Genomic DNA, 137,701 nt, shown 5'->3' on the forward strand with positions numbered 1-137,701 from the left:
GAAATACATAAAGTCATTGTTTTTGATAGCTGAGTAGTATTCCTTTGCGTAGATTTACCACCTATCATAAGGCAATATTTTATATGCTAGAAAGTATACTTTTGGGAAAACATTATTTTGTATATTTAATTCATCCGTTTTCATTAATTTTGTCTGAAAGAATATTATTTGCTAATATGTTTAAATTATAGGTAACTTTGTGTGTGTGTGTGTGTGTGTGTGTGTGTGTGTGTTTGATAATTCAACTATAATATGACCAGGAAAATGCTTTAGTGATAATGATAATTTATGGGCACTGAGAATTTTTGTATATACTTTACATATATATATATATATATATACTTTATATATATATGAAAATATATTACGTATATTTTTTCAAAGCACTGTTTAGATATGTATACTAAACTAAGCCTTCTATTTGCAGTTTTAGCTTTTTCCAACACTAATTTTATCTTCTTAGGTGTCTAGAAAGAAATACATGGAATCATGAATCATCTCAACTTCAAATGTAGGTATACTCAATGTTATATCTTCCTTTTAAACATGATTGTTCATCGTTGGACCATAAAATATATATGTATATATTTAATATGCTCTATTTATATTAGAAAAGTGTGCTACATTGTATATATGTATTCGTTGATAACTTCCTTCTGTAACCAAATTTTAAGAATAAATTACTTATGTACATTATTATAAAATATAAGATCATTGAGTTTTTTACCAAAATCAAATACCATAATGCATAAATATAAGAAGCATTTCCTGACTGTGGCTATTAACAAAAAATATTTGATATACAAACTCCATAAACTTATTTTGATATTAACCATTAAAGTTTCTTCATGTAGTTGTTCAACTTTTAATAAAGGGAAGTCACCAATTCTGTCAATAATTTTTTCATTCTATATTCCTTTATATTGTAAAATACATTTTTATTTAAATAAGTCATTACCTAAAGGGAAATATTATATAGACAGCAAAAGAGACCAAAGGAAATTAGTACCAAACTCTAATATTTTTGTCAATATCAGAAATGGCAAATGATAATTACTTTATTATTAATTTAATGAGACAAGATAACTTTTTTATTTAATAATTTTTCCTGAATATTCTATGTATTTACATTTCAAATGTTATAACCTTTCCTTTTTCTTCCATAACATCCCTGACTGTCTTCTGTGAGGATGTTCCAATTCCCACCAATCTACTTCAACCTCAATGCTGTGGCATTACCCTACATCGGGGATACAAGCCTTCACAAGATTAAGGGCTTTTCCTTCCAATGATGTTAGAGCAATCCTCTGCCACGTATGTGGCTGGAGTCATGGGTCCCTCAATCTGTACTCACTAGTGGGTGGGTTAATCCCTCGAATTTCTGGTGGGTCTGGTTGGTTGATATTGTTGTTCTTCCTGGGGTTTTGCAAACCCCTTCAGCTCATTAAGTACACTCTCTAATAACTTCATTGAATCCCACTTGTTCAATCCAATGTTTAGCTACAATCATCCTCACCAGTGTCAGTAGAGTTCTGTCAGAGTCCCTCAGGAGACATCCATATCTGACTCCTGTCAACAAGGACTTGGTGGCATCAGCAATAGTGACTGGTTTGTGTGACTGCATATGGGACAAATCCCCACATGGGGCAGTCTCTGGTTGACACTTTCTTCAGTCCCTGCTTGACTCTTTATCCTTGAATTTCCTCCCATGAATATTTTTTATCCCTCCTAAGAAGGATTGTAACATCTGCATTTTGGTCTTCTTCCTGCTGGCTTCACATGGCCTGTGAATTCTTTCTTATGTTTTCCATACTTTTGGGCTGATACAAACTTCCAATAAATATATACAATTTGTGGTCTTTTGTGACTGGGTTACCTTACACAAAATGATAATTTCTACTCTATCCTAAGAATTTAATGAAAACATTGTTTTTGATAGGTTAGAAGAACACAGGTGTGTAAATGTACTATATTTCATTTATCCATTACTATGTTGAGGGACATCTGGTTTATTTTCAGCTTCTGGCTATTATAAAAAAGAAAGGTTGCTCTCAACCTGTAGCATCATGTGTCATTCTTATATGTTGGAGCATCTTTTGCGTATATATCAAAGAAATGGGATTGTGGTATCCTCAGGTAGTACTATATACAACTTTGTGAGAAAATTCCAGACTGATTTCCAGATGGTTATACCAGCTTGCAATCTCACCAACAATGGAGGAGAGTTCCTCTTTCTCCACCTCCTTGCCAGAATCTGCTGTGAATTTCTTATCTTAGCCATTCTGAGTGGTCTGCTGTGTAACCACAGAATTTGTTGATTTTCCTGTACCTGATGGCGAAGGATGTTGTTATTCCTCAGTAGAGAATTCTTTGTTTAGTGCTATTCACCATTTTTGAAAGGACTATTTGATATTCTGGAGTCTAACTCCTTGAGTCTTTGTATAGATTGATTTTAGCCCTCTATCAGATGGAAGATTGGTAAAGATCTTTTCTTAGCCTATTGATTTTACCTTTTTCCAAATTCCAGTGTCCTATGACTTACAAAAGCTTTATGAAGTCCCATTTTTCAATTCTCGATCTTGGAGCAAAGCCATTGGTGTTCTGTTCAGTAAATTTCCCCACTTTTTCTTCTATTAGTTTAAGATTATATGTTTCTTGTGGACATACTTGATCCACTTCAACTTGAGCTTTGTACAGGCGATAAGAATTGATTGATTTCCATTCTTCTACATGCTAACCTCCAGTTTAATGAGAACCGTTTGTGGAAAATGTCATTGTTCCATTGGATGGTTTTGGTTCATTGTCAAATATCAAGTGGCCATAGGTGTGTGCCTTCATTTCTGGTCCTTCAATTATATTCCATTGATCTTTCTGACTGTCTCTTTACCATTCCCATTCAATTTTTATTATTATTGTTCTGTGATACAGCTTGAAGTCATCGATAGTGATTGCCCCAGAAGTTCTTATATTGTTGATGAACGTTTTCTCTATCATGGGGTTCTTGTTATTCCAACTGAATTTTCAAATTGTTCTTTCTAACTCTGTGAAGAATTGAGTTGGAATTTTGATGGTGATTGCCTTGAATCTGTTGATTGCTTTTGGCAAGATGACAATTTTTACAATATTAACCCTGCACATGCATGAGCATGGGAAATTATTCTATCTTCGGATGTCTTCTACAATATTTTTCTTCAGAGACTTGAAGTTCCTGTCATACAGAACTTTCACTTGCTTGTTTAGAGTCAACCTGAAATATTTTTTTTTATTAATTGTGACTATTTTGAAGGCTGTCATTTCCTTAATTTCTCCTCAAACTGTTTATCATTGAATTAGAATGCTCTGATTTGTTTGATTTAAGTTTACATCCAGCCACTTTGCTGAAGTTGTTTATCAGCTGAAGGAGTACCCTGTCGGAATTTATGGGGTCACTAAAATATACAATCACATCATCTAAAATCATGATATTTTAAATTCTTGCTTTCTAAATTTTTCCATTTTCCCTCGAGTTTTTGTCTGATTTTTGTGGATAAGACTTCCAGTACTATATTGATGGGTAAGTAGAGATTAGTCAAACTTTTCTAGTTCTTGATTTTTGTGGTATTGCTTCAAGTTTCTCACCAGTAAGTTTGATGTTGGCAACTTTTTTTTTTGTAATATTGCTTTTACTGTATTTAAGTATGGGATTTGAATTCCTAATATTTTCCAAGACTTCTAACATGAAGAAATACTTACTTTTTAAATTTTTTATCTGCATCTAAAAAGATGATCATTTACCCACCCTCCCGGGAGTTTATTTACATAATTGATTTTTCTGTGTGCTGACATCCAGTTGAACCATAATTTTTAGCACCTTTGTCAAAGACAAAGTGACCATGGGTGTGTGCATTCATTTCTTGATCTGCAGGTTAGGATATCTGGTAAAATTTTCAATTACCATGGATTGAGGAAACAAGGCATTCCATTACAAAGCCAAATGTACTAAATATCTTTCCACAAATCCTACCCTATAAATGACAGTAGATGGAAACTTCCAACAGAAGGAGGGAAACTACACCTTAGCAACAAAGTAGGGAATTATTCTTTCAACAAACCCAAAAGATGATAGCCACACAATTGTAATTACATTTCTTCTTTTTTTTTAGCTTTTTTTTTTAACTTGGGTATTTCTTATATACATTTTGAGTGTTATTCCCTTTCCCGGTTTCCGGGCAAACATCACCCACCCCCTCCCCTTCTTTATGGGTGTTCCCCTCCCCATCCTCCCCACCTTGTCGCCCTCCCCCCAACAACCTATTTCACTGGGGGTTTCAGTCTTAGCAGGACCCAGGGCTTCCCTTCCACTGGTGCTCTTACTAGGATATTCATTGCTACCTATGAGGTCAGTGTCCGGGGTCAGTCCATGTATAGTCTTTATGTAGTGGTTTAGTACCTGGAAGCTCTGGTTGCTTGTCATTGTTGTACATATGGGGTCTCGAGCCCCTTCAAGCTCTTCCACTTCTTTCTCCGATTCCTTCAACGGGGGTCCAATTCTCAATTCAGTGGTTTGCTGCTGGCATATGCCTCTGTGTTTGCTATATTCTGGCTGTGTCTCTCAGGAGAGATCTACATCCGGATCCTTTAGGCCTGCACTTCTTTGCTTCATCCATCTTGTCTAATTGGATGGGTGTATATGCATGGGCCACATGGGGGGCAGGCTCTGAATGTGTATTCCTTCTGTGTCTGTTTTAATCTTTGCCTCTCTAATCCCTGCCAAGGGTATTCTTGTTCCCCTTTTAAAGAAGGAGTGAAGCATTCACATTTTGATCATCATCTTGAGTTTCATTTGTTTTAGGCATCTAGGGTAATTCAAGCATTTGGGCTAATAGCCACTTATCAATGAGTGCATACCATGTGTGTTTTTCTGTGATTTGGTTACCTCACTCAGGATGATATTTTCAAGTTCCGTCCATTTTCCTACAAATTTCATAAAGTCATTGTTTTTGATAGCTGAGTAATATTCCATTGTGTAGATGTACCACATTTTCTATATCCATTCCTCTGTTGTAGGGCATTTGGGTTCTTTCCAGCTTCTGGCTATTATAAAAAAGGCTGCCATGAACATAGTGGAGCACGTGTCTTTTTTTGTATTTTGGGGCATCTTTTGGGTATATACCCAAGCGAGGTTCAGCTGGATCCTCAGGCAGTTCAATGTCAAATTTTCTGAGGAACCTCCAGACAGATTTCCAGAATGGTTGTACCAATCTACAATCCCACCAACAAAGGAGGAGTGTTCCTCTTTCTCCGCAACCTCACCATCATTTGCAGTCCCCTGAGTTTTTGATCTTAGCCATTCTCACTGTTGTGAGGTGAAATCTCAGGGTTATTTTGATTTACATTTACCTTATGACTAAAGATGCTGAACATTTCTTTAGATGTTTCTCAGCCATTCAGCATTCCTCAGCTTTGAATTCTTTGTTTAGCTCTGAACCCCAATTTTTAATAGCGTTATTTGTCTCACTGCAGTCTAACATCTTGAGTTCTTTGTATATTTTGGATATAAGGCCTCTATCTGTTGTAGGACTGGTAAAGATCTTTTCCCAATCTGTTGGTTGCCGGTTTGTCCTAACCACAGTGTCCTTTGCCTTACAGAAGCTTTGCAGTTTTATGAGATCCCATTTGTTGACTCTTGATCTTAGAACATAAGCCATTGGTGTTTTGTTCAGGAAATTTTTTCCAGTGCCCATGTGTTCCAGATGCTTCCCTAGTTTTTCTTCTATTGGTTTGAGTGTATCTGGTTTGATGTGGAGGTCCTTGATCCACTCGGGCTTAAGCTTTGTACAGGGTGATAAGTATGGATCGATCTTCATTCTTCTACATGTTGACCTCCAGTTGAACCAGCACCATTTGCTGAAATTGCTCTCTTTTTTCCATGTGATGGTTTTGGCTCCTTTGTCAAAAATCAAGTGCCCATAGGTGTGTAGGTTCATTTCTGGGTCTTCAATTCTGTTCCATTGGTCTATCTGTCTGTCTCTGTACCAATACCATGCAGTTTTTATCACTATTGCTCTGTAATACTGCTTGAGTTCAGGGATAGTGATTCCCCCTGAAGTCCTTTTGTTGTTGAGGATAGTTTTAGCTATCCTGGGTTTTTTGTTACTCTTGATGAATTTGCAAATTGTTCTGTCTAACTCTTTTAAGAATTGTATTGGTATGTTGATCGGGATTGAATTGAATCTGTAGATCGCTTTTGGTAAAATGGCCATTTTTACTATATTATTCCTGCCAATCCATGAGCATGGGAGATCTTTCCATCTTCTGAGGTCTTCTTCAATTTCTTTCTTCAGAGTCTTGAAGTTCTTATTGTACAAATCTTTTACTTGCTTGGTTATTGTCACACCGAGGTACTTTATATTATTTGGGTCTATTATGAAGGGAGTTGTTTCCCTATTCTCTTTCCCAGCATGTGTCTCTTTTGTGTAGAGGAAGGCTACATATTTATTTGAGTTAATTTTATACCCAGCCACTTTGCTGAAGTTGTTTATCAGCTTTAGTAGTTCTCTGGTGGAACTTTTGGGATCATTTAAATATACAATAATATCATCTGCAAATAGTGATATTTTGACTTCTTCTTTTCCAATCTGTATCCCCTTGTCCTCCTTCTGTTGTCTGATTGCTCTGGCTAGAACTTCAAAAACTATATTGAATAAGTAGGGAGAGAGTGGGCAGCCTTGTCTAGTCCCTCATTTTAGTGGGATTGCTTCAAGTTTCTCTCCATTTAGTTTAATGTTAGCAACTAGTTTGCTGTATATGGCTTTTACTATGTTCAGGTATGGGCCTTGAATTCCTATTTTTCCAGGACATTTATCATGAAGGGGTGTTGAATTTTGTCAAATGCTTTCTCAGCGTCTAATGAAATGATCATGTGGTTCTGTTCTTTCAGTTTGTTTATATAATGGATCACGTTGATGGTTGTCCATATATTAAACCATCCCTGCATGCCTGAGATGAAGCCTACTTGATCATGGTGGATGATTGTTTTATTGTGCTCTTGGATGCGGTTTCCAGAAGTTTATTGAGTATTTTTGCGTTGATATTCATAAGGGAAATTGGTCTGAAGTTCTCTTTCTTTGTTGGTTCTTTGTGTGGTTTAGGTATAAGAGTAATTGTGGATTCATAGAAGGAATTCGGTAGTGCTCCATCTGTTTCAATTTTGTGGAAGAGTTTGGATAATATTGGTACGAGGTCTTCTATGAAGGTCTGATAGAATTCTGCACTAAACACATCTGGGCCTGGACTCTTTTTGGTTGGGAGACCTTTAATGACTGCTTCTATATCCTTAGGAGTTATGGGGTTGTTTAACTGGTTTATCTGTTCATGATTTAACTTCGGTACCTGGTATCTGTCTATGAAATGGTCCATTTCCTGCAGATATTCAAGTTTTGCTGAATATAGGCTTTTATAGTAAGATCGGATGATTTTTTCAATTTCCTCTGAATCTGTAGTTATGTCTCCCTTTTCATTTCTATTTTGTTAATTTGGATACACTCTCTGTGTCCTCTCATTAGTCTGGCTAAGGGTTTATCAATCCTGTTAATTTTCTCAAAGAACCAACTTTTGGTTCTGTTGATTCTTTCTATGGTCCTTTTTGTTTCTACTTGGTTGATTTCACCTCTGAGATTGATTATTTCCTGCCTTCTATTCCTCCTGCACGTATTTGCTTCTTTTTGTTCTAGAGATTTTAGGTGTGCTGTCAAGCTGCTGACATATGCTCTTTCCTGTTTCTTTCTGCAGGCACTCTGCGCTATGAGTTTTCCTCTTAGCACAGCTTTCATTGTGTCCGATAAGTTTGGGTATGTTGTACCTTCATTTTCATTGAATTCTAAAGAGTCTTTAATTTTTTCTTTATTTCTTCCTTGACCAGGTTATCATTGAGTAGAGCATTGTTCAATTTCCACGTATATGTGGGCATTCTTCCCTTATTGTTATTGAAGAGCAATTTTAGGCCGTGGTGGTCGGATAGAACGCATGGGATTATTTCTATCTTTTTGTACCTGTTGAGGCCCGTTTTTTTGACCAATTATGTGGTCAATTTTTTAGAAAGTACCATGAGGACCTGAGAAGAAGTTATATCCTTCTGCTTTAGGGTAGAATGTTCTATAAATATCAGTTAAGTCCATTTGGCTAATGACTTCTCTTAGTCTGTCTATGCCTCTGTTTAATTTCTATTTCCATGATCTGTCCATTGATGAGAGTGAGGTGTTGAAGTCTCCTACTATTATTGTGTGAGGTTAAATGTGTGTTTTGAGCTTTAGTAAGGTTTCTTTTACGTATGTAGGTGCCCTTGTATTTGAGGCATAGATATGTAGGAATGAGAGTTCATCTTGGTGGATTTTTCCTTTGATGAATATGAAGTGTCCATGCTTATATTTTTGATGAATTTTAGTTGAAAATTTATTTTATTTGATATTAGAATGGCTGCTCCTGCTTGCTACTTCTGACCATTTGCTTGGAAAGTTGTTTTCCAGCTTTTCACTCTGAGGTAGTGTCTGTCTTTGTCTCTGAGGTGTGTTTCCTGTAGGCAGCAGAATGCAGGGTCCTCGTTGCGTATCCAGTTTGTTAATCAATGTCTTTTTATTGGGGAGTTGAGGCCATTGATGTTGAGAGAATTTAAGGAATAATGATTATTGCTTCCTATCATATTCATATTTGGATGTGAGGTTATGTTTGTGTGCTTTTCTTCTCTTTGTTTTGTTGCCAAGACGATTAGTTTCTTGTTGCTTCTAGGGTATAGCTTGCCTCCTTATTTTCAGCTTTACCATTTATTACCTTTGTAGTGCTGGATTTGTTGAAAGATATTGTGTAAATTTGGTTTTGTCATGGATTATCTTGGTTTCTCCATCTATGTTAATTGAGAGATTTGCAGGAAACAGTAACCTGGGGTGGCATTTGTATTTTCTCAGGGTCTGTATGACATCAGTCCAGGATCTTCTGGCCTTCATAGTTTCTGGCGAAAAGTCTGGTGTTATTCTGATAGGTCTGCCTTTATACATTACTTGACCTTTTTCCCTTACTGCTTTTAATATTCTTTCTTTATTTTGTGCATTTGGTGTTTTGACTATTATGTGACGGGAGGTGTTTCTTTTCTGGTCCAATCTATTTGGAGTTCTGTAGGCTTCTTGTATACCTATGGGAATCTCTTTTTTTAGGTTAGGGAAGTTTTCTTCTATGATTTTGTTGAAGATATTTACTGGTCTTTGAGCTGGGAGTCTTCACTCTCTTCTATACCTATTATCCTTAAGTTTGATCATCTCATTGAGTCCTGGATTTCCTGTATGTTTTGGACCAGTAGCTTTTTCTATTTTACATTATCATTGACAGTTGAGTCAATGATTTTTATGGAAACTTCTGCTCCTGAGATGCTCTCTTCAATTTCTTGTTTACTGTTGGTGAAGCTCGTATCTATAGCTCCTTGTCTCTTCTTTTGGTTTTCTATATCCAGTGTTGTTTCCATGTGTTCTTTCTTGACTGCTTCTATTTCCATTTTTAATTCCTTCAACTGTTTGATTGTGTTTTCCTGGAATTCTTTTAGGGATTTTTGTGACTCCTCTCTATGGGCTTCTATTTATTTATTTATGATTTCCTGTAATTCTTTCAGGAATTTTTGTGACTCCTCTCTATGGGCTTCTACTTGTTTATTTATGATTTCCTGTAATTCTTTCAGGGATTTTTGTGACTCCTCTCTATGGGCTTCTACTTGTTTATTTATGATTTCCTGTAATTCTTTCAGGGATTTTTGTGACTCCTCTCTATGGCTTTCTACTTGTTTATTTATGATTTCCTGGAATTCTTTCAGAGATTTTTGTGATTCCTCTCTGTAGGCTTCTACTTGTTCTCTAAGGAATTTCTTCACGTCTTTCTTGAAGTCCTCTAGCATCCTGATCAAATATGATTTTGAAACTAGATCTTGCTTTTCTGGTGTGTTTGGATATACCGTGTTTGCTTTGGTGGGAGAATTGGGCTCCGATGATGCCATGTAGTCTTGGTTTCTGTTGCTTGGGTTCCTGCGCTTGCCTCTCGCCGTCAGATTATCTCTAGTGTTACTTTGTTATGCTATTCCTGACAGTGGCTAGACTGTCCTATAAGCCTGTGTGTCAGGAGTGCTGTAGACCTGTTTTCCTGTTTTCTTTCAGCCAGTTATGGGGACAGAGTGTTCTGCTTTCGGGCGTTTAGTTTTTTCTATCTACAGGCCTTCAGCTGTTCCTGTGGACTGTGTCTGGTGTTCACCAGGCAGGTCACTTGCAGCAGAAAATTTGGTCTTACCTGTGGTCCCGAGGCTCCAGTTTCCTCGTGGGGTGCTGCCTACGAGCTCTCAGCGGCGGCAGCAACCAGGAAGATCTGCGCTGCCATTTCCAGGAGCCTCCATTCACCAGGGTTCCAGATGGCGTTTGGTGCTTTCCTCTGGCGTCAGAGATGTGTGCAAAGTGCAGTTTCTTTTTGTTTCCCAGGCGTGTCTGCCTCTCTGTAGGTTTAGCTCTCCCTCCCACGGGATTTGGGTGCCGAAAACTGTTTATCTGGTCTGTGCCTTCAGGTTCCGGTCATGTCTCAGGCGCAGGGGTCCTGCTGCTCCTGGGCCCTTCCCCACGGGAACCCAGAGGACGTATACAGTTTCCTCTTTGGCCAGGGATGTGGGAAATGGTGGGCAGAGTTGGTGGTCTCTTCCGCTCGGCAGCCACAGGAGTGCCCACCTTACCAGGTAGTGAGGTCTCTCTCCCAAGGGGTTTGGGAGCAGCGAACTGTTGCGGGCCAGGATCCGCGGGTTTGGGATTCCCGGTAAACACTGTAAGTGCCTGGTCATAGAGTAACTTGGCCTCTGTGTGTCCTGAGTTCCCCAGGCAGGTCTATTGCAGCAGAAAAGTTGGTTTTACCTGTGGTCCCGAGGCTCAAGTTTGCTGGTGGGGTGCTGCCTATGAGCTCTCAGCAGTGGGAGCAACCAGGAAGATCTGCGCCGCTTTTTCTGGTAGCCTCCGTGCACCAGGGTTCCAGATGGCGTTTCTGTAATTACATTTCTAACAACAAAAATAACAGGAATCAACAGTCCATTTCATTTAATATCTCTTATCATCAATGGACACAATTCCCCAAATAAAAAGACATAAACTAAGAGACTGAAAACATAAAGAGGATCCAAGATTTTGCTGCATACTGTAAATACACCTTAGAGACAAAGACAGAGTATCTCAGGGTAAAAGGATGGAGAAAAATTCCAAACAATTGTTCCCAAGAAACAAGGAGTAGCCCCTTTCTATAATTGAACAACATTGACTTCAACAAAAAGTTATCAAAAATGATAGGGAATGGAATCATAAATGTCAAAGAAAAATAATACTAAGATGAACGTTCAATTCTGAACAACTATGTTTAAATGCAAGGACACCTAAATTCACAAAAGAAACATAACTATAGCTCAAAGAAAATATTGCACCACACACAATAAATTGTTGGAGACTTCAATTCTGCACTCTCATCAACGGACAATTTATGGAAACTGAAACTAAACAAATATGGTTAAAATAACAGAAGTTATCTTAATAACTTAAAAAATCCAAATGGATTTAAAAGATATTTAGGTAACATTTCATCCTAAATCAGAAGAATATACCTATTCCTATGCACCTCATTGTAACTTCTCCCAATTTGACCATATACTAATTCACATAACAGGCCTCAATTGATACCAGAACATTGAAATAATCCTATGCATCCTATCAGATCACCATAGACTAGGGCTGAACTTCTATATTTTATTATTTTTTGGATTTGTTTAAATTATCGATGATTTATTTATGTGGTATTTTTAAAACATCATCTTTCTTGACATTTTGTCACTATTCAGTAAAGACTGTGTTAAACCTACTGGTAGTTCGTCCATTTTTGCCTCTATAGTAGAGAGAGTGATTTCTCCATTCCAATCGTGGTTTATAAACTACATTTTGAGTTATCTCTTTGTGCATACACTGCATTTAATATTTTCCTAGCATGGTGGGTTTATGTAAGAGAAATACTTAGAAATGAAAATGTCTTGTAAAATTAAAAAGAGTTTTTTTTTTTCATTATTTTCTCGTTCAATCAAAACAGACATCCATGAATAATTCTCCTCTAAGGCTTTCATAAAACAGGTTAAACAAAAATTTATATAATCATTTAAATGTTTGAAAATGAAACAAAAGAAAAATAACTTTCATATGTTTCAGAGCACGATCACAGGGAAATGAGATGAATGTTGTCAAGTTGAAACCTAGAGTGACAAGCAGGATCCAGAATTAAGAACTGCATGAGAAAGGCAGTGGAGTAATGACAGGAACATGGTCAGTCCTGACAGATAAGGCTGGGCCCTTTACAGGGGCACAGAATGAGGTAAGGACATATTTCAAATAAAGCAGCACCTTTCCTTTCTTTCACCTCAAGTATCCCATCCCCCCAAAAAACCCATTTTGATAATAATCCAGAAGTATTATGGTATGTCACTCACTCCCCATTTGCTTTTAACCCTCTCTCCCAATTCACCAAATATGAACATTTCGAATTTCCAAGAAGAAAAATTCATCTCCAGGTATATGGATGTCCTGAGGACCATGTGACAAATTGAAATATGTGAGGGCTGAGAAGGTGGAGACTGTCTCATTCCACAGAGCAGAAATTGTGACTACCCAAGTTAAGAAAAGATAAGGCAACCCTAACAGGTAAACTAGTTCTCATAACATTAAACTTATTTACATTATTCTTAACTATACTTAGTTCAAATCACTTTCCAGCTCAATCTTCATTTTGAAAGATGCTGATCTTTCCTGCAGTGTGTCTGTACCATCTTCTCTTCCTAGTATTGACTTTCATTATGGGGATAATAGATGATTGTGGCTGCATTGGTGATGTTTTTATTTCTATATATCACTCTCTTTACATACTATATGTGTAGTAACATTTAAGGAGTTTCATTTGGAGAAGGTATGAATGATTGATCTAATATATATGGTTTAAAACTCTAGTGAGATTATTTAGAAAATATCAGGTATCCATTCTCTGTAAATAATTGCTTTTCTCATATAATAAAGAAACAATAAAATTTTATTCTAGTCAAAATAATTCTCTATAATTTTTATAACCATAGATGCAGAAGAACATTAAGATAATGTGGAATATTAAATCAGTTGAACTGCATGTTCATTAATTTAAGACTAACCAGAATCATTGAGATGTTTCTGGAACATATATAGGAACAAAAAACAAAGCATTGAATAAATAGTGGCAGAAGAACAGCGTCATTTTGTTAAATGTAGCTTACCTTCAGATCCACTTTTTTCCTTTATTTAGTAAAAATTCAATATAAATACTCTTCGTCAGTGTTTTTCATCCTGTCATTGACTCTATTTTCAAAGCTCTATGCCATAACTAGCATGATTATTAATTTTAAAACCAAGAATTTTGTGTGTGTCAATCACTTTCTCCATTTCCTTATTTGTGGTTTATTCTGCTCCCAATGGCCATGTGGTGTTGAAATCAGGAAGATTTTCTGGCTCATTTGATGAAAATTTTCTGAAAGCATATAACATTCGTAGATGTAAAATGCTGTGCATATGTCTAATAGTACTGGATATTATAGTTAAAATCATCTGGGTAAGGAATTTTTGCATGAATATCATAACACGCTAAAATACTAAAGAGAAAACGTAGAAGAGCTAGATATTTATTAAATATTTTTACTCTTCTAGAGTTTGTAACTTTACAAAATATGAGCAAATCACTTCTTTCTGTGAAACTCACATTCATGAGCTATTATATTCTAATCAAACTGCTGTGTCAGCTCCCATAAAGTTGGGTTAAATGCTAATTGCAATCCAAAATGTTTGGAGTGGGTAAATCGGCAAATTATTTGTCCGTATGTACTAAACAAGCATATAATGTAAGCATAGGTTTGCTCTTAATGAAATAAGACTACCAAATATAATATGAAAAAATACATCTATTAAAGTAATTTTTTTATATAACAGCTATTAATTCATGGTCTGAGTAATGGCCTATATCACCAAACGTTGAACAGTAAATAGGAATTTCAAGTGAGTTAGAGGTTCTCTCAAGCAACTTCAAGTAAATCGATCTAAAATAGATTCCTTTAAAATTCTCCTAAATATACTTATCATGAAATATTCCACATCACAGTAAATAACTCCAACATATTTTCATTTGCTCAAAACAAGATATTGTCTTTCTTTCTTCTGGCCCTCCCCATAATCAGACTACTACCAAAGACATAAATTTCCAACATTGCTGTCTGATATGAATCTTTTTCTGTATCACTGACACTACTTCCAGATTGATTTCAAAAACATCCTGTAAATCATTCTGTGTATCATTTCATAACACATAAGTAACCAGAATCCCTTAGTATGTACATAGAGAGTTAAACAAACATATTTAAAACTATTCAATGATTTCTTAGACATTTTCCATAAATTAAAATTTACATCTCTCATAGTGTTTCTGTAAGCCCATATGTGATATGGAAGCTTCAGCTTTATTTGTTCCTCTCTTCTATCACTTAATCTATACAAACTACTTTCACATATACTTTTACATTAGGTCAAGCTCTTTTCCTTTTATTGACCTTATATTTATAGTAATATTGCCCGAAATATAGTTCAATTATTTTTCATCTAATTTAACTTAGCTGTCACTTCCTTAGCACAATCTCCATGACCTTATTGCTAGGATAGTTTCTTCAATTATTTGCATACAATCAATTCCAACACACTGATTTATGCATTCATTTTTCTTTTTTCTTATATCGTAATGCAATTTTTATAAGTGAAAGCTCATAATACTTTTTATTCATTCCTAATCTATACCACTATTATGGAGCCTGATACATTAATGGAGACTTATTATTTATTACATGATTCAGTAAGTTGTAAAAATAAACTTTATACTCTTCGTCGTTTTAATGAATACGCATTCCATGCATTGGTTAAACCATCATGAAGTATTTTTGTGAGTTCTTCAATATATTACAATTTAATGATCTAGATGACATTGCCTAAATATTTTCATTTGTCAACGGTAGTCTATTTCATATTTAACAGCAATGCTTTGTTGACTGAGCAATTATCTCAGCTAGGAATATATTTGACATGAAAGAAAAAGAGACCTAATTTTAACTGATAGCACCCATGTAAAAATGCCAGGTGCCAATCATTTTTGGTCCCATCTCTGAAAATAGAAAGAGATGATCATTCCTAGGGGCTCACTGGCCACAGAGTCAAATTTCATTTGTGAGCTCTTTCAGTGAAAGATTAAAAACCAAGAGGACCCAAAGCTGTGTTTACAAAGCTGAACCTGTACCTCATCTTTCTCTCACCATATCCCACCAGGAAATGGCTGGACTTCCAGGAGTGCCGACACACTCAAGATCACAGGAGAGACTACCACTTTTCAGAGGGAACTGCCTAGAGCCCTCAGAAACCAGGAACAGAGGGGCAGTCTGTTACAGGATACTTCTGGTTTCTATCTATAATTTGTCACTGAAACTGACCCACAGCTCTTGGTACACAAGATCCTTCAGGAGAGAGCTAGTGTCCCAGGAGTCCAGACACATAGGTTACAGGAGGATCAATCCATTATCAGAGAGAGTAAAAACACCCTAGAGATACAAGATAGTGAGAGGGAAGTATAATATCCAAAGCAATAAAAACCAAGGTTACATGGCATCATCAGAACCCAATTCTCAAACCAACACAAGGCTAGGATACCCTCAACACAACAGAAAAGAAAAAGAAATGTTTGTACTTCAAATCACTTAACATGATTATGTTAAAGGATTTTAAAAAGGACATATATAATTTCATCGAAGAAATACAGGACAACAGATGTAAAGAGATAGAAGCCCCTATATAGGAAACACAAAAATCCCTTAAAGAATTACAGGAGACCATAAGGAGACCATAGGCAAATGGATGAAACTAGAAAATATCATCCTGAGTGAAGTAACACAAACACAAATAAACACACATAGAATGCAGTCACTTGTAAGTGGAAATTAGCCCAAGAGCTCAGAATATCCACAATAAAATCATATACACTCTGAAGCTTAACAAGAAAGGACAAAGAGGGACAGCTTCAATCCCAATTAGGAGGGGGAAGAAAATTATCATGGGAGGCAGATGGAGGAAGGACCCTGTGTGGGAGAGGGGAGTTAATAAGAAAAACAGGAGAACAGGATAAGATGTGGGAAGAGACAGGAGAGAAGCACAGAGGACCAGGAGAATGAGTATAGAAAGAAGGTACATTGGAGGATGGGGGTAACCTCTAGAATGTCCCAGATACCAAGGATCCAACAGGTTCTCTGGACCCAACAGTGATGACAATATCTAACATCAACACCAACAGTGAAATTGAACCTGAAGTCACCACCTGCAGTAGATAGACATGACCTCTATGTAAGGATGGGACCACTCAACAATCTCTTATTAAATCAGAGTTATCCGTGTCTAGTTCAAATGCAGGGGTGAAAATGGAGCAGAGGCTGAAGGAAAGGACATACAGAGATCTGCAGACATCAAAATGGACACTGTTGCTGATGCTGAGATGTGCTTGCAAACAGGAGTCTGGTATGGCTGTCCTCTGAGAGGCTCTCCCAGCACCTGACTGATACAGATTCAGATAATCACAGCCAACCATTGAAATGAGGCTACAGATCCAAATGGAAAATGTAGGGGAAGGGATTATCAAGCGGAAGGAGACTGTAATTAACAAAAATATCCATTAACCAGACCCTTCAGGGTTCCCATGGACCTAACCACCAACCTTAGATTATACATGGTCTGGTACCCTACATATGTAGAAGAGGACGGCCTCATCTCACATCAGTGGAAGGGGAAGGACTTGGTCCTTTGGATGCTTGATGTCCCAGAGAAGAGTGATTCTAGAGGGTGAGGAAAGAATGAATGGGGCTTGCTGAGGCACTCACCTAGAGACAAAAAGGAGGAATATGTGTAGGTGGGGTTTATAGAAAGGTGGTAATATTTGAAATATAAACAAATACAATGGTTATTAATACTACTAATAAAGGAGTGGTATCTTCCATACACTACTTTACTGTACAGGTTAGCCTGGAACATTTATTGTTGCCTAGATTCATATTTCGTCCTACAGTACCTGATATCTTGTTTCTATGAGGAGTGTACTCGTAGATCTTCCTCTTCATTCAAAGAAGGCATAACACTTAACTCCTTTCTCCAAGCAAAGGTGATTGTAGATATGTCTGTAAACGGCTGGAAGTATTTGTACAATCTAATTGGGAGTCACAAAAAGAATTATTTACAAGCAAAGCTTGTAACGTAAACAGTTTGTGTTCCGTCAACTTACCAGTATTGAAAGCATCCCAGGACTTCTGGGCAGGCAACTGCATACGATGTCAAGAGACATTTAGAATTTCAATATATGTGACTAGAGAAAATACTTTCCATTGTTTATCATACTCAATATTTCAAAAATATCATCACGGAATGAATATTAAAAGCTTTAGGACAAGAAGAATTAGTGAGTGAGACATCAAGGCAGAAGCGTCACAGTAACATCTGGAACTCACATGGAATTCTAATATCAATCCCATGCATTCTATGCTCTATTCAAATCCTATCACATGTTTATTCCCTAACACAGTCCACCAGTGATTTTCTAGTCCCTGCAGTTTCTGAGGAGCAAGGGTGTGGATCAGCCTTTCCCATTCGGTTTGAGGTTCCAAGACACATCACTGCACCAATGCAGGTGTAAGAGACACTTGACCGCACAATCTCCGAAGCACCCTTTGCCCTTTCCATTAATTTTGCTACTTCAGGAGTCACTTGTCATGACCCCTGACAGTGTGCACAAAACAGGTAGCACTGCAGACTCAAAGGAAGAGAGTCGACATGGTTCCTCCTCTTTCAGAAAGCTTGGATGATCGCCCCGCTACTACAAGCACAACTGACAAGTGAGGCAGCTCCTGGCTGGGCCGTGCAGACCTCACGACTGCCCCGTGCAGACAACGAGAATGCCCCATTCAGACCTCGCAACTGCCCCGTGCAGACCTCGCGAATGCCCCGTGCAGACCTTGAGACTGCCCCATTCAGACCTCGCTACTGCCTCGTGCAAACTCTAGGACAGCCCCTCTCGAGCTTTGGTGGTTTCCTGAGATAAATGGTCACTCGAGATTTCCCTGCTTTGCCTTCCGGACTTGTCCACAGTTCTCGGGAGAGAGAGAAATACTCAAAGGATACAGCTTGACTGATGCTCACCATGACTCACCACTGCCGAGCACTTTCACTGCCCCTTCACGTGGTAGTGTTTAGACAGGACAGAGAGCCTCATCCCGGACTTTACCCTCTGACAATGCACCAGCGATTTCCCAGCCTCCATGGCCTGGGAACCCCTTCAAAGTCCCCTAATATGATTATAACCCCGGAGTGCAGCAGGGGAATCAGTGGAAGGATTCCCAGCCTCCACAGCCTGGAAGCCCATTCAGTGTCCCCCAAGCGGATTATAACACCGGACTCCAATGGGGGAAGAACTTGAAGGGTTCCCAGCCTCTGCCACCTGAGAACGCCTTCAGTGTCCCCCAACTTGATTATAACATCCTACCCCAACGGGGGAAGCACTTGAACAGCAGAGACCCGAGCGACTTTCCACCTCCGGGACTACTTAGACGGACTCGGCACAAGTTCAGATGCCCAAAACCCTATGAAGACCAGAGATTCAAAAAACCTAATGCTCGTGTTACAGAAATGCTGCAGAAACTCAAAGGTCATATAAAGGCTTCAGTCAGTAAGAGGGCCCTAGACCCCTGAAATGAAATGACAGAAAAGAAGAAATGGACAGTTCTATTTCCTCTGAGGGTTCCTGAGGGCATGAGTAATCCACTGACCAAGGACAGCAGATCACTGAGTAACCCACTTGCATAATATATATGTCGTATATATGTAGTATGTGTATAGTATGTATGTGTGTAATATATGTGTATATATGTAGTATGTATGTATGTATGTATGTATGTATGTATGTACACCCATGTACAGTGACCCACGGAGGTCAGAAGAGGGCATCAGACTCCCTAGAGTTGGGCACCATCTGATATAGTTGCTGGGAACTGAACCCGGGTCCTCTGAGAGGAATGCAAACCATCTTAACTGAGATTATTTCAGTTTCCCATCATTTGTGAAACATCTTACCATCCATTGTGTCTTGTACTATGCAGTGTTCGTTCCTTAGTGCAATGGTGTCCCTTCACTCAGGCTGGGTTTTGACGGTCTGTTGAACATGTAAGTCCGTCATGGCAGAACGATAGCGTGGGGGGGGTGTGCTCTGATGCAAAGAGGGACATTGCACTAACTGCTCAGTCACTGTCTCTGCTGGCCTGCACTCTGCAGCATGTGCCTCCTGTGAAGACAACAGCTTTCTGTGTTGCCTGAGCTGACAGCTCTTGCAGCCTCCTCTAGGTCCTCCTCTGTACATCCCCAGGGGATCATCCTGAGGGATCCCTGAAGGGAATCCCTGATACAAATTCTCCAGTGCTTACTAGAACCTCAGGCTAAAGCCCAAACTCCTGGTTGGGAAATAATACCAGCTCCCAGTCCACTACAGCCTGACATCGGGTCCCATCCATCCTGCCTGCCATTCTGCCCACTAACGCTTCTATTCTGATAGGGTCGATGATCATATTGGATTAGGGGCCCAGCACACTCCAGGATGGCCTTCATTATAACCACTTACATCCGCAATGACTCTACTTCCAATGGATATCACAGCCTGAGCAGCCAGTAGTTAGGATGAAAAGAGAGGCTGGTGCATAAGCCAGACACTCACCCTGTCTGGGATACTGACTTACTTTATTAAATGATTAAAAAATGTATAAAAAATTAGAGAGGTTTGACCTGAAGAATGGATTAGCACTTTCATGTCTATGATTCCTTCACCTGCTCTCTATAAGCACCTACTACCTCCAGGGACTCAGATAAGGCAGAATTCATTCCCTGTTTCCACTCTAGATAAGGCACAGGTAATCCGTCGAAAAGTGCTAAGCTGAGACTTTAGGAAACCTGTTGGAGACATCAGTTCAGAAAGCCAGATGCTCTGGCCAAGACCTTGGAGATGGGTCTTCACAGAGATGGCAGATTTGGAAAGACGACAAGGTTGAAGATGTGATGCCTTTCTTCCTAAGGAATTGGAGACCTGCCCTTCGGAGAAGATGGCTTCAAAGAATGAAGCCTTCAAGCACCTCTCCTTGGAACAAGAGCTTGTTCCTATGGGGGTTGGGGGGGGGACGGCTGCATTTCAACCTCAGGCACTGGAGAGTGACGGGTCCAGAACTTCACGAGTCGGCTCAGTGTGTGATGACTTAGGTGGAGAACCACTAGCTTCCTCACTTCAACTAGCCCAAGGAAGGATGCTCTGCTCTGTCTCCCTGCCTTGGAAAGACACCTTCATCCCTGTTGTTCATGCCCAAGGCTACCTGTGGTCCTCACCTGTTTGCTTCTGAGTCAGCTGAGGTGTGTTGACATACCTCACTGTGTGCGAGCTTTCCTTAAGAGCTCTAACCACCCAACCCGTCCTGTACACTCCATCTCTATTGTTCTATTTAGCTTGATTTTTTTTCTTCAACAAAACATGAGCAGGAAGTGGATGTCTCAAATGGCTGATGCTTGCAGTCTTCTAAAGTTGATGCCCAGGTGAACAAAATGAATTGTGGGCAGTACATCACACAGACAGATCTTTATGCCTATTTTCTTGGCTTTCGATGATGTTTAAAATGTGGTGTTTGGGGGAAGGAAATTACAACATGGTAGCAACAACGATCCATCGATCCATCGTGTGTCTCTGTTAAGGTTTGTTTTATTCAAAGGGACAAACGCTCCTCCCATGACTCCATATTTAAGGAGGTAAGACTTGAGCTAGGTCCATAAAATGATGGCCAGGAAAGGGAATAACATTTGAAATTAAATACATAAAATTCCAATAAAAAAAGAGACAGGAAGTGTTTATTTTGACCCATTGTTTCAGCTGGAACCATCCATCAGGATGGGGAAAGCAGAGCAACTCGAGTGTGATGGTCACATTGCAGTCCTGGAGGGTGTTCGTGTTCAGCTTTCTTTCTTTCTTTTTTTCTTTGTCTCTTTGTTTCTTTCTTTCTATCTTTCTTTCTTTCTTTGTTTCATTGTTTTAAATTCCATACATGGGAGTTTCCCTTGCTTTTATGAATCTGTATAAAAGATACATATACAGAAGCCACAAGAAACTTAGGGAAGAAAAGCAGGTATAGCTGTCAATAAGACATGGGAGGCCACAGGGCTCAAGTCAGTTTCCCTCAAGACCACATGTGTATTCATCAAGACAGGATACAGGAGCAGGACACAGAACTGAACAAGAGTAATCAATGCTTGTGAGCCACCATGTTGGTGACAGGGTCTGAACTCAGGTCCTCTGCAAGAGCAGTAAGGGTTCTCAACTACCAAGACACCTCTCCAGTCACACACAATCATTGTTTATACAGCCCCCCAAACACAGCAGCACTTGATGTGTGTAAACACGCATACTAGACATGCGGTGTGATTTATTTGTGTGAATGTTCAGTCAGTGTGATACAAACGCTCTTCTGTTCATAAATTTTGGCATCGCCGTTTTCACTTGGAGGTTCTCTTCATTCTCAGCTTTGGGGTTTACATACATCATCAAGAGAGGAACCTCCCTGTCAGCCTCCCCCCGCCTCCCCCCCCATTTGCAGCTATGCCTGCCTTTCTTCACTAAGTTAAAAACCTCCTCAGACTCTACTCTTTCATTTTGTTCAGTGTAGTAGACTCTCCAAAACCATAAAATGGAATCCCAGATGCAGAGGGAAGACGTTTTTCTGTTTGTTACTTTGTTTGCTTTTAGTTGCTTTTTCCCACTTCCACTGGTTTGAACTTGTTTTGCATTCAGTGGCAGGTACTTAATTCAGACAGCGTTTTGAGAAGGGGTGTGGGTGGATGTGATAAAAGGAAAATTACTGGAGAGAACTCACTGGGATTTTGACGATAAATACAAAGTATTTATTGACTTGATTTTTCAGTTACACAGAACCCTGGACGGCACTGAATCGAACTAAAACTTCACATCTGACAATTTGTTCGAAGGAAAAAAAAAGCCTAAAGACAAAATTGATCCAACAAAATTATCCCTAAGTTGTAATGATTGACCCTCTGTAAAGAGAAACATTAAACTTTTTTAAAAAAAAACGATTTTGATGTTTTTGTATAACAATTTCATATACTTACATAATGAGTTTTAGTCATTTCCTTTCTGTATTTCCCTTCCCAATTCCCCTCCCTCATCCCCCTCCCTCATTCTCCCATCTCCTCCTTCAGTTCTCCCTTGCTTCCTCCCTCATCCTCCTCTGTCATCCCCTCGGTCAACCCCTTCTCTCACGCCATTCCCTCTCCAATTGGCACCGATATTCTGAATAAGTCCCCCCTCATATTTCATGTCTCCTTTTTGCATGTATTCCATAAGTTTAATTAATTACATGAGTACAGAGGAATTCAACAGAACAACCTATCTGTGGGAACAGGAATGAAGAAGGGAGTGAAGCAGAAATTTCTGGTTTCTTTGGAGATTCAACTGTGTCATGGATGATGTTCTGGAAACTGTCTTAGGGGAGGATGTTTTGCTGAGAACAAACACATGGTGTTTCTGGTAGCTGCCTGGGAAAAGGGCGTGTGATGTTTAGAAAGGGTATGAGTATAACCCTGGACAACAGTAGGCAACCCCACACCATTGGCTTGCCTTGACACTCTTCGCTGATGCTCAATGGACTTTGATGACTCTGGTCTTAATTGACCATGCTGTGGCATTGGTTCACCTTTCCTTCCTCACTGACCACTGTTTGTCATGACATTGTAGATAGAAAAGCCCCAGAGAACTTCTTGTGGTGACATTGCGGTGGCTTCTTGCTGCCTCCTCGAACCCAGGCCAATTGGAAGAGCTCAGCAATTTCTTCTGGGTTGAACTGTCCTTGGTGATTCGTGAATGGTGTTTGCAAGTCGATCGACCTACCTCTGCTGATTCATGTCAACTGAACTGATATCCTGATGATGAAGATTGAAATCGCCCCAGAGAACTATTTCTAAGCAGGTCCACACCGTCCTTTGTTTGCCCTATTATCGTTTCCTTTCCACTACCTCTGGTGGGTGGTGGGATAGAGGAAGGTTAAAGGGTTTAAAAACTCTTACTAAAGTAGGTCTTGAAAGATCTAAGCCTGCTGGATAGAACCCTCCTCCAATAAATGTTGATTGCCAAGGGAGGGGAGGGTCTTTATGGCCTCTCCCATCTGTAATGAAGTGTTGAGGGGCCCAGTCTTGTCCCCGTGACCATAGCCGCCATCAGTTTAAGAGTTCAATGAGTAGGTCCAATCTAAAAGATATCCTTTTGCTATCCACTTCCCCATCTTCTGGTTCATATATTCCTTCCACCCACTCTTTCATGATGTTCTCTGAGCTGTGGAGGAGAAGACTTAGCCATCCTATTTCCACCTGAACAGTCCAACACCACTGATTCCCAGCACTTTGTCCAGCTGTACGTCTCTGCCCATGGTAGTCAGAGGCTTCTTGTCTGATGAGAGCTGAGTGCAACGCTGATCTATAGATACAAATATGGATGTTTGGAAGGAAGTTCGACAATGTATTTAGCATTAGGTTATTTCATAGGGCCTATATCACTCTAACCATAGGTTCTTGTCCAGTTTACAGAACCTGGTGTGTATTCTCTCGTGGGGAATATGCCTTGTATCCAATTGGAAAGCCACAGGTTACTCCCATGACTGCGATGCCACCAAGACATTAGGGGCACATCTTACCTGACATTTTAGCTTGAATGGTTCACCCCCGAGTAAGGTTATAGGTGAATTTCTCCCCTGGAAGCCTACATAGCACTGTCTTGAACCATGAAGGCTAGCCATTATAGAGGATGCTTCCACCTCAACTTCAGATTGACCCTTCTGTGACCTGTGACCAAAAGGATTCAGTATCCTCAGCAATAGGGTCTTACCATCAAGTTCTGGAAGGCTACGAAGAACAATGTCAACAACCTGTAAAGTTGTGAGGGCTTTTGGGAACTCCCTGGTCAGCAACGTTCAGGAAGACATCCCACATCTGGCACTGTGATTTTTGCTTAATTTTGGTTTTCTTTTGCTCTGATAAATACACTCACCAGAGCCAACTTGGGAAGGGAAATTTTATTTCATCTTATCTGTTCCAGCCCATCATCAAGGAAAACCAAGAGAGGGTTGTGAAACAGGAACTACAGAGACTGCTCACTGGCTTGCTTCTAAGCTCACATTCAACTACCTTTACAGAGTACAGACCCACCCGCATAGGGCGGTTCTGCCTGCAGTAGACCAAGCCCTCCAACATCAGTCAAGGAAATGCCACCTGGACATAGTCAAGGCCAATCTGATGGAGGAAGCTCCTCGAGGGAGGTTCTTTCCTCCAAGACTAGCCATCACAAGAAATCAAAGAAAATAAAAAAGAAAAGCAATCAATAGCTTCAGGGGGAGCATGGCTTATCCATGGAGGCTGCCTCCATTTGAACTCAACAGTTGATCTTGTAGATATATTCTGTAACATGTTTTATAACCCCTCTCACCAAACCCTGTTCTAACCTAATCACCTAAGGGGAGATGGAGTGGAAAGTAAGTTTTAAAAAAATAATTGGAACAGAAGGAAATGCTTCTTGGAAATAAAGCAAAAAAGGAAGCATTTCTGCATCCTAGATGCTTTCCTCGCATCATCTGTGCAAAGATAATGAAAACCGTTATGTTCCAGGCACAATAATTTCCAATGTTACAAATCATATAAATAATACTGCTTATCATTCATAAAACACATTGGCACTAATCGTTTTGATGTGTTTTTCTAACTCACTCCTAATGTAGATCTGATGAACTGGAATTGTTTGCTTGCTCATTTATACATGAGGGAAGTGAGGTTTAAACTTCGAGCCAATTTCCCAATACTCTAAGCTAATAAATGGCAGAGTAAGACAGCCGCACTTTCTCTGGCTTCATGGCATGGCCTCATGAGAAATGCAAGTCAGGGTACCTTGGCAGGGAATTCCAAGGATCAGTACATGGCAGCTGAAAGTTGTCTTGGATGCAAGACTGGGAGTGAGGCTCAAGTCAGCCGAGCCCCAGCTCAGGATTCTTGAAACAGAACACCAGAATATGTTAGAGAACGAGGAGACTAAACTAAATATCTGGGAGTCCTCAGCAGAATGTACAGATCCAGGGCTGAGGGTTCATAAGTATGTTGGTCTTTGTGGGGGTGGAAAGGAACACTTATTTAGATCCCCACCTCCTATTATGTGCTACAACAGTAGAGGCAATGCCTTAAGTCCAAGGTTTTTGTTGTGTTCCTGTGTGTGTGTGTGTGTGTGTGTGTGTGTGTGTGTGTGTGTGTACATACGTGCATGTGCAGTGTATAATGTAGGGACTAATCCATTTCTCTTCTACCTTATTCTTTGAAGCAGCATTTCTCAGTCAAACCCAGAGTTCACCTATATGACTAGTCTTGACAGCTATCTTGCCCTGGGGATCTGCCCTATCTCTACCTCCCTGAACTGGGATTCTATGTGGGCCACAAAGCCTACCCATCATTTACCTGAGACCTCTGCGCCATCTCCTCAACTGCTAAGGTTCAAGTCCCGGTGTTGGACCCATCTTCTTTACTTTTGTTTTCTTATTCTTTTTTTTTTTCATCATAATATCAGAACCAGGTTAAGGTATGACTGGATCACTCAAACAATCACTCAAATCCTTACACACAAATGTGTTCTAATAAGGAGGAGGACCCTGCTGACTCTGTGTCCTGTAAAGTCTGACCTTAACAGATGAGTTAAAGGATGGGATTATCCTAGTGGGTGATTGTCGATGCTGTTGTTGATGTTGAGGGAGGCTGGCAAATGAGAGGCCACAGCTGAGTCACTCATAATAACAGATACAAAGCTGAGTGTGGTAGTGTATACCATATTCTCAATACTCACAAAGATCACAAGTTCAAATCCAGCCTGGGCTACATAGTAAGTCCAAAGACAGCCTGGGTTACATCATAAATCAAGGACAGCCTGGTCTACAGAGTAAGTCCATGGCCAGCCTGGGCTACATAGTAAGTCCAAGGCCAACCTGGGCTACATAGAAAGTCCAAGGTCAGCTTGGCCTACTTACATGACTCTTCTACAAACAACAACAGGTTTTTTTTTTCCTTTTTGGTTTCTGTCTCTCTATTTCCTCTACATTGATACCAGTGCTGTAGTTTGGGGTGGTAGAGGAAAACTTTTGTCATCTCTGATGGTCCAGGATCTCCCAAGCAGCACTGTAAACCAAAGAGGCAGCAAACAAGTCTGTTTCGATTTTGGCAGAAAAATATGACATATGGGAAGTGCTGTCTGCAGAAATGGCTCTAAGATGGGACAACGCCTCGGGAGACTGAGCTTGGATATTTGCTAGTTTCCTCGTGATAAAAACAATGATGTTCTCAACCAGAGTCTGTTTTGGGAATACAACACTGTGCTTCCATTTAAATAATGCATATCTACATATGGCATCCCTGGAAATCTTGTCTGATATTAAACAGATTATAGGAGAGACTAGTTGAGTATAAACACTGTCATTAAAAAGGGTTTAAACGAGGAATTTTTTTTTCTAAATTTTTGTCTGTGGAACCAGGTTCAGTGTTCTGCATAAACTCTAAAACACGGCAATTTCTTTCTTTCTTTTGTTTTTTAATCGCCAAACAGAATGGAACTTATATCCTTATATTTTTCTATCTAGGTCTAATCGAGATGACAAAATACCATTCTTTGCTTTAAAAAAGAAAACTAATTGTGTTTCTTTGGCTTTTTTTGGTAATTTCTTATTTTTAGTGTTTTGGGGTTCAGTTTAACAATTATGTTTTCATTGAATTAATTATATTCTTACTTTCTAGTGTAGATAAAAATTTAGGTTGCTGTTCTTTGTTTCTAATCTATGAATTAGTGTTGTAAATAATGTTTCCACTTAGCACCTTCATAGTTATGTCTCACACATTTTGATAGTATGTTTCCTATCTTCTTTTTTTCTTACTGTTACATAGTTTCATTATTTCTTGACATCTGTATTACTTGTGAATGTGTGATTTAATGTTTCTGGACTGGGAGACTCCTGTTGTCTCTCATTGAAGACATCTATTTTAGTTTTGTTGTATTAGCAGAACACATCCCGAGGGGCTGGAGATGCAGCTCAGTGGACAGAGTGCTCACTTGGCTCTCACACAGCTCTGGGCTCCACCTACAGTACCTCATCAGCCTGGTGTGGTGGTCCATGCCCATAGTCTCATTACCAGGAGGAGAACCAGGAGTTCAAAATCATCCTCAAGTCCATAGTGTGTTTGAGGCCAGCCTGGGCTACATGAAACCTGTATAAAAAAATATGTCCCTCAAGACATCCTTTTTTAGGCATTTGCCACACTTTGTTCTGTGGTTTCTGAGTGTCTGAAAAGTCCAGGGTACTTGAAGGAAAAGAACAACCTGGTGCTACTAGGGACTGTCAGTCAGAGACATTGGCTGGTGACGCCATCTCATCCCAGCTGGTTTTCCACCTGCTTCTGTTGCTGATGGGCTGATGCGTGTTCACAGCTTTACTCATGATCGCCCTGCTTCCTTTTAGCTGTACCCATTCAACTTCCTGCTGAGGCTGTGATGGAGTTAGTGACACAAAGAATTGGGGTCTCCTTCCAGTCAATGATTCTCTCAACAATAAGTTCTTTCTCTGTAGAAATAGTTTCTCTGTTGCCTACATTATCAAAAATAAATATAACACTCTTTTCTGTTTTATTTTGACACTGGGTTTCATTTTGTAGATAGGGCTGGCCTTAAACTCACTGTATAAACCAGGTCGGCATTGAACTCACAGAGATCAGCTTGCTTCTGAGTCCGGGATTAAAGGGGCATGCCTGGCTCCTTCTTTTTTTAATTTGTTTTAAATTTATCTCTATGGGATGTGTGTGTGTGTGTGTGTGTGTGTGTGTTTGTGTGTGTGTTTATGTGAATGGGTGTGTGTGTTTCTGTTTGTGTGTGTGTATGTATATGTGTGTGTATGTGTTTGTGTGTGTTTGTGTGTGTATGTGTGTGTGTGTATGTGAGTGGGTGTGTGTGTGTGTTTGTGTTTGTATGTGTGTATGTGTGTGTGTATGTGAGTGCATGTGTGTGTTTGTGTGTGTTTGTGTGTGTATGTGTGTGTGTATGTGAGTGGGTGTGTGTGTTTTTGTTTGTGTGTGTGTATGTGAGTGTGTGTGTGTGTGAGTTTTGATCAAAGAGGCCATCAGATCCTCTGAACCCCGATCCTCTGCAAGAGCATCCAGAGTTCCTAAGCAGTGAGCCGTCACCCCAGCCCCTTCTGCTGCTCTAATCTCCACTTCATTGTTCATCTTGCCCAGACTTGTCTTTAATTCCTACTCTTAGTGTTCTTTTTAATTCAGTGAGTTTTTATTCGATTTTCTCTTGTTTCTTCTATTACCTCACCAAGATTTTGTGTATCCTTTTGTTTTGGAAGTTTCTCATTGACGACGCTTGAATCCTGGCTTTAAAATCGTTTCTGACAATTCTGACAAGAGTTTTCTCTTGGTGCCACCACCAGGGAACTGGTTTTTCTCCTCTGCTTTTCATTTAGGGGGATGGTCACGGTGTGACATGATTTCCATTTTGACCTCATTTGTCTAAGATGTCAGCAGTCCTGACACTGTGGGTGCAGTGGCTGTTTATCCTTCATAACCTTTTGGAGGTGTTTTGGTTTTTCTGGATTTGCCTGATTGAATAAAAGAGATTATACCTCCAGTATATACTGACAGGCATATTTTAGAGGGGTCAGGAGGAGTGGTTCTCAACCTTCCTAACCTAACCTTTTAATACAGCTCCACCAAGTGTAAAATTATTTCATTGCTACTTCATAACTATAATTTTGTTATAGTTATGAATTGTAATGTAAATGTCTGATGTACAGGATATATGATATGTGACTCCTGTGCAAGGGCCATTTGAGCTCCCAAAGGGGTCTCAATCCAAGGGTTAAGGACCACTGATCTGGACTTAGTGGGAGGCCCTTACCGACGTAGATGGGTTGCCCAGTGTTGCCGGGGAGACGTCTCCATCTCTGGAAGGCAAAGGATCTTCCAAGATCAGGCTTTTTCCTGGGTTCCTCTGGAATAGTGGACACACTCTTGATGGTTACTGATGGATCAACTGACTCCAGGCAGTTTTCTTTTACATCCTTGAAAATGAGGATTATAAAAAGGGTTCTGCTAGCCAAAAGCAGTGGCTGAAGCTATCCCTAGTGATCTTTCCCCTTCCCTAATGGATCCTTGTCCCCACAAGGCCAACAGTAGATGTCCGAGTGCCTCCCAAGATGCACCTTTCCAACCTACACACTTCCTCTGTCCTGTTTCTTTCACGAAGAGCACACACGCTAACCCTGAACCCATCTTGTCTTCAGTCAGCACTAACAACCTATTACTCTCTGCCAGCTTCGCTTTCCCATATGACCCGGTTGCTCAAAATTCTGATGCATGTTCACGCTTGTATGGACAAACAGAATGTCACCGTTTGGCTCGTCTATAATGACGCAGATTCTGTATGATTCTGATTCAGAAGCCTGTAAATCCAAGATGAAGAGACCATCTGCAGAGGAAAGAGTTCTTGTGGGATGTTGTCACCACAGAAGGGATCCAATGGGCTAGGAAGACAGGAGAGGGAGCCAAACTCCCTTCAAAATATAATCTTTTTCCACAATAGCATCATTAATGGATCTTTATTTGTAGGTTGCATCCCTCTTCACCTAATCAATTCTTCACAACTACATTCCCACTAGGGATTAATCTTCAGAAAATTACTTTTGGGCGAACAAATTCAAACCAGAGATGACAGTGAATATTTGGATATCTATAGTGTGTGTGGGCATTATTCTTCCCACGTCGTGTACCCGTAAGATCTCTAACTACCTCCTTCCCCACGGTAGCCTCACTGAATGATGTGAATTCGGGGTGATTAATGAGGTACAGACACCAAAGCTCATTGCCATATCCTGTCACCAGTATCAAGCTCAAAACAGCAAGAGCCACCTGTGGGAAGTAAAATATGAATAACCTTTATGGTATCTCTAAACTATAAACCCCCAATTTAATCAAAACATTGTTTTAGACTCATTTCTCTTATATCGATGTTCTTTAAATGTAGAAGTCAGTGGGCTTGCTGGTGACTCCTTGTACAGGTTTATACTGTACATTAGCCATCTTCATCCCCACAACTCACCTCCATTTCCACGTAAACACACACACACACACACACACACACACACACACACACACACACACACACCCTGCTACTACCCTTCCTCTTCCTAAATGCCCCTTTCACATAATATCCGTTATTAAAACCTAAATTTCGCAGCCATCTTTTGAGTCTGGCTTGTTTCACTTAACATATTGTATTTTACACTCCATCTGTTTTTCTGATAACAAAACCCTTTGCTCTTACACATAGATGAAATTAACATCTATTTATATACATTTTTAAGCCATTCATCCAGTGATCAACAGCTAAGTTTATTCCAATGGCTTGTCGATTGCACACAGTGTGGCAATCCGAATGGATGTGCAGGGTCCTGGTTAGTTTTTATTATCAGTTTGACTCAACATGGAAGAAGGAGCCTCAGCTGAAGAATTGCCTCCATCAGATTGGCCTTTGGCCACATCTGTAAGGAATTTTTTTTTGATGGTTGATGTGGAAGGGTCTACCCCACTTTAGGTCGTGTCATCCCCTATGAAGGTGGCCCTGGGTTGTATGAGGAGAGAAAGCTGAGAAGGTCATGGATAGCAATCCTGTACCCAGGATTTCTAAGTTGTCTCTGCTTCCTTTCCTGCCTCTAGAGTCCAGCCTGAGTTCCTGCCCCAACGTCGCTCAGTAACACACAGGAACCTAGAAGATAGAGTGAGACAAACTCTTTCCTCCTCAAGTTGACGGCTATGACGAGATTGTTCTTCTTGTTGCCTACTTGTTCTTCCCTTTCTTGAAAGTTGTCTCTGTTTATTGTTCTTAGAAAGATGATATTATATGTTTCCTCATGGGCTCTCTGTCTCTCACCATGTCTCTCTCTCTGTCTCTGTCTATGTCTCTGTCTCACTCTGTATTTGTGTGTTTGAGTGTGTCTATGTGTATGTTTGTGTTTGTGTTTTTGTGTTCATGTATGTGTGTTTGTGTGTCTATGTATGTGTGTGTTTGTGTTTGTATGAGTGTTTCTGTGTGTGTGTGCGTGTGTGTATGTGTGTTTGTGTGTGTGTGTGTGTTTGTGTGTGTGTGTGTATGTATGTGTGTTAATCATGCATAAGCTAACCATCCTCACACACAGAGTGTCTGGATTGCTTTTCTTTTGGAAGGCTGGCAAATCTTTCTCTTGTCCTAAGAAAAGACCACCCTGGTTCTCAACTCTCTCTGTGAAGCCATGACAGGTTGAGTGATTTTCATGTATGAGGAGTCTGTCCTTGTGAAAATTGCTTTCATGGATACAATAAACCTTGAAAAACACATCTCAACATTTACTTTCCTTAGTCCGTGATCCCTTGAGGGGATTATTCCATTATTATTATTATTATTATTATTATTATTATTATTATTGTTATCATCATCATTATATATTATTATCATCATCATCATCATCAACATCATCATCTTTATTATATATTATTATTATTATTATTATTCCAGGATTATTCCCTTATATTATTGTCTGTGCTGTTACCAGTGTGCTAATGTTCACTGATGGCAGGAAGATTTTGCTTCATGTGGGTCCCATTGGACGGCCATGTTTTGGTTCTTGAAATGGAAAGTTTTATTTACATGTTCCCAAGAGCAAATACATGCAAGTACAGAAAGTTCCTTGGTCTTCTACATGAGAGGGACACCCTCACGTAATCCTCTTATCTATTTGAGAAACAGAATTTAGACGAGCAATGAAAAGGTTGGTGACCAAAGACCCAAGTTAGGGAGAAATAAGACAGTTTTCCACAATGTTTCAGGCTTTGGGGATAGGTAGACATTACATAACCATCTTTTCATTCATAGCAGGAATAGTCAAAATTATTAAATAATAGTAGGCAGAAAATTTATACAACATGTGTATGCTGGCTAATTTAAATTCCCATATTTCATCTCTAAAACATTATATATTCTCTTTCAGGTTCTTCTTGAAATTCTTTGAAGACGTGAAAACCGGTATGCATTTATCTGTTCACATTCATAAAGCATGGCCGTCGCTCTAGTGAAGGACAGAAGACGCGACTGTCAAGAGACAGACTGACTTTCTTGCCAAAGAAATAAAACTTCAACTTCATGGAGGCAGTTTCGGTCTTAGGTGCAGAAGTTTAAAATCCCCTGAGAAAGCTTCCTACAGCTACCGTTTCCTATATGTGGTAATATCCTAGGATGTGGGTTTGTTCTTTGCATTTTGTTTCAAGATCTACAAGAAAGTTTCTATTGTGTATACTATTTGGACATGTTGTCTTTTATCTTTTCTATCGATGGATTCTGGGTTGTAGACTCTCAGGCATTTTCTGATCCATCCCTCACAGCAGGGCTACAAATGAGATGAGTCTTCATCAGGAATAAAGGAAATAAGAAAGATAAGGTAATAGATGACTCCCTGATGTATTTATCCCTGTGAATCTGAGGTGACTGTTGTCATCAACCTGTATATATAAATTTAACTTTACAACAAAGTACACTCACATGAGTTTAAACCTTTGTACTTTTCATTGTGTAAATATTTGCAATAAAGAGAGCTTTCAAAGTAATAAAGTTGTGTGATGTGTGTAACTCATTTAATAGATTCTCTTGTATAACTTAAAAGAATATATAAATGGTTTTCCTTCATGTTGAATGTAATGAAGACAGTGTCTCTTCTAACAATATATGTAGTAATTCTGGCCTCTATAAAATTTAATATGTGCATATCTTGCCTAAACATCCACCACAATTACTTATGGGATACTTCCTATACTTACTCAGTGTTTTTTCCTAAATATTGACTTTAAAATGCATTTAGCAGAATAGATATTGAGGAGGATGAAGTGAGGGAGGAAACTGAGTGGGAGGGAAGGTAGGGAAGGGAGTGGGTTTGGAGGAATTAGGTAGAGTGAAAGCAGGGAAAAGGGAATGGAAATCACAAGTGTGGGGTGCACATCTCTAGGAAGTGCGAGAGACCTGGGAAAGGCGAATCCCCAGGGTGTCTATTGGGGTGACTCTAGCAGTCGGGATACAGATCCTTAATTGTCCACTTCTGTAGCCAGTCATGACTCCCAGTGATGTGACAAGGACAAAACCCACCCACAAAACCTTCAATCCAAAGTGAACACAGCCTACAAGACCTTCAGAGACAGAGATAGATAGAGCAGACATGGAAGGAACGTCCAACCAATGGTTAGCACAGATGGAGACCTACCCCTAGGGCAAGCACTGATCCCTGACACTATTAAAGATTCTCTATCGTGCTTGCAGACAGATTCCTAGCATAACTGTCCTCTGAGTGACTCCACCCAACAGCTGAGAGAAACAAGTGAAAAGATTCACCACCAAACATTAGCTGGAGCTTGGAGAGTCTTTAAAAAAACAAACAGGTGAAGAATCGAGGCCCAGATGATATGAGGGACTCCACAGGAAGACGAAGAGAGTCAACTCACGGGGACACTCAGGGTTTGCCAAAGACTGAAACACCAACCATAGAGTGAACGTGGACTGAACCTGAGCCCCCAGGACATAGGAAGGAAATGTGTAGCTTTGTCTTTTTATGGGTTCCCCCGACAACAGGTGTTGGCGTACCTTGAAGATGGAGACCGATTTTGGGATGTAAAGTGAGTAAATAAATAAATGAATTTTAAAGACACAGATGTCCCATCTATAGACAACATGTTTTGGGAAAGCCCAATTCTAGTTGTTCGGTACCCGCATGAAGACAAAGCCTGTGGAGTGCCTATGCCCTTAGAGGCCATAATCCCTTTCATTCTGTTCTTCCATCAGAGTCCCCAAGCTCCACCCGCGGTTTGGATGGTGGGTTTCTGCTTCTGTCTGAGTGAGCGGCTTAGTGGAGTCTCTCAGAGGGAAGCCATGATGGACTCCTGTCTGCAAGCATAACAGAGCGTCATTAACAGTGTCAGGGATCGGTGCTCATCCATGGGGTGGGTCTCAATCTGCACTAACCATTGGTTGATCATTCCTCACTCTCTGCTCTATGCATGGCCCCTGCATTTCCTGTGGTCAGAATAAATTTTGGGTCTAAAGTTGGTGTCTGTATCTCTCCATTTGGGTTGCTCTCTGGCTCCAGGAGATGACTTCTTCAGGTCCATATCACTGAGGCTGTGAGTCTCAGCTAAGGAAACACCCATGATTCATGGCATCTCTTACCCCAGCTCTCTGCCTCTTTCTGGATATGACCTCTACCTCCCCACCCCATCCATCCAGGCTGCTGTGTCTGGTCTCAGTAGCAGAGAATGTGATCACAGAGACTGGATATGCAAGGTGAGGAGATACCCGTGGGGTCCCCTCCTGCTCAGAGGAGAAAGGACTGGGGAAAGGATTGTGAGAGGGTGAACTGGAGGGCGGCAGTATGCAGCATGTAAAGTGCATAAATAAACAAATAACTATGAAAATAACTAAGTCTACTTGAAGGTAAGAAGCAGGTGTGTGTGTGTGTGTGTGTGTGTGTAACTAAGTGAATTTGAAGGTAAGAAGCAGGTGTGTGTGTGTGTGTAAGTAAACTTGAAGGTAAGAGCAGTTATGCATGTGTCTCTGTGTGTGTATGTCTCTCTCTCTCTCTCTCTCTATCTATCTATCTATCTATATATATATATATGAAGTTAAGAAGCTGGTGGGTGTGTGTTTAATATTAAATTATCACATTTGAGAAAACAGCGGTCTATGCAGAAGACAGGACAGCTTGGGCACTATATTTACAAAAAAATGGCGTTTGCTGTATATGAAGAAATGATTCGGTATTTAATAGCATTATCTGTTCTTCCAGAGAACCCAGGGCCGATCCCCAGCTCCCGAGTGACAGCTCACAAGTGGCTGTAATTTCGGCATCACGGAATCTCAAACCCTCTTCAACCTCCTGGACACTAGGCATGTATGTGTGGCACACGTGAACAAGGAGGTGAAACTCTTACATATGTACAACAAAAAGTATAAAAACAGAAGAGCAGTTCCTGATTGACATAATTTGATTTTCGTGAATATTCATAGTGATGATCAAAGTCAAATAAACACTTTATTGATCTATAATGCAATCAAAGCCACTAAACGTTAATGATCACATGAGTCACATAAAATATATTATTTAAAAAATGCAATAAAAATTTGCTGTAATGAAATTAAAATTTTATTAATATACAAATTAGTAAACATTAATATTCTCATATAGAGCTGAAAATAATACTTTCCACATATTTGTTTGGCTTTTATACATCTTGCAGTTTGTGGTTAGTTTGTTGTTGGTTTTTGTAGGAGTTCATTTCCAGGTATTAGCCCATAAACTCTATAAACTCATGCATAATACACTACAGGAACTTAGGCCCTCCTGTGTTGAATCCAGGAAGGTTGCTATCTGTTTTCCTTCTTGTCTGATCAATTTTCTCTATGTACATTTCAAGGATAATTTTGTTCTTGGATTATTGCAGTTTTCTCAAGCTGATAGCTGATAGCTGATAACTGGGGAATATTTAATTTTGAAGATCATTTTTGAAGCTATTTCCTGATGTCTGCACTATCAATGTTGTAGACTTTCAAATGCACGGCCAAATGAAAAGCTATTATCAATTATAGCTACTATTATGCCTTATAAATACTTTTGTTTTGTCTTTTTGAAAGAAGAAATCAGAAAGTGATGGTGTTTGGGGTAAGGGACTCTGTGGGGGAAAACAGGAAGGAGGACAGCATTTGAGACATAGATAAATTAGCAAAATAAATAAATACAAAAAATAAAGCAGAATTCAAACTATACAAGAAAATCAGATTTAATTGATAGGAAACAGTATGGTTTTATATCTTAAACTAATTACTGAATTTTAAATACTTTAATCAATCTAATGACTAATTCTCAAAAATCAGAAATTTGAAAAAAAGTTACAAAAATGTTACATAGTAGGTTGACCAAATCATAACAACAATGTTTCTAGAACTGTACACTTTCTATGCCCGTATCCAATCCAGAAATCCAGTTGACATTTAGTTATTGCATGTCTTACTTCATTCTATTCTGTGATAATTCATTACAATTTTTATCTTCTGTGATCACACCTTTGAAGATAAATAATTACTTTGGTAGAATGTCTCTGAATTTGGATTTGCACAGTGGTTTTTCTCTTTTAGGTTGAGATTATACATACTTGACACAGATACCAAAAAGTGTTTCTTGCTTTGCTTATCGCAGTTAGGCATTAGGAGGACGCCTGTCATCTTAACAACACCCAATTACAGAGCAATGAAGTTATTTTAAATTATTTTCCTTTCATAGTTAAAATATTTTAATGTATTTTTCTTTTGTATTTTCTTTTAAAGTAATAGAAGTTATAGGAGAATTACTTAAAACCTAAGGAAAGACTGTGTGTCTCTTCAAAACTTTAGTATTTGTTTTCAGCATCTCGGTCATTTTTTTACCAACATTTTGACCTGAATGGTCCTTACTGCATGTAAGTAGACTCAGAACCATGAGTCCGAGGAGAATATAATTATTGTCTTTCTGTTTAGATGACTCATGCCTAAAACATTACTGTAGCTTTAGTGTCATGGTAATTTTTCTTAATGTCTTCCATATTTTCAGCACACTTAAACAGAATTTTATTTTGTTTCATTATACTCATAAAGACTCAAGATTCTAATTTTATGTTATTTTATTTTCTTATTGAATAACAACCTGAATCTAATTATCCGACACTAGCTGACTTTTATATTTGTATTCTGTCACTGGTAAACCCACTTCAATTCCTGTATAATGTGTGCATTCATGCATGTGTATGTGTGTGTGTGTGTGTGTGTGTGTGTTTGCATGTGTGTGTGTGCTTGTGTGTGTGTGCTTGTGTGTGTGTTTGTGCATGTGTGTGTGTGTGTGTGTGTGTGTGTGTGTTTATCTGAAACTATGATATTGATGTTGAGAATCACCTGGCTGAAATTTGTATAAACAGCGCTATTAGAAATCAAAAAGTGGAGTAAAGACTACTCCTCTTCCAAAATCATAGGCCCTGGGTGCCCAGAACTGACCACATGGTAGAGAAAGCAGAGGCTAAAAATTCACTGTCCTGAGAACTACTTAGAGTTCCAGTCCAGCGCAATGAATTTACATGTACTGAGGGATATGGAATTGTAGCATAACGAGCTGAGATCATTTACAAACAATTTCTGGATTGGATAAGAATGGACACAGAGAATTTTCAGGGCCCCTTAGACATTAGCATGTGGTTTAAACTCTGCCCAGATGAAAACGTTTAAGTACTGGACTGATCTACTAAAGTAATTTAGTAGCAAGCAAACTTTACAATTGTTTGCAATTAAGCATGGTGGAGAATGAAGAGAACACTCTAAAACAAAGTTATGTTTCTTAAATTTTTTTCAAGACAACAAGAAGGAGCACAGTGGTTTTGTTTTCGTTCTTTCACAGACTTTGCACCTTTTTGAAAGAGCACTTTGGGATCCTTAATTACCTATTTATTATCAGAACTTTCTTCTGACCCAGAGTTGTTCTCAGTGCTGCCGTGACTTCTTGGTTCCTTAAACTATAGATGATGGGGTTCAGCATGATGTCACTGTGGTATGGAAGATGACCAAGAATTTATCAACTCCTTGTGGGTGGTTAGATTTGGGCCTCAAGTAGTTTTGTCCCAACCCTACAAGGCAACCTATTCCCCATGAAACAATTGCCAAATGGGCACATACCCCACGAATCATTTGGGTTGCAAAGTGAAGCAGGGCCATACGGTGGCCAAACGCCATGACTGCCAATAGGAAACACTCAGTTATACCAAAAAGTGTGATGAACAACATCTGTGGGGCACATCCCTCCTGAGAGACTCCTCAGATCTCACTCACACGCCTCTCCATATCTTGGGTATGACAGAGCCAGTGTGACCAATTTCCAAGATACATAAGTTCCCCAGAAAGAAGTGCATGGGGGTGTGTAGAGATGGACGGGTGCAGATAGCAAAGGCTATGAGAGCAGAGTGAGGGTGAACAGAGGAAGCATTCTCCAGGGACCTCACAGTTCTTCGCAATTGCAAAGCATTTGACAGACAAGCCCTTTTCCTGCCACAAAGAGCAATTGATACACTTGACACTCATCTCCAGAAACACAGAGCAGTAAGCCATTAGTAGGATTCTTGCAGATGAGAGATATTAATTTTTTTAGTATTTTAGAGGCTCTGTTACATCAGAGTCAAAGTATTTGTCTGCAGTCACAAAAATCAAAGCTTAGAAAAGATTTTTCTCACATAATTTCATAGCTAATACTTTCTCTCTTAACACCAGGGGATTTTTCAAAGTGTGCTAAGCATTGAGCCAAGTGTCCAAATACTTACAATAGAAGGTGGAAACTTGTAGTCCTGGCACTAATGAAGCTCAGGCAGAAGGTTTACCTTGGTTTTAAGTTCAGTTTCACATGCTGTATAAGCAATCATTCAAACGAAGGAAAAGAGAACCTTGACTGTATCTCAATTTTTTACCCATTCCTATCATTAACTAGTTATCAATGTTATACAGAAAAACTGGTCAACCCACTCATTTCTATGCTTTCTCGTTGCCACAGGTATAGTCTCTCCAACCACCCTGTGTGTGTGTTGGGCCCCGACTATCCTCTGATTGCTATTATGAATATTCAAACCCACACAATAAAGGTATCATTTCCTCAAGACTCATTATTTTTGAAGATAAAGTAAAATCAAATAATCATTTGATAAATAAATGATTACGGGTTTTAATACATAGAATTAAGGCAAGGCACATCTCGATGACTGCACAGTAACGAGGTCGTCAGAGAAGCTTTTTAAGATGTGTACAGTGAGCCATGAAAATGAAGAAGGATCAACCAAACAACACCAGACCCCTTCATGCCACAACCTTCAATATGACAGCTGGCATTTGTAACTTAATAATTACTGTCTCTTTACAGAACATGTTTTCTTAGCAGGAGTATTACTGTGTAGGCATTAAATGTCTGTTTTCTTAATATTGTTCATGATATTCTATCAATCGGACTATTGATTTAAATAAAGAAAACAAGAATAAAAGATGTATTGTCTGGATATGTAGTCCAGGCTAACCTGAAATTCCTAATTTCTCTCCCTCAGTCTCTCGAATGTGAGTATTCTAAAAGCAAGACATGGCGTCTGGCTTGATAGAAATTCCTTCCTATCCTCTCATCTCAACATCTTAGAATTCCACCAAACTACCTGTATTTCTGTACACATAGTATCTACACAGTTCATTCCTCTTTTCTCACTTTTGCATATGGCACCTGCTGTGTGCTTGCTTGGTTACTTACATGGAAAACTGTTCAGGTCCAGCACAGCCTTGTCTGTTTTCAGATATCATCCTTCTCTTCTGTCTATAGTTACACTCTGTTTTTCACACTGTGACTGCTAAAGTAGCTGTTAGCTCTGTGGTGCTGACTCCTTCTCATCTTGTTCACATTGTAGCCTTATATGGAGACTGAGTATGGACTGCAAAGTTCTTATCATTATGTTCACCATCCTCACCAATCTCTGGGCTCTCCTGTAATGAGAAGCTCCAGGGTTTAGCTTACTTTGGATCCTTGGGGATTCTGCCTGTCCCTTCCCATTATATGTTCTGAAGTTCAGTCTCATGTCCCTCAAATATTGGAACGTGGCAAACTCATTTTTCTCCCAGTCTGATAACTTTTCCCTTAAATGAGATGTCGTATCCTGTTTTGTGGAGTGTATATGTCTTTGCTGAAGTTTAGGTATTCGTGCCAAAAGATACACCACTTTTTCCTGACAAGAGTAGAGAAGGAGATATCACCAGCCTGTTAGACTCTCTCTCTATTCACCTGATATAATGAAATGTCAGACGTATGTGAGTAGATCAGCACATGGTTGATCCACAAATCAAATGTGGATTTCAGTGTTTCCAAATTATAAATAAATAAACATGTTCCCTATGTTCATAAATACCATATAAGAAACACACACACACACACACACATAACACACACGTTCACACACTCTCACATGTATGCCACATACACATGTGTACCTATATATTCATGCAGAAACACAGACACAGAGAAACACAATAGAGAAAGAGGACATGGAGATTGTACATAAATTAAAATGTTAGTATAAACAACAATGCAGGGTAACAGTATTTCTTTACATCCTTTTTCACCATTTGGTCACTTTTAAATGCAGCTAAGAAAAAAATGTATTCCGTATGAGTTTTCTTCTGTTTGAATTAAGTTAATTTCCCAAATCACTTAAGTTGATCTGCTGTTGAATGCTTGTCAGCTACATGGGACATGAGCATGTGTGCATGTCTACACACAAACATTTTAGATTTACCTTTTTGTAAACTCTATTTTGGGGAGTTTCTCATCACAACACATAATTTTTGTTTCTATTCACTAATTGATCACTAGATTAATTTTCTATTGGGGATAATGAAAAACACAGCTCCCCAAACAACAACAAAAAAGCAAAACAATACAAAGTTTTCTCATGGGGGCAGGCGACATAGTCAGGTATACTAGCTTATTCGATCTATTAGATTAGATCTGCACCCATTTATGCAAAAGTTATAAAAATCTAAGTGTAGAGATCACCATAAAGAAGAGGAGGGGGAGGGGATATTTGCCCGGAAACCGGGAAAGGGAATAACACTCGAAATGTAAATAAGAAATAATCAATTAAATAAAAAAAATAAAAAAAGACCTCCAAATAAAACCAGATACACTGAAACTAACTGATGAAAAAGCAGGGAAAAGCCTCGAACACACTGGTACTCAGGAAAATTTCCTGAATAGAACACCAAAGGCTTTTGTTCTAAGATCAAAAATTGAAAAATGAATCTTCACAAAATTTCAAAGTGTCTGTAAGGCAAAGGACACTGTCATTGCTTCCATACAGCAACTAAGAGATTGGGAAAAGATCTTTACCAATCCTATATCCGATGGAGCGCTAATATCCAATATATACAAAAAAGTCCATAAGCTCTCCACCAGAGATTCAAATAACACTATTTAATAGTGGGCTACAGTTCTACACAAACATTCTCAGCTGATGAATACTGAATGGCTGAGAAGCACCTAAAGAAATGTTTAACATCCTTAGTAGTTGGGGAAAAGCCAATCAAAACCATCCTGAGATCCTACCTCATACCTGTCAGAATGGCTAAGATAAAAAGTCATGTGACAACAGACTCTGGCAAGGGTGTGGAGAGAAAGGAACAGTCTGTTTTGTTGAAATTGCAAGCTCTTAAAACCACTCTGCAAACCAGGCTGGAGGATCCTCAGAGAACTGAACATAGTATTTACTTCCTGAGGGCCCGGCTGTACCATTCGATGGCATATACCCAAATCTTGCTGCAACCTACAACAAGGACACATGCTCCACTATGTTCATAGCAGCCTTATTTATAACAGACAGAAGCTGGAAAGAACCCAGATGTCCCTCAAAAGAGACACAGATTCATATAATGGGGTTCATTTACACAATGATGTGGGACTCAGCCATTAAATAGAATGACTTCATGAAATTCATAGGCAAATGGATCAAACTAGAAAATATCATCTTGAGTGAAATAACACAAACACAAATAAACGGACATACATTGCATGCACTCACTGGTAAGTGGAAATTAGCCCAAGAGCTCAGAATATACACAATAAACTCATATACACTCTGCAGCTCAACAAGAAAGGACAAAGAGGGACGGCTTCAATCCCAATTAGAAGGGGGAAGAAAATTATCACGGGAGGCAGATGGAGGAAGGACCCTGTGTGGGAGAGGGGAGTGAAATGGAAAAACAGGAGAGCAGGATAAGATGTGGGAAGAGACAGGAGAGAAGCACAGAGGACCAGGAGAATGAGTATAGAAAGAAGGAACAATGGAGGATGGTGTAACCTCTAGAATGTCCCAGATACTAGGGATGCGACAGATTCCCTGGACCCAACACTGATGACATTGGCCAACATACACAACAACAGTGAGATTGAACCTGAAGACACCCCCTACAGTAGATAGACATGACCACAGGGTAAGGATGCGACACTCACCCATCTCTCATTAAATCAGTGTTATCCCTGTCTATTGAAATGCAGGGTAAATATGGAGCAGAGGCTGAAGGAAAGGCCATCAGGAGATCTGCAAACCGGACACTGTTGCTGATGCTGAGATGTGCTTGCAAACAGGAGTCTGGTGTGGCTGTCCTCTGAGAGGCTCTGCCAGCACCTGACTAACACAGATGCAGATATTCACAGCCAACCATTGAATTGAGCCTAGAGATCCCAATGGATGATGTAGGGGAAGGGCTGAGGGAGCTGAAGGAGACTGTAATTAACAACAGTATCCATTAACCAGACCCCTCAGGGCTCCCATGGACCTAACCACCAACCATAGACTATACATGGTCTGGTACCCTACATATGTAGCAGAGGACGGCTTCATCTCACATCAGTGGAAGGGGAAGCACTTGGTCGTTTGGATGCTTGATGTCCCAGAGAAGAGCGATTCAGAGAAGAGTGATTCTAGAGGGTGAGGAAAGAATGAACGGGGCTTACGGAGTCACCATCTTAGAGACAAAGAGGAGGAATATGTGAAGGTGGGGTTTAAGGAAAGGGGGTAATATTTGAAATATAAACAAATACAATGCTTAATAATACTAATAATAAAGAAGTGGTATTTTTCATACATTTCTTTACTGCACAGGTTAGCTTGGAACATTTATTGTTGCCTAGATGCATATTTCTTCCTACAATTCATTATTTCTTGTTTCTCTGAGGAGTGTAGACTTAGATCTTCCTCTTCATTCAAAGAAGGCATAACACTTAACTCCTTTCTCCAAGCAAGGGTGATTGTAGATATGTGTGTAAATGGCAGTAGGCATTTGTACAATCTAATTGGGGGTCACCAAAAGAATTATTTACAAGCAAAGCTTATAACGCAAACAGTTTGTGTTCAATCAACTTACCAGTATTGAAAGCATCCCAAGACTTCTGGCCAGGCAACTGCATACGATGTCAAGAGACATTAAGAATTTCAATATATGTGACTAGAGAAAATACTTTCCATTGTTTATCATACTCAATATTTCAAAAATATCATCATGGAATGAATATTAAAAACTTTAGGACAAGAAAAAATAGTGAGTGAGGCATCAAGGCTGAAGCGTCACCGTAACACCTGAAACACACATGGAATTCTAATATCAATCCCATGCATTATATGCTCTATTAAAATCACATGTTTAATCCCAAACACAGTCCACCAGTGATTTTCTAGTCCCTGCAGTCTGTGAGTAGCAAGTTCTGGATCAGCTTTTCCAATTCGGTTATGAGGTTCCAAGACACATCACTGCACTAATGCTGGTGTAAGAGGCGCTTGACAGCACAGTCTCCGAAGCACCCTTTGCCCTTTCCATTCATGTTGCTACTTAAGGAGTCACTTGTCATGACCCCTGACAGTGTGCACAAAATAGGTAGCACTCCGGACTCAAAGGAAGAGAGTCGACATGGTTCCTCCTCTTTCAGAAAGCTTGGATGATCGCCCGCTACTACAAGCAGAACTGACAAGAGAGGCATCTACTGGCTGGGCCGTGCAGACCTCAGGACTGCCCCATTCAGACCTGGCGACTGCCCCGTGCAGACCTCGTGACTGCCCCGTGCAGACCTCGCTACTGCCTCTTGCAAACTCGAGGACAGCCCCTCTCGAGCTTTGGTTGTTTCCTGAGATCAATGGTCACTCGAGATTTCCCTGCTTTGCCTTCCGGACTTGTCCACAGTTCTCGGGAGACAGAGAAATACTCAAAGGATACAGCTCGACTGATGCTCACCATGACTCACCACTGCCGAGTCCTTTCACTGCCCCTTCACGGGGTAGTGTTTAGAGAGGACAGAGAGCCTCATCCCGGACTTTACCCTCTGACAATGCACCAGCGATTTCACAGCCTCCACGGCCTGGGAACCCCTTCAGAGTCCCCAGAGATGATTATATCCCCGGAGTGCAGCAGGGGAATCAGTGGAAGGATTCCCAGCCTCCACAGCCTGGAAGCCCATTCAGTTTCCCCCAAGCAGATTATAACACCGGACTCCAATGGGGGAAGCACTTGAAGGGTTCCCAGCCTCCGCCCCCTGAGACCGCCTTCAGTGTCCCCCAACCGGATTATAACATCCTACCCCAACGGGGGAAGCACTTGAACAGCAGAGACCCGAGCGACTTTCCACCTCCGGGACTCCTTAGACGGACTCGGCACAAGTTCAGATGCTCAAAACCCTATGAAGACCAGATATTCAAAAAACCTGATGCTCGTGTTACAGAAATGCTGCAGAAACTCAAAGATCATATAAAGGCTTCAGTCAGTTCCACTTCCTCTGAGGGTTCCTGAGGGCATGAGTAATCCACTGACCAAGGATAGCAGATCACTGAGTAACCCACTTGCATAATATATATGTAGTATGTATGTAGTATGTATATAGTATGTATGTGTGTAATATATGTGTATATATGTAGTACGTATGTATGTATGTATGTATGTATGTATGTACACCCATGTACAGTGACCCACGGAGGTCAGAAGAGGGCATCAGACTCCCTAGAGTTGGGCACCATCTGATATAGTTGCTGGGAACTGAACCCGGGTCCTCTGAGAGGAATGCAAACCATCTTAACTGAGATTATTTCAGTTTCCCATCATTTGTGAAACATCTTACCATCCATTGTGTCTTGTACTATGCAGTGGTCGTTCCTTAGTGCAATGGTTTCCCTTCAGTCAGACTGGGTTTTGACCGTCTGTTGAACATGTAAGTCCGTCATGGCAGAAGGATATCATGGGAGGATGCTCTGATGAAAAGAGGGACATTGCACTAACTGCTCAGTCACTGTCTCTGCTGGCCTGCACTCTGCAGCATGTGCCTCCTGCAAAGACAACAGCTTTCCGTGTTGCCTGAGCTGACAGCCCTTGCAGCCTCCTCTAGGTCCTCCTCTGTACATCCCCAGGGGATCATCCTGAGGGATCCCTGAAGGGAAATCCCTGATAAAAATTCTCCAGTGCTTACTAGAACCTCAGGCTAAAGCCCAAACTCCTGGTTGGGAAATAAAACCAGCTCCCAGTCCACCACAGCCTGACATCGGGTCCCATCCATCCTGCCTGCCATTCAGCCTACTAACGCTTCTATTCTGATAGGGTCGATGATCATATTGGGTTAGGGGCCCAGCATGCTCCAGGGTGGCCTTCATTATAACCACTTACATCTGCAATGACTCTACTTCCAATCGATATCACAGCCTGAGCAGCCAGGAGTTAGGATGAAAAGAGAGGCTGGTGCACAAGCCAGACACTCACACTGTCTGGGATACTGACTTACTTTATTAAATGATTAAAAAATGTATAAAAAATTAGAGAAGTTCGCACCCGAAGAATGGATTACCACTTTCATGTCTATAATTCCTTCACCTGCTCACTATAAGCACCTACTACCTCCAGGGACTCAGATAAGGCAGAATTCATTCCCTGTTTCCACTCTAGATAAGGCACAGGAAATCCGTCGAAAAGTGCTAAGCTGAGACTTTAGGAAACCTGTTGGAGACATCAGTGCAGGAAGCCAGATGCCCTGGCCAAGGCCTTCGAGATGGGGCTTCACAGAGATGGCAGATTTGGAAAGACGACAAGGTTGAAGACGTGATGCCTCTCTTGCTAAGGAATTGGAGACCTGCCCTTCAGAGAAGATGGCTTCAAAGAATGAAGTCTCCAAGCACCTCTCCTTGGAACAAGTGCTTGTTCCTATGGGGGTTGGGGGGGACGGCTGCATTTCAACCTCAGGCACTGGAGAGTGATGGGTCCAGAACTTCACGAGTCGGCTCAGCGTGCGATGACTTAGGTGGAGAATCACTAGCTTCCTCACTTCAACTAGCCCAAGGAAGGATGCTCTGCTCTGTCTCCCTGCCTTGGAAAGACACCTTCATCCCTGTTACTCATGCCCAAGGCTTCCTATGGTCCTCACCTGTTTGCTTCTGAGTCAGCTGAGGTGTGTTGACATATCTCACTTTGTACGAGCTTTCCATAAGAGCTCTAAACACACAACCCGTCCTGTACACTCCATCTCTATTGTTCTATTTAGCTTGATTTTTTTTAACAAAACATGAGCAGGAAGTGGATGTCTCAAATGGCTAATGCTAGCAGTCTTCTAAAGTTGAGGCCCAGGTGAACGAAATAAATTGTGGGCAGTACCTCACACAGACAGATCTTTATGCCCATTTTCTTGTTTTTTGATGATGTTAAAAATCTGGGGTTTGGGGGAAGGAAATTACAAAATGGTAGCAACAACGATCCATTGTGTGTCTCTGTTAAGGTTTGTTTTATTCAAAGTGACAAACTCTCCTCCCAAGACTCCATATTTAAGGAGGGAAAGAGGTGAGCTAAGTCCATAAAACGATGGCCTCAGGACCCAGGGCTGGTAGTTGTCTTCCTCAGTTCGTCCTTCAAATATATCTTGCCACCAATCAGTGATAGCTGCGGTTCACAACCTGTGTGTGGGTCATGATGCCTTTGACAAACTTCAATCTCCAAAATGATTACCTACTACTATTCATAACCATAGCGAAATTAAAACTATGAAGAAGCAACAAGAATAATTGTGTCATCAAGGCTCCTAACAACATAGGAACTGTCTTAAAGGGGGCAGCATTAGGAAGGTAGATCACTGACTTATAGTCCAAGAAAGAGTGTCTAGCTATGGGCCAAATAAACAAAATACAGGATCTCCAGCATGCCAGAAACATGGATAAAATGCAAGCTGGGGAGATAGTTTTGTGGGAAGCAGTGCCTGCTGTGAAATTACCAGCACCTGCATGACAGCCCATAACCCATGATTGGAGGGATGATGACAGGACACATGGAGGGTCCCACGGCTCCAGCCATATATCTAGCAGAGGATGGCATTGTCTGCATCAATAGGAGGAGAAGCCCTTGGTTCTCTGAAGGGTCAGTTCCCCAGTGTGGGGGATGCCAGGGTGTTGAGGTGGGAGTGGGTGGGAGGAAGAGCATCATCACTGTAGCAGGGAGAGAGAGAATGGGAGAGAGGGGATCCAGGAAAAGGGATAACATGTGTGGGATGCCTATGATAGCCAGGGACAGTGAGTTTTGGGTTCAATAAGAGATTTTGTCTGAAAAACTAAAGAAGAAGAAGATGAATGAGGAGATGTGCAGGGTCTCCTTCTGTTCTGCTCATGCACATACACAGAAATATGTGTAGACACACACACACACACACACACACACACAGTTGCATTAGGACAAACACTCAAAGAAGTTGAATTTAGGATTTAGGCTGTCTTTTGGGTGTCTGATCACACCTTTCCTTCCATAACTTTCACTTGGATAACTATATCGAAGGCATGCATGTCAGATACATTTCCCGTTAACATGAGACCACTTTTCTCCCAAACCTATAGGTTTTGATTCATGTTAGAAGTCATAGACCCAAGACACAGCTACACCTGGAAGGTAGAGCTAGATATTTGAGCTAAGAATTTGCATTCCACGGCCGAGGTCTATGATGTCACGGAATGCAGAAGGTGGTCCATAGAACTGAGAGGTTCTCGGTGCCTCGCAGTGTCCCTGACTCCCAACGAGGGCTGCTGAGAATAAGTACGCAAAAATAGACTCTAGGATAGCTGCATGTGATACTCTCCTTGATTGTATTTATCAATGACATGAAGTTTTGTTTCTCACAAAGAGAATAGATCATCAAGCGTCTATGCTGTCCATGGCCACACCAGGTCCGTGTGAGGGTCCACACCCTCTCCAGCCTCTGTGGATGGAGCCAAGAGAACCCTACAGGGCTCAGTGAAGCATTGACTCTAACTCACATAGCCCTGACATGAAGAGGGCGCATATTGTTTTTTCTTGTTATTGTTATGACAAAATACAAAGCAAAAACTTAACGAAGACAGGAGTGCTTGTTGACAGGAGTGTGATATGGACATCTCCTGAGAGGCTCCGCCAGAGCCTGACTGATACAGATGAGGATGCTTACAGCTAATCATTCCACTGAGCACCCGGACCCCAATGGAGGAGGAGTTAAAGAATGGACTGGAGGAGGTGAAGGGGGTTGCAACCCCATAGGAAGAGCAACAATATCAACCAACCAGACACCCCTAGAGCTCCCAGAGACTAAACCACCAACCGAAGGGTACACATAGAGGGTCCCACGGCTCCAGCCACATATATAGCAGAGGATGGCATTGTCTGTCATCAATAGGAGGAGAAGCCCTTGGTCCTCTGAAGGCTCATTTCCCCAAAGTGGGGGATGCCAGGGTGTTGAGATGGGAATAGGTGGGAAGAAAAGCATTATCACTGAAGCAGGGGGAGAGAGAATGGGAGAGAGGGGATCCAGGAAAGGGGATAACATTTGAAATTTAAATACATAAAATTTCAATAAAAAAAGAGACAGGAAGTGTTTATTTTGACACATTGTTTGAGCTGGTACCATCCATCATGATGGGGAAAGCATAACAACTGGAGTGTGATGGTCACATTGCAGACCTGGAGGGTTTTCAGCTTTCTTTCTTTGTTTCTTTGTTTCTTTGTTTCTTTGTTTCTTTGTCTCTCTTTGTTTCTTTCTTTCTCCCTTTCTTTCTTTGTTTCTTTCTTTCATTCTTTCTTTGCTTCCTTGTTTTAAATTCCATATATGGGTGTTTCCCTTGCTTTTATGTATCTGTATAATAGATACATATACAGAAGCCACAAGAAACTCAGGGAAGAAAAGCAGGTATAGCTGTCAGTGAGACATGGGAGGCCACAGGGCTCAAGTCGGTTTCCCTCAAGACCACATGTGTATTTATTAAGACAGGAGACAGGAGCAGGACACAGAACTGAACAAGAGTAATCAATGCTTGTGAGCCACCATGTAGGTGCCAGGGTCTGAACTCAGGTCCTCTGCAAGAGCAGTAATGGTTCTCAACTACCAAGACACCTCTCCACTCACACACAATCATTGTTTATACAGCCCCCCAAACACAGCACCTCTTGATGTGTGTAAACACGCATCCTAGAGGTGGAGTGTGATTTATTTGTGTGAATGTTAAGTCAGTGTGATACAAACGCTCTTGTGTTCATAAATTTTGGCATCGCCGTTTTCACTTTAAGGTTCTCTTCATTCTCAGCTTTGGTGTTTACATACATCATCAAGAGAGGAACCGCCCTGTCAGCCTACCCCGGCCACCCCCCCATTTGCAGCTATGCCTGCCTTTCTTCACTAAGTTAAACACCACCACAGACTCTACTCTTTCATTTTGTTCAGTGTAGTAGACTCTCCAAAACCATAAAATGGAATCCCAGATGCAGAGGGAAGAAGTTTTGCTGTTTGTTACTTTGTTTACTTTTAGTTGCTTTTTCCCACTTCCACTGGTTTGAACTTGTGTCGCATTCAGTGGCAGGTACTTAATTCAGCCAGCATTTTGAGAAGGGCTGTGGGTGGAGTGTGATAAAAGGAAAATTACTGGAGAGAACTCACTGGGATTTTGACGATAAATACAAAGTGTTTATTGACTTGATATTTCAGTTACACAGAACCCTGGATGCACTGAGTCGAACTAAAACTTCACATCTGACAATTTGCTCCAAGGAACTAAAAAACCTTAAAGACAAAATTGATCCAAGAAAATAAGCCCTAAGTTGTAACGATTGACCCTCTGTAAAGAGAAACATTAACCTTTTTTTAAAGAAAATGATGATTTTGTTGTTTTTGTTTAACAATTTCATATACTTATATAATGAGTTTTAGACCTTTCCTTTCTGTATTTCCCTTCCCAGTTCCCCTCCCTCATCCCCCTCCCTCATTCTCCCATCACATCCTTCAGTTCCCCCTTGCTTCCTCCCAAATCCTTCTCCGTCATCCCCTCGGGCAACCCCTTCTCTCACGCCACTCCCTTTCCAATTGGCACCGATATTCTGAATGAGTCCCCCCTCCTATTTCATGTCTCTTTTCTGTGTGTATTCCCTAAGTTTAATTAATTACATGAGGACAGAGGAATTCGACAGAACAGCTTATCTATGGGTATAGGAATGAAGAAGGGAGTGAAGCAGAAATTTTGGTTTCTTTGGAGACTCAACTGTGTCATGGATGTTGTTCTGGAAACTGTCTTAGGAGAGGATGTTTTGCTGAGAACAAACACATGGTGTTTCTGGTCGCTGCCTGTGAAAAGGGCATGTGATGTTTAGAAAGGGTACGAGTATAACCCTGGACAAGAGTGGACAACACCACAGCATTGGCTTGCCTTGACACTCTTCGCTGATGCTCAATGGACTTTGATGACACTGGTCTTCATGGATCATGCTGTGGCCTTGGTTCACCTTTCCTTCCTCACTGACCGTTGTTTGTCATGACTTTGTAGAGAGAAAAGCCCCAGAGAACTTCTTGTGGTGACATTGCGGTGGCTTCTTGCTGCCTCCTCGAACCCAGGCCAATTGGAAGAGCTCAGCAATTTCTTCTGGGTTGAACTGTCCTTGGTGATTCGTGAATGGTGTTTGCAAGTAGATTGACCTACCTCTGCTGATTCCTGTCAACTGAACTGATATCCTGATGATGAAGATTGAAATTGCCCAAGAGTACTATTTGTAAGAAGGTCCACATCGTCCTTTGATTGGCATATTATCCTTTCCTTTCCACTACCTCTGGTGGGTGGTGGGCTAGAGGAAGGCTAAAGGGTATAAGAACTGTTACTAAAGTAGGTCTTGAAAAATCTAAGCTTGCAGGATATAACCCCTCCTCCAATAAATGTTGATTGCCAAGGGAGGGGAGGGTCTTTATTGCCTCTCCCATCTGTAATGAAGTGTTGATAGGCCCAGTCTAGGGCCTATGACCATAGCCACCATCAATTTAAGAGTTCAATGACTAGATCCAATCTAAAAGATATCCTTTTGCTGTCCACTTCCCCATCTTCTGGTTCTTATATTCTTTCTACCCACTCTTTCATGATGCTCTCTGAGCTGTGGAGGAGAAGACTTAGCTGTCCTATTTCCACCTGAACAGTTCAACACCACTGATTCCCAGCACTTTGTCCAGCTGTACGTCTCTGCCCATGGTAGTCAGAGGCTTTTTTTCTGATGCGAGCTGAGTGCAACCCTGATCTATAGATACAAATATGGATGTTTGGAAGGAAGTTTGACAATGTATTTAGCATTAGGCTCTTCCATAGGGCCAAATCACTCTAAAAATAGGTTCTTGACCAGGTTACAGAACCTGGTGTGTATTCCCTCGTGTGGAATATGCCTTGTATCCAATTGGAAAGCCACTGGTTACTCCCATGACTGTGATGGCACTAACACATTAGGGGCACATCTTGCCTGACATTTTAGCTTGAATGGTTCACCCCCTAGTAAGGTTGTAGATGATTTTCTCACCTGGAAGCCTACATAACACTTTCTTGAACCATGAAGGCTAGGCATTTTAGAGGATGCTTCCACCTCAACTTCAGATTGACCATTCTGTGACCTATGACTAAAAGAATTCAGTGTCTTCAGCAATAGGGTGTTACCATCATGTTCTTCAGGGCTACAGAAAACAATGGCAACAACCTGTAAAGTTGTGAGGGCTTTTGTGATCTCGCTGGTCAGCAACGTTCAGGAAGACATCCCACATCTGGCACTGTGATTTTTGCTTAATTTTGGTTTTCTGTTGCTCTGATAAATACACTCACCAAAGCCAGCTTTTCAATGGAAAACTTTATTTCATCTTATCTGTTCCAGCCCATCATTAAGGAAAACCAAGACAGGATTGTGAAACAGGAACTACAGAGACTGCCCACAGACTTGCTTCTAAGCTCACATTCAACTACCTTTACAGAGTCCAGACCCACCCGCATAGGGCGGTGCTGCCCACAGTAGACCAGGCTCTCCAACATCAGTGAACAGTCAAGGAAATGCCACCTGGACATAGTCAAGGCCAATCTGATAGAGGAGGCTCCTCGAGGGAGGTTCTTTCCTCCAAGACTAGCCATCACAAGAAATCAATGAAAATAAAAAAAGAAAAGAAATCAATAGCTTCAGGGGGAGCATGGCTTATCCATGGAGGGTGCCTCCATTTGAACTCAACAGTTGATCTTGTAGATATATTCTGTAACATGTTTTATAACCCCTCTCACCAAACCCTGTTCTAACCTAATCACCTAAGGGGAGATGGAGTGGAAAGTAAGTTTTAAGAAATTAATTGGAGTAGAAGGAAATGCTTCTTGGAAATAAAGCAAAAAAGGAAGCATTTCTGCATCCTAGATGCTTTCCTCGCATCATCTGTGCAAAGATAATGAAAACCGTTACGTTCCAGGTACAATAATTTCCAATGTTATAAATCATATAAATAATACTGCTTATCATTCATAAAACACATTGGCACTAATCGTTTTGATGTGTTTTTCTAACTCACACCTAATGTAGATCTGATGAACTGGAATTGTTCGCCTGCTCATTTATACATGAGGGAAGTGAGGTTTAAAGGTCGAGCCAATTTCCCAATACTCTAAGCTAATAAAAGCAGAGTAAGACAGCCGCACTTTCTCTGGCTTCATGGCGTGGCCTCGTGAGAAATGCAAGTCAGGGTACCTTGGCAGGGAATTCCAAGGATCAGTACATGGCAGCTGAAAGTTGTCTTGGATGCAAGACTGGGAGTAAGACTCAAGTCAGCTGAGCCCCAGCTCAGGATTCCTGAAACAGAACACCAGAATATGTTAGAGAGCGAGGAGACTAAACTAAACATCTGGGAGTCCTCAGCAGATTGTACAGATCCAGGGCTGAGGGTTCATAAGTGTGTTGGTCTTTGTGGGGGTGGAAAGGAACACTTATTTAGATCCCCACCTCCTACTATGTGCTACTACAGTGGAGGCAATGCCTTAAGTCCAAGGTTTTTTGTTTTGTTCCGCTGTGTGTGTGTGTGTGTGTGTGTGTGTGTGTGTGTGTGTGTGTGTGTGTGTGTGTGTACATACGTGCATGTGCAGTGTATAATGTAGGGACTAATCCATTTTCTCTTCTACCTTATTCATTGAAGCAGCACTTCTCAGTCAAACCCAGAGTTCACCAATATGTCTAGTCTAGACAGCTATCTTGCCTTGCTGATCTGCCCCATCTCTACCTCCCTGGACTGGGATTCTATGTGGGCCACAAAGCCTACCCATCATTTACCTGAGATCTGTGAGCCATCTCCTCACCTGCTAATGTTCAAGTCCTGGTGTTGGACCCGTCTACTTTACTTTTGTTTTCTTCTTCTTTTTTTTCTTCGTCTTGGTCATAATATCAGAACAAGGTTAAGGTATGACTGGCTCACTCAAACAATCACTCAAATCCCTCCACACAAATGTGTTCTAATAAGGAGGAGGACCCTGCTGACTCTCTGTTCTGTAAAGTCTTACCTTAACAGATGAGTTAAAGGATGGGATTATCCTAGTGGGTGATTGTGGATTCTGTTGCTGATGTTGAGGGAGGCTGGCAAATGATGGGACACAGCTGAGTCACTTATAATAACAGAGACAAAGCTGAGTGTGGTAGTGCATACCTATATTCTCAATACTCGCGAAGATCACAAGTTCAAATCCAGCCTGGGCTACATAGTAAGTCCAAAGACAGCCTGGGCTACATCGTAAATCAAGGCCAGCCTGGGCTACAGAGTAAGTCCATGGCCAGACTGGGCTACATTGTAAGTCCAAGGCCAACCTGGGCTACATAGAAAGTCCAAGGTCCGCTTGGCCTACTTACATGACTCTTCTCCAAACAACAACAGGTTTTTTTTTTCCTTTTTGGTTTCTGTCTCTCCTATTTCCTCTACACTGATACCAGTGCTGTAGTTTGGGGGTGTGGGCGAGAAGTTTCATCATGTCTGATGGTCCAGGATCTCCCAAGCAGCACGGCAAACCAAACAGTGCAGCAAACAAGTCTCTTTCGATTTTTGAAGAAAAATATGACACATGGGAAGTGCTGTCAGAGGAAATGGATCTAAGATGGGACAACACCTCAGGAGACTGGGCTTGGATCTTGTGTTAGTTTCCTCGTGATAAAAACAATGATGTTCTCAACTAGAGTCTGTGTTGGGAATACAATGCTGTGCTTCCATTTCAACACTGCAAAATCTCCCTATGGCAACCCTGGAAATCTGGTCTGATATTAAACAGATTATAGGAGAGAAAAGTTGAGTATAAACACTGTCATTAAAAAGGGTTTAAACGATGAATAATTTCTTTTAATTTTTTGTCTGTGGTACCAGGTTCAGTGTTCTGCATAAACTCTAAAACACAGCAATTTCTTTTTTTTTTAAATCGCATAATGGATTGGATCTTATATTTTTCTATCTAGGTCTATTCGAGACATAAAAATAAAATTCTTTGCTTTAAAAAAACTAATTGTGTTTCTTTGGCTTTTTTTGTTAATTTCTTATTTTTAGTGTTTTGTGTTTTGGTGTTCATTTTATCAATTATTTTTTCATTGAATTAATTTTGTTCATATTTTCCTGTGTAGATAAAAATTTAGGTTGCTGGTCTTTGTTTCTAATCTAAGAATTAGTGTTGTAAATAAAGTTTCCTCTTAGCACCGTCATAGTTATATCTCACTCATTTTGATAGTATGTTTCCTATCTTCTTCTTTTTTTCTTACTGTTACATAGTTTCATTATTTCTTGACATCTGTATTACTTGTGAATGTGTGATTTAATATTTCTGGACTGGGAGACTCCTGTTGTCTCTCATTGAAGACGAGTATTTTAGTTTTGTTGTATTAGCAGAACACATCCCGTGGGGATGGAGATGCAGCTCAGTGGACAGAGTGCTCTCTTGGCTCTCACACAGCTCTGGGCTCCACCTACAGAACCTCATCAGCCTGGTGTGGTGGTCCATGCCCAGAGTCCCATTACCAGGAGGAGAACCAGGAGTTCAAAATCATCCTTGGGTGCATAGTGTGTTTGAGGCCAGCCTGGGCTACATGAAACCTGTATAAACAAATATGTCCCACAGAACATCCTTTCTTAGGCATTTGCCACACTTTGTTCTGTGGTTTCTGAGTGTCTGAAAAGTCCAGGGTACTTGAAGGAAAAGAACATCCTGGTGCTACTAGGGACTGTCAGTCAGAGACATTGTCTGGTGAAGATATCTCATCCTAGCTGGTTTTCTGCCTGCTTCTGTTGCTGATGGGCTGATCCGTGTCCACAGCTTTACTCATAATCGCCCTGCTTCCTTTTAGCTGTACCCATTCTTGCTTCCTGCTGAGGCTGTGATGGAGTAGTGACACAAAGAATTGGGGTCTCCTTGCAATCCACTGATTCTCTCAACAATAAGTTCTTTCTCTGTAGAAATAGTTTCTCTGTTGCCTACATTATCAGAAATGAATATAACACTCTTTTCTGTTTTATTTTGACACTGGGTTTCATTATGTAGGTAGGGCTTGCCTGAAACTCACTGTATAAACCAGGTAGGCATTGAACTCAGAGAGATCAGCTTGCTTCTGAGTGCTGGGATTAAAGGGGCATACCTGGCTCCTTCTTATTTTTAATTTTTTTAAAAATTTATCTCTATGGTGTGTGTGGTGTGTGTGTCTGTGTGTGTGTGTGAGTGTGTGTATGTGTGTGTGTGTGTGTTTTGACCAAGGAGTCCATCAGATCCTCTGAACCATGGTCCTCTGCAAGAGCAACCAGTATTCCTGAGCAGTGAGCCGTCTCCCCAGCCCCTTCTGCATGCTCTAAAATCCACTTCATTGTTCATCCTGCCCAGACTTGTCTTTAATTCCTACTCATAGTGTTTGCTTTAATTCAGTGAGTTCCTATTCGATTTTTTATTGTTTCTTCTATTACCTCACAAGATGATGTGTATACTTTTGATTTGGAAGTTTCTCATTGACGACACTTGAATCCTGCCTTTAAAATCCTTGCTGACAATTCTGACAATGGTTTTCTCTTGGTGCCACCACCAGGGAACTGGTTTTTCTCCTCTGCTTTTCATCTAGGGGGATGGTCATGGTGTGACGTGATTTCATTTTGACATCGTTTTTCTAAGATGTCAGCAGTCCTGACACTGTGGGTGCAGTGGCTGTTTATCCTTCATAACCTTATGGTGGTGTTTTGTTTTTTTGGATTTGCCTGATTGAATAAAAGGGATTATACCTCCAGTACATACCAACAGGCATGTTTTAGAGGAGTCAAGAAGAATGGTTCTCAACATTCCTAACCTAAACTTTTAATACAGTTCCACCAATTATAAAATTGTTTCATTGCTACTTCATAACTATAATTTTGCTATAGTTATGAATTTTAATGTAAATGTCTGATATATAGGATATATGGTATGTGACTCCTCTGCATGAGCCATTTGAGCTCCCAAAGGGGTCTCAATCCAAGTGTTAAGAAAAACTGATCAAGACTTAGTGGGAGGCCTTTCCCAACGTAGATGGGTTTCCCAGTGTTGCCGGGGACAAGTTTCCATCTCTGGAAGGCAAAGGATCTTCCACGATCAGGCTTTTTCCTGGGTCCCTCAGGAGTAGTGCACAGACTCTTGATGGTTACTGATAGATCAACTGACTCCAGGCAGTTTTCTTTACATCCTCGAAGATGAGGATTCTAAAAAGTGTTCTGCTAGACAAAAGCAGTGGCTGAAGGTATCCCTAGCAATCTTCCCCCTTACCTAATGGCTCCTTGTCCCCACAAGGGCAACAGTAGATGTCCAAGTGCCTCCCAAGCTTCACCTTTCCAATCTACACTCTTCCTCTGTGCTGTTTCTTTCACGAAGAGCACATATGCTAACCCTGAATACATCTTGCCTTCAGTCAGCACTAACAACCTATTACTCTCTGCCAGCTTCGCTTTCCCATATGTCCCGGCTGCTCACAATTCTGAGGCATGTTCACACTTGTATGGACAAACAGAATATCACCATTTGGCTCGTCTATAATGACGCAGATTCTGTATGATTCTGATTCAGAAGCCTGTAAATCCAAGATGAAGAGACCATCGGCAGAGGAAGGAGTTCTTGTGGGATGCTGTCACCACAGAAGGGATCCAATGGGCTAGGAAGACAGGAGAGGGAGCCAAACTCCCTTTCATAATTTAACATTTTTCCACAATAGCATCATTAATGGATCTTTATTTGTAGGTCGCTTCCCTCTTGACCTAATCAATTCTTCACAACTTCATTCCCACTGGCGATTAATCTTCAGAAAATTACTTTTGGGCGATTACATTAAAACAAGAGATGAGGGTGAATATTTGGATATCTACAGTGTGTGTGGGCATTATTCTTCCCACGTCGTGTACCCGTAAGATCTCTAACTACCTCCTTCACCACGGTAGACTCACTGAATGATGTGAATTACGGGTGATTGATGAGGTAGTGACACCAAAGCTCAATGCCATATCCTGTCACCAGTATCAAGCACAAAACAGCAAGAGTCACATGTGGGAAGGAAAATATGAATAAACTTTACGGTATCTCTAAACTATAAACCCCCAATTTAATCAAAACATTGTTTAAACTCAGTTCTCTTATATCGATGTGCTTTAAATGTACAAGTCAGTGGGCTTGCTGTGACTCCTTGTACAGGTTTATACTGTACATTAGCCATCTTCATCCTCACAACTCACCTCCATTTCCACCTGCACACACACACACACACACACACACACACACACACACACACTCACTCACACACACTCCCTGCTGCTCCCCTTCCTCTTCCTAAATGCCCCCTTTCACATAATATTCCTTATTAAAATCTAAATTTCGCAGTCGTCTGTTTGAGTCTGGCTTGTTTCACTTAACGTATTGTATTTTATACTCCATCCATTTTTCTGAGAACAAAACCCTTTGCTCTTACACATAGATGAGAATCACATCAATGTATATCACATTTTTAAGCCATTCATCCAGTGATAAACAGCTAAGGTTATTCCAATGGGTTGTCTATTGCACACAGTGTGGCAATCAGAAAGTATGTGAAGGTTCCTGTTTAGTTTTCATTATCAGTTTGACTCAACCTGGGAAGAAGGAGCCTCAGCTGAGGAATTGCCTCCATCTGATTGGCCTTTGGCCACATTTGTAAGGAATTTTTTTTTGATGGTTGATGTGGAAGGGTCTAGCCCACTTTGGTTAGTGTCATCCCCTATGAAGGTGGCCCTGGGTTGTAGGAGAAGGAGAGAAAGCTGAGTAGGTCATGGATCGCAATCCAGTACCCAGGATTTCTAAGTTGTCTCTGCTTCCTTTCCTGCCTCTAGAGTCCTGCCTGAGTTCCTGCCCATCGTCACTCAGTAACAGACGGGAGCCTAGAAGATAGAGTGAGACAAACTCTTTCCTCCTCAAGTTGACGGCTATGATGAGATTGTTCTTCTTGTCGCCTACTTGTTCTTCCCTTTTTTGAAAGTTGTCTCTGTTTATTGTTCTTAGAAAGATGATATTACATGTTTCCTCATGGGCTCTCTGTCTCTCACCATGTCTCTCTCTGTCTCTGTCTCACTCTGTATTTGTGTGTTTGAGTGTGTTTATGTGTATGTTTGTGTGTGTGTGTGTGCATGTATGTGTGTTTGTGTTTCTATGTATGTGTGTGTTTGTGTGTTTGTGTTTGTATGAGTGTTTCTGTGTGTGTGTGCGTGTGTGTGTGTGCGTGTGTGTGTGTGCGTGTGTGTGTGTGTGTGTGTGTGTGTGTGTGTGTGTGTGCTTTTCGGGCTTAAAAAAATCCCCAAGGCTGTAAATCTCAGCAGGTGCCTAGAGAAGGAATATGAAGGGAGAAAAGGGGGAAAAATCATGTCACTTGAGTTAACCGAACATTGAGGTCATCAACATAGTGGACCAAAGTCACATAATGGCAGAGGAGTCATGAGAGCAGACAGAGAGGAAAACTCAAAGTGTGAAGGAAAATGTGCTTAAAACTACGATAGAAGGGAGAAAAAGAAGACGGTGCACTAAGAAAAGTGGACAGATTTTAAAAAGCTGCCATAAGTTGTTAAGCTCTTAGTACATTATAATGTGAAAGTGGAAGGGAATTACTGGGAAGAGGGAAGGGAGGGTCAGAGTGTGGTGGGGACTGGGGAGGGTTCTGAAAAGCATCCTTTTGAAGATCTGAAGAACTATGTGACACAAACAATTAAAGTGCCCTGTAATTTACAGGTAAATTCCATCCTTACCTGCATCCAGTATTCTGTCTACCCATATTTCAAAAACAAAATTACCTCATCTATTTCATCCTGATTTGCCGCATTTGATCTAATAAATTCCTTGTAACCAGAAGTGCTGGTAAATTTTAAAGACATTTAAAATACGACTGGTCAATATCGGGTTTGTCATCAGTTTATCCCGAATTTGGAAGCAGGTCCAGGAGATAATTTTTCCTCGCTCTTTGCAAAGAATCCATAATTCATGATTGCCATTGACTTCAATACAAGGTATTTTATCCTGTGAAATTCCAGCTTTGTGTGAGTAAAAATGGCCCTCCTCTAATTGTGGGTTTTGATAAAGCTAATTTTGGGGTGCTATCCAGTGGGCAGCCTCGGAGAGAGAGGCTACCAATATTTCTGATACGGAGAATGACTTAAAGATAACCAAAGGAACGATAGGAGCTGGGAAAATAACCACCAAGGATGTTGGTGAATCAGAAACCAAAGACTTTTTCAGAAAAAAAAAATGCATGAAAAGAGCTACTTGGGCAGACTGTGACTCGAGTCATCAGAATATTTGAGTGGGGACTTTATTTTGGGTCTCCAGGAGGCTACATGAGAAGCTAAAACCTAGATGCTGGACGTTTCTAAGCGTTACTAGGGAAGGAACTGGGCTGAGAGGGCTTCTATGACGTAAGCAGAGCCTGGATGATGTCACAGAGCAATGGGCGGAGGTTGTGCTTCTCTTCCACTTGGGGGCGCTAGACTCCTTGAAGGTGGGTTCACTATCTTCCCAGCGGGCTGTGAAAGCCAGTTCAGCTCCTGAACCCCACAATTGTTCAACAGCCTTTTGGTGCCTGACCGGTTTCCGAAGACAGAATCTGGACGACTAGGACCTTTTCTCTCGGTAAATACGTTTATGAAGATAACTGGGACCCATTTAGCCCAGAAAGCTAAAAGTTTTCCCTCGTACAGCGAGTACCTGTATGTTCTAATGTCTTCCACGTTTGAGAGCTCGGCGGACGGTCTAGGCTAGTCAGTCTCCGGAGTTTATTATACTTTGCTAACAATATCTAATTCATAATCCTACTAAAATGCCAAAGCTCCTCTTTGTGCCTGTGCAGTTTAGGAAATATTTCTTTTTGATGTCGTTGTTGTTGTTGTTGTTGTTTTTTTCAGAGCTGAGGACCGAACCCAGGGCCTTGTGCTTGCTAGGCAACTGCTCTCCCACTGAGCTAAATCCCAACAAAGGAGATATTATTTCTAAGTGGCTGTTGTTGCATACACAAAAGACTCTTGTTGTGGTCGAAGATGCAACAGCTTCGCGGAATAAACCTGGGTCTGGGTCAGGATGCACAGTACAGAAAGCCAGTGGACTGGTGTGCTGTGTCTCTTTGCAGACAGTTGTGGATGGTGCCAAATAGTTCATAGATGGTAGACGAGGGGTGTGGCCACCCTTCTGGCTCCTTTGCTATCCTTTCTCTGTTCTGCTTGCTTAAAGTGGAGACAGGGATACTTAATCCCACACTGACCTAGCCAGTCAAGGAGAGGTTCCTCAGCAGAGGCAAAGTACCTCGGGCTGAAGAAACGTTTCTGAATATGTTATTCTGAGCTGAGAGGACCATTTGTTCATTTCCCTTTGAACTTTAGATTTTGATTTTTGAGACAGGGTTTTTCTGTGGGTACCTTTGGCTATCCTGGAACTAACTCTGTAGACCAGGCTGGCCTTGATATCACAGAGGTCTGCCTCCCTCTGCCTCTTGAGTGCTGGAATTAAAGGTGTGCTCCACCATTGCCCAGCCCTCCTATGAACTTCTGATTATGAAAGAATTAGATTCAGATGCTCAACCCTGTCTACCATCGCCTTCCTCAGCTGCTCCAAAGTTCTCTTAGACAAGAGCCTTGGTCCAGCGCCCTCCCCACCCCACCCCCATTGTTCTTGCAGGCAGTCACATGACAGCGGCAACAGCATTGTGTCTGGTTTAAGCAGGCGAGCTCTTCAAACCCAGGCCACGTGCAAGTATGAAGCCTGAACACAGAACGATAGCCACAAGACAGTGGACCAGGATGCCGTGGCCTACCACACTAGGTCTACAGCCAAGAAGAAGAGGATGTCTCTGAGGAGGATGAGCACACAATCCTTCCAGAAGTGGAGGAGGAGGAGGCCTTCTCCCCAGGCCCTGGGGAACATTGTGGGCTGCAGAATTTCTCACGGATGGAAGGAAGGTGATGAGCCCGTCACCCAATGGAAGGCCATCGTTCTAGATCAACTGCCAACAAATCCCTCTCTCTATCTGGTCATGTATGTTGGAATTGACTGTGTCTACGGACTGGAACTTCACAGTGATGAGAGGATTTTAAAGCTTAAGGTCTTGACACACAAAGTAGTGTTTCCTCAAGTGAAAGACGCCCATCTCGAAAGTGCCATGGTTGGCCGAGCTGTGGAGCATAAATTTAGGGCAAACATGGCTCTAAGGACAACTGGAGGGGGATGGTCCCATCCCGGGTGCCGATCATGTAGGACTGGTTTTACATCACCTACGAGAAAGATCCAGTCCTATACATCTACCAGCTCCTGGTTGATTACACAGAAGGTAACCTCCATATCATTCCAGAGACTCCTCCAGCAGAGGTGAAGTCAGACGTTGACAGCGACATCTTAAAAGGTCAAGGTGTGCAGTTCACCAGAAGTGACCGGTCCAAAAATTTCGGCAAAGTCATTTACCAAGTTCCAGCCAAGCCTTCCATGTACTTGATCAAGTTTGATGGCAACGTCCACATCTATGTCTATAATCTGATGGAAAAGATCCGTTAAGGTGAAATTCACAAAGTAAGGGGGACATAGATGGGGAATTTATAGGATTGGGGGAAAATGATTGTTTTTCTGTGTTTCAGATACCCACATGCCTTTAACAACCCCAGTATCTTTTCCAGTGGAATTTGTTTTTGCTCTAAAAATTAAAATGTGCGATGTGACGTGTTGTGTGTGAACACTTTGGTGGAGGAGACGAGCTGTGGTGGATGTAAGATTGAGAGATAGCCAGAAAAGTCAAGGGTGTGAACAGTAAGTCTGATGTCACATAGGCTAAAACAAACAGGACTGAGCTGGTCTGGTCTTTAGGGAGAGAAAAGAACTGGAGATGAGGCTTAGAGGAGCAGGGATGGCACGGGGAAAACAAAATGGTTGTTTAGGAAGCAGAGGAGAGGGGCCAGTCATAGATAGACACTCTGAGGTGAAGTTTGAGGGAGAAACAGACAGTTGGGGAAAGAGGGGCAGGGAACAGTAAAAGTAATTTAAAAGGGAAGATGAGGAGGCTGTGAGCTTCTGTCAGGTGTTACGTGGATCGTGTGTTTAGCTTCCCTGAGCACGTTAGACTCTGTTGCATCCTGTAATATTTTTGAGGTCTCTTCTCAATGCCCCTAGATAACCTCAAAGAGCTCCTGCACTGGCTTGCCTTGCCTGGCTCTCCTTCGACTGGATGGCTTCCTACACACCTGTGGGCCCTGTTACCATATCTAGCCCCCGGAAGTTCCCGTCGTTTACTCACGTGTAAGCTTATCCTCAGAAAACTCTTGACGGTGCCTCCAATGCAGAGGTGCTGAGCTCTTTCCTATGCCATTTGCTGTGACGTTAAAATGCTTTGTGGTTCCTGACCATGTAGCTCTCTCCTCCTGAGAAGCCCCTGTGCACTCCGTGGGGTCTCCCTGAGCCACATCTACACTCCAAGAGTGTCTTTGGAGACAACCTTATCTTGGACTCATTCATTGCTGTTTCTTCTCTCAAGAATAAGTTTCTCACTGCAGGACTTAAAAATACTTTCTATCGTTGATTAATTCTGCTATTTGGGGGTTTTTATACTGGCTGGTTGTCTGACGGTTTCATTGCTGCGAAAAGACACCATGACCAAGGCAACTTATAAGGGACAATATTTTTTTTGGGGGGGTCTTTTTTTTCAGAGCTGGGGACTGACCCAGGTCCTTGGGCTTCCTAGGAAAGCGCTCTACCACTGAGCTAAATCCCCAACCCCAAGGGACAACATTTAATTAGGGCAGGATTTCAGGTTCAGAAGTTCAGTCTATTTTCATCAAGGCAGGAATCAAGGAAGCGTCTAGGCAGACATGGTGTTGGAGAAGAAGCATATCACCCCCACAGTGATATGCTTCCTCCAACAAGGCCACACCTATTCCCACAAGGCCACACATCCTACTTGTGCCACACTTCCCATGGGAAAATCACATGCTAACCACCGCCCTGATTTTATGCCAACTGGACACAAGCTAGAGTGATCAGAGAAGAGGGCATCTCAGTTGAGAACATGCGTCCATAAGATCCAGCTGGAGGGCATTTTCTTAGTGATTGGTGGGGAGGGCCCGGGCCACTGTGAGGGGCACCGTTCCTAGGCTGGTGGTCCTGGGTTCTATAAGAAAGCAAGCTAACAAGACATGAGGAGCAAGACGGTAAGCAGGGCCCCTCCATAGCCTCTGCCTCAGTTCCTGCCTCCAGGATCCTGTCCTGATTGAGTTCCTGTCCCAACTTCCTTAGCTGATGAGCAGCAATGTAGAAGTGTAAGCTGAAGAAACCTTTTCCTCCCTAACTTACTCTTTGGTCACCGTGTTTCCTTACAACAATAGGAACCCTAAGTAAGACAATTTCTTATAGAAACAGTGAGTCTAGTAGAGCCACAGAGTCTTACCTCATAACCACAGAGACGTAAAGACACTTTGTTTTAATTTAAAGTTAAGACTTGTTCACGTACTGACCTGTGACGTTCTAGTTTGCTTCCTTCTCTCTGTGATGAATGCCATGATCAAAACTAACTTGAGGAGGAAAGGGTTATTTGTCTTACAGGTTACAGACCATCACTGAGGGAAACTAGAACAGGAGCTTGAAGCGGTAACAAGGAGCTCTGCTTGTTGGCCTGCTCCCTGTCTCATTCATTGTTCTGTTGTTGTGAAGAGACACCATGGTCAAGGAACTACTATAAATGAAAGCATGTAATTGGAGACTCCCTTACACTTTCAGACGTCTGGTCCATCATCATGGCAGGGAGCATAACACGGGAGCAATAGAGAGCTACTGCTCTGTAAGCAGAGAGAGAGAGAGACAGAGAGACAGAGAGACAGAGAGAGAGAGAGAGAGAGAGAGAGAGAGAGAGAGAGAGAGGGGGAAAGAGAAAGAGAAACTCTGGTAAAGCATGGGGCTATTGAAAACTCAAACCCCACCCTTGTCGAAACCCCCTCTTCCTCCATTGTGGCCACAACCTTAATCGTTCTAATCCTTGAAAATACTGTCACTCCTTGTTAATTAAATATACAAATATATTTCGGTGGGAGCCTTTCTTGTTCAAACCTCAACACTGCCCATGGCTTGCTCCTTTACTATTTCTTACAGCTTAAAATGCTATTCTTTTTACACATGACTACTGATGAACTTGCCCAAAATGGTGGGCCCTCCCACAACGAACATTAATCAAGAAAAGGTTCCATAGACTTGCCCAAAATTTAATCTAATGGAGGCAGTTCTTGACTTGTTCTCTCTTCTCAGTTGACTCCAGATTGTCAAATTGGGAAAGAGAGAGAGAGAGAGAGAGAGAGAGAGAGAGAGAGAGAGAGAGAGAGAGAGAGAGACCCTGCACCGTAATGTTTATCTTACTCCATGTTACATACTCACCACCAGCCACTCTCTTCTCTCAGTGTACAGACCCACTTCCCTATATGGCAGAAGTGAAGAGTAACTACTGTCACCTACATGAATACTCAAGAATATGTGACAAGAAATGAATACATTCGACAGCTCCCTATGCCAAGCAAAAGCATTTTAGTGTGTGCTGCACTTACTGGGAGACTGTCAGTCACTGGTCATTTCATGGGTCACAGTAGACCACAGCACCAAAAAGTCACAACCTACATATCATCTCCTCTCAGCAGGAGACATAGCCCTTTCTCAAAACCCATGAATCTATCTGTAGGCTTAGATTTTTTTCAAAACCTACTTTATTTAGGGTTCTTAAAACTTCTTGCCCACCAACCAGAGGTAGCAGAGCGAGAAAGTTGATAGGAAAAGGGAGAGAGTTGTGGACCTATTTAGAAGTAATTCTTTGGGGTAACTCCAATCTTCATGGTGCAGTATGGTCCAGTAGCAAACGCAAAACACGAATCAGTAGCAGTGCCTTGACCTGGCAGAGACCACAAGGCTCTAACCAACAAGAAGCAGCAGAAGCAGCCAGAAGCAGCCCGGATAGCACAGGCTCTTTTGTGCATTTCTCATTATGGAACGAAGACCAGCAAAGACCATCGAAGCCTTGCAAGGTGTTGCAATGTAAAGATATCCTCTCCCTCTCTGTGGGATTACATTTATGTTCTCCATAAACATCCTGCCCCAATTCAAGCGTGTGCTCCAGCTAAATACCACATGCCTTCTCATGTGTCTGCTTCAGCCAAACATCCTCTCCTAACATAGCTTCCAGAAATACATCCTGTGACACAGTGCGTTTCCAAAGAAACCAAAAATTTTCCACTTCATCTAGCCTCATCTCACACTCGGCCAAGACATCACAAAACGTATAATGGCCATCTTGCAAGGCTCCTAGCGTCCAGCTCCATCAGCCGCTGGAGCTTCTGCAATTGCACTCTGTGAAACTCAGCCCCTTTCATGAGCACAACCTTCAGTTATCCCCGTAAACATTGTGCTCTCTCCATCTTTGCTCTCAGCCAATAGCTGTCCAACTTCCAGCCAACTGAGCTGTGACCAGAAAAACCCTCATCAAGAAAACAATGAATTTGACTTGATTTGTTTTCCCTGATGGAACGGAGTGTTCTCCCTGCCTGGTTACCCTGGTGTCTGATTCATCTGTAATAAAACCCACTACTATTAAGATAAAAGTCACGGGAACTATGACAAATAGCAAATCACACGACAGGCATCATAGTTGTCCAAGCCTTTTCTGCAGCCTTATTGAAGTATAATTTACATACTTAAAAAAACCATTTATTTTAAGTGCGTAATTTAATGATTTTACAGCAAAATTTATAGCTTCCTTCCCTTTTTTAATACTCATTTCCCACTAGTTCATACAATATCGAAGTCTATTAAAAACACAGAAGTGAAGTCAGGAGAAGAACCAGAGCGGGAAGCAGGAGGTTCTTGATTGGCTAAGACGACAGATACATTGGCAGAATCGTCTGGATAAAACAACTTGGGAAACATTGGGTCTTCTCTTAGCGTGCAGCCTCCAGACAAAGAGTTTAGAGGATTAAGTCATGGGTCCTCCTACATCAAATCCGGACATTTCCTGGTATGTTCAGTATCACTTTTGGACACTTTCATGTTAATCACATTCATCACTCTTACCAGTTGCCTAGCAACTGACATAGTAAACAAACTTATTTTGGTTCATGATTTCATAGGTCGGTCCATGGTCACATGACCATGAAAGGGGCAGGTAGAGCTCAACTGCTAACCTCACTGGCATCCAAGAAGAGGATGAGATACAGGAAGAGACCAAGGACAAAAAAACACCCTCCAAGACACGTCCCAAATAACCAAGTCCCTTAATTTCCTAACTCCTAGTTTCCCGCCACCTTCATACACATCCATCAACAGATGAACTCATTGATTACAGCCCACAGGGTCCAATCGCCTTTCATAGTCCCACCTTTGAACATTGTACTGGGACAATGTGTATCTTAAAGCAATAGGGTAGGGCCAGAAAGCTGAGTCAGTGGTCTAAACGTCACCGCACACTAGAAACAGCTGGGTAGGTTTCTCAACATCCCCTATTTCTTTCTGTGACTGAGCTACACCATGTCTGCATTGCAGCATTAGTCTGGGGTGAGATACCGTCAACAGTTTATTGTAAAGACACCCCCCACCATGTGTGTGCTTGAATGTAAAATGGGACGTCTATAATATAGACACACACGCATATACACAGACTCACAGAGAGAGGCAAAAAGGGAAGGCGTTGAGTCTTAGGAACCCTCAAGGAAGAGGGAGTGGAAATATAAGATACAGATGTCAGCGAGAACCAGAACAAAGCAGTGTCTTCTATACACGACAGGACCACTATCCCTCAGCCCTAGCTGATAGGAAAGGAAGAGTCAGTTTCCTACAAAGATATAGCTGGTGATAAGGTGGCCAGGCTCCAGGGGCTTGCCCAAGGCCCATGAATTTATGGGCAACATAAATGACTTGAGTGGGTTGTTACAGAGGGCAGAAAGAGAGCTTGAAGTTGAGAGAATGGATTAGGTGGGGATGGATCAGGGAGGAGTTAGGAAGAGACGTGAGAAGTAAATTCTATCAATATATAATGTACAAAGTTCTCAAGGAACTAATAAAAGTGGTTTTTAAAATACCATATCTGTACTGAACACATACAAACCATTTTTCTTGTCATTTCCTAAATAACAGCCAATCATGGTTTCATTTCATTAAGTACAAAAGTTATTCAGAGATTATTTAAAATGTAGGAGGGTCTGGGGAGACGGCAGAGGGGTAAAGCCAAGTGTGTGGTCACACATGCAAACACCAGTGCTTGGTATGGGAACAGGAGGATGACTGGGCCTTCCTTACAGTGAGCCTCACCTCAGGTTCAGCAGGGGACCCTGTCACAAGGGAATAAAGTAGGTAGTGAAGGAGCAGAACACGCTCTACCCTCCCCCAGGCTCTGAACTTACATGTGTCTATGCACACACACGCACACATACACACACAAGCACACATACACACATATAAATATGACTAGAGTATACAAGAGGCTTGTGTAGGTTATATGCAAATACAGTGTCCTTTTAGCCAAGGATCCTGAGGACTTTTAGGTCATTGGGCGTCCTGGGGCCAACTCGCAGAGGACAGGATATATCTCCTTATTGTGCAAACAAATCCTTTTTGAGAGTTTGTCAGTGAGTCCACACAGTTCTCCTCCTCTAGGTTCCTGTGTATCACAGAGAATTATCTGGAAATACTGAAAACAAATATAAACTAAAACGTTCATTGGGGTTTCTAGGTTTGCATTAAAATCATAATTTTCACGTTTTATTAAATGGAAGGGAAATCTTCAGCTCCCAACAACAATAGACTCAATCATGTTGGCTTCTGTTTTATCCCATTATGAATAGCAATGAATAGCACATCAATAGCTCCCCATTCTTTGAACTAAATAAGGATGAAGGGATATGTTTCCGTAACCCCTATGTGGATAATCAAGTAGAAAGGGGGGAGGTATGATGCCTTTGGATTATGGGAGAGTGATGGCTTTATTGGATATTGTTATGCAAATAACCCTAACATCTGAGAAATGAAATGTCACGATAAAATATACTACCAAATAGGATGGACACTCATTACTTGATTTCTTTAAAAGAAAAAAAATACTTTAGGGTTTTGAATAAGTGTGATCCTTAGAGGTTCAAATACTTGAATGTGCTTGGTTTCCTTTTTGTGGATTGTTTAGAAAGGATTGGGAGTTGTGTTTTTGTTAAAAAGAGATGTGTCAATGGGAGGTGGGGGCCTTGAGATTTCAAAAGCCCACCAGGCTTCTCTCCCTCTTCCTCTCCCTCCCTCCCTCTCCATCTCCCTCTCCCCCTCCCCCTCCCTCTCCCTCTCCCCGTCCCTTTCCCTCTCTCTCTCCATCTCCCCCTCACCCTCAACCTCCCCCTCCCCCTCCCTCTCTCTCTCCCTCTCCCTCTCTCTCTCTCCCTCTCCCTCTCCCTCTCTCTTTCCCTCCTTCTCCCTCTCTCTATCCCTCTCCCTCTCCCTCCCTCTCTCTCTCCCTTCCTCTCTCTCTCTCTCCCTCTCCCTCTCCCTCTGTCTGTCTCTCTCTCTCTCCCTCTCCCTCTCTCTCTCATCAGGGGAGCAGGATGTGAGCGCTCTGTAACTACTCAGCCAGGTCTGCCTGCCTGCCAGCCTGCTGTCATGATGTCTACCACGATGGTCAACGGACTCAACCTCTGAAACTGTAAGAAGGCAATTAAATATTTCCTGTCATGAATTGGTTTGGTCACGGTGTCTCTTCACAGGAATAGAACAGTAACTAAGGCACACATCTTCCTGTCTATTTTTCTAATACTTCTGTATTTATTTCATTAAAGTTACCTGTTGTCCATTGAACAGTTTTATGAATAAGTTTCAAGTTTGAAGACAAATAGTGACAAATAGGAGTGGCACTCCTAGGGGGTGTGGCCTTGTTGGAGTGGGTATGGCCTTGTTGGGGTAGGTGTGTCACTGTGGGCATGGGCTTTAAGACCCTCACCCTAGCTGCCTGGAAGCCAGTCTTTTAGCAGCCATCAGAGGAAGATGTAGAACTCTCAGCTCCTCCTGCACATGCCTGCCTAGATGCTGCCATGTTCCTGCCTTGATGATAATACACTGAACATATGAACCTGTAAGCCAACCCCAACTAAATGTCCTTGTAAGACTTGCATTGGTCATGGTTTCTTTTCATAGCAGTAGAACCCTAAGACATACATACATACATATATATATATATATATATAGGTTTACACACACACACACACACACACACACACACACACACACACACACACCATTACAGGGATTATAAAGCTAGGCAGGGCCCCTGCAGTTTCGTTGGTCCATCTGATACACGTGTTCATGGAACATGTCTCTCTCTGTTTCTTATTCTAGGAAGAACGTGGACAACATCTGCAGAATCGCTTCATTTTGCTTTATTCTCCTCTTCAGCCTTAGAAATCTCAACTTACAGAGAGGGGAAGATGGGAACTTGGTCAGATAGCTCTTTTTGTCTGTGGGGAGCTTACATCTCAAGTCACAAGGGGAAAATAAATATAACAAGAAATAATAATACACATCCGAACCATGATGGGAAGTCCATATCCGTTCCCCTTAATGAATGTCAACTTTGGAAATTGGAATCCACACTGAGATGAGACTTTTGAAAAATCCTAATTCTCAGGCAGGCTTTGTTATTTCTCTTTCCCTGAAAAGGATAACCACTAGAAAAGACAGACGGTAGGTTGCTTTTGTCTACAAATCGAATCAGAAGCATTTGATAATGAGCGTAGAGGGGGATCACCCCATGTTTACCAAAGAATAAAGTAATATGGGGGCGGGGAGACATCTAGGGAACAGTTGGTGCGTTATTGGTATTAAAAAAAATCCAGAAGTCAAGAAATAGTATTTGACAAAAGAAAAAACTAGGTTTTCATTAAGCAGAACTGTTTTTAAAATAGCCTTCATTTGAGTCATGGAAAGAGGAGGGTGGAGCAGGTCATTCTGTAGATAACTAAAGTCATTCCCTTCAAAAAATAAAGAATAATGTGAATATTTAATGGACTTGAATAAAATTAGAAATTTTACCTTTCAAAGGGGAAAAATTGTGTTCCAGAGAGAGAGAGAGAGACAAAGGAGTGTCCAAACTCATACTTGATTCTTTCAATAAATCTACTGGTAACTCATGTGTTTGTTGATATTAGGATGAAAACGCAGGTTGGATATCTCGACTTAAGAGTGTAACGTGTGGGGCTGGGGATTTAGCTCAGTGGTTAGAGCGCTTACCTAGCAAGAACAAGGCCCTGGGTTCTGTCCCCAGCTCTGAAAAAAAGAACCAAAAAAGAAAAAGAAAAAAAAAGAGAGTTTAATGTGCGTGAATAGCTGCCAGTGGAAAGACTTGTCCTCAGATTTCTCAAAAGGCGTGAAAAAGCCACCGTGAAGTTACTGGATTGTGTTTCAAAGACTTTAGCTCCTTGTCTGCAGGGATGCAGGGCCTCAGAGGAAGGGCCCGAGACCTCCTAAGAGGTAGCGTCCAACACCTGAGGCCATGCGCACAGAGGGAAGTAGCCTTTCTCAGAAAATGGAGCTGGGAGAGCTAACAAATGAAGGCGACACATCGATCAAATCGCTGTAATAGAACGACGGCAGCCAGTTCACAGAGCGAGGCAGCTGTCAGCGACTCGGCCAAGAACTAAGAGGATTTGAAAAGATAATAACACACAGAGTTCACGGAAGCCACTATAGACTCATGGGTCTGCGGATTTAATCAATGTGCTCTGGGAAGAGAAAACAATCCAAACCAGAGATCCCTCTTGCTCAGCCCGACGGAACGCTGTGCCGTGTCCGGGATGTCCCATGTCAAGGACTCAACCTAGATGCCGGAAGCCTGTGAGAAACCGGAAGCCTGTGAGAAACCGGAACTACGTCATTTAAGTGCTGACACCGGAAATGGCTCAAGTCTGCACCTTCATTGGAAGGAGAAGAAATAAGTCACATAGCACCGGAAGTAATCCTCGCCAGCGTCTGTGTGAGGTCGGAAGTGGACGGCGCCATGATCAATCAGTAAGCACTGCCTACATGTGTCGGGTGAGCCCACACAAATGAGGAAATGGTTTTTAAATTTAAACACAATTTCTAATAACTAGTAACTTTTAAGTGTCCAGTTTTAGCAAAAGCTTCCAGATTATGTGGCTTCTCAGGCGGAAGAACGCGGCACAAGAAGTGAGTTTGAAACTTCAAAGGTGCCCACTATATGACAGCAAACTAAGAAAGGCATGGAAGTGGGGTGTGGTAAAACGAACCAGAGGAAATCTGTAAAACCAAGAAAGGAGAATTCAGAAGACTTGTACGGGAAAGGCCAGCAGTAGGGATGGCCCGGAAGACCATCCTCGTTTTCAGAGTTTATCACAGCAAAATTGCCAAAGACTGGTAGGAAAAGTGCCACTTGTCTCTGTGGACACTCTCTGAACACACACACACACACACACACACACACACACACAGACACCCCAAAATTTCAAACCAGAGAATGGTTTTTAAAAGGTTACACAACGTACTAAATTCAGTTCCTTGGTGGCGAAATATATAAATTCCACACCAGATTGTAATACTATCTATATAAAATTAAATTATTCAAATGAATATTTTAAAGTTCAGCGGACCTTTATCTGTGAAATAGCACAGACTGAACAAAACCAGTTGGTGCCAAACCTCCCTACGGCTGCACAAGAAAAATTGTAAATCAGAGTTCAAAAGCGTGAATGCACAAGGGTGAGGGGATCATCAGAGATCGAGGACCTGCAGGATCGGGTACGGAAGCTCAGTAGACCAGACAGGTGGATCATAAGCAAAGAGCCTGGAAAACGGGTCATTCATACCTTGACAACCTTCAAAGTCTAGGGGAAACGCAGGGTTAGGTACCCCCCGAAGTGGGAATAAAAAAACTTTAAGACATTTACCAGACACATAGCTTCTAAATACAGTGTGGATTGGAATCTACAGTGTGAAAAGGCATAGGAGTAGTAGTGTCCAGTTTTCCCCTTGCTGTGACAAAATTGTGTCATTTAGGGGCTGGAGAGATGGCTCAGCTCCTCAGAACCCTTAGCATCCTCACAACTGACTCTGGCTCTGGAGATCTGCCTCCCTCTTCTGGCCTTTGCAGGTTCTGCAGCCACATGACATAACACAAAAAGACCCATGAACAAAAGTAAAAACGAGAACTTAAAATGAGTCATTTATTTGATCTTAATCCACCGAGGTTTGTAGAGAGAATCTCTTCTAAGCATCACCTGTCAATAAAAAAGTCTATGACCTATGAGCTGAGGCAGGAAATAGAAGGAGGGACACTGGTAGGAAGAGAGGATTCTGGGTCATAGTATATAAAAGGAGACCCAGAAAGGGAGGGTGCGGCAGATGCTAAAGGAGATGTTGAGGAAGATGCTAAGGAAGGGGATGAAAGCGCAGTAAATAACCATGTAGACGACACAGAATAGTTTGAATGGGTTAAATAAGTTAGTCCGGGAATGAGCCAAAGTTTGTGGCTCAGGAATTTGTTAATAAATAATTAGTTTCAGAGTTGTCATTGTGGGAGCAGGAGCTGGGAAGGAAAAAAGTACTTTTTTTTCCAAAGGTTAATTTCTCCTATTTATTTTCATATGATTATCTAAGATGCTAATATATGGAAATCATGTGTAGGTTATATGGGAAATTGCAACTATCCTGGAGAATTCTAAAATAAATGTGTTTTTTAATGCAAAGTCGGTAGTGATATTTCTTCCACTTCCATTTTTCAAGTCTCTGCCTATTCTAAAATATATGTATTTTTTCTACAGTAGAAAATGTCCTTGTGACGTAAAGAAACATTAGTCAGCCCTACTAAGATGCTTTGTGGAAGTCAGTTAACCTCAGGCACTGAGAGCTGTGATGACTTAAGATGGGGCCCAAAGCACTTTCGGGATCGCGAACTGATGAGCATGGGCTTGTGGTCGCATTCACCCCCAAAAGTGACCACACACACACACACACATACACACACAAACACACACACACACACACAGACACACACACACACACACACAACGGGCATCACTGACTAACTATACCTCAGCTAGAGCTGTGACTTTGAGATCCTGGAGGAGGTGGCACTTGGTTTATATGGCCTTACACTTTGGCACAAGCAGACAGCCACCCTCACAAATCTCCCTCTGGTCCCCCTCTTCCTTCACAGCGAGTTCCAACACAATTTATTATTTCTGATTTTATCCATCCAGTCTGGGCATCCCTCTTCCAGAACTTAACTTTTTTGTTCTGTGTGTGTGTGTGTGTGTGTGTGTGTGTGTGTGTGTGTGTAAGAGAGACTCTGTGTGTGTCTGTGACGGAGAGAGAGAGAGAGAGAGAGAGAGAGAGAGAGAGAGAGAGAGGGAGAGAGAGAGAGAAATAATTAGTCACCCAGTTAACACATGAGCCTTCACACACATGTGGAAGAACAAGGTACATTCAGGAAATATCCTTAATGTCTTGTCTGTCTTGTTCACTGTGGCAGCAACTCTCAGTCACAGGCAAAGCTCCTTTTGGTGTGGGTCACCTTTCCAGACAGCGTGCTCTGGGCATCCTGCCTCTGCCTTCCAAGGTGGACTTATAGGATGGTCTCCACATCCACGGGGCATCTATGTAAGTTTCTGGGGAACGAGTGCTTAACTGCTAGACTCTCTCCCTAGCCCCTTCCAGAACTTTCTGTCCCAACTCCCCTTTTCCTTTCTTTTTGAGATTTATCGAGTATGCATGACAAATGGAGACTGTATACATTTGAAGTATGAGGTGTAGTATTCTGACCACATTATACATTAAACAGATATTTTAAGATCAAGCTCATTCTCTCTCTTTCTCTCCCTCTCTCTCTCTCTCTCTCTCTCTCTCTCTCTCTCTCCCTCCCTCTCTCTCAGATCCACTGTCTTAACATACTCCACATACACAGAACCTCAGTGACATTCAGTTCACTGTTCCCAGGCTATGATGTGTTGGTCATCCCGTAACTGAGTGATGTTGAACATTCTGTCCAATCTACTTCTCAAAAGGAAAAATCAGCACACCAGTAACCCGGTTAAAACCCTCAAATGGCTCCATGTCACTGGGGGTAAGTTGGAAAGCCCCTCTGTTGAAGTCCCTCTGTTGATAGACAAATGCTGTTCCAGAAAGACCAAAAGCTTTGACACACCATCCCAGGCCTGGGAAATCATAAGTTTAGCTTCTTGTTTGTAAACTGAACAGAAAATGGGGTTTACATGACAAGGAGAATGTAAAATTTTGTGTTGCTAGAATACTCAGTCACATAGGTTATAGAGCGGCTGAACTCAGGGTTCGACAGGGGTGTGGTTGGGGGATTCATGTGTGTGTATGAGTTGAGTGCCTGTTCCCAAGTGCAAGGGCACATACGTGTGTACATACGTGCAGAGATGAGTAGAATGTGCATTTTCTTCCTCACTACTCTCCGTCTCTCAGTGAACCACAGCCCACCATTTTGACTAGTGTGGCTGGCCAGGATGCTCTTTGCAATCCACCTGCCTCCACCCTACCATGTTGCAGACATGAGTAGCCATGCTTGAAGTTTTACAAAGTGTAGAGAGAATTTGAACTTTTCGGGCTTGCAGAGCAAAGGCTGTTGCCCACTGAGCAATCTTCCCAGTCCCCATCAGGATATGGTCTATCACAACCTTCATGCCCTGCCTTCTGCTGTGTGTGTTTCTCAGTGTCCGAAGGATATTCTCTCACAGAAACGGTTCCACCCCCACATGCCTCTGTGCTTAAACCCAGAACAGAGTGTCTCTTTTATCAGGAGAACTAATTCAGAGGTGGACATGTTCTCATTGTAGCCCGTGAGGTACAGAGAAGACTGCCTGCATCTTCAAGACTTGGGCTTTCTTACCCTGTGAACTGAACTCTGGTGTCCCTCCCTGGAGGATGGAGAAAAGGACAGAAGGATGCAGGAAAGAGAAGGAGGCAAAAGTGTAGGGTTGAGGTTGAAGTCACATTAAAAGTTCCAAGTTAGCATCAAACCTGAAGAGTAGACAGGGAGAAATTGACAGTGTTACTGCTGTCACCACACACACACACACACACACACACACACACACACACACAAACACACACACACAAATACACACACACACACAAATACACACACACAGACAAACACACACACACACACACACACACACACTCAGACGTGTCTGCTGTGCCTCAGGTGTCATTCCCCCACTAAATAAAATGCTTTATTGGGCTTATCTGTTCCTCTTATGGGTAGCCTGTAATTAAAAAACCGCCTTTTAAAATTCTGCTAGTCTGAAAGAAAGCCATTTGAGCATTTTCCTTAGCTGATGAATTACACCGACCAGTGGTACTTGATAAACAGGCCTGTTCTAAAGCGATGCATGAGAAAAAGAAAACACGTCTAAAATAATTGATAGGGGATTAGACTCCACATCTTGGGCCTCACTCAGTAGACTGTTCCCAGCAGGGAGCAGAGGCCAACTAGGACCAGCTGCAAAACTGGTCTTCCAGAGGGTGTAAGATCCAGTACGGCCACGTCGGGGCCTCTGTCAGACCTCGCTTTTCCCAGAACAAATGCTGTTGCTGCCCATGCTGAGACACTGAAGCGAAAGAGTGAGGACAAAACAGCTCCTTTGGTGACCATCTCTCCTAAGGATGTTCACCATCAGGGCCAGAGGTTTTTCACTGCTGCTTCAGGGCCTGATCATGGCTGTAATGGTAGTCTGTGGTGCTGACCTTTTCCTCATAAAGTTCTTTCTTAAGAGTAATTTGTCAGGGTTGAGCATTTCTATGACTTTAGAATTAGTAACTGGATTATTTTAGTGGAAAGTGATTATGAGGAATTAATTTTGTACATTATAGCCACCGTGCTATAATGCTACCCATTCTTCTATTTTATGCACTACTCATTACATTTGTATATGTGTTTTAAAAAAAAAAACCCTGCTTAAGCCAACAACCACAACCTCTGCTGATAATAATATAAAGCTCCCTTATGTTGATGGCTATGTCTCTACATCATATTATGCTCAATGTTTTGGCATACTGATTTCTCTTTAATTTATATTTATGAGGTACATCATGGAGACCCTTTTGTTTTGGCTTTGGATGATAGTTATTTCCCTGCTATTATTTCATTGAGGACACAAACACCAAACATTCATATATTTACATTTATACTGAATACTTTTGTCTGGTGATTTGACTATACTATTTATGGTGAGGCAGAAAGTAATCTCTAGTGAAGCAAAAGTCAAACAGTGTTTAAACTATTGATTACCTGTATTCTTTTTATCTATCACTTAATTTCATAGTAAGATACAAAGAAGCCTCTCTCATCCTAGTATTTACTCTTACTTACCTAAAAAATTAATTAGCAAATTAATTAAAATTATTTTAGTACACTAGTTTTTCTATGCTTATAATACCTAGATGTAATACTTTAGCCATGTGCTTTCTGAACTCTCATGCATACTATAGAGTAAATATGTTTAGTTTGCATGAGATCTCCACATTAGTGGCTACAAAAATACCTCAGCTCTTAAAGGCTTGTGACCCAACAAAAATGTCAATGAAACTGAAATTAGTCACTGTATATTAGGTATTTGTATTGAAATAGTCACACATTAGCTCTTTGTAATTCTCTACATCATATCAGGTCTAATTATAATGATAGTGAATCCATCCAATTACAAAATTAACCATTATATCTAATACCATATTTGAATTATTTAACATGTGTTTTGGTTTCATCTTCATATTCTATACCAAAGGAAGCATAGTTAGTGCACTCCTATAATCATATAGCCACATCGTCTGCGGTAATCTGGTATATTAGTAAAATATCAAAATGGGTTTCTTTAGTTCACTTACTTTGGAGAGATCTAATCTCAGCAGAAATGTTGAAATGCAATATAAATTAAATAAACTCACTGAATAAAATATAAATCTTTATAAAAGATAAATGATATATTAAGATAAGTTATAAAACACAGAAATAAGTCCTATAATTCAAACTTAGATTGCCCCCACCAAACACACAGCTCACTGAAAATAAAGACCATGGACCCATTATGTAAGTAAGTACCTGTAAGAACATGCTTGACAGCACTCTTAGTTCTTTCTCTCTCTTTACATTAAGGGAGTAGAGGCAATGGTTTTCCCTAAGTTTGAGAATTATCCATGGTTCTGTTTAAGATGCAACGAAAAATCTAGAATGCCTGTTTATGGAAGATGAGTCTTTTTTTTTCTTATTAGCATCCTTAATGTATCATAGTCAATGAAATTCTAGATGCCTAGTGAAGATGTGTTATATAAATAAGTGATGAAAAGATTCAATCTAAAATTATATTATGTTTATTAGAAGGATTTTCCACTCAATATCATAATCCATTTTACATAATACAGACTCTGTCATTCTTCTCCATAGATTCCAGTCAGGATGTATCTTAGTACACCACGCTTATTCAAGTGTATTTTGTATCTATTTGTATCCACCTCCCCATGACAACCCCCTCAATATATCTTTCATATACAGGAAATACCTATCCTGATATTTCCATTTATTAGGATGATACTATCAAGAAGATAAAAGCTTCCTGTTTCTGGTTGCGCCCAGAGATGTCATAGTACAATAGCACACTGTACCCAAATTCGGTGGGGGAGAAACCTGGACCCCCAAAATCATGGACAATTCTGAGAACTTAGGGGAAACCATTACCTCTGCTCACATTCCTTTGCTGAGAGGGAGCTGCCTAGAGCCCTATGGATACAGGAACCTTGGGAGAGTAAGGGAGGGGATCCTTCCAGTATCTACCTGTGTCCAGAGATGAAAGCCAGGGGCCAGGAAAAGTAACACAACTGAGAAAACAGTCGAGACCAACCCTTGTGCTCCAAGCAACCAGGCTGGAGGCCTCAGGACAAAGAAAACAAGAGCATTCTGGGACAGGATACTTCCTGTTTCTGCCTGCACCCATTGCTGATCTGGTCCTACATATCTCTGTACCCACATCTTGGTGGGAGAAAAGAAGTCTATAGGAACAGTGACAAAGAGCTTTACAAGATGGTCAAGGCACTGTCAAAAAGAGCAAGACCACGAAACACCAGAGGAAACCTGATAACAAGTGTCAAGCACAGGATCTTAAGCAACAGAAACCAAAATTACTTGGCATCATCAGAGCTTCCTTATCCCAAGAAAGCAAATATTGGATATCCAAACAAACTGAAAAAGCAAGATGTAGATACAAAATCATTTTTCATGATGATGATAGAGGATATTGAGTAGGAAGCAAATAATACTCTTCAAGCAACAGAGGGCAACACGGGTAAAAAAGTAGAAGACCTTAAGGGGAAAAACAAAATTCCTCCATGAATTTCCGGAAAATACAGTCAAACAGATGAAGGAATTTTAAAAAATCTAGGATCAATAACTGGAAATAAAAGCAATAAATAAAGCAGAAGTCATAGACAGAATAATCAGAAAGAGAATACAAGAGATCAAAGAAAAATCTCAGGGGCAGAAGATAATGTAGTTTACATTTACACAACCATCAACGAATATGTAAAGCTCAAAAAGCTCCTAATGGAAAACAACCAAGAAATCCAGGACACAATGAGAATATCAAACCGAATGATAATGGGTATAAAAGAGAGCGAAGATTGCCATAAAGAAGGGCCAGTAAATATCATCAAAAATTATAGGAGAAAACTTCCCTAACCTAAAGGGAGAAATGCCCATAATAATAAAAGTATCATACATTTCTCCTAATGGATTGGACCAAAAAGAAATTTCTCCCTTCACATAATAGTCAAAACACCAAATGCACAACACAGAGAAAGAATATTAAAGGTAGCAGTAAAAAAGTCAGGTAACATATATAGGCATAACTATAAGTATTACACCAGACTTCTCACCAGACTATGAAACTCAGATCCAGATTGGATATTTAAAGCACTAAGAGAAAATAAATGCCAGCCCAGGCTACTATCCCCTGAAAACTTTCAATCAACGCAGCTGGAGATACCAAAATATTTTATGATAAACTACATTTACACACTATATTTTCACAAATCCTGCCGTACAAAAGATAATAGATGGGAAACTCCAACACAAGGAGGGCAATTACACACTATAAAAAGCAAGAAAGTAATCCTCTTTCAACAAACCCTAAACAAGAGAGTCACACAAACATAATTCCACCTCTACCAAAAAATAATAAAAGAAAACCACAATAATTATTCCTTAATATCTCTTAGCATCAATGCAAATTTCTCCAATAAAAAAGACATAGACTAACAGACTGCATACATAAAGAAGAAGTAGAATTTTGTTGAATAAAGGAAACACAGCTGAGTGACAAAGGCAAATAGTATCTCAGAATAAATGTCTGGAAAACAATTTTCCACGAAGATGTTCTGAAGAAACATCCAGGAGCACACATTCCAGTATCTAATTCAACCCAAAGTTGTCAAAAAAAAAAGATAAGGAAGGACAATTCATTTTCATCAAAGGAAAAATTTCCACCAGGGTCAATTCTCTATCCTTAATATATATACGCTACATCCAAGGGCACCTAAATTTATAAATGAAACCATACTAAAGCTCAGGCTAACGAAATAGTCGTGGGAGACTTCAACAACCCACACACTGCAATGGCCAGATCATGGAATGGGAAACACGAAACACAGAGAAATTAACGGATTTTGATGGAAATGGATTTAAGAAATATCTATAGAATATTTCATCCTTGAACGAAAGAACATACCTTATTCTGAGGAACTCATGGCACATTCTCCAAAACTGGTCATACAGTTGGTCATAAAAGAGGCATCATCAGATATAAAAGAGTGAAATAATCCCATGCATTTTCTCACACTACCATGACCTAAGGCTGGACTTCAATAACAACAAAAATGTCAGAAAGCCCAAATACACATGGATGTCGAACACTATTTTACTAGTGATAACTTGGTAGAGGAAGAACTAAAGAAAAAGAAAAGGAATGTTTTAGAGTTTAAGGGAAAGTAAGGCACAACAAACTCAAACTTATGGGACACAATGATAGTAATGTTAAGAGGAAAACTTAAAGTTCTGAGAATATCAATATTGAAATTGGAGAAAGGATACATTAGCAGCTTGACAACAAATATAAATGTCTAAAACAAAAAGAACCAGATACACCAAAGAGGAGCAGAAGGCAGGAAATAATCAAACTCAGCTCTGAAATAAACTAAGGAGAAACAAAACGAACTCTACAAAAAAAAATTAATAAAACCAGGAGCTGGATCCAAGGGTAAATCAACATGATATACAAATCTGAGATAGAATAACAAAAGGACACAGAGAATGTATACAAATAACAAAATCCGTAATGAGAAGGAAACAAAACAACAGAATCTGCATAAATTCAAAACATCATCATACCGTATTACTGAAATTTATATTCAAGAAAAGTAGAAAATCTGGATCAAATGATGAATTTTTTATACAGGGAACAGTTACCAAATTTAAGTCAGGGTCAGATAAAATATCTAAAATGTACCATGAATACTAAAAAAAATAGATACATTTATTAAAATGCTCCCAATTGGGAAAAGATCCCAGAACCAAATGATTTTAGTGGAAAATTCTATCAGCACTTCCTAATACCAAGTACCACTATTGTCCAAAATATTCCACAAAATACAGAGGAACATTACCCAATTCCATCGATGAAGCCACATTTATGTTAATACGTATAGCACACAAAGACCCAATGAAGAAAGTGAACTTCAGACCAATTTCCCTTATGAATATTGACAAAAAATAGTCAATCCAATCATTGAAAACCAAATCCATGAACACATAAAAATGATCACCCATCAATACCAAGGAGACTTCATAACAGAAATGCAAGGATAGTTCAATATGTAATTCCAACAACATAATCCACTAGATAATCAAACTGAAAGAAAAAAATTACATTTTCATCTCATTAGATGCTGCAAAAGCATTTGACAAAATAAAACACCCTTTCATAGCCAAAGTCTTACAATGATAGGAATTCAAGGACCATACTCAACAACAGTAAGATAATGTACAGCAAACCATTAGCCAAAAATCAAAATAAATGAAGAGAATCTTGAAGATCTCCCTCTAAAATCAGGGACTAGACAAGGCTCTTCATTCTCTCCCTACTTATACAATATAGTACTCAATGTGCTAGCCTGACCAATTAGACAACAGAAGGAGGAAAAAGGGATACAAATATTAAAGGAAGAGGTCAATATCACTATTTTCAGGTGATATGATAGTATACTTAAGTGACTCCATAATTTCCACCAGAGAAATACTGCACGTGATAAACAACTTGAGCAAAGTCCTGGGTATAGAATTAACTCAAACATATCAGTACCATTCCATGAATAAACAGACCAAGAAAGAAATTAGGGAAATGGCACTCTTCACACTAATCACAAATAAGAAAAAAAAAATATCTCTGGTTAACTCAAATCAGGCAACGGAATATGCCGTATGAAAAGAACTTAATTTCTTAAAGAAGAAAATCTCAGAAGATAGAAAGTCTTTTCATGTTCATGGATTGGCAGTATTGATATAGCAAAAATGGCCCTTAGCCAAAAGCAATCTACAGTTTCAATGCAATCCCCAAGAAATTTTCAACAAAATTCTACATAAAGTTAGAAAGAGTAATATGCAAGTTCATTTAGAATAAAAAAAAAGGAAGTTGAAACTATTCTCAAAATAAAACAAATTCTGTGGAAATCAACATCCCTAACCTCAAGTTGAATACCCACCAATAGTGATAAAAATTATATGGTATTTGTACAGAGACAGGCAAGTAGAACACCTGTGTTGGATCATCTAGATGTCAGCGTGTAAATTAATGTAAATCCATCCATTCATATCACGCTGTACAAAGCTGAAGGGCAAGTGGATTAAGGGCATCCAGAAAAAAGAGATAAACACAAACCAATAGAAGAAAAAGTGGGGAAAAGCTTGAACACATGATAAAAATGGAAAATTTCTTGAACAGAACATCAAACCAGTGGCTTATGCTTTACTACAAAGAGTTGATAGATTGGACCTTGTAAAAATGCAAAGTGTCTGTAAGGCAAGGAACACTGTCATTATGACGAAATGGCAACTAATATCTTGAAAAAAGATCTTTGCCCTCCTATATCTGAAAGAGAACTAATATTCAATATGTACAAAGAACTCAAGAAGTTATACTCCAGAAAGTCAAATAACCCCGTTATAAATGGGGTACAGATCTAAACAAATAATTTTCAGCAGAAGAATTTTGAATGGCTGTGAAATACATAAAGAAATGTTCAATGTCATTATTCATCAGGGTAATGCAAATCAAAAGATACAGCAGGCAGAATGGCTAAGATCAACCATTCAGTTAACAACAGATGCTGGTCACCATGTGGAGAAAGGGTAAGACTCCTCCATTATTGGTGGAATTGAAATGAGGTACTATATTCCATGAATTACTCTGGGCTTTCCTCAGAACATTGGACATGGTATATGCTGAGGATTTACCTTCCCCACTCCTGGGCATATTCCCAAATGATGCCCCAACATAGAACCAGGACACACGTTGTACTCTGTTTATAGCAGCTGTAGTCATGATAGCCAGAAGCTAGGAAGAACCCATATGATTTGACCACAGGAATGGGTACAGAAAATGTGATTCATCTACATAATGGAGAGCCCCTCAGTAATCAAATACAATGACATCGTGAAAGTATAAGCAAATGAATGAAACTATAAAATACCATCCTGAATGAGGCGACCAAATCACACACACACTCACAAAAAAAAACAGAAATAAAACACACACACACACACACACACACACAAACACACACACACACTACCCCAAAAGCTTGAATAACCCAACATACAATTCACATACCGCAACCAAATCACACACACACACAAAATACAAAAATAAAACACACAAACACACACACACACTAAATACCCCAAAAACTTGAATTACCCATCATACAATTCACACACCACAACCAAATAACACACACACACAAAAACAAAAATAAAACACACAAACACACACACAAAATACAAAAATAAAACATACACACACACACACACACACACACACGCACACACACACACACTACCCCAAACTTGAATTACCCAACTTACAATTCACATACCGCTTTAAGTTCAAGAAGAAAGAAGAACCAAATGAGGATGGTCTGTATTAAAAGGGGAAACAAAAATATTCATAGGACATGATATGGACATTAAGTTTAGAGCAGAGACTGAAGGAATAGCCATTCTGAGCCTATACCACCTGGGGATGCAGCCCACATGCATGCAGCCCCCAAACCAAAACAACATTGCTGAGGCCAACAAGTGCATGCTCACAGGAGCCTGTTAGAGCTGTCCCCTGAGAGGCTCTCCCAGATCATGACAAACACCGAGGCTGATGCTTGCAGCCAACCATTGCACTGAGAACAGGGTCCCCTTTGGAGAAGAGAGAGAAAGTATTAAAGGAGCAGAAGTGCCTTGCAACCCAGGAAGGACAACAGTGGTCACAAACCAGATCTCCGTGGGACTAAAGCACTTCCTGAAGACTGCACATGGACAGACTGGCGTCTCCAGCTGCATATGTAGCAGAGCATGACCGTGCTCTGCACCAATGGGAGGAGCCCTTGGTCGTGCCATGGCTGGGCCTTCCAGAAATAGAATGTCATGCTGGGGAGGCAGCAAGGGGATGTTTTTGCGGAGGGGGAAGCACATTTGAACAAAACAGGGCAGAGGAAGTGGATAGGGAGAGGGGGCTTATGGATGGAGGCCACACACATACAGCTTTTATATTTTTCTATGCCTTTAACAGCTCAATGGAAAGGCCACTTCCTAACCTCCGAGTGCTTAAACTATCCCCCACTTATATTCCCACATTATTATTTGCTAAAATCTATATCCCATCTTTCTTGCCCTGGACTCCATTGGGCAGCTATCCTGGGTCTGCTTATTCTCGTGCTCCTCTATGTCAGCTGCTTCTCTGTCCTGAAAGTCTGTCCTGGAGAATCTCCATGTCTTCTTCCACTCTGGACATTTGTCCAAGCGTCCTGAAACTCCTGCTCTGTCTGCCCTGCCTAGACACTGACTATCATTATCTCTATTTACCAATCAGAACGAACTGAGGCAGGGTCCCTGATTCATAATTTCAGTACACTATGAAAAGCATGAGAATAAAATCAGCAACAATAACTATTTGTATGTGATTTTCTGGGGACAATATTCCCCAAACCAGAAAGAGATACCAGTTAAAGTACTAGTATCATAGAAAATATCAAATAGATACATGATAGTAATAGTAACAATAATAACAACAATAAGTATTAAAAATAATATAATATAATAAAGGTGATAATAAAATAATAATAAATATACTAAATATAAAAACTATAATAATAAATAATAATAAAAATGAAGTAATCATCATCATAATCATCATCATCATCAAAGCCTAACTTAACAGAGAAATAAAAATACAAAAAGTGTGAAGGAAAAAGACTAAGTCACACGTAAAGCTGATCACATGAGACTAACACATGGTGTTTCTGGTCGCTGCCTGGGAATAGGACTTGTGATGTTTAGAAAGGGTATGAGTATAACCCTGGACAACAGTGGGCAACACCACGGCATTGGCTTGCCTTGACACTCTTCGCTGATGCTCAATGTACTTTGATGACACTGGTCTTCATTGACCATGCTGTGGCATTGGTTCACCTTTCCTTCCTCACTGACCATTGTTTGTCAAGACTTTGTAAAGAGAAAAGCACTAAAGAAGTTCTTGTGGTGACATTGTGGTGGCTTCTTGCTGCCTCCTCGAACCCAGGCCAATTGGAAGAGCTCAGCAATTTCTTCTGGGTTGAACTGTCCTTGGCAATTCGTGAATGGTGTTTGCAAGTAGATCGACCTACCTCTGCTGATTCATGTCAACTGAACTGATATCCTGATAATGAAGGTTTAAATCGCCCCAGAGAACTATTTCCAAGCATGTCCACGTCGTCCTTTGTTTGCCCTTTTATCCTTTCCTTTCCACTCCTCTGGTGGGTGGTGGACTAGAGGACAGTTAAAGGGTTTAAAAACTCTTACTAAAGTAGGTCTTGAAAAATCTAAGCCTGCAGGATAGAACCCCTCCTCCAGTAAATGTTGATTGCCAAGGGAGGGGAGGGTCTTCATGGCCTCTCCCATTTGTGATGAAGTGTTGAGGGGCCCAGTCTTGTGCCCATGACCATAGCCGCCATCAGTTTAAGAGTTCAATTACTAGGTACAGTCTAAAATATTTCCTTTTGCTGTCCACTTCCCCATCTTCTGGTTCTTATATTCCTTCTACCCACTCTTTCATGATGTTCACTGTGCTGTGGAGGAGAAGACGTAGCTGTCCTATTTCCACCTGAACAGTCCAACACCACTGATTCCCAGCACTTTGTCCAGCTGTACGTCTCTGCTCATGGTATTCAGAGGCTTTTCTCTGATGAGAGCTGAGTGCAACCCTGATCTATTGATACAAATGTGGATGTTTGGAAGGAAGTTTGACAATGTATTTAGCATTAGGTTATTTCAAAGGGGCTATATCACCCTAACCATAGGTTGTTGACCAGGTTACAGAACCTGGTGTGTATTCCCTTGTGTGGAATATGCCTTGTATGTGATTGGAAAGCCACTGGTTACTCCCATGACTGTGATACCACTAACACATTAGGGACACATCTTACCTGACATTTTAGCTTGAATTGTTCACCCCCGAGTAAGGTTGTAGATGATTTTCTCCCCTGGAAGCCTACATAGCACTTTCTTAAATGATGAAGGCTAGCCATTATAGAGGATGCTTCCACCTCAACTTCAGATTGACCCTTCTGTAACGTGTGAGCAAAGGATTCAGTATCCTCAGAAATAGGGTCTTACCATCAAGTTCTGGAGGGCTACGAAGAACAATGGCAATAACCTGAAAAGTTATGAGGGCTTTTGGGATCTCCCTGGTCAGCAACTTTCAGGAAGACATGCCACATCTGGCACTGTGATTTTTGCTTAATTTTGGTTTTCTGTTGCTCTGATAAATACACTCACCAAAGCCAGCTTTTGAATGGAAAACTTTATTTCATCTTATCTGTTCCAACCCATCATCAAGGAAAACCAAGACAGGATTGTGAAACAGAAAGTACAGAGACTGCACACTGCCTTACTTCTAAGCTCACATTCAAATACCTTTACCGAGTCCAGACCCACCTGCATAGGGCGGTGCTGCCCGCAGTAGACCAGGCTCTCCAACATCAGTTAACAGTCAAGGAAATGCCACCTGGACATAGTCAAGGCCAATCTGATGGAGGAAGCTCCTCGAGGGAGGTTCTTTCCTCCAAGACTAGCCATCACAAGAAATCAATGAAAATAAAAAAGAAAAGAAATCAATAGCTTCAGGGGGAGCATGGCTTATCCATGGAGGGTGCCTCCATTTGGACTCAACAGTTGATCTTGTAGATATATTCTGTAACATGTTTTATAACCCCTCTCACCGAACCCCGTTCTAACCTAATCACCTAAGGGGAGATGGAGTGGAAAGTAAGTTTTAAAAAAATAATTGGAGCAGAAAGAAATGCTCCTTGGAAATAAAGCAAAAAAGGAAGCACTTCTGCATCCTAGATGCTTTCCTCGCATCATCTGTGCAAAGATAATGAAAACCGTTACAGTCCTGGTACACTAATTTTCAATACTACAAATCATATAAATAATACTGCTTATCATTCATAAAGCACATTGACACTAATCATTTGATGTGTTTTTCTAACTCACTCCTAGTGTAGATCTGATGAACTGGAATTGTTCGCCTGCTCATTTATAAGTGAGGGAAGTGAGGTTTAAACGTCCAGCCAATTTCCCAATACTCTAAGCTAATAAATGGCAGAGTAAGACATCCGCACTTTCTCTGGCTTCATGGCATTGCCTCGTGAGAAATGCAAGTCAGGGTACCTTGGAAGGGAATCCCAAGGATCAGTACATGGCAGCTGAATGTTGTCTTGGATGCAAGACTGGGAGTGATGCTCAAGGCAGCCGAGCCCCGGCTCAGGATTACTGAAACAGAACACCAGAATATATTACAGAGCGAGGAGACTAAACTAAACATCTGGGAGTCCTCAGCAGATTGTACAGATCCAGGGCTGAGGGTTCATAAGTATGTTGGTCTTTGTGGGGGTGGAAAGGAACACTTATTTAGATCCCCACCTCCTACTATGTGCTACTACAGTGGAGGCAATGCCTTAAGTCCAAGGTTTTTTGTTTTGTTTCTGTGTATGTGTGTGTGTGTGTGTGTGTGTGTGTGTGTACATACATGCACATGCAGTGTATAATATAGGGACTAATCCATTTCTCTTCTACCTTATTCATTGAAGAAGCATTTCTCAGTCAAACCCAGAGTTCACCAATATGACTAGTCTTGACAGCTATCTTGCCCTGGGGATCTGCCCTACCTCTACCTCCCTGGACTGGGATTCTATGTGGGCCACAAAGCCTACCCATCATTTACCTGAGACCTGTGAGCCATCTCCTCACCTGCTAAGGTTCATGTCCCGGTGTTGGACCCATCTACTTTACTTTTGTTTTCTTATTCTTTTTTTTCTGTCTTGGTCATAATATCAGAACCAGGTTAAGGTATGACTGGCTCACTCAAACAATCACTCAAATCCCTCCACACAAATGTGTTCTAATAAGGAGGAGGACCCTGCTGACTCTCTGTCCTGTAAAGTCTGACCTTAACAGATGAGTTAAAGGATGGGATTATCCTAGTGGGTGACTGTGGATGCTGTTGTTGATGTTGAAGGAGGCTGGCAAATGAGGGGCCACAGCTGAGTCACTCATAATAATAGATAGAAAGCTGAGTGTGGTAGTGCATACCTATATTCTCAATACTCGCGAAGATCACAAGTTCGAATCCAGCCTGGGCTACAGTGTAAGTCCAAAGACAGCCTGTGCTACATCGTAAATCAAGGCCAGCCTGGGCTACAGAGTAAGTCCATGGCCAGCCCGGGCTACATAGTAAGTCCAAGGCCAATCTGGGATACATAGAAAGTCCAAGGTCAGCTTGGCCTACTTACATGACACTTCTCCAAACAACAACAGGTTTTTTTTTCCTTTTTGGTTTCTGTCTCTCCTGTTTTCTCTACAGTGATACCAGTGCTGTAGTTTGGGGGTGTGGGCGAGAAGTTTCATCATGTGTGATGGTCCAGGATCTCCAGAGCAGCATGGAATACCAAACAGTGCAGCAAACAAGTCTGTTTCGATTTTTGAAGAAAAATATGACACATGGGAAGTGCTGTCTGAAGAAATGGCTCTAAGATGGGACAACGCCTCAGGAGACTGGGCTTGGATCTTGTGCTAGTTTCCTCGTGATAAAAAACAATGATGTTCTCAACCAGAGTCTGTGTTGGGAATACAATGCTGTGCTTCCATTTCAACACTGCATAATCTCCATATGGCAACCCTGGAAATCATGTCTGATATTAAACAGATTATAGGAGAGATAAGTTGAGTATAAACACTGTCATTAAAAAGTGTTTAAACGATGAATATTTTTTTTTAAATTTTTGTGTGTGGTACCAGCTTCAGTGTTCTGCATAAACTCTACAACACGACAATTTCTTTTTCTTTTTTCTTTTTTTTAATCGCCAACAGAATGGACCTTATATTTTTCATCTAGGTGTAATAGAAACGTAAAAATAAAATTCTTTCCTTTAAAAAAAAAACTAATTGTGTTTCATTGGCTTTTTTTTTCTTAATTTCTTATTTTTGGTGTTTTGTGTTTTGGGGTTCATTTTAACAATTATTTTTTCATTGAATTAATTATTTCCTTATTCTCTAGTGTAGATAAAAATTTAGGTTGCTGGTCTTTGTTTCTTATCTAAGAATTAGTGTTGTAAATAAAGTTTCCTCTTAGCACCGTCATAGTTACGTCTCACACATTTTGATAGTATGTTTCCTATCTTCTTCTTTTTTTCTTACTGTTACATATTTTCATTATTTCTTGACATATGTATTACTTGTGAATGTGTGATTTAATGTTTCTGGACTGGGAGACTCCTGTTGTCTCTCATTGAAGACGTTTATTTTAGTTTTGTTGTATTAGCAGAACACATCCCGAGAGGCTGGAGAGGCAGCTCAGTGGACAGAGTGCTCACTTGGCTGTCAAACAGCTCTGGTCTCCACCTACAGTACCTCATAAGCCAGGTGTGGTGGTCCTTGCCCAGAGTCCCATTACCAGGAGGAGAACCAGGAGTTCAAAATCATCCTTGGGTGCATAGTGTGTTTGAGGCCAGCCTGGGCTACATGAAACCTGTATAAACAAATATGTCCCATAGCACATCCCTTCTTAGGCATTTGCCACACTTTGTTCTGTGGTTTCTGAGTGTCTGAAAAGTCCAGGGTACTTGAAGGAAAAGAACATCCAGGTGCTACTAGGGACTGTCAGTCAGAGACATTGGCTGGTGACGCCATCTCATCCCAGCTGGTTTTCCACCTGCTTCTGTTGCTGATGGGCTGATGCGTGTCCACAGCTTTACTCATGATCGTCCTGCTTCCTTTTAGCTGTACCCATTCTTGCTTCCTGCTGAGGCCGTGAAGGAGTTAGTTACACAAAGAATTGGGGTCTCCTTCCAGCCCACTGGTTCTCTCAACAATAAGTTCTTTCTCTGTAGAAATAGTTTCTCTGTTGCCTACATAATCAATAATAAATAGAACACTCTTATATGTTTTATTTTGACACTGGGTTTCATTATGTATGTACGGCTGGCCTGAAACTCACTGTATAAACCAGGTCGGCATTGAACTCAGAGAGATCAGCTTGCTTCTGAGTGCTGGGATTAAAGGGACATACCTGGCTCCTTCTTTTTTTAAATTTTTTTAAAATTTATCTCTATTGGGTGTGTGTGTGTGTGTGTGTGTGTGTGTGTGTGTGTGTGTGTTTGTCTGTGTTTTTGTGTGTGTAGGTGTGTGTGTTTTTGTGAGAGGGTGTGTGTGTGTGTGTTTATGTGAGTGGGTGTGTGTTTGTGTGTGTATGTATGTGAGTGGGTGTGTGTGTCTGTGTTTGTGTGTGTGTGTGTTTTGACCTAAGAGTCCATCAAATCCTCTGAACCCTGATCCTCTGCAAGAGCATCCAGTGTTCCTAAGCAGTGAGCCGTCTCCCAGCCCCTTCTGCCTGCTCTAAACTCCACTTCATTGTTCATCTTACCCAGACTTGTCTTTACTTCCTACTCTTAGTGTTTGTTTTAATTCAGTGAGTTCCTATTCGATTTTCTCTTGTTTATAAGATTACATCACCAAGATGATGTGTATCCATTTGTTTTGGAAGTTTCTCATTGACGACGCTTGAATCCAGGTTTAAAATCCTTGCTGACGATTCTGACAATGGTTTTCTCTTGGTGCCACCATCAGGGAACTGGTTTTTCTCCTGTGCTTTTCATTTAGGGGGATGGTCACGGTGTGACGTGATTTCCATTTTGACATCATTTGTCTAAGATGTCAGCAGTCCTGACACTGTGGGTGCAGTGGCTGTCTATCCTTCATAACCTTTTGGTGGTGTTTTGGTTTTTCTGGATTTGCCTGATTGAATTAAAGGGATTATACCTCCAGTCCATACCTACAGGCATATCTTAGAGGAATCAGGAAGAGAGGTTCTCAACCTTCCTAACGTAACCTTTTCATATAGATCCACCAACTGTAAAATTATGTCATTGCTACTTCATAACTATAATTTTGCTATAGTTATGAATTTTAATGTAAATGTCTGATATACAGGATATATGATATGTGACTCCTGTGCAAGGGCCATTTGAGCTCCCAAAGTGGTCTCAATCCAAGGGTTAAGAACCACTGATCTGGACTTAGTGGGAGGCCCTTACCGACGTAGATGGGTTGCCCAGTGTTGCCGGGGACAAGTCTCCATCTCTGGAAGGCAAAGGATCTTCCACGATCAGGCTTTTTCCTGGGTCCCTCTGGAATAGTGGACACACTCTTGATGGTTACTGATGTATCAAGTGACTCCAGGCAGTTTTCTTTTACATCCTCGAAGATGAGGATTCTAAAAAGGGTTCTGCTAGCCAAAAGCAGTGGCTGAAGCTATCCCTAGCGATCTTTCCCTTACCTAATGGCTCCTTGTAACCACAAGACCAACAGTAGATGTCTGACTCCCTTCCAAGCTGCACCTTTCCAATCTACACTCTTCCTCTGTGCTGTTTCTTTCATGAAGAGCACACAAGCTAACCCTGAACCCATCTTGTCTTCAGTCAGCACTAACAACCTAGTCCTCTCTGCCAGCTTCGCTTTCCCATATGACCCAGCTGCTAACAATTCTGTGGAATGTTCTCGCTTGTATGGACAAACAGAATGGCACCGATTGGCTAGTCTATAATGATGCTGATTCCATATGATTCTTTTTCAGAAACCTGTAAATGCAAGATGAAGAGACCATCGTCAGAGGAAAGAGTTCTTGTGGGATGTGGTCACCACAGAAGTGATCCAATTTGCTTGGAAGACAAGAGAGGGAGCCAAAATCCCTTTCATAATTTAACCTTTTCCACAATAGCATCATTAATTGATCTTTATTTGTAGGTTGCATCCCTCTTGACCTAATCAATGCTTCACAACTACATTCCCACTGGGGATTAATCTTCAAAAATTACTTTGGGGTAAACACATTCAAGCAAGAGATGAGGGTGAATATTTGTATATCTATAGTGGGGGTGTGCATTATTCTTCCCACGTCGTGTACCCTTAATATCTCTAACTACCTCCTTCCCCACGGTAGCCTCACTGAATGACGTGAATTCCGGGTGATTGATGAGGTACAGACACCAAAGCTCATTGCCATATCCTGTCACCAGTATCAAGCTCGAAACAGTAAGAGCCACCTGTGGGAAGGAAAATATGAATAAACTTTACGGTATCTCTAAGCTATAAACCCCCAATTTAATCAAAACATTGTTTTAAACTCAGTTCTCTTATATTGAGGTGTTTTAAATGTACAAGTCAGTGGGCTTGCTTGTGACTCCTTGTACAGGTTTATACTGTACTTTAGCCATCTTCATCCTCACAACTCCCTCCATTTCCACCTACACACACACACACACACACACACACACACACACACACACACACACACTGCTGCTCCCCTTCCTCTTCCTAAATGCCCCCTTTCACTTTATATCCCTTATTAAAATCTAAATTTCCCAGTCGTCTGTTTGAGTCTGGCTTGTTTCACTTAACATATTGTATTGTACAGTTCCATCTTTTTTTTCTGAGAACAAAACCTTTGCTCTTACATATACAAGAAAATCACATCAATGTATATCACATTTTTAAGCCATTCATCCAGTGATCAACAGCTAAGGTTATTCCAATGGCTTGTCTATTGCACACAGTATGGCAATCAGAATGGATGTGAAGGGGTCCTGGTTCGTTTTTATTGTCAGTTTGACTCAATCTGGAAGAAGGAGAATCAGCTGAAGAATTGCATCCATCAGATTGGGCTTTGGCCACATCTACGGAATGTTTTCTTTTTCTTTTTTTTTTTTTGATGGTTGATGTGGAAGGGTCTAGCCCACTTTTGGCAGTGTCATCCCCTATGAAGGTGGCCCTGGGTTGTATGAGAAGGAGAGAAAGCTGAGTAGGTCATGGACAGCAATCCAGTACCCAGCATTTCTAAGTTGTCTCTGCTTCCTTTCCTGCCTCTAGAGTCCTGCCTGAGTTCCTGCCCCAACGTCACTCAGTAACAGACAGGAACCTAGAAGATAGAGTGAGACAAACTCTTTCCTCCTCAAGTTGACGGCTATGATGAGATTGTTCTTCTTGTTGTCTACTTGTTCTTCCCTTTTTTTGAAAGGTGTCTCTGTTTATTTTTCTTAGAAAGATGATATTACATGTTTTCTCATGGGCTCTCTGTCTCTCACCGTGTCTCTCTCTGTCTCTGTCTCTCTCTGTATTTGTGTGTTTGAGTGTGTATATGTGTATGTTTGTGTGTGTGTTTGTGTGTGTATGTATGTGTGTGTTTCTGTGTTTGTGTATGTATGTTTCTGTGTGTATGTGTGTATGTGTGAGTGTGTGCGTGTGTGTGTGTGTGTGTGTGTGTGCTTTCCAGGCTTAAAAAAATCCCCAAGGCTGTAAATCTCAGCAGGAGCCTAGAGAAGGAAGATGAAGGGAGAAAAGGGGGAAAAATCACGTCCTTTGACTTAACCCCACATTGAGGTCAGCCACATAGTGGACCAACAATCACATAATGGCAGAGGAGTCATGAGAGCAGAGAGAGAGGAAAACTCAAAGTGTGAAGAAAAATGTGCTTAAAACTACGATAGAAGGGAGAAAAGGAAGACGTTGCACTTAGAAAAGTGGACAGATTTTAAAAAGCTGCCATAGTTGAAAAGCTCTAAGTTATAAAATTAAAAAAAATTATACTGTTAAAGTGGAAGGGAATTATTGGGAAGAGAGAAGGGATGGTCAGAGTGTGGTGGGGACAGGGGAGGGTTCTGAAAAGAATCCTTTTGAAGATCTGAAGAACTATGTGACACAAACAATTAAAGTGCCCTGTAATCTATAGGTAAATTCCATATTTACCTGCATCCAGTATTCTGTCAAGCCCTATTTCAAAAACAAAATTACCTCATCTATTTCATCCTGTTTTGCTGCATTTGATCTAATAAATTCCTTGTAACCAGAAGTGCTGGTAAATTTTAAAGACATTTAAAATATGACTGGTCCATATCGGGTTTGTCATCAGTTTATCCCGACTTTGGAAGCAGGTCCAGGAGCTAATTTTTCCTTGCTCTTTGCATAGAATCCATAATTCATGATTGCCATTGACTTCAATACAAGGTATTTAATGCTGTCAAATTCCAGCTTTGTGTGAATAAAAATGGCGTTCCTCTAATTGTGGGTTTTGATAAAGCTAATTTTGGTGTGCTATCCAGTGGGCTGCCTCAAAAAGAGAGACTAGCAATATTTCTGATACGAAGAATGGCTTAAAGATAACCAAAGGAAAGATAGGAGCTGGGAAAATAACCACCAAGGATGTTGGTGACTCAGAAACCAAAGACTTTTTCAGAAAAAAAATGCATGAAAAGAGCTACTTGGGCAGACTGTGACTCGAGTCATCAGAATATTTGGGTGGGGACTTTACTTTGGGTCTCCAGGAGGCCAAATGAGAAGCTAAAACTTAGATGCTGGAAGTTTCTAAGTGTAACTAGGGAAGGAACTGGCCTGAAAGCGCTTCTATGACGTAAGCAGAGCCTGGATGATGTCACAGAGCACTGGGCGGAGGTTGCGCTTCTCTTCCATTTGGGGGCGCTAGACTCCCCTGAAGGTGGGTTCACTATCTTCGCAGCCGGGTGTGAAAGCCAGTTCAGCTCCAGAACCCCACAATTGTTCAACAGCCTTTTGGTGCCTGACCGGTTTCCGAAGACAGAATCTGGACGACTAGTACATTTTCTTTCGGTAAATACGTTTATGAAGATAACTGGGACCCTTGTAGGCCAGAAAGCTAAAAGTTTTCCCTCGTACAGCGACTAACCGTATGTTATAATGTCTTCCACGTTTGAGAGCTCGGCGGATGGTCTAGGCTAGTCAGTCTAAGAGTTTATTATAATTTGCTAACAAATTCATAATTCTACTGAAATGCCAAAGCTCCTCTCTGTGCCTGTGCATTTTCGGAGAAAATATTTCTTTTTTTTTTTTTTTTTGGTTTTTTTTTTCGGAGCTGAGGACCGAACCCAGTGCCTTGTGCTTACCAGGCAACTGCTCTACCACTGAGCTAAATCCCAACCCCAGGAGATATTATTTCTAAATGGCTGTTGTTGGCTACACAAAAGACTCTTGTTGCGGTGGAAGATGCAACAGCGTCGCGGAATAAACCTGGGGCTGGGTCAGGATGCACATCACAGAAAGCCAGTGGACTGGTGTGCTGTGTCTCTGGGCAGACACCTGTGGATGTTGCCACATAGTTCATAGTTAGAGGGTAGAAGAGGGGTGTGGCCATCCTTCTGGCTCCTTTGCTATCTTTTCTCTGTTCTGCTTGCTTAAAGTGGGGACAGGGATACTTAATCCCACACTGACCTAGCCAGTCAAGGAGAGGTTCCTCAGCAGAGGCAAAGTACCTCGGGGTGAAGAAATGTGTCTGAATATGTTATTCTGAGCTGAGAGGACCATTTGTTCATTTCCCTTTGAACTTTAGATTTTGATTTTTGAGACAGGGTTTTTCTGTCGGTACCTTTGGCTATCCTGGAACTAACTCTGTAGACCAGGCTGGCCTTGATGTCACAGAGGTCTGCCTCCCTCTGCCTCTTGAATGCTGGAATTAAAGGTGTGCTCCACCATTGCCCAGCCATCTTATGAACTTCTGATTACGACAGAATTAGATTCAGATGCTCAACCCTGTCTACCATCGCCTTCCTCAGCTGCTCCAAAGTTCTCTTAGACAAGAGCCTTGGTCCAGCGCCCTCCCCACCCCACCCCCATTGTTCTTGCAGGCACTCACATGACAGAGGCAACAGCATTGTGTCTGGTTTAAGCAGGCGAGCTCTTCAAACCCAGGCCACGGGCAAGTATGAAGCCTGAACACAGAACGATAGCCACAAGACAGTGGACCAGGATGCCGTGGCCTACCACACTAGGTCTACAGCCATGAAGAAGAGGATGTCTCTGAGGAGGATGAGCACACCATCCACCCAGAAACGAAAGGAAGAGGAGGCCTTCTCCCCAGGCCCTGGGGAACATTGTGGGCTGCAGAATTTCTCACGGATGGAAGGAAGGAGATGAGCCTGTCACCCAATGGAAGGCCATCATTCTAGATTAACTGCCAACAAATCCCTCTCTCTATCTTGTCAAGTATGATGGAATTGACTGTGTCTGTGGACTGGGACTTCACAGCGATGAGAAGATTTTAAAGCTTAAGGTCTTGCCTCACGAAGTAGTGTTTCCTCAAGTGAAACACGCCCATCTCTCAAGTGCCATGGTTGGCTGAGCTGTGGAGCATAAATTTGAGGGCAAACATGGCTCTAAGGACAACTGGAGGGGGGTGGTCCTAGCCCAGGTGCCGATCATGAAAGACTGGTTTTACATCACATACGAGAAAGATCCAGCCCTTTACATCCACCAGCTCCTGGATGATTACCCAGAAGGTAACCTACGTATCATTCCAGAGATTCCTCCAGCAGAGGTGAAGTCAGACGTTGACAGCGACATCTTAACAGGTCAATGTGTGCAGTTCACCAGAAGCGACGGGTCCAAAAAGATCGGCAAAGTCATTTACCAAGTTCCAGCCAAGCCTCCCATGTACTTCATCAAGTTTGATGGTGACGTCCACATCTAAGTCTATAATCTGGTTGAAAAGATCTGTTAAGGTGAAATTCAGAAAGTGTGGAGGACATAGATGGGTAAATCATAGGATTGTGGGGAAAATGTTTTTATGTGTTTCAGATACACAAGGGCCTTTGACAACCCCAGTATCTTTTCCAGTGGAATTTGTTTTTGCTCAAAAATCAAAATATGCGATGTGACGTGTTGTGTGTGAACACTTTGGTGGAGGAGATGGGCTTTGGTGGATGGATCATCGAGAGGAAGCTGGAAAAGTCAAGACTGTGAACAGTAATCTAATGTCACATAGGCTAAAACAAACAGGACTGAGCTGGTCTGGTCTTTAGGGAGAGAAATGAACTGGAGATGAGGCTTAGAGGAGCAGGGATGGCACGGAAAAAAAAAAAGATGGAAAGGCACAGGAACTATGACAATTAGCAAATCACAGGAGAAGCATCACAGTTGGCCAAGCCTTTTCTGCAGCTTTATTGAAGTATAATTTACATACTTAAAAATCCATTAAATTTAAGTGTGTAATTTAATGATTTTAAAGCAAAATTTATACCTTCCTTTTAATACTCATTTCCCAGCAGTTCATACAATATCGAAGTCTGTTAAAAACACAGAAGTGAAGTCAGGAGAAGGACCAGAATGGGAAGCAGCAAGGTACTTGATTTGCTAAGACAACAGATACATTGGCAGAATCTTCTGGATAAAACCACTTGGGAAACATTGGGTCTTCTCTTAATGTGCAGCCTCCAGACAAAGAGTTTAAAGGATTAAGTCATGGGTCCACCTACATCAAATCTGGACTTGACTTGATATGGTCAGCACCACATTTGGCCACTTTCATGTTAATCATATTCATCACTCTTACAAGTTGCCTAGCAACTCACATAGTAAACAAACTTATTTTCGTTCATGATTTCATAGTTTTTGGTCCATGGTCACATGACCATGAAAGGGGCACGATAGAGCTCAACTGCTAACCTCACTGTCATCCAAGAAGCACCAACACAGGAAGAGACTAAGGACAAAAAAACACCCTCCAAGGCATGTCCCAAATGACCACTTCCCTTAATTTCCTATCTCCTCGTTTCCCGCCACCTTCATACACATCCATCAACAGATGAACTCATTGATTACAGCCCACAGGGTCCAATCGCCTTTCATAGTCCCACCTTTGAATATTGCACTGGGACAATGTGTATCTTAAACCCATAAGGTAGGGACAGAAGGTTGTGTCAGAGGTCTAAACGTCACCGCACACTAGAAACAGCTGGGTAGGTTTCTCAACATCCCCCATTTCTTTCAGGGACTGAGCTACACCATGTCTGCATTGCAGCATTTTGTCTGGGGTGAGATACCATCAGCAGTCAATTGTAAAGATGCCCCCCACCATGTGTTGGTTTGAATGTAAAATGGGACATCTATAATATAGACACACACGCATATACACAGACTCACAGAGAGAGTCAAAAAGGGAAGGAGTTGAGTCTTAGGAACCCCCAAGGAAGAGGGGGTGGAAATATAAGATACAGATGTCAGCGAGAACCAGAACAAAGCAGTGTCTTCTATACACGACAGGAACACTATCCCTCAGCCCTAGCTGACAGGAATGGGAGAGTCAGTTTCCTACAAAGATATAGCTGGTGATAAGCTGTCCAGGCTCCAGGGGCTTGCCCAATGTCCATGAATTTATGGGCAGCATAAATGACTTGAGTGGGTTATTACAGAGGGGAGAAAGAGAGCTTGAAGTTGGGAGAAGGGACTAGGTGGATATGGATCTGGGAGGAGTTAGGAAGAGACGTGAGAAGTAAATTCTATCAATATATAATGTACGGAACTAATAAAAGTGGTTTTTAAAATATCATATCTGTACTGAACACATACAAACCATTTTTCTTATCATCTCCTAAATAACAGCCCCTCATGATTTCATTTCATTAAGTACAAAAGTAATTCAGAGATTATTTAAAATGTAGGAGGTTCTGGGGAGACTGCAGAGGGGTAAAGCCAAGTTTGTGGTCACACATGCAAACACCAGGGCTTGGTATGGGAACAGGAGGATGACCGGGGAATCCTGACAGTGAGCCTCACCTCAGGTTCAGCAGGGGACCCTGTCACAAGGGAATAAAGTAGGTAGTGAAGGATCAGAACACGCTCTACCCTCCCCCAGCCTCTGCACTTACATGTCTCTAGGCACACACGCACATGCAAACACAAACACATATAAATATGACTAGAGTATACGAGAGGCTTGCATAGGTTATATGCAAATGCAATGTCGTTTTATCCAAAAAACCTGAGGACTTTTAGATCATTGGGAGTCCTGGGGCCAACTCTCAGAGGACACGATATATCTCCTTATTGTGCAAATGAATCCAATGTTGAGTGTGTGTCAGTGACTCCACACAGTTCTCCTCCTCTAGGTTTGTGTGTATCACAGAGAATGATCTGGAAATACTGAAAAAAAACATAAACTAAATGCTTCGTTGGGGTTTCTAGGCTTGTGTGATAAAATCATATTTATCACGTTTTATTAAATGGAAGGGAAATCTTCAGCTCCCAGCAACAATAGACTCAATCATGTTGGCTTCTGTTTAATCCAATATGAATAGCAATTAATTGCACATCAATAGCTCCCCATGCTTTGAACTATATCAGGATGAAGGGATATGTTTCCGTAACCCCTATGTGGATAATCAATAGAAAGGGGAGGGATGATGCCTTTGGCTTATGGGAGAGTGATGGCTTGATTGGATACTTGTTATGCAAATAACCCTAAACTCTGAGAAATGAAATGTGACGATGAAATATACCACCAAATGGGATGGACACTCATTACTTGATTTCTTTTAAAAGAAAAAAAAAACATACTTTAGGATTTTGAATAAGTGTGACCCTCAGAGGTTCAAATACTTGAATGTGATTGGTTTCCAGTTTGTGGATTGTTTAGAAAGGATTGGGAGTTGTGTTTTTGTTAAAAGAGATGTGTCAATGGGAGGTGGGGGCCTTGAGATTTCAAAAGCCCTCCAGGCTTCTCTCTCCCTCCCTCCCTCCCTCCTTCCTTCTCCCTCCTTCCCTCCCTCTCCCTCCATCTCCCACTCCCTGTCCCTCTCCCTCCCTCTCCTTCCTTCCCTCCCTCTCCCTCTCTCTCCCTCTCCCTTCCTCTCCCTCTCTCTCTCTCTCTCCCTCTGTCTCCCTCTCTCTCGCTCTCTCTCCCTCTCTCTCTTTCCCTCTCTCTCTCTCACACTCTCTCTCTCATCTGGGGAGCAGGATGTGAGCTCTCAGGATCTACACAGCCAGGCCTGCCTGCCTGCCAGCCTGCTGTCATGGTGTCTACCACGATGGTCCATGGACTTACCCTCTGAAACTGTAAGACGGCAATTATATGTTTCCTTTCATAAATTGATGTGGTCACGGTGTCTCTTCACAGCAATAGAACAGTAACTAAGGCACACATCTTCCTGTCTATCTTTCTAATACTTCTGTATTTATTTCATTAAAGTTACCTGTTGTCCATTGGACAGTTTTATGAATGAGTTTCAAGTTTGAAGACAAATAGTATCAAATAGGAGTGGCACTGCTAGGGGGTGTGGCCTTGTTGGAGTGGGTGTGGCCTTGTTGGAGTAGGTGTGGCCTTGTTGGGGTAGGTGTGTTACTGTGGGCCAGGGCTTTAAGAACCTCACCCTAGCTGCCTGGAAGCCAGTCTTCTCGCAGCCTTCAGAGGAAGATGTAGAACGCTCAGCTCCTCCTGCACATGCCTGCCTAGATGCTGCCATGTTCCTGCCTTGATGATAATAGACTGAACCTGTGAACCTACAAGCCAGCCCCAACTAAATGTCCTTGTAAGACTTGCATTGGTCATGGTTTCTTTTCATAGCAGTAAAACCCTAAGACATACATACATATATACATATACATATACACATAGGTTTACACACACACACACACACACACACACACACACACACCATTTACAGGGATTTTAGATCTAGCCAGGGCCCCTACAGTCTCATTGGTCCATCTGATACACGTGTTCATGGAACATGTCTCTCTCTGTTTCTTGTACTAGGAAGTACGTGGACAACATCTGCAGACTTGCTTCATTTTGCTTTATTCTCCTCTTCAGCCTTAGAAATCTCAACTTACAGAGAGGGGAAGACGGGAACTTGGTTCGATAGCTCTTTTTGTCTGTGGGTAGCTTACATCTCAAGTCACAAAGGAAAACAAATATAACAAGAAATAATAATACGCATCCAAACCATGATGGGAAGTTCATATCCGTTCCCCTTAATGAATGTCAACTTTGGAAATTGGAATCCACACTGAGATGAGACTTTTGAAGAATCCTAATTCTCAGGCAGGCTTTGGTATTTATCTTTCCCTGAAAAGGAAAACCACTAGAAAAAGACAGACGGTAGGTTGCTTTTGTCCACAAATCGAATCAGAAGCATTTGATAATGAGCATAGAGGGGGCTCACCCCATGTTTACCAAAGGATAAAGTACTATGGGGACGGGGAGACATCTAGAGAACAGTTGGTGCCTTATTGGTATTAAAAAATCCAGAAGTCAAGAAATAATATTTGACGAAAGAAAAAACTAGTTTTCCATTAGGCAGAACTGTTTTTAAAATAGCCTTCCTTTTAGTCGTGGAAAGAGGGGGGTGGAGCAGGTCAGTATGTAGATAACTAAAGTCATTCCCATCAAAAATTAAGAACAATGTGGATTGTTAATGGACTTGAATAAAATTAGAAATTTTAGCTTTCAAGGGGAAAATTGTGTTCCAGAGAGAGAGAGAGAGACAAAGGAGTGTCCAAACTCATACTTGATTCTTTCAATAAATCTACTGGTAACTCATGTGTTTGTTGATATTAGGATTAAAACGCAGGTTGGATATCTCGACTTAAGAGTTTAACGTGTGGGGCTGGGGATTTAGCTCAATCGTTAGAGCGCTTACATAGGAAGCGCAAAGCCCTGAGTTCGGTCCCCAGCTCCGAAAAAACAACAACAACAACAAAAAAAAAAAAGAGTTTAACGTGTGTGAATAGCTGCCAGTGGAAAGAATTGTCCTCGGATTTCTCAAAAGGCATGAAAAAGCCACCGTGGAGTTACTGGATTTTGTTTCAAAGACTTTAGCTCCTTGTCTGCAGGGATGCAGGGCGTCAAAGGAAGGGCCCGAGACCTCCTAAGAAGTAGCGTCCAACACCTGAGGCCATGCGCACAGAGGGACGTAGCCTTTCTCAGAAAATGGAGCTACGAGAGCTAACAAATGAAGGCGACACATCGATCAAATCGCTGTAATAGAACTACGGCCAGTTCACAGAGCGAGGCAGCAGTCAGCGACTCGGCCAAGAACTAAGAGGATTTGAAAAGATAATAACACACAGAGTTCACAGAAGCCACTATAGACTCATGGCGTCTGCGAATTTAATCCATGTGCTCTGAGCAGAGAAAACAATCCAAACCAGAGATCCCTCTTGCTCAGCCTGACGGAACGCTGTGCTGTGCCACGGATGTCCCATGTCAAGGACTCAACCTTGATGCCGGAAGCCTGTGAGAGACCGGAACTACGTCATTTCAGTGGTGACACCGGAAATGGCTCAAGTCTGCACCTTCATTGGAAGGAGAAGAAATAAATCACACAGCACCGGAAGTAATCCTTGTCAGGGTCTGTGTGAGGTCAGAAGTGTACGGCGCCATGATCAATCAGTAAGCACTGCCTACACGTGTCGGATGAGCCCACACAAATGAGGAAATGATTTTTAAATTTAAACACAATTTCTAATAACTAGTAACTTTTAAGTGTCCAGTTTTAGCACTAGATTCCAGATTCACAAGCTTCAGTGAACCTGTTGAATCATTTCCTACTCTCCTAGGAATCCTAGACGTGAGAGGGCACCAAGGCAGCCTGGGCAGACCACGTCAGTCTCCATACAAAGTGCACTTTGTAGGCTGACACCCACATGGCTGGTCTGCAGTTCACCAATCCTGGTCATGAAGGCATCGAAAAACAGGAGACGCCCTCCCTGGTAGAGCCTCTGTCTCTGGTTCCTGCCTTCTGGAGGCTCCACGGTCATTCCACCCTTAACTCTGCACCATCCTGTTGTCAAGTGTCTGGGCTTTATCTTTCACTTAGGAGTATATTTTAGTCCTTTAGATCTCTCTCTCTCTCTCTCTCTCTCTCTCTCCCTCTCTCTCTGTCTCTCTCTCTCTCCCTCTCTCTCTCTCTTTCTTTCTCTCTCTCTCTATCTCTCTGTGTGTGTTTGTGTGTGTGTGTCTGTTTGTGTGTGTGTTTGTGTGTGTGAGTGTTTGTGTGTGTGTCTGTGTTTGTGTGTGTGTTTGTGTGTGTGTGTTTGTGTGTTTGTGTGTGTGTGTTTGTGTGTTTGTGTGTGTGTTTGTGTGTGATTGTGTGTGTGTTTGTGTGTGTGTTTTTGTGTGTGTTTGTGTGTGTGTTTGTGTGTGTGTTTGTGTGTGTGTTTGTGTGTGTTTGTGTGTGTGTTTGTGTGTGTGTGTGTGTGTGTGTGTGTGTGTGTGTGTGTGAAAATGTTATAAAGGTTAACAAAAAGAAAAAGTTTCTGGTTCCAGTAAAAATTTAAAATAAAGATTCTTTTTTTAAAGCTTTATCTATTTATTCCATGTGTGTGAGAACACTATCACTGTCTTCAGACACACCAAAAGAGGGCATCAGATCCCATTACAGAAGGCTGTGAACCACCATGTTGTTGCTGGGAATTGAACTTAGCCCCTTTGGAAGAGCAGTCAGTGCTCTTAACCACTGAGACATCTCTCCAGCCCTAAAATAAAGTTTCTTAAGAGAGCAGTTTAGCGTGGGAAGCAATAAAGATGCCCCATTTATGGATGAGCACTCAGTCTCTTTAAACTCCTGGGACTCGGGAAGCATCTTGGACACGGAGGTGGGAAGAGTGTAAGACCCAGAGGGTGGGAAGAAGGGCTGCGGTTTGCTGCCTTCAGGACAGGACGTGGCTGCTGCAATCGTGAGCTCACAGCAGCTGTGGTCACCTGCATAGGTCTATAAAGGACCACCAACTAGACAGAATCCCTTACTGAGGAGGTATTCAGGTGCTGACGGCTGCTGGGGTAAAAGAATCATTCTTCTCTGAGGGTTTGGTCACTGGTGGAATTCCCACATGCCTGTAGATGGTCACACACCCATAAGTACATAACCAATGCTAATTGGGCTTAGTGGTTATAGGTTGGCAAAGAGGATATGAATTTTGAGGGATGGTTATTGGCAGGGAATTTGGGGAGAGCAGAGGGTGAAATGGAAGAGTTTATGGCCATGTTTCATTGTATACATGTAAGAAATTCTCAAGGATAAAGACAATTTATTATTAAATAGAAAATTTAGACTATTAGCATTAGCTACGTAATATAAGGCTGTATGACTTTAAAGAATTCAAATATTGAACATAAATCAAACCAATTGACTGCCTTATGATTCAAGGAGCAAATTATACGTACTTAATATAGTGCAGTTTCTCCCTCTTTTGGTCTCTTTCTATTTGTCTCTCTGTCTCTCTGTCTCTCTGTCTCTATCTCTCTCTCTGTCTCTCTGTCTCTCTGTCTCTCTCAAACACACATACACACGCACACACACACATACGCAGATATACACTTACATTATTTTTATGTCAAGGTGTTAAAATTCATGACACCATCAATATGAAGGAATAGAGGTTTGTTTAGGGCACACAGTAACAGTCATTGGGTTCAGACTGTCTTGGCAATGACCACATGGCCATAGTGTATTGATCTGTGTCACTGAGAGCCTGCATGAGCCCTGCTTATATTTAGGTGGATCAGGCAGCCAAGAGTTCGGTCAGAACCAGCCAGCTCCCTCCTTCTTGCCCCAGTGACCTACTTCTGCTAGGGCACAGTCTGAAAGATTCCTCCACCTTCCTAGACAGTGCCATCAGCTTGAGACAAAGTGTTCCCACAGCTGAGACCATGGGGAAATTTCACACTCAAGCCCTAACGACAATGAGCCAGGCAAGTGCGAAATGTTTTGTGAAAACCGTTTAATTTCAGTTCTGTAAAGAGGACAGGGAGGAACCCTTTGATGTGGATTGATTTAGTCTTTAGCTTACAGAGTGCACCCCCAAAAGATACACAGTGAAGAAAATGCACAGTTTTCTATGTAGCAAGCATGGCGCTGAAAACAACACACTAATGAAAATAAAATGCAAAGAACTGGGATATATAGGAACAATTCCAATAGTCAGTGTGAAAGGCTCTTTCACTGATATATGTGAGCTGTCTTTATTAGTTCCCTACTGGGTTGATTTTACAAGGAAAGAAAATCACAAGCTCTGCCTATCACATCGACCACGGTGTCATTCATCTCGGTGTTGGGGGCTCCCATCTAGGGATTAATCATCAGGGTTTGACAACAAAATCCATCGGCTCAGTACATGAGACTTTAGCATAGAAAGTGAGGTTACAAGTATGTAATACCCTTTAGTGTCTTCTCTGCCAGTCTGTTGTATGCATGCCTTGTTGTTGACTATTGTGGTTTGTGGTGGTTGTTGTGCTTTTAAATATGAAATGTTGAATGCAAGGGCAAGTGGCAGGAATCCGATAGATCTTTGCATCCTCACTTTCTCCTGCCCATCTCTCGCTAATTCTCCCAATCCTCAGCTATCATTCAAATACACTGAAACAACTCAAATATACCGAAACAATGTGAAATCAAGACACTGAAGCAACTAAAATATACCGAAACAAGGTAAAGTCAAGATGCACTTGACTTGTGCATCTCTAATTTGTGTTTGCTAGTTGAAAGTAATAGTCTGGTAAGCCATAAAAACCACATGATGGGTCTGAGGACATTTGGTGGGTGAAACCGCTTGCTGCCTAAGCAGACCTGTACTCAGATCCCAGTCATCATGAAACAGGCAGGGGAAACCTGTAACCGCAGGGACAGGAAGGGGGAACAGAATCACTAAGGTCTGCTCGCTTCCAGCCTGGATGAAAATATGAGAATTTGGGATCAGGTAAAGACACAACCTGTCTTAGTTAGGGTTCCATTGCTGTGAGTAGACACCATGACCAAGGCAACTCTTAATAAAGGAAACATTTAATTGGGGCTGGCTTACAGTTTCAGAGGTTCAGTCCGTTATTATCATGGTGGGAAGCATGGCAGAGTCCAGGTAGACATGGTCCTGGAGAGTGTTTTATATCTAAATCCAAAGGCAGCCCAGAACTCTTTCTTGCAGCCACAGGCAGCCAGGAAGAGCATCCATCTTCCTCATTGGGCAGAGCTTGAACTCTAGGAGCCCTCAGAGCCAGCCTACACAGTGACACACTTTCTCCAAAAAGGCCACCCCTACTAGTGGCATTTCTCATGGGTCAAGCGTGTTCAAACCTCCACTGTGCATCAAAAGAAAATGGCAGAGAGACATAGAGAAAGATACTGCATGGTATCCTCTTGTAGCAGGGTGCTGCAACCCTCCCCCTGCCACACACACATAAACCCATGCACATGTGCACACATGAGCAGATTTATTTACTTATTTATTTACTTTGTTTTAATTTTTTTTCTTAAGAACTTGGTACATTCACATAATGTGTTTGAGCGAATCCATCCCCATCCCCTCCTCTCCAGTCCCTCCCCTTTCCTCCCTCCTAATTCCATCTGCATTGTAATAGAAACTGCTGAGTCCATTTCGTTCTGACTAGATGTGTGGGGTGGTTACAAACATCCAGGGGAGCATGGACAGCCATCACAAGCCAAATCCATGAAGAAAACGGGCCCTCTGCCCTGTAGTCATCACTTCCCAGTAGTTCCTCAGTTGGGGTAGAGGAGGTTCCAGAGTCTCCACCCGTCTATTCTGGGATTTATCTGTGCAGATTTTGTAGATGGGATCCTGGACACTGTGAAACACATGAACACACACACACACACACACACACACACACACACACACACACACACACACACACATAAACACTCACCAAAATTTAAAAAGAGAAAATGGTTTTTAAAAGGTTACACAACGTCCTAAATTCAGTTCCTTGGTGGCGAAATATTTGAATTCCACACCAGATCATAATACTATCTATATAAAATTAAATTATTCAAATGAATATTTTAAAGTTCAGCGGACCTTTATCTGTGAAATAGCACAGGCTGAACGAAATCAGTTAGTGCAAAACCTCCCTACGGCTGCACAAGAAAAAATGTAAATCAGTGTTCAAAAGCGTGAATCCACAAGGGTGAGGGGATCATCAGAGATCGAGGACCTGCAGGATCGGGTACGGAGGCTCAGTAGACCAGACAGGTGGACCATAAGCAAAGAGCCTGGAAAACGGGCCATTCATACCTTGACATCCTTCAAAGTCTAGGGGAAACGCAGGGTTAGGTACCCCCCGAAGTGGGAATAAAAAAACTTTAAGACATTTACCAGACACATAGCTTCTAAATACAGTGTGGATTGGAATCTACAGTGTGAAAAGACATAGGAGTAGTAGTGTCCAGTTTTCCCCTTGATGTGACAAAATTGTGTCATTTAGGGGCTGGAGAGATGGCTCAGCTCCTCAGAACCCTTAGCATCCTCACAACTGACTCTGGCTCTGGAGATCTGCCTCCCTCTTCTGGCCTTTGCAGGTTCTGCAGCCACATGACATAACACAAAAAGACCCATGAACAAAAGTAAAAACGAGAACTTAAAATGAGTCATTTATTTGATCTTAATCCACCGAGGTTTGTAGAGAGAATCTCTTCTAAGCATCACCTGTCAATAAAAAAGTCTATGACCTATGAGCTGAGGCAGGAAATAGAAGGAGGGACACTGGTAGGAAGAGAGGATTCTGGGTCATAGTATATAAAAGGAGACCCAGAAAGGGAGGGTGCGGCAGATGCTAAAGGAGATGTTGAGGAAGATGCTAAGGAAGGGGATGAAAGCGCAGTAAATAACCATGTAGACGACACAGAATAGTTTGAATGGGTTAAATAAGTTAGTCCGGGAATGAGCCAAAGTTTGTGGCTCAGGAATTTGTTAATAAATAATTAGTTTCAGAGTTGTCATTGTGGGAGCAGGAGCTGGGAAGGAAAAAAGTACTTTTTTTTTCCAAAGGTTAATTTCTCCTTTTATTTTCATATGATTATCTAAGATGCTAATATATGGAAATCATGTGTAATTTATATGGGAAATTGCAACTATCCTGGAGAATTCTAAAATAAATGTGTTTTTTAATGCAAAGTCGGTAGTGATATTTCTTCCACTTCCATTTTTCAAGTCTCTGCCTATTCTAAAATATATGTATTTTTTCTACAGTAGAAAATGTCCTTGTGACGTAAAGAAACATTAGTCAGCCCTACTAAGATGCTTTGTGGAAGTCAGTTAACCTCAGGCACTGAGAGCTGTGATGACTTAAGATGGGGCCCAAAGCACTTTCGTGATCGCGAACTGATGAGCATGGGCTTGTGGTCGCATTCACCCCCAAAAGTGACCACACACACACACACACACATACACACACAAACACACACACACAAACACACACACACACACACACACACAACGGGCATCACTGACTAACTATACCTCAGCTAGAGCTGTGACTTTGAGATCCTGGAGGAGGTGGCACTTGGTTTATATGGCCTTACACTTTGGCACAAGCAGACAGCCACCCTCACAAATCTCCCTCTGGTCCCCCTCTTCCTTCACAGCGAGTTCCAACACAATTTATTATTTCTGATTTTATCCATCCAGTCTGGGCATCCCTCTTCCAGAACTTAACTTTTTTGTTCTGTGTGTGTGTGTGTGTGTGTGTGTGTGTGTGTGTGTGTGTGTGTGTAAGAGAGACTCTGTGTGTGTCTGTGATGGAGAGAGAGAGAGAGAGAGAGAGAGAGGGAGAGAGAGAGAGAAATAATTAGTCACCCAGTTTACACATGAGCCTTCACACACATGTGGAAGAACAAGGTACATTCAGGAAATATCCTTAATGTCTTGTCTGTCTTGTTCACTGTGGCAGCAACTCTCAGTCACAGGCAAAGCTCCTTTTGGTGTGGGTCACCTTTCCAGACAGCGTGCTCTGGGCATCCTGCCTCTGCCTTCCAAGGTGGACTTATAGGATGGTCTCCACATCCACGGGGCATCTATGTAAGTTTCTGGGGAACGAGTGCTTAACTGCTAGACTCTCTCCCTAGCCCCTTCCAGAACTTTCTGTCCCAACTCCCCTTTTCCTTTCTTTTTGAGATTTATCGAGTATGCATGACAAATGGAGACTGTATACATTTGAAGTATGAGGTGTACTATTCTGACCACATTATACATTAAACAGATATTTTAAGATCAAGCTCATTCTCTCTCTCTCTCCCTCTCTCTCTCTCTCTCTCTCTCTCTCTCTCTCTCTCTCCCTCCCTCTCTCTCAGATCCACTGTCTTAACATACTCCACATACACAGAACCTCAGTGACATTCAGTTCACTGTTCCCAGGCTATGATGTGTTGGTCATCCCGTAACTGAGTGATGTTGAACATTCTGTCCAATCTACTTCTCAAAAGGAAAAATCAGCACACCAGTAACCCGGTTAAAACCCTCAAATGGCTCCATGTCACTGGGGGTAAGTTGGAAAGCCCCTCTGTTGAAGTCCCTCTGTTGATAGACAGATGCTGTTCCAGAAAGACCAAAAGCTTTGACACACCATCCCAGGCCTGGGAAATCATAAGTTTAGCTTCTTGTTTGTAAACTGAACAGAAAATGGGGTTTACATGACAAGGAGAATGTAAAATTTTGTGTTGCTAGAATACTCAGTCACATAGGTTATAGAGCGGCTGAACTCAGGGTTCGACAGGGGTGTGGTTGGGGGATTCATGTGTGTGTATGAGTTGAGTGCCTGTTCCCAAGTGCAAGGGCACATACGTGTGTACATACGTGCAGAGATGAGTAGAATGTGCATTTTCTTCCTCACTACTCTCCGTCTCTCAGTGAACCACAGCCCACCATTTTGACTAGTGTGGCTGGCCAGGATGCTCTTTGCAATCCACCTGCTTCCACCCTACCATGTTGCAGACATGAGTAGCCATGCTTGGAGTTTTACAAAGTGTAGAGAGAATTTGAACTTTTCGGGCTTGCAGAGCAAAGGCTGTTGCCCACTGAGCAATCTTCCCAGTCCCCATCAGGATATGGTCTATCACAACCTTCATGCCCTGCCTTCTGCTGTGTGTGTTTCTCAGTGTCCGAAGGATATTCTCTCACAGAAACGGTTCCACCCCCACATGCCTCTGTGCTTACACCCAGAACAGAGTGTCTCTTTTATCAGGAGAACTAATTCAGAGGTGGACATGTTCTCATTGTAGCCCGTGAGGTACAGAGAAGACTGCCTGCATCTTCAAGACGTGGGCTTTCTTACCCTGTGAACTGAACTCTGGTGTCCCTCCCTGGAGGATGGAGAAAAGGACAGAAGGATGCAGGAAAGAGAAGGAGGCAAAAGTGTAGGGTTGAGGTTTAAGTCACATTAAAAGTTCCAAGTTAGCTTCAAACCTGAAGAGTAGACAGGGAGAAATTGACAGTGTTACTGCTGTCACCACACACACACACACACAAACACACACACACACAAATACACACACACACAAATACACACACACAGACACACACACACACAAATACACACACACAGACACACACACACACACACACACTCAGACGTGTCTGCTGTGCCTCAGGTGTCATTCCCCCACTAAATAAAATGCTTTATTGGGCTTATCTGTTCCTCTTATGGGTAGCCTGTAATTAAAAAACCGCCTTTTAAAATTCTACTAGTCTGAAAGAAAGCCATTTGAGCATTTTCCTTAGCTGATGAATTACACCGACCAGTGGTACTTGATAAACAGGCCTGTTCTAAAGCGATGCATGAGAAAAAGAAAACACGTCTAAAATAATTGATAGGGGATTAGACTCCACATCTTGGGCCTCACTCAGTAGACTGTCCCCAGCAGGGAGCAGAGGCCAACTAGGACCAGCTGCAAAACTGGTCTTCCAGAGGGTGTAAGATCCAGTACGGCCACGTCGGGGCCTCTGTCAGACCTCGCTTTTCCCAGAACAAATGCTGTTGCTGCCCATGCTGAGACACTGAAGCGAAAGAGTGAGGACAAAACAGCTCCTTTGGTGACCATCTCTCCTAAGGATGTTCCCCATCAGGGCCAGAGGTTTTTCACTGCTGCTTCAGGGCCTGATCATGGCTGTAATGGTAGTCTGTGGTGCTGACCTTTTCCTCATAAAGTTCTTTCTTAAGAGTAATTTGTCAGGGTTGAGCATTTCTATGACTTTAGAATTAGTAACTGGATTATTTTAGTGGAAAGTGATTATGAGGAATTAATTTTGTACATTATAGCCACCGTGCTATAATGCTACCCATTCTTCTATTTTATGCACTACTCATTACATTTGTATATGTGTTTTAAAAAAAAACCCTGCTTAAGCCAACAACCACAACCTCTGCTGATAATAATATAAAGCTCCCTTATGTTGATGGCTATGTCTCTACATCATATTATGCTCACTGTTTTGGCATACTGATTTCTCTTTAATTTATATTTATGAGGTACATCATGGAGACCCTTTTGTTTTGGCTTTGGATGATAGTTATTTCCCTGCTATTATTTCATTGAGGACACAAACACCAAGCATTCATATATTTACATTTATACTGAATACTTTTGTCTGGTGATTTGACTATACTATTTATGGTGAGGCGGAAAGTAATCTCTAGTGAAGCAAAAGTCAAACAGTGTTTAAACTATTGATTACCTGTATTCTTTTTATCTATCACTTAATTTCATAGTAAGATACAAAGAAGCCTCTCTCATCCTAGTATTTACTCTTACTTACCTAAAAAATTAATTAGCAAATTAATTAAAATTATTTTAGTACACTAGTTTTTCTATGCTTATAATACCTAGATGTAATACTTTAGCCATGTGCTTTCTGAACTCTCATGCATACTATAGAGTAAATATGTTTAGTTTGCATGAGATCTCCACATTAGTGGCTACAAAAATACCTCAGCTGTTAAAGGCTTGTGACCCAACAAAAATGTCAATGAAACTGAAATTAGTCACTGTATATTAGGTATTTGTATTGAAATAGTCACACATTAGCTCTTTGTAATTCTCTACATCATATCAGGTCTAATTATAATGATAGTGAATCCATCCAATTACAAAATTAACCATTATATCTAATACCATATTTGAATTATTTAACATGTGTTTTGGTTTCATCTTCATATTCTATACCAAAGGAAGCATAGTTAGTGCACTCCTATAATCATATAGCCACATCGTCTGCGGTAATCTGGTATATTAGTAAAATATCAAAATGGGTTTCTTTAGTTTACTTACTTTGGAGAGATCTAATCTCAGCAGAAATGTTGAAATGCAATATAAATTAAATAAACTCACTGAATAAAATATAAATCTTTATAAAAGATAAATGATATATTAAGATAAGTTATAAAACACAGAAATAAGTCCTATAATTCAAACTTAGATTGCCCCCACCAAACACCCAGCTCACTGAAAATAAAGACCATGGACCCATTATGTAAGTAAGTACCTGTAAGAACATGCTTGACAGCACTCTTAGTTCTTTCTCTCTCTTTACATTAAGGGAGTAGAGGTAATGGTTTTCCCTAAGTTTGAGAATTATCCATGGTTCTGTTTAAGATGCAACGAAAAATCTAGAATGCCTGTTTATGGAAGATGAGTCTTTTTTTTTTCTTATTAGCATCCTTAATGTATCATAGTCAATGAAATTCTAGATGCCTAGTGAAGATGTGTTATATAAATAAGTGATGAAAAGATTCAATCTAAAATTATATTATGTTTATTAGAAGGATTTTCCACTCAATATCATAATCCATTTTACATAATACAGACTCTGTCATTCTTCTCCATAGATTCCAGTCAGGATGTATCTTAGTACACCACACTTATTCAAGTGTATTTTGTATCTATTTGTATCCACCTCCCCATGACAACCCCCTCAATATATCTTTCATATACAGGAAATACCTATCCTGATATTTCCATTTATTAGGATGATGCTATCAACAAGATAAAAGCTTCCTGTTTCTGGCTGCACCCAGAGATGACATAGTTCAATAGCACACTGTACCCAAATTCGGTGGGGGAGAAACCTGGACCCCCAGAATCATGGACAATTCTGAGAACTTAGGGGAAACCATTACCTCTGCTCACATTCCTTTGCTGAGAGGGAGCTGCCTAGAGCCCTATGGATACAGGAACCTTGGGAGAGTAAGGGAGGGGATCCTTCCAGTATCTACCTGTGTCCAGAGATGAAAGCCAGGGGCCAGGAAAAGTAACACAACTGAGAAAACAGTCGAGACCAACCCTTGTGCTCCAAGCAACCAGGCTGGAGGCCTCAGGACAAAGAAAACAAGAGCATTCTGGGACAGGATACTTCCTGTTTCTGCCTGCACCCATTGCTGATCTGGTCCTACATATCTCTGTACCCACATCTTGGTGGGAGAAAAGAAGTCTATAGGAACAGTGACAAAGAGCTTTACAAGATGGTCAAGGCACTGTCAAAAAGAGCAAGACCACGAAACACCAGAGGAAACCTGATAACAAGTGTCAAGCACAGGATCTTAAGCAACAGAAACCAAAATTACTTGGCATCATCAGAGCTTCCTTATCCCAAGAAAGCAAATATTGGATATCCAAACAAACTGAAAAAGCAAGATGTAGATACAAAATCATTTTTCATGATGATGATAGAGGATATTGAGTAGGAAGCTAATAATACTCTTCAAGCAACACAGGGCAACACGGGTAAAAAATAGAAGCCCTTAAGGGGAAACACAAAATTCCTCCATGAATTACAGGAAAATACAGTCAAACAGATGAAGGAATTTAAAAAAAATCTAAGATCAATAACTGGAAATAAAAGCAATAAATAAAGCAGAAGTCATAGACAGAATAATCAGAAAGAGAATACAAGAGATAAAAGAAAAATCTCAGGGGCAGAAGATAATGTAGAAAACATTTACACAACCATCAACGAATATGTAAAGCTCAAAAAGCTCCTAATGGAAAACAACCAAGAAATCCAGGACACAATGAGAATATCAAACCGAATGATAATGGGTATAAAAGAGAGCGAAGATTGCCATAAAGAAGGGCCAGTAAATATCATCAAAAATTATAGGAGAAAACTTCCCTAACCTAAAGGGAGAAATGCTCATAATAATAAACGTATCATACATTTCTCCTAATAGATTGGACCAAAAAGAAATTTCTCCCTTCACATAATAGTCAAAACACCAAATACACAACACAGAGAAAGAATATTAAAGGTAGTAGTGAAAAAGTCTGGTAAAATATATAGGCATAACTATAAGTATTACACCAGACTTCTCACCAGACTATGAAACTCAGATCCAGATTGGATATTTAAAGCACTAAGAGAAAATAAATGCCAGCCCAGGCTACTATCCCCTGAAAACTTTCAATCAACGCAGCTGGAGATACCAAAATATTTTATGATAAACTACATTTACACACAATATTTTCACAAATCCTGCCCTACAAAAGATAATAGATGAGAAACTCCAACACATGGAGGGAAATTACACACTATAAAAAGCAAGAAAGTAATCCTCTTTCAACAAACCCTAAACAAGAGAGTCACACAAACATAATTCCACCTCTACCAAAAAATAATAACAGAAAACCATAATAATTATTCCTTAATACCTCTTAGCATCAATGCAAATTTCTCCATTAAAAAAGACATAGACTAACAGACTGCATACATAAAGAAGAACTAGAATTTTGTTGAATAAAGGAAACACAGGTGAGTGACAAAGACAAATAGTATCTCAGAATAAAAGGCTGGAAAACAATTTTCCACGAAGATGTTCTGAAGAAACATCCTGGAGCACACATTCCAGTATCTAATTCAACCCAAAGTTGTCAAAAAAAAAAAAAAAAAAGATAAGGAAGGACAATTCATTTTCATCAAAGGAAAAATTTCCACCAGGGTCAATTCTCTATCCTTAATATTTATACGCTACATCCAATGGCACCTAAATTTATAAAGGAAACCGAACTAAAGCTCAGGCTAACGAAATAGTCGTGGGAGACTTTAACAACCCACACTCTGCAATGGCCAGATCATGGAATGGGAAACACGAAACACAGAGAAATTAACGGATTTTGATGGAAATGGATTTAAGAAATATCTATAGAATATTTCATCCTTGAACGAAAGAATATACCTTATTCTGAGGAACTCATGGCACATTCTCCAAAACTGGTCATACAGTTGGTCATAAAAGAGGCATCATCAGATACAAAAGAGTGAAATAATCCCATGCATTTTCTCACACTACCATGACCTAAGGCTGGACTTCAATAACATCAAAAATGTCAGAAAGCCCAAATACACATGGATGTCGAACACTATTTTACTAGTGATAACTTGGTAGAGGAAGAACTAAAGAAAAAGAAAAGGAATGTTTTAGAGTTTAAGGGAAAGTAAGGCACAACAAACTCAAACTTATGGGACACAATGATAGTAATGTTAAGAGGAAAACTTAAAGTTCTGAGAATATCCAAATTGAAATTGGAGAAAGCGCCCCTCCCCCTCCCCCTCCCGGAAGCGCGGGGCGGGGTCCCCGGCCGGGCCGCGGGGGCGGGCGCGAGGGCCGGGGCGGGGCGGGGCGCGGCGGGTTGTGCTTGCCCACTCGGCTCCAGGCGGCCAGCGCTTGGGGGCCCAGGCCGCCCGGCTCGAACCGAGCACCGCGGCGGCGCAGCGGCGGGAGCCTAGGAGAAACAGCCGCAATCAGGAGACATTCCCGCGGTCCCCGCTGCCCGCCCCAGGCTCGGTGTATGGGGCCGCGGCCCGCCAACCTTCGCTGAGACCGTCCCCGGGGTGCGGTGGCCTCGGGCTCCAGAGCCCGCCCCGCCACCCGAGGGCTGTGCGCGGCCCCGGGCCTGCTCGCCGCGTGACTCCGCGCGTCCCGGGCCAGGAAGTGGCGGCGCCGAGAGCCATGGCCCACTCCCCGGTGCAGTCGCGCCTGCTGGGCATGCAGACCCTGAAAGCAGACCCAGAAGAGCTTTTTACCAAGCTGGAGAAAATTGGAAAGGGCTCCTTTGGTGAGGTGTTCAATGGCATCAACAATCGAACTCAGAAAGTGGTTGCTATAAAAATCATTGATCTGGAAGAAGCGGAGGATGAGATAGAGGACATTCAACAAGAGATCACAGTGTTGAGCCAGTGTGACAGTCCGTAAGTCACCAAGTATTATGGATCCTATCTCAAGGATACTAAATTATGGATAATCATGGAGTATCTCGGTGGAGGCTCTGCCCTGGATCTGTTAGAACCTGGCCCTTTAGATGAAATTCAGATTGCAACCATTCTATGAGAGATTCTGAAAGGACTTGATTATCTACACTCAGAGAAGAAAATCCACAGAGATATTAAAGCGGCCAATGTTCTGCTCTCTGAACACGGAGAGGTGAAGCTGGCTGACTTTGGAGTGGCTGGCCAGCTGAAGGATACCCAGATAAAAAGGAACACCTTCGTGGGCACTCCCTTCTGGATGGCGCCTGAGGTTATCAAGCAGTCAGCCTACGACTCAAAGGCGGATATCTGGTCCCTCGGCATCACAGCCATAGAACTGGCCAAAGGCGAGCCGCCACATTCTGAGCTGCACCCCATGAAGGTGCTGTTCCTTATCCCAAAGAACAACCCTCCCACGCTGGAGGGCAGCTACAGCAGACCCCTCAAGGAGTTCGTGGAGGCCTGCCTGAACAAGGAGCCCAGCTTCAGGCCCACTGCTAAGGAGTTATTGAAGCACAAATTTATAATCCGCAATGCAAAGAAAACGTCCTACCTGACTGAGCTCATCGACAGGTACAAGAGGTGGAAGGCGGAGCAGAGTCACGAGGACTCCAGCTCGGAGGACTCAGATGTGGAGACAGATATCCAGGCGTCTGGAGGCAGCGACTCTGGGGACTGGATCTTCACCATCCGGGAGAAAGACCCCAAGAATCTGGAGAACGGAACTCTTCAGCCCTCAGATTTGGAAAGAAATAAGATGAAAGACTTCCCAAAGAGGCCCTTCTCTCAGTGCTTGTCCACAATCATTTCTGCTCTGTTTGCGGAGCTGAAAGAGAAGAGCCAGGCATGTAGAGGGAACTTGGGGTCAATAGAAGAGCTTCGGGGAGCCATCTACTTGGCGGAAGAGGCCTGCCCTGGGATCTCCGACACCATGGTGGCACAGCTTGTACAACGGCTGCAGAGATATTCTCTGAGCGGTGGAGGAGCCTCAGCGCACTGAAAGCCCATGGCGTCCTGGTTGGTTTTTCCTTTCTTCTTCATCTTCCTTCTTTTTAAAAGTCAACGAGAGCCTTTGCCGACTCTGCGAAGAGGTGTCACGGAGGGGCCCACCCTCCGCTAGCGCCAGCACCTATCCAGGGACAGCCTCGTCGTGCCACAGCCAGATGGAATCTTCTGATAGGGTGGGGGAGGGTCTTCTCCTTCAAGCAATTGTTTTATTTTTTTATTGTTTTTAATTTTAATCATAGTGCACATATTCAAAGAAAGTATCTTTAAACACAAACTGCCCTGAAGTGTATATTTGGATTGTTCTAAGGCAGTTGAAGACGCAACCTCAGGTATCTCTTTGTATTGATAGCTCCTCCCCCGGGAGACGGAGAGTCGCTCTGGTGGATCAGTGTACAGATTGTATATAGCGTCATTTTTACCGAAACACTTTTGGCGTGCATAACGATCACTATGTACACATTGGCCAAGTGCTTCTGTAGATAATGTCTGTGGAGTAAATATTTGACAGGCCAGAACTGGAAAAAAAAAAAAGAAATTGGAGAAAGCATACATTAGCAGCTTGACAGCAAATATAAAAGTCTAAAACAAAAAGAACCAGATACACCAAAGAGGAGCAGAAGGCAGGAAATAATCAAACTCAGCTCTGAAATAAACTAAGGAGAAACAAAATGAACTCTCCCCCAAAAAAAAAAAAATCAATAAAACCAGGAGCTGGATCCAAGGGTAAATCAACATGATAGATAAACCTGAGCTAGAATAACAAAAGGACACAGAGAAAGTATCCAAATAACAAAATCAGTAATGAGAAGGAAACAAAACAACAGTATCTGCATAAATTCAAAACATCATCATACCGTATTACTGAAATTTATATTCAAGAAAAGTAGAAAATCTGGATCAAATGATGAATTTTCTATACAGGGAGCAGTTACCAAAGTTAAGTCAGGGTCAGATAAAATATCTAAAATGTACCATGAATACTAAAAAAAAAAAATAGATACATTTATTAAAATGCTCCCAATTGGGAAAAGATCACAAAACCAAATGATTTTAGTGGAAAATTCTATCAGCACTTCCGAATACCAAGTACCACTATTGTCCAAAATATTCCACAAAATACAAACAGAGGAACATTACCCAATTCCATTGATGAAGCCACATTTATGTTAATACGTATAGCACACAAAGACCCAATAAAGAAAGTGAACTTCAGACCAATTTCCCTTATGAATATTGACAAAAAATAGTCAATCAAATCATTGGAAACCAAATCCATGAACACATAAAAAAGATCACCCATCAATACCAAGGAGACTTCATAACAGAAATGCAAGGATAGTTCAATATGTAATTCCAACAACATAATCCACTAGATAATCAAACTGAAAGAAAAAAAATTACATTTTCATCTCATTAGATGCTGCAAAAGCATTTGACAAAATAAAACATCCCTTCATTGCCAAAGTCTTACAATGATAGGAATTCAAGGACCATACTCAACAACAGTAAGGTAAAGTACAGCAAACCATTAGCCAAAAATCAAAATAAATGAAGAGAATCTTGAAGATCTCCCTCTAAAATCAGGGACTAGACAAGGCTCTTCATTCTCTCCCTACTTATACAATATAGTACTCAATGTGCTAGCCTGACCAATTAGACAACAGAAGGAGGACAAAGGGACACAAATATTAAAGGAAGAGGTCAATATCACTATTTTCAGGTGATATGATAGTATACTTAAGTGAGTCCATAATTTCCACCAGAGAAATACTGCACGTGATAAACAACTTCAGCAAAGTCCTGGGTATAGAATTAACTCAAACATATCAGTAACATTCCATGAATAAACAGACCAAGAAAGAAATTAGGGAAATGGCACTTTTCACACTAATCACAAATAAGAAAAAAATATCTCTGTGTAACTCAAATCAGGCAAGGGAATGTGCCGTATGAAAAGAACTTAATTTCTTTAAAGAAGAAAATCTCAGAAGATAGAAAGTCTTTTCATGTTCATGGATTGGCAGTATTGATATAGCAAAAATGGCCCTTAGCCAAAAGCAATCTACAGTTTCAATGTAATCCCCAAGAAAATTTCAACAAAATTCTACAAACGGTTAGAAAGAGAAATATGCAAGTTCATTTAGAATAAGAAAAAAAAGGAAGTTGAAACTATTCTCAAAATAAAAGACATTCTGTGGAAATCAACATCCCTAACCTCAAGTTAAATACCCACCAATAGTGATAAAAATTATGTGGTATTGGTACAGAGACAGGCAAGTAAACACCTGTGTTGGATCATCTAGATGTCAGCGTGTAAATTAATGTAAATCCATCCATTCTTATCACGCTGTACAAAGCTGAAGGCCAAGTGGATTAAGGGCATCCAGAAAAAAGAGATAAACACAAACCAATAGAAGAAAAAGTGGGGAAAAGCTTGAACACATGATAAAAATGGAAAATTTCTTGAACAGAACACCAAACCAGTGGCTTATGCTTTACTACGAAGAGTTGATAGATTGGACCTTGACATAATGCAAAGTGTCTGTAAGGCAAGGAACACTGTCATTATGACAAAATGGCAACTAATACCTTGAAAAAAGATCTTTGCCATCCTATATCTGAAAGAGAACTAATATTCAATATGTACAAAGAACTCAAGAAGTTATACTCCAGAAAGTCAAATAACCCCGTTATAAATGGGGTACAGATCTAAACAAATAATTTTCATCAGAATTTTTTGAATTGCTGTGAAATACATAAAGAAATGTTCAACGTCATTATTCATCAGGGTAATGCAAATCAAAAGATACAGCAGGGAGAACGGTTAATATCAAACATTCAGTTAACAACAGATGCTGGTCACATGTGGAGAAAGGGTAAGACTCCTCCATTATTGGTGGGATTGAAATGAGGTACAATATTCTGGAAATTACTCTGGGCTTTCCTCAGAACATTGGACATAGTATATGCTGAGGATTTAGCTACCCCACTCCTGGGCATATTCCCAAATGATGCCCCAACATAGAACCAGGACACACGTTGTACTCTGTTTACAGCAGCTGTATTCATGATAGTCAGAAGCTAGGAAGAACCCAGATGATTTGACCACAGGAATGGGTACAGAAAATGTGGTTCATCTACGTAATGGAGAGCCCCTCAGTAATCAAATACAATGACATCATGAAATTCATAACAAATGAATGAAACTATAAAATACCATCCTGAATGAGGCGACCAAATCACACACACACACTCACAAAAAAACAGAAATAAAACACACAAACACACACACACACACACACACACACACACACACATACACACACTACCACAAAAGCTTAAATTACCCAACATACAATTCACATACCGCAACCAAATCACACACACACACAAAATACAAAAATAAAACACACAAACACACACACACACACACACATACACACTAAATACCCCAAAAACTTGAATTATCCATCATACAATTCACACACCACAACCAAATAACATGCACAAACAAAAACAAAAATAAAACACACAAACACACACACAAAATACAAAAATAAAACACACACACACACACACACACACACACACACACACTACCCCAAACTTGAATTACCCAACTTACAATTCACATACCGCTTTAAGTTCAAGAAGAAAGATGAACCAAATGAGGATGGTCTGTATTAAAAGGGGAAACAAAAATATTCATAGGACATGATATGGACATTAAGTTTAGAGCAGAGACTGAAGGAATAGCCATTCTGAGCCTATACCACCTGGGGATGCAGCCCACATGCATGCAGCCCCCAAACCTAAACAACATTGCTGAGGCCAACAAGTGCATGCTCACAGGAGCCTGATATTGCTGTCCCCTGAGAGGCTCTCCAAGATCATGACAAACACCGAGGCTGATGCTTGCAGCCAACCATTGCACTGAGAACAGGGTTTCCTTTGGAGAAGAGAGAGAAAGTATTAAAGGAGCGGAAGTGCCTTGCAACCCAGGAAGGACAACAGGGGTCACAAACCAGATCTCCGTGGACTAAAGCACTTCCTGAAGACTGCACATGGACAGACTGGCATCTCCAGCTGCATATGTAGCAGAGCATGACCGTGCTCTGCACCAATGGGAGGAGCCCTTGGTCGTGCCAAGGCTGGACCTTCCAGGAAATAGAATGTCATGCTGGGGAGGCAGCAGGAGGATGTTTTGCGGAGGGGGAAACACATTTGAACAAAACAGGGCAGAGGAAGTGGATAGGGAGAGGGTGCTTATGGATGGAGGCCACACACATACAGCTTTTATATTTTTCTATGCCTTTAACAGCTCAATGGAAAGGCCACTTCCTAACCTGCGAGTGCCTAAACTATCCCCCACTTATATTCCCATGTTATTATTTGCTAAATCTATATCCCATCTTTCTTGCCCTGGACTCTATTGGGCAGCTCTCCTGGGTCTGCTTATTCTCATGGTCTTCTATGTCAGCTGCTTCTCTGTCCTGAAAGTCTGTCCTGGAGAATCTCCATGTCTTCTTCCTCTCTGGACATTTGTCCAAGCGTCCTGAAACTACTGCTCTATCTGCCCTGCCTAGACACTGACTATCATTATCTCTATTTACCAATCAGAACGAACTGAGGCAGGGTCCCTGATTCATAAGTTCAGGACACTATGAAAAGCATGAGAATAAAATCAGCAACAATAACTATTTGTATGTGATTTTCTGGAGACAATATTCCCCAACCAGAAAGAGATACCAGTTAAAGTACTAGAATCATAGAAAATATCAAATAGATATATGATAGTAATAGTAACAATAATAACAACAATAAGTATTAATAATAATATAATATAATAAAGGTGATAATAAAATAATAATAAATATACTAAATATAAAAATTATAATAATAAATAATAATAAAAATGAAATAATCATCATCATAATCATCATCATCATCAAAGCCTAACTTAACAGAGAAATAAAAATACAAAAAGTGTGAAGGAAAAAGACTAAGTCACACGTAAAGCTGATCACATGAGACTAACACATGGTGTTTCTGGTCGCTGCCTAGGAAAAGGGCATGTGATGTTTAGAAAGGGTACGAGTATAACCCTGGACAACAGTGGGCAACAACACGGCATTGGCTTGCCTTGACACTCTTCGCTGATGCTCAATGTACTTTGATGACACTGGTCTTCATTGACCATGCTGTGGCATTGGTTCACCTTTCCTTCCTCACTGACCATTGTTTGTCAAGGCTTTGTAGAGAGAAAAGCACCAGAGAACTTCTTGTGGTGACATTGCGGTGGCTTCTTGCTGCCTCCTCGAACCCAGGCCGATTGGAAGAGCTCAGCAATTTCTTCTGGGTTGAACTGTCCTTGGTGATTCATGAATGGTGTTTGCAAGTCGATCGACCTACCTCTGCTGATTCATGTCAACTGAACTGATATCCTGATGATGAAGGTTTAAATCGCCCCAGAGAACTATTTCTAAGCATGTCCACGTCGTCCTTTGTTTGCCCTTTTATCCGTTCCTTTCCACTGCCTCTGGTGGTTGGTGGACTAGAGGAAGGTTAAAGGGTTTAAGAACTCTTACTAAAGTAGGTCTTGAAAAATCTAAGCCTGCAGGATAGAACCCTCCTCCAAAAAATATTGATTGCCAAGGGAGGGGAGGGTCTTCATGGCCTCTCCCATCTGTGATGAAGTGTTGAGGGGCCCAGTCTTGTGCCCATGACCATAGCCGCCATCAGTTCAAGACTTCAATGACTAGGTCCAATCTAAAAGATATCCTTTTGCTGTCCACTTCCCCATTATCTGGTTCTTATATTCCTTCCACCCACTCTTTCATGATGTTCTCTGAGCTGTGGAGGAGAAGACTTAGATGTCCTATTTCCACCTGAACAGTCCAACACCACTGATTCCCAGCACTTTGTCCAGCTGTCCGTCTCTGCCCATGGTAGTCAGAGGCTTCTTGTCTGATGAGAGCTGAGTGCAATGCTGATCTGTAGATACAAATATGGATGTTTGGAAGGAAGTTCGATAATGTATTTAGCATTGGGTTCTTTCATAGGGCCTATATCACCCTAACCATAGGTTCTTGACCAGTTTACAGAACCTGGTGTGTATTCCCTCGTGTGGAATATGCCTTGTATCCAATTGGAAATCCACAGGTTACTCCCATGACTGCGATGCCACTAACACATTAGGGGCACATCTTGCCTGACATTTTAGCTTGAATGGTTCACCCACGAGTAAGGTTGTAGATGATTTTCTCCCCTGGAAGCCTACATAGCACTTTCTTGAACCATGAAGGCTATCCATTATAGAGGATGCTTCCACCTCAACTTCAGATTGACCCTTCTGTGACCTGTGACCAAAAGGATTCAGTGTCCTCAGCAGTAGGGTCTTACCATCAAGTTCTGGAGGGCTACGAACATCAATGGCAACAACCTGTAAAGTTGTGAGGGCTTTTGGGATCTAGCTGGTCAGCAACTTTCAGGAAGACATCCCACATCGGGCACTGTGATTTTTGCTTAATTTTGGTTTTCTGTTGCTCTGATAAATACACTCACCAAAGCCAGCTTTTGAATGGAAAACTTTATTTCATCTTATCTGTTCCAGCCCATCATCAAGGAAAACCAAGACAGGATTGTGAAACAGGAACTACAGAGACTGCCCACTGACTTGCTTCTAAGCTCACATTCAACTACCTTTACAGAGTCCAGACCCACCCGCATAGGGCGGTGCTGCCCACAGTAGACAAGGCTCTCCAACATCAGTGAACAGGCAAGGAAACGCCTCATGGACATAGTCAAGGCCAATCTGATGGAGGAAGCTCCTCGAGGGAGGTTCTTTCCTCCAAGACTAGCCATCACAAGAAATCAATGAAAATAAAAAAAGAAAAGAAATCAATAGCTTCAGGGGGAGCATGGCTTATCCATGGAGGCTGCCTCCATTTGAACTCAACAGTTGATCTTGTAGATATATTTTGTAACATGTCTTTTAACCCTCACACCAAACCCCGTTCTAACCTAATCACCTAAGGGGAGATGGAGTGGAAAGTAAGTTTTTAAAAAATAATTGGATTAGAAGGAAATGCTTCTTGCAAATAAAGCAAAAAAGGAAGCATTTCTGCATCCTAGATGCTTTCCTCGCATCATCTGTGCAAAGATAATGAAAACCGTTACGTTCCAGGTACCATAATTTCCATTGTTACAAATCATATAAATAATACTGCTTATCACTCATAAAACACATTGGCACTAATCGTTTTGATGTGTTTTTCTAACTCACTCCTAATGTAGATCTGATGAACTGGAATTGTTCGCCTGCTCACTTATACATGAGGGACGTGAGGTTTAAAGGTCGAGCCAATTTCCCAATACTCTAAGCTAATAAATGACAGAGTAAGACAGCCGCACTTTCTCTGGCTTCATGGTATGGCCTCGTGAGAAATGCAAGTCAGGGTACCTTGACAGGGAATTCCAAGGATCAGTACATGGCAGCTGAAAGTTGTCTTGGATGCAAGACTGGGAGTGAGGCTCAAGTCATCCGAGCCCCAGCTCAGGATTCCTGAAAGAGAACACCAGAATATGTTACAGAGCTAGGAGACTAAACTAAACATCTGGAAGTCCACAGCAGATTGTACAGATCCAGGGTTGAGGGTTCATAAGTATGTTGGTCTTTGTGGGGGTGGAAAGGAACACTTATTTAGATCCCCACCTCCTACTATGTGCTACTACAGTGGAGGCAATGCCTTAAGTCCAAGGTTTTTTGTTTTGTTTCTGTGTGTGTGTGTGTGTGTGTGTGTGTGTGTGTGTGTGTGTGTACATACGTGCATGTGCAGTGTATAATGTAGGGACTAATCCATTTCTCTTCTACCTTATTCATTGAAGCAGCATTTCTCAGGCAAACCCAGAGTTCACCAATATTACTAGTCTTGACAGCTATCTTGCCCTGGGGATCTGCCCTATCTCTACCTCCCTGGACTGGGATTCTATGTGGGCCACAAAGCCTACCCATCATTTACCTGAGACCTGTGAGTCATCTACTCAACTGCTAAGGTTCAAGTCCCGGTGTTGGACCCATCTCCTTTACTTTTGTTTTCTTATCCTTTTTTTTTTTCTGTCTTGGTCATAATATCAGAACCAGGTTAAGGTATGACTGGCTCACTCAAACAATCACTCAAATCCCACCACACCAATGTGTTCTAATAAGGAGGAGGACCCTGCTGACTCTCTGTCCTGTAAAGTCTGACCTTAACAGATGAGTTAAAGGACAGGATTATCCTAGTGGGTGATTGTGGACGCTGTTGTTGAGGTTGAGGGAGGCTGGCAAATGAGGGACCACAGCTGAGTCACTTATAATAAAAGATAAAAAGCTGAGTGTGGTAGTACATACCTATATTCTCAATACTCACGAAGATCACAAGTTCAAATCCAGCCTGGGCTACATTGTAAGTCCAAAGACAGCCTGGGCTACATCATAAATCAAGGCCAGCCTTGGCTACAGAGTAAGTCCATGGCCAGCCTGGGCTACATAGTAAGTCCAAGGCCAACCTGGGCTACATAGATTGTCCAAGGTCTGCTTGGCCTATTACATGACTCTTCTCCAAACAACAACAGGTTTTTTTTTCCTTTTTGGTTTCTGTCTCTCCTATTTCCTCTACACTGATACCAGTGCTGTAGTTTGGGGGTGTGGGCGAGAAGTTTCATCATGTCTGATGGTCCAGGATCTGCCAAGCAGCACGGCAAACCAAAGAGTGCAGCAAACAAGTCTGTTTCGATAGTTGCAGAAAAATATGACACATGGGAAGTGCTGTCTGAAGAAATGGCTCTAAGATGGGACAACGCCTCGGGAGACTGAGCTTTGATTTTGTGCTAGTTTCCTCGTGAGAAAAACAATGATGTTCTCAACCAGAGTCTGTTTTGGGAATACAATGCTGTGCTTCATTTCAACACTGCATAATCTCCATATGGCCACCCTGCAAATCTTGTCTGATATTAAACAGATTATAGGAGAGACAAGTTGAGTATAAACACTGTCATTAAAAAGGGTTTAAACGATGATTTTTTTTTAAATTTTTGTCTGTGGTACCAGGTTCAGTGTTCTGCATAAACTCTAAAACACGGCAATTTCTTTCTTTCTTTTTTTTTTAATCGCCAAACAGAATTGACCTTATATTTTTCTATCAAGGTCTAATCGAGAAGACAAAATATCATTCTTTGCTTTAAAAAAGAAAACTAATTGTGTTTCATTGGCTTTTTTTGTTAATTTTTTATTTTAGTGTTTTGGGGTTAATTTTAACAATTATTTTTTCATTGAATTAATTATTTTCTCATTTTCTGGTATAGATAAAAATTTAGGTTGCTGGTCTTTGTTTCTAATCTAAGAATTAGTGTTGTAAATAAAATTTCCTCTTAGCACCTCCATAGTTATGTCTCACAGATTTTGATAGTATGTTTCCTATCTTAGTCTTTTTTTATTACTGTTACATACTTTCATGGTTTCTTGATATATGTATTACTTGTGAATGAGTAATTGAATGTTTCTGGACTGAGAGACTCCTGTCTCTCATTGAAGACGTCCATTTTAGTTTTGTTGTATTAGCAGAACACATCCCGAGGGGCTGGAGATGCAGCTCAGTGGACAGAGTGCTCACTTGGCCCTCACACAGCTCTGGGCTCCACCTACAGAACCTCATCAGCCTGGTGTGGTGGTCCATGCCCAGAGTCCCATTACCAGGAGGAGAACCAGGAGTTCAAAATCATCCTCGGGTGCATAGTGTGTTTGAGGCCAGCCTGGGCTACATCAAACCTGTATATACAAATATGTCCCAGAAGACATCCTTTCTTAGGCATTTGCCACAGTTTGTTCTGTGGTTTCTGAGTGTCTGAAAAGTCCAGGGTACTTGAAGGAAAAGAACATCCAGGTGCTACTAGGGACTGTCAGTCAGAGACATTGGCTGGTGACGTCATCTCATCCGAGCTGGTTTTCCGCCTGCTTCTGTTGCTGATGGGCTGATGCGTGTCCACAGCTTTACTCATAATCGCCTGCTTCCTTTTAGCTGTACCCATTCTTGCTTCCTGCTGAGGCCGTGATGGAGTTAGTTACACAAAGAATTGGGGTCTCCTTCCAGCCCACTGGTTCTCTCAACAATAAGTTCTTTCTCTGTAGAAATAGTTTCTCTGTTTCCTACATTATCAGAAATAAATATAACACTCTTTTCTGTTTTATTTTGACACTGGGTTTCATTATATAGGTAGGGCTGGCCTGAAACTCACTGTATAAACCAGGTAGGCCTTGAACTCAGAGAGATCATCTTGCTTCTGAGTGCTGGGATTAAAGGGCATACCTGGCTCCTTCTTTCTTTAATTTGTTTTTTAAATGTATCTCTATGGTGTGTGTGCGTGTGTGTGTTTGTGTGTGTTTGTGTATGTGTATGTGTGTGTGTTTATGTGAGTGGATGTGTGTGTGTTTGTGTTTGTGTGTATGTCTGTGTGTATATGTGAGTGTGTGTGTGTTTGTGTGTGATTGTGTGTGTATGTGTGTGTATGTGAGTGGGTGTGTGTGTGTTTGTGTTTGTGTGTGTATGTGAGTGTGTGTGTGTTTGTGTTTATGTGTGTGTATGTGAGTGTGTGTGTGTCTGTGTTTGTGTGTGTATGTGTGCGTGTATGTGAGTGTGTGCGTGTGTGTGTTTGTGTGTGTATGTGTGTGTATGTGAGTGTGTGTGTGTGTCTGTTTATGTGTGTGTGTGTGTTTTGACCAAAGAGTCCATCAGATCATCTGAACCCTGATCCTCTGCAAGAGCAACCAGAGTTCCTAAGCAGTGAGCCATCACCCCAGCCCCTTCTGCCTGCTCTAAACTCCACTTCATTGTTCATCTTGCCCAGACATGCCTTTAATTCCTACTCTTAGTGTTTGTTTTAATTCAGTGAGTTCCTATTCGATTTTCTCTTGTTTCTTCTATTACCTCACCAAGATGACGTGTATCCTTTTGTTTTGGAAGTTTCTCATTGACGACGCTTGAATCCTGGCTGTAAAATGCTTGCTGACGATTCTGACAAAGGTTTTATCTTGGTGCCACCACCCGGGAACTGGTTTTTCTCCTCTGCTTTTCATTCAGGGGGATGGTCATGGTGTGACGTGATTTCCATTTCAACAGTCCTGACACTGTGGTGCAGTGGCTGTTTATCCTTCATAACCTTTTCGTGGTGTTTTGGTTTTTCTGGATTTGCCTGATTGAATAAAAGGGATTATACCTCCAGTCCACACCGACAGGCATATCTTAGAGGTGTCAGGAAGAGTGGTTCTCAACCTTCCTAACCTAAACTTTTCATACAGCTGCACCAACTGTAAAATTATTTCATTGCTACTTCATAACTATAATTTTGCTATAGTTATGAATTGTGATGTAAATGTCTGATATACAGGATATATGATATGTGACTCCTGTGCAAGGGCCATTTGAGCTCATAAAAGTGTCTCAATCCAAGGGTTAAGGACCACTGATCTGGACATTACCGACGTAGATGGGTTGCCCAGTGTTGCTGGGGAGACGTCTCCATCTCTGGAAGGCAAAGGATCTTCCATGATCAGGCTTTTTCCTGGGTCCCTCTGGAATAGTGGACACACTGTTGATGGTTACTGATGGATCAACTGACTCCAGGCAGTTTTCTTTTACATCCTCGAAGATGAGGATTCTAAAAAGGGTTCTGCTAGCCGAAAGCAGTGGCTGAATGTATCCCTGGTGATCTTTCCCTTACCTAATGGCTCCTTGTCCCCACAAGGCCAACAGTAGATGTCTGATGCCTCCCAAGCTGCATCTTTACAATCTACACTCTTCCTCTGTGCTGTTTCTTTCACGAAGAGCACACACGCTAACCCTGAACCCATCTTGTCTTCAGTCAGCACTAACAACCTCGTCCTCTCTGCCAGCTTCGCTTTCCCATATGACCCGGCTGCTCACAATTCTGAGGCATGTTCATGCTTGTATGGATAAACAGAATGGTACCGATTGGCTAGTCTATAATGACGCAGATTCTGTATGATTCTGATTCAGAAGCCTGTAAATCGGAGATGAAGAGACCATCTGCAGAGGAAGGAGTTCTTGTGGGATGTTGTCACCACGAAGGGATCCAATGGGCTAGGAAGACAAGAGAGGGAACCAAACTCTCTTTCATAATTTAACCTTTTCCACAATAGCATCATTAATGGATCTTTATTTGTAGGTCGCATCCCTCTTGACCTAATCAATTCTTCACAACTACATTCCCACTGGGGATTAATCTTCAGAAAATTACTTTTGGGAGAAAACATTCAAACCAGAGATGACGGTGAATATTTGGAAATCTATAGTGGTGGTGGGCATTATTCTTCCCACGTCGTGTACCTGTTAGATCTCTAACTACCTCCTTCCCCATGGTAGCCTCACTGAATGACGTGAATTCCGGGTGATTGATGAGGTACAGACACCAAAGCTCATTGCCATATCCTGTCACCAGTATCAAGCTCGAAACAGCAAGAGCCATGTGTGGGAAGGAAAAGATGAATAAATTTTACGGTATCTCTAAACTATAAACCCCAATTTAATCAAAACATTGTTTTAGGCTCAGTTCTCTTATATCGATGTTCTTTAAATGTACAAGTCAGTGGGCTTGCTGTGACTCCTTGTACAGGTTTATACTGTACATTAGCCATCTTCATCCTCACAATTCACCTCCATTTCCACCTGCACACACACACACACACACACACACACCCTACTGCTCCCCTTCCTCTTCCTAAATGCCCCCTTTCACATAATATCACTTATTAAAATCTAAATTTCACAATCTTTTGTTTGAGTCTGGCTTGTTTCACTTAACATATTGTATTTTACACTCACATCCATTTTTCTGAGAACAAAACCCTTTCCTCTTACACGTAGATGAGAATCACATCAAAGTATATCACATTTTTTAATCCATTCATCCAGTGTTCAACAGCTAAGGTTATTCCAATGGCTTGTCTATTGCACACAGTGTGGCAATCAGAATGCATGTGCATTCTGGGTCCTGGTTAGTTTTATTGTCAGTTTGACTCAACCTGGGAAGAGGGATCCTCAGCTGAAGAATCGCCTCCATCAGATTGGCGTTTGGCCACATCTGTAAGGAATTTTTTTGATGGTTGATGTGGAAGGGTCTAGCCCACTATGGGGAGTGTCATCCCCTATGAAGGTGGCCCTGGGTTGTAGGAGAAGGAGAGAAAGCTGAGTAGGTCATGGATAGCAATCCAATACCCAGCATTTCTAAGTTGTCTCTGCTTCCTTTACTGCCTCCAGAGTCCTGCCTGAGTTCCTGCCCCAACGTCGCTCAGTAACAGACGGGAACCTAGAAGATAGAGTGAGACAAACTCTTTCCTCCTCAAGTTGACGACTATGGTGAGATTGTTCTTCTTGTTGTCTACTTGTTCTTCCCTTTTTTGAAAGTTGTCTCTGTTCATTGTTCTTAGAAAGATGATATTACATGTTTTCTCATGGGCTCTCTTTCTCTGTGTCTCTCTCTGTCTCTGTCTCTGTCTCTGTCTCTCTCTGTATTTGTGTGTTTGAGTGTGTATATGTGTATGTTTGTGTGTGTGTTTGGGTGTGCATGTGCGTGTGTTTGTGTTTGTATGTGTGTGTGTGTTTGTGTGTTTGGGTATGTATGAGTGTTTCTCTGTGTATGTGTGTGTGTGTGTGAGTGTGTGTGTGTGTGTGTGTGTGTGTGTGTGTGTGTGTGCTTTCCAGGCTTGAAAAAAATCCCCAAGGCTGTAAATCTCAGCAGGTGCCTAGAGAAGGAAGATGAAGGGGAGAAAAGGGGGAAAAAATCATGTCATGTGAGTTAACCCCACATTGAGGTCAGCCACATAGTGGACAACAGTCACATAATGGTAGAGGAGTCATGAGAGCAGACAGAGAGGAAAACTCAAAGTGTGAAGGAAAATGTGCTTAAAACTAGGATAGAAGGGAGAAAAAGAAGACGGTGCACTTAGAAAAGTGGACAGATTTTAAAACCTGCAATAAGTTGTTAAGCTCTAAGTACATTTAAAAAATTATGATTTTAAAGTGGAAGGGAATTATTGGGAAGAGGGAAGGGAGGGTCAGAGTGTAGTGGGGACAGGGGAGGGTTCTGAAAAGAATACTTTGAAGATCTGAAGAACTATGTGACACAAACAATTAAAGTGCCCTGTAATTTACAGGTAAATTCTATCCTTACCTTCATCCAGTATTCTGTCTACCGATATTTCAAAAATAAAATTACCTCATCTATTTCATCCTGTTTTGCTGCATTTGATCTAATAAATTCCTTGTAACCAGAAGTGCTGGTAAATGTTAAAGATTTAAAAAAAAATTACTGGTCGATGTCGTGTTTGTCATCAGTTTATCCTTACTTTGGAAGCAGGTCAGGAGATAATTTTTCCTCCCTCTTTGCAAAAAATCCATAATTCATGATTGCCATTTACTTCAATACAAGGCATATAATCCTGGCAAATTCCAGCTTTGTTTGAAAAAAAATGGCCCTCCTGTAATTGTGGGTTTTGATAAAGCTAATTTTGGGGTGCTATCCAGTGGGCTGCCTTAGAGAGAGAGGATACCAACATTTCTGATACGGAGAATGGCTTAAAGATAACCAAAGGAAAGATAGGAGCTGGGAAAATAACCACCAAGGATGTTGGTGACTCAGAAACCAAAGACTTTTTCAGAAAAAAAAAAGCATGAAAAGAGCTACATGGGCAGATTGTGACTCCAGTCATCAGAATATTTAGGTGGGGACTTTATTTTGGGTCTCCACGAGGCTACATGAGAAGCTAAAACCTAGATGCTGGAAGTTTCTAAGCGTAACTAGGGAAGGAACTGGGCTGAGAGGGCTTCTATGACGTAAGCAGAGCCTGGATGATGTCACAGAGAGAAGGGCGGAGGTTGCACTTCTCTTCCACTTGGGGGCGCTAGACTCCCCTGAAGGTGGGTTCACTATCTTCGCTGCGGGCTGTGAAAGCCAGTTCAGCTCCTGAACCCCACAATTGTTCAACAGGCTTTTGGTGCCTGACCGGTTTCCGAAGACAGAATCTGGACGACTAGGACATTTTCTTTCGGTAAATATGTTTATGAAGATAACGGGGACCCTTGTAGCCCAGAAAGCTAAAAGTTTTCCCTCGTACAGAGAATAAGCATATGTTCTGATGTCTTCCACGTTTGAGAGCTCGGCGGACGGTCTAGGCTAGTCAGCCTAAGAGTTTATTATCCTTTGCTAACAATATCTAATTCATAATTCTACTAAAATGCCAAAGCTCCTTTCTGTGCCTGTGCATTTTAGGAGATAATATTTCTTTTTGATGTTGTTGTTGTTGTTTTTTTTTCGGAGCTGAGGACCGAACCCAGGGCCTTGTGCTTCCTTGGCAACTGCTCTACCACTGAGTTAAATCCCAACAACAGGACATATTATTTCTAAGTGGCTGTTGTTGCCTACACAAAAGATTCTTGTTGCGGTCGAAGATGCAACAGCTTCGCGGAATAAACCTGGGGCTGGGTCAGGATGCACAGTACAGTAAGCCAGTGGACTGGTGTGCTGTGTCCCTGGGCAGACACTTGTGGATATTGCCACATAGTTCATAGTTTGAGGGTAGAAGAGGAGTGTGGCCACCCTTCTGGCTCCTTTGCTATCCTTTCTCTGTTCTGCTTGCTTAAAGTGGAGAGAGGGATACTTAATCCCACACTGACCTACCCATTCAAGGAGAGGTTCCTCAGCAGAGGCAAAGTGCCTCGGGCTGAAGAAATGTGTTTCCTCAAGTGAAAGACGCCCATCTCGCAAGGGTCATGGTTGGCCGAGCAGTGGAGCATAAATTTGAGGGCAAAGATGGCTCTAAGGACAACTGGAGGGGGGTGGTCCTAGCCCAGGTACCGGTCATGAAGGGCAGGTTTTACATCACATACGAGAAAGATCCATCCTATACATCTACCAGCTCCTGGATGATTACGCAGAAGGTAACCTCCTTATCATTCCAGAGAATCCTTCAGCAGAGATGAAGTCAGACGTTGACAGCGACATCTTAGCAGGTCAATGTGTGCCGTTCACCAGAAGCGACGGGTCCAAAAAGATCGGCAAAGTCATTTACCAAGTTCCAGCCAAGCCTTCCGTGTACTTCATCAAGTTTGATGGTGACGTCCACATCTACGTCTATAATCTGGTGGAAAAGATCCGTTAAGGTGAAATTCACAAAGTAAGGGGGACATAGATGGGGAATTTAGAGGATTGGGGGGAAATGTTTGTTTTTCTGTGTCTCAGATACACAAGGGCCTTTGACAACTCCAGTATCTTTTCCAGTGGAATTTGTTTTTGCTCTAAAAATTAAAATGTGCGACGTGACGTGTTGTGTGTGAACACTTTGGTGGAGGAGACGGGCTTTCGTGGATGGAACATGGAGAGGAAGCCGGAAAGGTCAAGGCTGTGAACAGTAAGTCTAATGTCATGTAGACTAAAACAAACAGGACTGAGCTGGTCTGGTCTTTAGGGAGAGAAAAGAACTGGAGATGACGCTTAGAGGATCAGGGATGGCACGGGGGAAAAAAGATGGATGTTTAGGAAGCAGTGGAGAGGGGCCAGACATAGATAGACTCTCTGAGGTGACGTTTGAAGGAGAAACAGACAGTTGGGGAAAGAGTGGCAGGTAACAGGGAGGTGATCTTGGAACTCAAGGGGAAAACCAATAAACTGATCCAGGCAGACTCAGAATCAGAGAAGGTCAGGGATTGTTTGACTAACGAAACCTAATGAAACCTGTTTCTCATCTGCAGATGTATTATTTTTAATTATGTGGGTGGGGGCAGGGTATGAACACAGGAGACCACAGAGACAAGAAGAGTCAGGTCCCCTGGAGCTGGAATTAAAGGTGATTGGGAGCCATTGGACATGAGCTCAAAGAAACAAATCCAGATCCTCTTTCAAAGCAGACGAGCTCTTGATCCATTGGTCATGTCTCCAGGCCCCTAAAGTCATCTTTTTAAATAAATCCAACCTTCACATGCAGAGAAGAGACCAGGATGAGGGTAAGAAAGATTAAATTGATGGTGATGTGGAAGAAAGACTAAAGAACACATGAGGGAGTAGAGGACACTGAGGGACGCAGGAATTCCAAATTGAGTTCTCAAAAAGTGAAGCAGGAGACCAGGAAGAACAGAAAGTATCTAGAATGAGTTGAACTTGGGCCGCATCCATATTGGTCTCTTTGGTTCCTTAAAGAACAGCCAACCATCACTACAGAAGGTGGAAGTGAGGGCGAGGCTTCCCCGGAGGACATTTTGACGAGGATAACTCAAGAGTAGTGAATGCCAAACTCAGTTTATATCTATCGATTCCTGAAAGTATCATAAAGCCCATTATTTTGTATGATCAGCAAAAAGTAATTTAAAAGAGAAGATGAGGATGTTGTGAGCTTCTGTCAGGTGTTACGTGGATCCTGTGTTTAGCTTCCCTGAGCACGTTAGACTCTGTTGCATCCTGTAATATTTTTTGAGGTCTCTTCTCAATGCACCTAGATAACCTCAAAGAGCTCCTGCACTGGCTTGCCTTGCCTGGCTCTCCTTCGACTGGATGGCTTCCTACACACCTGTGGGCCCTGTTACCATATCTAGCCCACGGAAGTTCCCGTTGTTTACTCACATGTAAGCTTATCCTCAGAAAACTCTTGACGGTGCCTCCAATGCAGAGGTGCTGAGCTCTTTCCTATGCCATTTGCCGTGACGTTAAAATGCTTTGTGGTTCCTGACCATGTAGCTCTCTCCTCCTGAGAAGCCCCTGTGCACTCCGTGGGGTCTCCCTGAGCCACATCTACACTCCAAGAGTGTCTTTGGAGACAACCTTATCTTGGACTCATTCATTGCTGTTTCTTCTCTCAAGAATAAGTTTCTCACTGCAGGACTTGAAAATATTTTCTATCGTTGATTAATTCTGCTATTTGGTTGTTTTTATACTGGCTGGTTGTCTGACGGTTTCATTTACTGCAAAAAGACACCATGACCAAGGCAACTTATAAGGGACAACATTTTTTTGGGGGGGTTCTTTTTTTTTCGGAGCTGGGGAACGAACCCAGGCCCTTGCGCTTCCTAGGCAAGTGCTCTATCACTGAGTTAAATCCCCAAACCCAAGGGACAACATTTAATTAGGGCAGGCTTTCAGATTCAGAAGTTCTGTCTATTTTCATCAAGGCAGGAATCATGGAAGCGTCTAGACAGACATGGTACTGGAAAAGAAGCATATCACCCCCACAGTGATATGCTTCTTCCAACAAGGCCACACCTACTCCCACAAGGCCACACCTCCTACTTGTGCCACACTTCCCTTGGGAAAATCACATTCTAACCACCGCCCTGATTTTATGCCAACGTGATACAAGCTAGAGTCATCAGAGAAGAGGGCGCCTCAGTTGAGAACATGCGTCCATAAGATCCAGCTGTAGGGCATTTTCTTAGTGATTGGTGGGAAGGGCCCGGCCCACTGTGAGCGGCACCATTCCTAGGCTGGTGGTCCTGGGTTCTGGTTGTGGACCTATTTAGAAGTAATTCTTTGGGGTAACTTCAATCTTCATTGTGCAGTACGGCCCAATAGCAAACGCAAAACACGAGTCAGTACCAGTGCCTTGATCTGGCAGAGACCACAAGGCTCTAACAAACCAACAAGAAGCAGTAGAAGCAGCCAGAAGCAGCCCGGATACAACAGGTTCTTTTGTCCATTTCTCATTACGGAACGAAGACCAGCAAAGACCATCGAAGCCTTGCAAGATGTAGCAATGTAAAAATGTCCTATCCCTCTCTGTCGGATTACATTTATGTTCTCCATAAACATCCTGTCCCCCTTCAAGTGTGTGCTCCAGCGAAATATCACATGCCTTCTCATGTGTCTGCTTCAGCAAAACATAGCTTCCAGAGAAACATCCTGTGACACAAGTGAGTTTCCAAAGAAACCAAAATTATTCCACTTCATCTAGCCTCATCTCACACTCGGCCATGACATCACAAATCATATAAAGCCCATCTTGCAAGGCTCGTAGGCCTCAGCCTCATCAGCCGCTGGAGCTTCTGCAATTTCACTCCATGAAACTCAGCCCCTTTCGTGAGCACAACCTTCAGTTATCCCCGTAAACATTGTGCTCTCTCCATCTTTGCTCTCAGCCAATAGCTGTCCAACTTCCAGCCAACTCAGCTGTGACCAGAAAAACCCTCATCAAGAAAGTAAATGAATTTGACATGATTTTTTTTCCCTGAAGGAACGGAGTGTTCTCCCTGCATGGTTACCCCGGTGTCTGAGTCATCTGTAATAAAACCCACTACTATTAAGATAAAAGTCACAGGAACTATGACAAATAGCAAATCACATGACAATCATCACAGTTGGCCAAGCCTTTTCTGCAGCTTTATTGAAATAAAATTTACATACTTAAAAAATCCATTTATTTTAAGTGCGTAATTTAATGATTTTGCAGCAAAATTTATAGCTTCCTTCCTTTTTTTAAAACTCATTTCCCACTAATTCATACGATATCGAAGTCTATTAAAAACACAGAAGTGAAGTCAGGAGAAGGACCAGAGCGGGAAGCATGAGGTTCTTGATTTGCTAAGACGACAGATACATTGGCAGAATCGTCTGGATAAAACCACTTGGGAAACATTGGATCTTCTCTTAGTGTGCAGCCTCCAGACAAAGAGTTTAAAGGATTAAGTCATGGGTCCTCCTACATCAAATCCAAACCTCACCTGATATGGTCAGCATCACTTTTGGCCACTTTCATGTTAATCCCATTAATCACTCTTACAAGTTGCCTAGCAACTCACATAGTAAACAAACTTATTTTGGTTCATGGTTTCATAGGTTTTGGTCCATGGTCACATGACCATGAAAGGGGCAAGATAGAGGTCAACTGCTGACCTCACTGGCATCCAAGAAGCACCAACACAGGAAGAGACCAAGGACAAGAAATCACCCTCCAAGACATGTCCCAAATGACCATGTCCCTTAATTTCCTATATCCTCGTGTCCTGCCACCTTCATACACATCCATCAAAAGATGAACTCATTGATTACAGCCTACAGGGTCCAATAGATTTTCATAGTCCCACCTTTGAACATTGTACTGGGACAATGTGTATCTTAAACCCATAGGGTAGGGCCAGAAGGTTGTGTCAGAGGTCTAAACGTCACCTCACACTAGAATCAGCTGGGTAGGTTTCTCAGCATTTCCTAT

At 41.6% G+C, this 137,701-nt stretch overlaps 1 protein-coding gene and 1 pseudogene across 1 annotated transcript; both read left to right on the forward strand.

The window, feature by feature from the left end:
• On the forward strand, positions 61,457–97,515 carry LOC134486270 (Y-linked testis-specific protein 1-like; annotated as a pseudogene).
• LOC134486345 (serine/threonine-protein kinase 24-like) lies at positions 115,888–117,950 on the forward strand. The gene is given in 1 exon segment (XM_063285234.1): positions 115,888–117,950. A coding segment is annotated over 1 exon segment (1,296 nt). The 5' UTR covers positions 115,888–116,152; the 3' UTR covers positions 117,449–117,950.

This window comes from Rattus norvegicus, chromosome 3 (genome assembly GCF_036323735.1).
Source record: "Rattus norvegicus strain BN/NHsdMcwi chromosome 3, GRCr8, whole genome shotgun sequence".
Taxonomy (NCBI): domain Eukaryota; kingdom Metazoa; phylum Chordata; class Mammalia; order Rodentia; family Muridae; genus Rattus; species Rattus norvegicus.